Source organism: Pelodiscus sinensis, chromosome 2, assembly GCF_052426305.1.
Source record: "Pelodiscus sinensis isolate ZL-2025 chromosome 2, ASM5242630v1, whole genome shotgun sequence".
In the NCBI taxonomy this organism is placed as follows: domain Eukaryota; kingdom Metazoa; phylum Chordata; order Testudines; family Trionychidae; genus Pelodiscus; species Pelodiscus sinensis.
In genome coordinates this window covers 140,855,841-140,979,339 of record NC_143053.1, presented here as the reverse complement: position 1 = coordinate 140,979,339, position 123,499 = coordinate 140,855,841, and the positions used below count along the sequence as shown (strand labels likewise).

The 123,499-nt window shown below is 44.5% G+C and overlaps 2 protein-coding genes across 8 annotated transcripts; one reads left to right on the top strand and one right to left on the bottom strand.

Annotated features, from left to right (window-relative positions):
• Window positions 1-20,386: 20,386 nt before the first annotated feature.
• Window positions 20,387-27,810, bottom strand: LOC142827225 (uncharacterized). The gene is made up of 2 exons (XM_075921500.2): window positions 21,165-27,810; window positions 20,387-20,967 (listed from the first exon to the last, which is right to left on the bottom strand). The coding sequence occupies exons 1-2, from the start codon at window positions 21,694-21,696 to the stop codon at window positions 20,507-20,509; spliced, it is 993 nt and encodes a 330-aa protein (XP_075777615.2). The 5' UTR covers window positions 21,697-27,810; the 3' UTR covers window positions 20,387-20,506.
• Window positions 27,811-28,017: 207 nt separating this feature from the next.
• TENT4A (terminal nucleotidyltransferase 4A) lies at window positions 28,018-123,025 on the top strand. Of its 7 annotated transcripts, none has more exons than XM_006127297.5 (14): window positions 28,019-28,930; window positions 52,573-52,696; window positions 56,245-56,291; window positions 57,337-57,457; window positions 63,668-63,775; window positions 78,734-78,862; window positions 81,484-81,697; window positions 91,781-91,907; window positions 95,150-95,250; window positions 95,753-95,922; window positions 104,470-104,628; window positions 110,852-111,016; window positions 115,333-115,483; window positions 120,761-120,942. In XM_006127297.5, the coding sequence occupies exons 1-14, from the start codon at window positions 28,197-28,199 to the stop codon at window positions 120,796-120,798; spliced, it is 2,388 nt and encodes a 795-aa protein (XP_006127359.3). In that variant the 5' UTR covers window positions 28,019-28,196; the 3' UTR covers window positions 120,799-120,942. The 7 variants fall into 7 exon arrangements, with proteins under 7 accessions (XP_006127363.3, XP_006127359.3, XP_006127358.3 ...); XM_006127296.5 differs by having other exon boundaries at window positions 120,758-120,942; XM_006127300.5 differs by lacking the exon at window positions 104,470-104,628 and having other exon boundaries at window positions 120,758-120,942.
• Window positions 123,026-123,499: the final 474 nt, after the last annotated feature.

The window sequence follows — 123,499 nt, the reverse complement described above, 5'->3', positions numbered from 1 at the left end:
TTCATAAAATACTTCATTTTTTCTTTTCATGATGTTTGGGAGTTCCTCTACTATATACTGATACCTTCTGGGGTGTTTGGTCTGTAGGATGCATCCTTAAACAGCTAACTAGTTAACATAATAAAGATTTTTTTTTGTTTATATTTCTTGTTTTTAGTAACTCATATTTAATACACTTATTAAGTGTGTTTACAATGTAATAGAGATCAAATCCTTTAAAGCATAACCTATAATTTGCAATTGCTGTATAAACCTTGATATCACATGATGTGGGTCACTAATATATTATTGCTTTTCCCTGATGAGCACTCTGTTTTAGCAAGAATTAATAACAGAATTATTACCAGGCTTTATGGAGTCAATTTACTTGATAACAAATCTACTTTTGTTAACTGTTTAGAAGCACAAATATTAACAACCTTTGTTTCCTTTAAACATAACATAAACGTGTATAAAATTAAACAAATAATTTTTAAATTCAAGTTTGTGCAAAGACTTTGAGGATATTAAATTTATAACACTGCTGTATGTGAGAGTCAGATGTGGAAATCTGTTGAAATTGTTTGATTAGCTTTGATTAAATTGATGTTTAAATATTTTTGTGTAACATTCTTATAACTGTATTTAAAAGTATGAATTTTTATAAAATCCCAACAAAAATTTATATTTTATTATCTTTACCTTAATGATGAGGTTTCTCCTTTTTTCTTTTTAATAAAACATAAAAGTAAACAAAACTGTGATGAATAAAATTATTTTCATTTCCAAATGCATTCTTCGTTGAGGTGGAAATCTATGTACATATTTTTATAATGCAGACCCCTTTGAACTTTGCAAAAAATGGGAATTAATATGATTATAGTTATGCCTGTACTGTAATAAAATATGGCACCATTTTTTTTAGAAAGGTATAAAATTAACTTCTGTTGCAAAAAAAAAAAAAAAAAAACACATGACATACAACACTGCAAATATACATAAAGCATATGTCACATGGGACAAACTTACAATTAAAAGCAAATGGTGCCAAGCTGCTATTTATAACTCCACAAAAGAAGGCAAACAAAATTTTAAACTAAAAAGGATGAGTATTAGACATTTGAATAAGCAAGTTATTTTATTTAATTTTTTAATAAAAATTGATACATTCACATTAATATTTGCAAAATGTGTATTAATGGAAAATGCCTTAAGTTACTAAATTACTTTATATTAAATCTCTATAGAGATTTTTGTGTCAGTGCATCTCTGTATGCATCTGTCTCTTCAAGAATTCCTCATAAACAGTCAGAGCTAGAACCACCAAATTCAGTATGCTGCTTCCTCTTATCACTTCAACCGAGTTAAGGGTCTGACTGTGCTAGGAAAATGGAATGTGCTCAGAATGGGATTGCTTCTCATGAAACCATACAGAAGAGAGACACGATCACCAGGCAGGTGAAAGGAGCTGGCTGAGGGCACCTCCTCCCCCTTCTCACACTTACCTATCCCAAGTTTTCCACTCTCTGGGCACCCTTTCAGCCCAACTTCCCCAGCCCCTTTAGCCCATGTTCTTCTCTTTCTCCCCCCCCCCCCCCCAATTTGTACAGGAACATTGCTGACCATTCCCTTGTATGAGGAGACCAGAGAACATTATGCACTGCTCCATTCCTAATCCTTGCTGGGGAATGCAAGGGGCAGATGAACCTGGGCCTGCCCCAGCTGGGGGATATGCAATCCTCTCCAAGCTGTGCCCACTGGAGCTGCAGTAGCCTTGAAAAGGTGCATCTCACCTGGCCCCAAGCTGCTGTGCTGAGCGAGGGCTAAAGTAGTCTCTCTCCCTGGGGAAGCCTGCATACTGAAGCCCCCAGCCCTACCCCAGAGCACTGATTGAAATGGAAAAAAAACCCCAACAATTAATGGAGTTAAGATCTCAAGTAGCAGGGATCTTATTTTGTGAAGGAGGAAGCCATCTGTTGGTAAAAACTTACAATATATCTACTATATAGTTGAGAGTAAAACAAAAATCAAGGACCCAAGCAACTCTATGTAAATATTCTCGTATGGAAATAAGGAAAGCCCATCTTTCATATTTTAGTCAGTGTGCAAATATGTTGCTTGACAACCATATTATGAAGAAAGGAGTAATTTCAGCCAGGGCTGTGTAGAGACTTGTTGAGCTGCTGGGCAGGGTGGGATGAGGCATGGCTCTTTGCCCCCGAAAGTGGGAGGGATGTCTTCGGTCGAAGGGTGATCTCCAGCCAACCCTTCAGGGGTATCTGGTGCATATCACCCAGGGCAGTGATTTAAATGGCCTGGTGCTCTCACTGCTCAGGTAGTGGCAGCAGTGGCTGGAAGCTCTGGGACATTTTAAATTGCCAGGCCCCAGGGAAGTTGCTTCCTCCCTGTTGGCATCCTTGATTTCAGCTGTTGCATTCTGGACAGGTTAAAATGATTAATTTACTGGCTTTATTTAAAGTACAGTGTTTCCCTTGTTTTCTCTTTGTTTTCTGTTTTCAACTACTTTGTTATGGAGTTTTCTGTAAAAATTGTAACTTTCAACTTTAAAACAAATTGAGAGAACAGAAGTGGAGATGGGGGTAGGAAGGAAATGGTAGAAGTGGAGGAAGGTAAGGAAATCTGAGCAAAACGGGATTAATTCTATCAAGATATCTTAAAGTACAGGTGGCAGCATCAAGTTGAGCAAACTGAGAGTATATAGAGGAAAACATAACCTGTATGTAAACATTTGAGAGGTTAAGCTACATCTAGACTGCAGGCTTCTTTTAGAAGAAGCTCTTCCAAAAGAGAGCATCCACACACAAAAGCTCATCGAAAAAGTGATCTGCAAAGAGAGCGTCCACATATAAGGCCACCCGGAACCACTTCAGCCAGGGCTTTAGGTCACCAGTTTGCTTCTGAGAGCTGGTGCTGGAGCCCTGCAGAGACATGTGCTTAAAGGGACCCTCCTGGACAGCCGTTTCTCTGCTTTTGCTGCATGCTTGCCTACCTTGTCAAAGGACAGCAAAGCTCTCGCAGTGCCTGTGATTGCCCTGTTTTTTTGGATGCCACAGCTTTTCTCTTAGTGCCATGGAACCAGAGCTCCCCTGGGCATGTGATAACCTCACATGGCCATGTTGCAGTTTTTGCAGCACTTTGTGCCAGCTGCCTTCCTGGTCCTGACCGAGCTCGACCCCGAGCTCATTCTTGGGACTCTCTCCCTGGGTGTGGGAGCTACACTCTGGCAACTGCACACTACAATGGAGAGGCGTTTTTGGATGCTCAACACCAGTTTGGACTGGTGAGACTGGCTGGTCATGGAGCAGTAGGACAACCAGCAGTGGCTGCAAAACTTCCACATGTGGAAGTCCACCTTTTTGGAGCTGTGTGCCTGGCTTGCCCCCACCATCCGGAGATGCGACACCCACTTGCGGCCTGCCATCCTCCTGGAGAAGCGGGTGGCAATTGCTATCTGGATGCTTGCCACCCCAGACAGCTACCAGTCGGTGGGCGACCTGTTTGGCATGGAGAAGTCCACCGTCGGGGCCCTCCTTTTGGAGGTAAGGTACTCTGAGGCTGCAGTCTCTTCAGGGGAGGGGGAAGTCCTGGAAAAGGGGGACCCTAGGGAAAGGGGGGTTGAGGCGGTGTGGGGGGGAAGTCCTGTCCCTAAGGGTTGTGCCATCTTGCCCTTAAACAGCCTTGCTGCTGGGGGAAGGCGGGGGTGGCCTCATAGGAGTGGCTCCTGGGGAGTTTGGGAGAGGGAAGGAGAGTGGGGGAGGGCATCTCCCAAGGGCTCAGGCACTCCTCTCTCATTCTCTGTTTTATGTGTTTGTCTCCTTCTGCAGGTTGTGAGGGCCATCACCTTGATCCTGCTGTGGAGGGTCAGCCGCCTGGGAGACCAGGACCCAATGGTGGCTGGATTTGCTGCCCTGGGGTTCCTGAACTGCACTGGAGCCATAGATTGGACCCACATACTGATCTGCGTACCGGAGTATCGAGCAGCCCAGTATATTAAAGGAAGAGCTACTTCTCGATGGTGCTGCAGGCCCTGACTGACCACCGGGGACAGTTCTAAGACATTTTTGTCGGATGGTCGGGTAGGGTACATGATGCCCATGTGTTTCGGAACTCTAGACTGTATGGAAAGCCGGAGGCAGGCACATTCTTCCTCCACCATGAACTAGCAGTTGGGGATGTGCAGATTCCATTGTGCATCGTGGGGGACGTGGCATACCCCCAATGCCATGGCTTATAAAGCCTTATACTGGATACCTGGACCCCAGCAGGGATCAATTTAATTACCACCTGAATTGGGCCAGGATCCAGGTCAAGTGTGCCTTTGGCTGCCTCAAGATGCAGTTCAGGTGCCTGCTGACCCGCCTTGATGTGGGGGAGTACAATATCCCCGAGGTGGTTACAGCATGTTGTATCCCCCACAACATTGTGGAGAGGAAGGGGGAGGCTTTCCTTCTGGGGTGGGGGGCAGATGCTGGCTGCGAGGGGTGAGCCTTCAAGCAGCCATGGACAGCTGCCATCCACCAGGCCCATCAGGCCAGGGTGCACGTCCAGGGGGCCCTGAGGGTGAGGTTCTCTGAAGGACCCCAGTAACTCTCTCCAGGGCCTCTCCAACAGGGGCCCCTGACTTGCTGCCCCATCCCCTTCCCAAAACAACCCCTTTTTCTTTGAGTAGTGTCCCCAAGGGTGCTCCAGTATAGGGCTGTGTCTAGACTGGCAAGTTTTTCCGCAAAATCATCTGCTTTTGTGGAAAAACTTGCCAGCTGTCTACACTAGCCGCTTGAATTTCAGCAAAAGCACTGACGATCTCATGTAAGATTGTCAGTGCTTTTGCGGAAATACTATGCTGCTTCCGTTCTGGCAAAAGTCTTTTTCCGAAAGACTTTTGCGCAAAAGGGCCAGTGTAGACAGCAGAGATTTCTTTTCCGCAAAAAAGCCCCGATCACGAAAATGGCGATCGGGGATTTTTTGCAGAAAAGCGCGTCTAGATTGGCCATGGATGCTTTTCCGCAAAAAGTGCTTTTGCGGAAAAGCGTCCTGCCAATCTAGACGTGCTTTTCCGAAAATGCTTTTAACGGAAAACTTTTCCATTAAAAGCATTTCCAGAAATTCATGCCAGTGTAAGCGTAGCCTAGGTGTTGGGCTTGTCCTGGCGCCGCAGATCAGAGATCTTTTCAGCAATAGTTGCCGGACTGCACATGCGTATTGGCCGTCTCGCACCATTCGCGTCATTTTGTGATCGGGAGTGGTCCAGCTCCCTCCAGTTCCTCCTGACCGTCCTCGGTCGCAGACGGAGTGAGCTCCCTCTTGCGTTCAATCCTGTCAGGAATTGAGACAAACCAGATTGTAAATAGTTGAAAATTAATAGTTGTTAGTTAGTTTACCCATAGTTCGTAGTTAGGGTTTTTACTAGTTGCATACCTTTGTTTAAAAAAAAATATATGTATATTTCACTGTTTACTACTTGAGCAATGCCAGGTTTCAAAAAATGTGGCACATGCCGCGAGCTGATGCCTGCATCAGATGGACACTCTTATTGTATAAGGTGTCTGAGCGAGGGACATATACCTCAGAAATGTCCCCACTACTCCAAGCTTACGGCTTGAGCAAGGCAGGACGGAAAAAGGAGGCAGAAAATGCTTCTCTTTGACGAGGCTCTTCAGCCACTGCTGACCAACTCCTCACATCCTTCTGAATCTCTGGCAGTCGCCAAACGTCAGCCTTCTTCACCAAAGCCCACCTGCACAAAAAGGAGACCTCCAACACGGGTTAGCACGGGAGACAATCCAGGCACTTTGAGCGCAACTCCTATCCACAGGCCCGACAAACAGAAACAAGCCCAAAGCTCGTTGGCACCCAGTCCATCACCGATGACATACGTTTCTGAGCAGAAACCAGACTGGTACTGAGAGACCCGGTACCTCCCCCAGCACCAATGACACAGTCGGCGCCGACAGCTCCACCCATGGCACTACTTGCTACGGCACCAGCACCACAGCCAGCACCAGCACACCACCTAGCGATGGCACCAACATTTCACAAGAATGCGCAGCTGACACCATCACCCATGTCAATACTGAAGTTGTCACCACACTGACACTCTCCGGCACCAACAAAAGCACGCTGGAAGACTTGTGCACTGCCTACTCCATCACCAAGTCCTGAATACGTCTCTTTTTCACTTGAACCACCTTCACCATCTCCAGTTCACTCCCCTGATCCTGGACACGCACCAGCATACCAAGCTTTGAGATCGTGTCACAATACACCAGTTCGCACTTCCGTCTCTCCACGCTACTACCATCGGCACCAATATTCACCACTCTCTCCAGCGTATTCAGGGGGCAGATCATGATCACCGAGATCTCTTCACTGGTTCCAGACATCGTGACATACACAGGACCGGACACACATACTCCCCAAGGTATTATGAGCGTTGATACAGGCATAGTTATTATGACAGCCACTACTCATATTCTCCAGAGCGTAGTCTGAGGAAATCGCCTGCACATCATTGAACTCAGGGTAGGCATGACAAAACAAATTCTCCCACTGCCTTGGGAACGAGACCACCCACTCCCACTGGGAATGAGCCTACAATTGCACACCAATCAGAACCAGAGGAGGGACAATTGTTGGAGAGAGAAGAAGAATCACATGGCCATTCTCCTGCAGATATATCCTTGTCTTCACCAAATGATGCAGTCTTTCCTGGTGATTGATCACCTACAGATGATCTGCGACAGTTCCAGGAACTGTTTAAAAGTCGCCAACAGCCAAGAGATACAACTGTCAGAAGTTCCACAAAAACAGCACCGTTTGCCCAGAAATCTGCAACCATCACAGAGGGCAAAGGTGGCATTACCGCTCGATGATGCAATCTTGGAAGAAGCCAATGATATTTGGCAACAACAGCTTCAACTCCAGCAACAAATAAGAGAGCAGACAGGAAGTATTTTGTCCTCGCTAAAGGGATGGAATTTCTTTTTACCTAATTCTCTTGTTGTCGATGTGGCACAACAGAAAGCCAAAGTCCCGCAATACAAGAACAACAGTGGAGACAAGAACGGCAAACGCTTAGACCTTTTAGGAAGGAAGGTCAATACATTGGCCACTTTAACTTTAAGAATGGCCAATTACGCGGCTCTCTTGGCCAATCATAATTTTGACAATTATTCAAAACTAGTACCACCCTTAGAGCACTTATCAGACAGTAAATGCCAGGTCCTTAAGGCTGTGGTACAAGAGGGTTACGTGGCCCTCCCAATCGGCCTTACACATCACCCTTGATACCGCAGATGTGGCGGCACGAACCACAGCTACATCGGTGGTCATGCGGAAGGCATCAAGCAGTACCAAAAGACCTCCAGTCCAAGGTAGAAGATCTACCCTTTGACAGACACAGCCTTTTTGCAGACAAGACCAATCAGGTACTTCATTCTGGTAAGGACTCCAGGACAACTCTCAGGACATTAGGCATGTACACACCACCTTATCGTCGACAGCGCTACGTATCTTACAACGACACCCTTTTCATATGTGACACCTCATTATAGCCAGTATAACCAACAGCGCTGTAGGCAACGACATCAGAGACGACGTCCGCAAATCAGCAAAACCTCCAACCAGCAAAACACCAGACAGCAGGTTTGATGTGTCAGTTGAGGGCTTGCAGACCACTCCACTAACCGCTTACCAACCCGATACCACCAATATTTTTCACCATCATTTGAGGCCATTCCGACAACGATGGGCCTCCATCACCACGGACCAATGAGTCTTACAGCTGATTACATCAGGCTACACCATCCTCTTTATTTCACTCCCTCCATCTGCCCCTCCTTCCCCGTTCCTCTTCAGGGACCCCTCTCATGAGTCTCTTCTCAGGCAAGAAGTGACTTGTCTTATGGGTATTGATGCAGTGAAGAGGGTTCCAGAGGACTTCAAAGGTAAAGGATTTTACTCCCACTATTTCCTGACCCAGAAGAAATCATGGGGCTGGAGGTCAATTTTAGACCTTAGATGACTAAATCGGTACCTTCGCAAACAATGCTTCAAGATGGTGACTTTAGCAGCTATCATCCTAGCACTCGACCACGGAGATTGGTTTCCATCCCTCGACCTATAGGACGCCTACTTTCACGTGACTATCCACCCAGCACACAGACGCTTCCTACGCTTCTTAGTGGGATCCGAGCACTTCCAGTACAAAGTTCTACCATTCAGACTTTCTTTGGCTCCTCGGATTTTCTCAAAGACACTCTCAGTAGTAGCAGCGTTTTTACGCCGGTCAGTAATCATTGTATTTCCCTACCTAGACAATTGTCTGATCAGAGCCCCCTCGTTTGATGAAGCACTTTGCGCTACCAACACAATGGGGGCAGTATTCGAGGAACTCGGACTTATAATCAACATTCCAAAGTCATCCATGACACTGCAGCAATCCCTAGAATTCATAGGTACATGCCTCAATTCTACCATGGCGCGCGCATACTTACCCACAAACAGATTCCAGAGTATCCAAGACCTCGTGCAAGTTCTCTCCACCAGTCCCAGAACCTGTCTACAACTCATGGGACACATGGCATACTCAGGATGCCTTCAGCATTGGATAGCCACGGTGTATACACCAAACAGGCATAATGTTCACAGCATGGTAATGGTGCCTCGTCATGTCAAAGAATCGTTAACATGGTGGACCATCCCCAATAATATGTTGGGTGGAGTACCCTTTCACCAACCTCAACCAACTATTCAGGTCACCACACATGCATCCCTGCTTGGCTGGGGCGCCCATTTACAGAACCATCAGATTCAAGGCCTCTGGTCTACACAGGAGTCCTTACAACACATCAACTTTCTCCCTGAGGGCGGCAGGAGTAGAACCAGACAGGTTAGACTGGGCCTTCACCACGGTCTCCTCTGTGACACGACTCCTCCTTCTCCAGGTGTAGCGAGAAACTGCCGACCAGATCTCCTCAGACTTCTAGGCTTTATAGAATCCAAGGCGGGAAACTCCAATGGTCTTGAGTGCAAAGCAGGGCATGGTGCTGTGTGCAAACACATGGTGCTGGGTGCAGATGACTGGTGCAGTGTGCATGGACATGTGCCGTGTACAGAGGGTGTTTTTGGTGGCAAAAGTCCTCACAGTCTGTTGGGTTCCATTTTAAAGTCCCATCATGCACCACAATTCCATTTTGGATTGTCCTTTTAGATTCAGTCTCCATTTTGTTTCAGTGCATTTCTTAACAGAAATAAATTCCTACTAACAGGAGGCTACCATTCCCCTGATCCTGGACTACCTATTGGATCTCAGGCTTCAGGGATTCTTCTCTTCCTCCATTAAGGTCCATTTGTGGCCATCTCTGCCTTCCATCCCGGAGATAGGGGCAAGACTCTGTTTGCAAATCCCATGGTAAACAGATTCCTCAAGGGGATGGATAGACTTTACCCACACATACAACAGCCCGTCCCTCAGTGGGTCCTTAACGTGGTCCTCTCTAAGCTTATGGGGGCCCCGTTTGAACCTTTGGCAACGTGTTCTCTCCTGCATCTGTCCTACAAGGTATCCCTCTGTAGTCAGACAGACCGCCCCCCCCCCATCTCATCCATCTTATTTGCCTCTCTGAGGTTCCTGAAGCATACAGGACAGAGAAGGAGCAATAATATCAGCATAGTCTATGCTGGCTCATCTGATCCTGAGGAGCTGAAAACAGATATGTGGAGAGAGAGTGATTAAGTCAATAAGCTGGCCTCGAGGCTGCAAGAACTGCCCCGGCTGGCACCCATGTTGATTCGAACACACACACAGTCCCTGGAGAGGAATTTCCCACTGAGAAAAGAATCCCCAGTAATTCCAATTTAGTTATCTCTCTTACAAGTGTAAATTAAGTTCACAACTCCCTTGTAAGAACTAGTCTCACAAAAGGCAGACCAGCACCATTTGGCATCACAGATAAGAAAGAGAAATACGTGACCCAAAATGGATATAAAAGATGGGTCCAGCACACACTCACTTTGAGTGTCATTCTACCTTCTACCTGCTGGTCGGGTTAGGTGTTTGACCTCCCGAGGTTCTATGGGGACTCCCACCTTGTATTTTCGTCTTTCCTAGGAATTGAGGGACCGGCCCTGGCCTGACATGCTGGAGTCGAGAGGCACAGAAGGGCGTAAAAATTGTACCTGGATGTGGTCCTCTGTCTTAAGTGTACACATAGAAATAGTAAGCTGTTACTTGGTACCATTATTTCTATTTTTCTATCTTTATCTTCTTTGTAACCATTTTTAAGATCTATATTTTGCTAGTAGTTAAGAAATAGAGCAATAGCCATTGTAACCATATGATTTATAAGCTTCCTCAATAAACCTGTAACTGTTTAAGCTTTAACCTGACTCCTTCAGTTGCTGTAACAGAACCAGGCACAATTTAAAAGAACTTCAGCCGGTCTTAAGGGACAGATATAGGGAGAGCTTGGGCGTTTGGATTTGTGTCACACCCAGGTGGCAGAATCCACTGGGGCACTTCTCAGCCTTCCCCAAGGCTGCCCGCTGCGAAGGAATTATGAATTCTAGCAGCTGAAATCTGAAGTGTAATAAGCTCTTCCTGTACAATTATTGGGGGTGCCCGTCAACCTCTTCCAGGTTGCCCACTGCAAGGGACCCCGGTCTCAGCAGTTGAAGTCTCGGGTGTATAGCACATACACACTGCCCTGACCGTCGGCTGACACCCTCCTGGTAGCAATCATGTCCGCCAGGCGGGTGTCCGAACTCACAGCGTTCACCTCGGATCCCCCCATACGATTTTCTTCAAAGATAAAATCAGACTCTGTCCCCACTCCACCTTTTTGCCAAAGGTGGTGTTGTCTTTCCATGTTTCTCAAGACATATTCCTATCAGTGTTTTACCACAGGCCTCACACGTCAGGGAAAGAGCAGGCTTTGCACACCTTGGACATCAGAAGGGCTTTAGCCTTTTTTTAGATAGGACAAAACCCTTCTGTAAATAGCCACAACTTTTCGTGGCCATTGCGGAACATGCAAGAGGTCAGCCGGTCTCCAAAAAGAGGATCTCTTCTTGGATCACTGCTTGCATTAGGAAGTGCTACGTTCTGGCAGGAATTCCAGCCCCCCATCTCACAGCGCACTCTACAAGGGCCATGGCCTCCTCCACAGCCGTTGCGGTGCAGGTCCTGATCCTGGACATCTGCAGGGCTGCCACTTGGTCTTCAGTCCACACCTTCGCCAACCATTATGGGCTGTCACATCAGGCCAGAGAGGATGCCGTCCTGGGGAGAGAGGTCCTCCATTCCACGGTAGTTTGAAACTCCAAGCCTCCTCCTCAGGTCCTGCTTAGGAGTCACCTGATTGGAATGCACATGAGCAATCACTCGAAGAAGAAAGAATGGTTAGTTACCTCGTAACTGTTGTTCTTCGAGTTGTGTTGCTCATGTCCATTCCAAATCTCACCCGCCTCCCCTTCTTCGGAGTACAGCCGGTCCCCGAGTTATGAACACATTACGGTTGTAACTCGGAACCCATTGAGCTACATTGTGACCGTGCTGTTTGTAAGTGTAGATCACATTCGTAACTCAGAGCCCGCATTTACGACTGCTTTGGTCATAAATGCGGATGGTCATAAGTCGAGGTGGCTGTAAGTTGGGAACTGGCTGTATTCCGGTAAGAAGGAACTGAGTGGGCAGAGGGCCAGCAGGGATATATATCAGTAGGTATACCGGCACCACTCCAGGGGGCTCCCTGCTGGCCCAACAGGTACTGCTGAGGGGAAAATCTTTGACAACGCGTGCATGCTGTGTGTGCACACCTGATTGCAATGGATATGAGCAACACATCTCGAAGAACAACAGTTACTAGGTAAGTAACAGTTCTTTTCTTTCCCCTGACAGTTGCAGGAAGATGGGAAATGGAAGAAAGAAGGTGGCAAGTGAATCAGCCACCTGCCCCTCCTGAGTGTTTTCCTTAATCTCTTTTCTGAGGCTTTGTACTCCTCACTTTATCAAGACTCAACTCCTGCCATCCAATGGCCTAATTGGATGGCAGAACTAACAGGTTCCTTGTTAACCCTTTCATTGCCTTTGGAGATATGCATGCTATCACAGATGTTAATAACACATTTGAATTCAGACAATAATTCGAATTCAGTTGCATTCATTTAGGCTCAGCTGTGAAAATAAAACTACAGTATCTTTGGGTCGAGAAATTATATATTACTGTATTTGAGTGGAAGGAGTACACATTCAAACACACAAGGAGTTTTTTTCTTCTATTGTCTCAATAAATGTAATATTGTATTTATGCAAATAACTAATTGGTTCTCTATTAGAAATAATTAAAAAACAGAAGCAAAAAATATTAAAGTTAGACTTTTAAGAAGTTTTCTTATTAGAGATGACTCTGTTTTCTTGGGCTTTTAGAAAAAAGACAAACTGAGAAATTATATTAAAAGATTAACATAATTGTATTTGGAGTTATGCCACAATAATCGATTGTTTATTATCAATTCCCCTATCATACGTATGAATGAAAATATTTAACTTCTAATTTTTTTCCTTGTGGAGATATTTTACTGACTCCTAATGGGAGCCTCTAAGCATCATCTTGGCACTGACAAGGGAACTGGCATAGTGACAGGCCATGTTGTGAATGTGCTTGGATCTGTCCCCAGGAACTGTCTGAGATTCTGCTGTCTCTCTCCAATTTGTATCCTTAAAATATATATTCTTAAGAAAGTGTTGTACAAAGCCCCCTCAAAGGAATCATTATTGTGGCACTGCTGAACTGTAAAGTTACATCACAACTACTGTTTTAAAGATTGATTTTTGTATGTCCTCTAAAAGCAACATGCTTGTGCCTCAGGAGGTAAATTTGGTGACACAAATCTGAAGTCATTTGAGCTCAAATCTGTGGAAATATGCCATGAAAAAAGGTATTTTTCCAAAAAGAAAAACATTTTTTTTTTTTGCAGATCTGAAGATCAAAGTAAAGATGTGATGTGGCTAAAAATAGCCTCAGCTGGTCAAGTTTTATGTAAGGTAGTGCATGGCACCTGCTAAATATGTAGGGAACCCAAATGGAGAATGGTATTCATGAAATGGTATCTTTTATGGTATGCATGTGCCAATATAGAAAAAAGATAGAAAGTTTCCCTGGATATTTTATATGCTTTACAGTTCGACTTTCGTAAGTGCTCTAAAATTTAAATGGTGACTCAGATTTCTTTGAATTTTGGTGTGCTTCATGGGGCCTAGAAGAGCGCTATTAAACAGCTCCTTAGGCCAAGTCCCGTGAGCCTGAGCATGCTGGCATGAGCCAGTCATGGGTTTTTAATTGCAGTGTAGATCTCCCGTGACTGGCTGGAGTTTACTACAATGTGTGACTCATGGGTGGCAATTTTAGATTGGAAGGAATGTAATCAAAGTCTCTGGGGGAAAATTGGACATGTGAATGCTTAATGGAAGGGGATGGGTATTAGGGAGCAAAGGAGATGGGAAATAAAGGAAGAAGAATTTGGATAATCAGCAAAGGAAGGGAGGTTATGGAAGGAAGATAAATGGAATATGTGATAGGGGAGAGGGGAGAGAAGTTGGGAGTTCGCTGTGGAGGCTTGGCATCCCAAAGGTCTCCCAGTACTCAAGAGCAGTCCCTTACCGATATCCCTATTCCTTGAGGTGGGCCATCCAGAAGAGGTGGAGGATGTAGGACTTCCTAGAGTGGCCCAACTAGCTCTTACCACTGTCCAGCTCTGGCTTCCAGACTGGCCAGGGGCAGTGTGTGAGGGAGGAAGAAGAGGAGTAGGGGTGGGGCCACAGAGAGTGGGAGCTAAGACCCACATTATCCTCTCCACAGGGAAGAGGACAGCACAGCCTTTAGCAACTGCATTTCACAGCAGGGCAGCTGATTGTCTTATTAGTTCCCTCATTGGGGACGGCAATGTGGCCCCCTGCTTTTCAAACTACAGTTATGGCCCCTCAGTCCATCCATTTCTGCAGGGCCAGCTTTAGGAAGCACGGGGCCCAATTCGAACAATTTTGGTTGGGGGGAAAAAAACCTCCTGCACGCACGCACTCATGCATGCACGCACACTCCCTCCCTCCCGCAGCACAGGAAAACTGTGCACTAAACTCATACCTCCTGTAGCGCAGGCAGCCGACGCACTCCTCCTTCCCTGCAGCAGGGACAGCAGATTTGTATAATTTTTGGTGGTGCCCCGTTAGCCACACCTCTTGACTCCTGTTAACCACACCCTGATCCTCATTAGCCACACTCCCTGGCCCCCGTTAACCAGGCCTCTGGAGGTAACACGCTCGGGGCAAGATGGACACATGACCAGAAGTAAAAGGTGTCATGTCACCCTTCTCGAAGGATTTTTCCCACCATCGTCCTACCAACAGGGATTAGTTTGGCCCCCACCAACCCCCCCTCATGCAACTATCCAGCAATTGCATTAACCCAACGTGTGTGACATTAACTCGGGGGCAGAGAGACTGGGGGAAGTGTCCCCTCTAAGGCTATTTCTACACTTGTGTCTTCTTACGCAAGTATAGGCGTACTTGCACAAGAACCCAAAGAGCAGCCACACTGCCCGCCTGCTATTGTGCAAGGAAATTTACAGTATGGCGTAGTAAGAGAGGGTGTCTTGTGCAAGAGCTACGCTCTTTTCTAACAGGTGTAAGCTCTCTTGCACAAGAGGGCAGTGTGGATGCTTGGCAGGGATTTCTTGTGCAAGAAACCCCTATGGCTAAAATGGCCATTGGAGCTTTCTTGCTCAAGAGAGCATCCGCACTGCCATGGATGCTCTTGCGCAAAAGCACAGCTCACACATGGCAGCGTGGATGTGTTCTTGCGCAAGACTTCTTGCACAAGAACCCTTGGCAAGATGTTCTTTCGCAAGAAGCTGCCAGTGTAGTCATAGCCTAAGAGTTTCCTCCCATGAGCAGAATGAATTTTGTGTTGTGCACCTGTACTGAGTGGCTTGTTTGGATGTGCAATTGTGGCATCCACGTTATTAATAAATATTTTATAAACCTTTACCCTTTCTCTCTGCTGCCATGTCTCCTCCCCTTGCTCCATCAGATCCCCTGGTGCCTGCTGCCCCCCCAACTCCTCACCTTTCTCTGCTGTCCTGACTCCTGCCCTTCTCACTGCCCTCAGCCCTCCTGCAACCTGCCCCCCTCCACCAGCCCTTCTCTGCCCCCCTGTGCCCATTCTTCCAGTAGCCCCACTCTGATCATGTGAGCTACCCCTCCTCATCCCCTCTTCTAACACCTCCCTCTACACACCTGCCCTGCCTCTCTCCTCTGGTGCTGGTCCCTCCCCTGCAGGTGTCTGACCTTCTGCTTCACCCCAGAATCTCCTGGCACCTGCACCTTCCCTTAGCCCTGCACCTTCCTGGTGCCTTCCCCTTCCCTCACTGCCCCCTTTTTCCACTGATGCCCACTCCCTCACCACTCTCTGCCCCCGTTCCCCTCCTGCCCCTGTGTCCTCACACATGACTTGCTCCATCCCCACCTCTCATGCCCACCTCTTCTTTTAAGTCTTCTCCCAGCACTTCCCCCTCCTCCCTCTAACTCCCAATGCCCTTACCTTCTCCTCTCCCAGCATCACCCTGTCCTCCCTCCCACTGACACCTCCCCTCCTGCCCTTTTCCTCATTGTCTGCACTTGGCCCCCTGTCATTTGTCTGTCCCCCTCCCCACAGGCCCCCCTTCCTTTCCCTCCCTCCCTCCCCCTCCGCACAAGCCCCCCTACCTCTCTCCCCTCCCCCTCCGCACAAGCCCCCTACCTCTCTCCCCTCCCCCTCCACACAAGCCCCTTCCTCTCCCCTCCCCACAAACCCCTTCCTCTCTCCCACTTCCCTCCGCCCAAGCCCCTTCCTCTTCCTCTCCCTCCGCACAGGCCTCTTCCTCTCCCACCCCCGCCCCCTAGTTTTCCCCTTCCCCTACCTTCTGCTTTCCACTTTGCGGGGCTGGAGTCTGCGCTTGGGCCCCGGACTCTGAACCTGAAGCCAAGCCATGCCCAGCAATGCGGCGCCGAGACTTTTAAAGTCCCGGGTTGTGACATCACATCATGCCCTGGCTTATGAGAAAGCTGCGCATGGCAGCAGGAGCTGGCAAGGGGGAGATGCACTGAGAGCCGTGCACAGCATTGATGGGACCGGGCCACGGGGGACGCTCTGGGGCTGGGGTGGGAGAACGTGCGGGGGGGCCGGCAGGTGGGGGCCGGGGACCGCTCCAGGCAGAGCCGGGGGAGAGAACCAGCTCCAAATATTGCTGGAGCAAGGCCCCTGGCTCTGAATATTAAGTCGCGCCCATGACACCCGGAACACTTCTGGGTCCAGGGCGCGGGGCCCCTTTAGGCGTGGGGTCCAATTCAGAGGAATTGGTTGAATCGGCCTAAGGCTGGCCCTGCATTTCTTACACCCCATCTGCAGCTAAGCCTGGACGTGGAAGTTGCTGATTCAATAAGCTGCAGGGAGTGAGGCTGGGAGAGAAATAAGGATAACTGGGAAAGAGGATAGTAAAAGAAAAGGAGAAACATTAACTCGAGGTAGAGCTGGTATTAGGGTCTTTGCTTGCACAGCACTTTCCCCCTATAAGACCCTATTTTCAGTTGCTTATAATTTTGCCAAACTGGTGCTGTTTTGCGCTGAAATTCTCCATGCTGTGTGTCTGCCACAAATTGAATTTATTTACTTGTTTATAGCTTGATTCAGGTTAAATGTTTCCGCCATTTCCAAGGAGAAGAAATGGGGAAAATATATTGTTTTGCCAAGGTTAAAAAATTCATATAATTATTTTTTGGAGAAGCTCTGCCACTTTCCGTTCTTTGGAGTAGGGACTTAAAATTTGGCAGTAAGTTTGCACTGTTTTAGGGATCTGCCTTAGCTGCTCATGTGAACAACAGCCTAATTTGTTTAAGCTGTAAATCCCAAAGGAAAAAAATACTACAGTTTGCACATTCTCTGTAAAGATTTGTTAGCATTTGGCTGTTAAATCCCCTGAAGATTTTATTCACACATAACATGATCCAGCCCTTCATCATGCCCATCTCCTGATTGAGCTGAGAATGTGACACCTGCTCAGAGCAACTGAGGAAGCACCATCCAAGAGGTGCAGGGGCTGAGGAGATCTTTCCTTGCAATAGGTTCAGCTGGCAATCATGGCTGCTGCGGCCCAGGTGCATGAAGTTCGAGTAAGGGGACCGTATCTTCTATGCTCCTAGGCTGTGTCTATACTGGCAAGTTTGTCCGCAAAAGGAGCTACTTTTGCGGAAAAGCTTGCCAGCTGTCTACACTGGCTGCTTGAATTTCTGCAAGAACACTGATGATCTCATGTAAGAAATCCTGCAGAAATACTACGCTGCTCCCATATGAGCAAAAGTTGTTTTGCGCAAAAGTGTAGATAGCTCAGATTTGTTTTGCGCAAAAGCGCATCTAGATTGGCACAGATGCTTTTCCGCAAAAAGTGCTTTTGCGGAAAAGCGTCTGTGCCAATCTGGACACTCTTTTCCGCAAATGCTTTTAACAGAAAATTTTTCAAAAGCATTTGCGGAAAATCATGCCAGTCTAGACGTAGCCCTAGTGTTCTCCCTGCTGGTACACAGACAGCTAAGAGAAGTAGGAATTGGAACTAGCTATAATGGAACATAGTGAGGTAAGGAAATAGATTGGGTAGAGTTAGAGATTTGTAGGAGCCAGAGTGTGGGGAAGCAGGGAAGAAGAAGGAAAATCAGAGGCCGTTGGAATAGGAACCAGCAGGGGGTGTGGGTAGGAGGAGAGAGTACAGAAACAGATCAGTAGAATACACTCCCCCGGAGAACCCAGAATTCAACCCAGAAATACTCAGTCTCTACATTCCTTTTCTGTTAGCAAATAGCTGTGAAAGTTATTTGTAAAATGCCTGTCTTGCTTTAGTGACTGGTCCACCAGGTGAATAATAGGTACCTACTGTAGTTCTGAGAGATGGTAGACCTAAACCTGTCCATAGCTAAAGTTCCTCTCCCAGTGGAGCTGGTGGACAACAAATGGGGGCGGGGGAGGGAGAGAGGGAGGGGCCTAAGGACACGAGTGAAGATCACAGGGCAAAAATCAGGTAAACAGAGAAACTGAGCAGAGGCTTTAAAATCACTAGTGCTCTTCAAAGGCATCAAGAGAATTAGTGGACACTGAAAGGATGAATTCTACTCGCAGAATGATTGGGCAAAAAAATGGAAATAGACCCTACAGTTGCAACTGCTCTCTTCCTACCCATCCAACATCCTCTTCCTCCTGGAGTAAGGATAGCTCTCTTGGCCTGAGCCAGGAGGAGGATGACAAGGAGTTCCCATAACTTAATGAGCCCATGGCTGGAGTGGGTCAGGATAAGGATCTGCAAAGGGAAGTGCAGCCAGAATCAGTCAGGGTATGTCTACACTACAGCGCTAATTCGAACTAACTTAGTTCGAATTAGTTAATTCAAACTAAGCTAATTTGAATTAGCGCATCTAGACTTCAAAACTAGTTCGAATTAGCATTTTGCTAATTCGAACTAGCGCGTCCACACTGATTGGACGCTGGGGATCACTTAAGGGTGGCTGAAACCGGTTCTGGCAGGGCATCAGGTCAGTAGTTGCTTTGTGTGGCTGCTGCCTGAGGCTATCTGAGGCTTGTGCTTAAAGAGACCCCCCCTGGACAGCCAGTTCTCAGCTTTTCCGCTTGCTTGCCTACCTCGTCAAGGGACAGCAAAGTGTTTTTCTCTGCTCCCATCTGTGTCGGTGCTTCCCTTCGGGGACACCGCCGCAGGTGGCAACATGGAGCCAGAGCTCGCCCTGCAGTTTCTGGTGCAGTTTGTGGACTTGCTGCTGCAAGCCTGCCAGCAATGGCTGGAGGCTGCCTGGCACCACCTGGTGCACGTCAGCCCCCTGCCTCTCCGCCTGGCCTCCCTGGGGGCCGTGGAGGAGCCGTGGCAGCGCCCGGACGCCGGCGTGCCCCGCCGCATCTGGCGTCTGGACACCAGCACCGACTGGTGGGACCGCATCGTCCTGGAGCGCTGGGGAGACAGGCAGTGGACCCAGAACTTCAGGATGAAGAGGGACATCTTCCTGGAACTCTGCGAGTGGCTCGCCCCTGCTCTGCACAGAAGGGACACTCGCATGAGGCCCGCCATCCCCCTCCAGAAGTGTGAGGCCATCGCCCTCTGGAAACTCTCCATGCCGGAATGCTACCGATCCATCGGGAACCAGTTCGGCGTGGGGAGATCCACCGTCGGAGCGGTGCTCATGCAGGTACAGCATTCGCCGGCCACTGGGCCGGGGGGAAGGAGGGCTGCAAGGAGGGGATGGGCCGACCCAGGGAAAACGGGGGGAGGAGGTGAAAGTGCCCCACACCAGGGGGGTCGGTCTGTCCCGGCCGTACTACACGCCGCCCGGGGGGGGGGTTGCTTCCGGGAGTGGGGCGCAGGGCACTGCCAGGGCACGAACACTCCCAGCCACCCTGGCGCCCCAGTGATTCTCACTTTGCTGTGTCTCTCTGCAGGTGGTCAAGGCCATCAACCGGGTGCTGCTATGCAGGGTGGTCCACCTCGCCGACCCAGACACGGTCATCCGGGGGTTCGGTGCCCTCGGCTTCCCCAACTGCGGGGGGGCCATCGACGGGACGCACATCCCCATCCATGCCCCGGAACACCAGGCCTCCCAGTACGTGAACCGCAAGGGGTACTTCTCCGTGCTCCTGCAGGCCGTGTGTGACCACCGGGGCCAGTTCACGGACATTAATGTGGGCTGGTCCGGCAAGGCACATGATGCACAGGTGTACTGGAACTCCTCCGTGTGCCAGAGGCTGCAGGCCGGGACCTTCTTCCCCAACCACTAAATCAGGGTCGGGGACGTGGACATGACCGTGTGCCTGGTGGGGGATGTGGCCTACCCCCTACAGCCCTGGCTCATGAAGCCCTACACGGGGCACCTCAACCCATCCCGCCAGGCCTTCAATGCCAGGCTGACCAGGGCCCGCATCATCATTGAGGGGGCCTTCGGGCGACTGAAAGCCCGATTTAGATGCCTCCTCACCTGTCTCGACCTTGCAGAGCACAATATCCCTCCCATGGTGGCAGCATGTTGTGTGCTGCACAATTTGTGCAATAGGAAGGGGGAGGCTTTCCTGCCAGCCTGAATGGCTGAGGCCGAGCGCATGGCTGGACACTACGCTCAGCCCCGCACCGCTGCCATTTGGGAAGCCCAGTGGGGGGCCGTCTGGATCCGGGAAGCCCTGCGGGAGAGCTTCCATGTGGAGGAGGAGGACTGAAATCTCCCTGCATGCCCCACTGGGGCCTTCTTCCACCCTCCCCCCATTCCCCTCCCTCACCCCCTTTCCTAATGTCACACCTTTTTTGCCAACAAAATTCTCTTTTTATTTTACATAACTGGGGTGGGGGGAGGGAGGAATGAGGGTGGAAGAGGGGAGGGGGAAACCTGGGAGGAGGGAGCTGGAAGGGGAGGAAAGGGAGGAAGGGTAGGGAAAGCTCAGGCTTGGGGGTCCGGATGGCTCTCCCGTCTCGCAGCACTGCGGGTGCGGGGGCGTCGGGGGGGAACGGGTGTGGAGGGTGGGGCAGGAGGGACAGGGGGTGCGGAGGAAGTGGGAGGGGCAGGAGGAGCAGGGGCAGCAGGAGCAAGAGGAGCAGGGGTGGGAGGAGGAGCGAGAGCTGGGGCAGCTGTAGGAGCCGGAGCAGGAAGAGGCAGGAACCTGTCCACCAGGGTCTGGAGGTGGCCTCTGAGGGCACGGCCCTGCTCCTCCAGCGCCTCCAAGCTCTGCTGGCGCTGCCGAAGGTCCTCCCGGACCCAGTGGTCCTGGGTGCGGAGCTGGTGATCCAGGAACCGCAGGTACCGCCGTTGGTAGTCCTCCTCGTTCCTGGTAGGCCTGCTGGCCCGGGTGCGGGTGGCTGTTGCAGGCGGAGTGGTGCGCCCTGCAGTCCCAGGTGCTGCGGCTGTGGTGAAACAAGAGCAGCGGTCAATTCTCCCTGGGGACAAGGTGGGTGAAACCCAGCCCCCCTCTGCAAGGCCAGGGCCCCTGCATGACACCCACCTGCTGCTCCATGGTGGGCAAGGCCCAGGCGCACGGTCCCTGGGCTCCCTCTCCCCCCACAACCCTCCGTACACATAAGGGGAGCATGATGGTACACACATGTGGAGGCCTCCCCGGCCTCGGACGACACAGGCGTGCTCTGTGGGGTGCCTCGTGGGTCCTGGGCAGGCTCCTGGCTCTCGGCGTCCTCCTGCTCCTCCTCCTCCGTGTCCGGGACGGGGCCCTCTGCTCCAGGGTCGATCACCACCCGGGGGCCAGGGATGGCGTGAGCCCCCAGGATGCAGTCCAGGGCCTGAAATTGGGGGCATGCCTCTGGGTCGGCCCCTGGCTGGCAGGCCCGGGAGTAGGCCTGCCACAGGTTCTTAATTTTGTAGCGGACCTGCTCCCGGGTCTGCTGGTGGCCTCTGGCGGCCAGGCTGTCAGCCATGCGGCCGTAGACAGCCGCGTTCCTGTGGCTAGTGCGGAGATTGTGGACATTGGAGGCTTCCCGCCAAACCTCGATGAGGTCCACGATCTCCGCACTTGACCAAGCGGGCGCCCGCCTCTTGTGGCCCCGGGCAGGCTCCTGTGAGCTGCCAGTCTGGTCCCGGGAAGAGGGGGATGGCTGGGTGGCAGAGGGTGGCTGGCTCATCTTGTGCCAGGTGTAGGGTCTGCTGGCTGGGTGCTGGCAGGCTTGCAACTGGTACAAACACTGTAGCCCACCCGTGCCCCTTTAAGGGCTCCGAGGCTGGGAGGGGGCAGAAGAGTTTCCCTGGTGTTGGCCAGAGTGGCCACCAGGGGAACCTGGGAAGGGCTAGCCTCCCACTAGTTCGAATTAAGTGGCTACACAGCCCTTAATTCAAACTAGTTAATTCAAACAAGGCATTAGTCCTCGTGGAATGAGGTTTACCTAGTTCGAATTAAGCGCTCCGCTAGTTCGAATTAAGTTCAAATTAGCGGTTCGGTAGTGTAGCGCCTATCAAAGTTAATTTGAACTAACGGCTGTTAGTTTGAATTAACTTTGTAGTGTAGACATACCCTAAGAGATTCTGGAGGGCTATGTCGACACAGCAGCATTATTTCAGAATAACGAACGTTATTCGAAAATAACAGAGCGTGTCTACACTGCGAGCTATTATTTCAAAATAATGGAGAGCTGGAGGATTTCTTACTCCGACTCAAGAGTAAGACACGAGGAGTAATTCTTCTACTCTACTCTGTGCCAATTAGGCCTCAGCTGGAGTATTGCGTCCAGTTCTGGGCACCATATTTCAGGAAAGACGTGGAGAAATTGGAGAGGATCCAGAGAAGAGAAACAAAAACATTTTACCTTTATTTATTTGGCATTCAAAATGAACAGTGTAAAAACAAAAATAACTATTTTATTCTATTTTTTCTACCTTTCCTTATTCTTAACAAACTTATACTGTGTAGAGTAAACTGCCTAGTAGCTGACACTTTAAAGTTTTAACCATTTTGAGTTGTACACAGTGTTTCTGGTCAGTGCTACAGTTGCATTTCAAGTTGTAACTCTCTTCCTTCCAAAAGAACTGATTTTTGGGAAGCTATACAAATCTTTATTCCATGATACAGAATGAAGTTTGATTTTGAGTTGTTACTAGGGATGTTAAATATCGGATAATTGAATACTCGAATAACCTCATGAATTCTTCTCAGTTAGTCAACTATTCTATAGTCCCTGGGGGCGGGGCCAGTAGCCAGTGTGTTCCAGCCCTACTCCCAAGGAGCCCCCGCCACTGTATCAGAGGCAACAGTGCAGGGTGCCAAGCAGAAGCTGGTCCGTGAGAGGATCCAGTTTAAAAATCAGCTCCCTTTGCGGACCAGCTGCCTGTCATCTTGTGCTGCTGCCTCTAATAAAGAGGCAGCAGTGGGGTGGCAGCAACCCCTGTCCAGGTGAGATCTGAGCTCCTGGGCCTGGTGCAAGCCAGAATTGTGCCAGGCTGTCTGTCCACCTGGCTCCTAATACACTTTAAATGCAGAGCCGTAGTGGGGGTAGATCCCAGACCCAGCACGAGTTAGGATGGAGCCAGGCTGTTGGCCACCCTGCTAAAAAGTTAACTGGCAGGGGGAAGTGGGAAAATGCATGTTGTCTATATAGCATTAACCTATAAGTTTTTGCTTATTGGTTAATTGGTTAACTGACTATATTATTACATCCTTAGTTGCTACCATTTTGCACTGTGCTATTGATTTGTTTGAACACTAGCAGACTTACCTGGCATTGCTTGGGTCCTTCAAGGCAGGGGGCTGTTGAGAGTAAAGGATACCATTCCTACCCATCCTGGCTAATAGCCTTTGATGGACCTAATATCCATGAATGTATCTAGCTCCTTTTTGAACCCTGTTAAAGTCCTAACCTTCACCACATACTCTGGCACGGAGTTCCACAGGTTGACTGTGTGCTAAGTGAAGAAAAACTTCCTTTTGTTTGTTTTAAACCTGCTGCCTATTAATTTCATTTGGTGACCCCTAGTTCTTATATTGTGGGAATAAGTAAATAACTTTTCCTTATTCACTTTTTCCACTTTTATGATTTTATAGACCTCTATCATATCTCCCCTTAGTTTCCTCTTTTCCAAGATGAAAAGTCCAAGTCTTTTTAATCTCTCTTCATATGGGACCCGTTCTAAACCCCTAATAATTTTTGTTGCCCTTTTCTGAACCTTTTCCAATGCCAGTATATCTTTTTTGAGATGAGGTGACCACATCTCTATGCAGTATTCAAGATATGGGCATACCATAGATTTATATAGAGGCAATAAGATATTTTCTGTCTTATTCTCTAGTCCTTTTTTAATGATTCCTAACATTCTATTTGTTCTTTTTGACTGCCACTGCGCACTGAGTGGATGTTTTCAGAGAACTATCCACAATGACTCCAAGATCTTTCTCTTGAGTAGCTGTAGCCAAATTAGTCTCCATCATTTTGTATGTATAGATGAGATTATTTTTTCCAATGTGCATTACTTTACATTTATCAACATTAAATTTCATTTGCTATTTTGTTGCCCAATCACCTAGTCTGGTGAGATCTTTTTGAGGCTCTTCACAATCTGCTTTGGTTTTAACTGTCTTGAACAGTTTGTCATGAGTGCTGTAAGACACAAGAAGTAATTATTTTACTCTACTCTGTGCTGATTAGGCCTCGACTGGAGTATTGTGTCCAGTTCTGGGCACCATATTTCAGGAAAGATGTGGAGAAACTGGAGAGGATACAGAGAAGAGAAACAAAAATGATTGAAGTTCTAGAGAACATGACCTATGAGAAAAGACTGAAAGAATTGGGCTTGTTTAATTTGGAACAGAGAAGACTGAGGGGGGACACAATAGCTGGTTTCAAGTACCTAAAAACCTGACAAGTAGGAGTGAGAAAAATTGTTCTCCTTGGCCTCTGATGATAGGACAAGAAGCAATGGGCTTAAACTGCAGCAAGGGAAGTTTAGGTTGGACACTAGGAAAAAAACTTTCTAACTTTCAGGGTGGTTAAACACTGGAATAAATTGTGGGATCTCTATCTCTGGAGATATTTAAGAGTAGGTTAGATAAACACCTATCAGAGATAAGGTAGCTGGTGCTTGGTCCTACTGGGAGGTCAGGGGACTGGACCTGATGTAGAAGCTGTAGAAACCATTTTCATATTTAGCTAGAAGCCATCTTGTATATCAGAAACCATTTCAGCTTTTCTCTCAAGCACGTAGACCAGAGTGAACTTTCTGTCACCCCGTGAGAAGAGGCCTACAGGATGGGCTATTGGTATGTGTTAATTGGGCTGGTTGGGACAGGAGATGTACTCCCTCGTTCGTACCTGTCCGCCATCTTGTTGATAAGGCTTTGTTTTTCCAAATTTAATTGAGGATTTCTGTAATTGGATGCCCTGACATCAGACTGTTTGGCTAAGGGTATAAAGATACTAGGATTGATTGTATTAGCAGCTTTACTGCGCCCGGCTTTGCTGGGACCACATTTGGCTCATGCTGTTTGTTAGCTGCCTAAACAGAGAGGAGCGTTTTTTTTGCTTCAGCACTGATGACCTCTTGAAGTCCCTTCCAGTTCTAGTATTTTTAATTCTACTATTCTATAACAAAAGAAGCTCACTCAATGAAATTTATAGGCAGCAGATTTAAAACAAAATAAATTATTTCTTCATGATCAATCTGTGGAACTCTTTACCAGGGATAGTGGAAAGGTCTAAACTATAACATTGTTCCACTAAAAACATCAGGGCTGTGTCTACACTGCACCCCTTTTCCAGAAAAGGGATGCAGATTAGACCAGTCGGAATTGCAAATCCGTGGGGGATTTAAATATCTCCCGTGGCATTTGCATTTACATGGCTGCCACTTTTTTCCGGCTTGGGGATAAGCCGGAGAAAAGCGCCAGTCTAGACACGATTCGGATTTCCTATTCCTACTTGAAAGACTGCAGCAGGCAAATTCCCTTTCAATTCAAATCCCAAGACTTTCTTCCCATTGGTTCTCCTGGGGGGAGTTCAAATCAGGCGCTGGGGGAAAATGATGAATTGAACCAGGTAGGAATATCCTTGCCTAGAAAAAGAATACCTAGGCCTAGAAATGGACTGGATCTTGAAGCTATGGATATGTTATAGAGAATGTTTAATTAGATGTGATCAGGATATTTTCTTTGTTTTGTAGTTTGGTTGAATCCCTCTGTGCTAAGTCCATGTGCACCCCCACCATACAATGTAACTAAATCTGAACCCCAGGGAAGTAGTTCTCTGTGCTTTAATCTGTTTTTTCTCAGTTGCTGTATAACACCTGGCAACTAAGTATGCTTTACCAAGTATATATTTTTGTTTTGTTAATAACATTACTTTTTTAAAGACTATGATCTCATTCTTGTGTCCTGAAAGGTGATAGGTCTGTGTATGCACACCTAAAACCAGGAGGTCAGCGATCAGAGATTACAGGATTTTTTTTTCAGGTTCTCTCCTGATAAAAGAGCTTGGGTACCCCTCTGAATGAAGTTCCCAAGTGAATCTTCCTCTGTTTGTAAGGTTTTTTTTTTCCAATTGGGTGGTGACAGCATACTATCCAAGGTTAAGGAATCTGTGACCTTGAAGAGTTTAAGTAGATGCCTATAGAGGCAAGGTATTTTTAAAGTATTTTGTGGGCTCCCACCTTCTGCACCTGAAGTGCCAGAGTGGGGACAGCTTTGACAGATTGTGAACCTGGGCCAAGCATGGCAGATTTAATTAAGACATTGTCTAAAGACAGAGGGTACGTCTAGACTTCAGAGCTTTTCCAGTATAGTAGAGATATCCTGGAAAAGCTCTGTCGCATCCAAGGAACACATCCCCTTTTCTGAAAAAAAGTCAGAAAAGCGGACCCGTTTTCCCAGCATCCCTGTAAACCTCGTTTTACAGGAAGAAGGGACATTCTGAAAGAGGGGTTTTCCCCCCAACATTTGGCTTGTCTGTTAAAGAGTTGTTAAAACGTGAAAATTAAAAAAAAAGTTTAAGGACATCCATCAGCTAGCAACTCAGGAGACTGCTCCAATTGCAAATGTGAAACATTTATTTAACATTTACAATTTAATTTAATAAAATATAAGCACTATTGTGTTTGTTAGTTCTTCCCACTCCTAATGTACTGTATCTGCACCTTGATACATGTACTGTAGTATTATGTACTTTTTCCTAAATTAATAAAAATCAAGTTCTTCAAATATACACAGGGAAGTCTCTTAGATGATGCAAACTACTGTACTGAGTTGTAAATAAACATGTTTTAATACTCAGATGTGCTATATTGGTTGAAGAAATATGTGAAGATGTATCAATAGGTTATAATTTAAATCAATGTTTTTTGGTTAATTAAATCAACCTGATTTAAATCAATTCACCTTGCCCCTGGTACTAAATTGGGAAGGAGGTGCTACAACCTGTCAAATGGCACTCCTGCCCACAATATGGTCTCACTAGCCTCTTTAAGTCAATAAAAGTTCCACATTAGTAAGGAGAATGACATTACACCAGCAAATTGTTTTAAATACAAATTTGGGGTGATACCATAATTACCACTTGATTGAAAGGAAGGGCTCACTTATGCTTACTACTACTGTGCACTGCAGGAGAAAGGCATGAGGAAACTGCACCTGGCTAATGCACCAGTGTCTTCTGGGGCCTCTGGCCCTGCCTCTTTCCTACCTCAACTAGCAAAAGCTGGTGTACAATTACTATGTTGACTCCATGAGACGTGTATAGCATTTGACATCTGCGAGGACAAACTGGCCTGTTGTGACTCAGAGGCACACAAGTGAGACGCAGTAGATTTTGTGCTCTTCGGCCCTGTAGAGATGCGGGGATGGGGCGCCAGGGTAGGTTCCCTAATGCTGGGGGGGGGGGGGAGCCAGGCAACCCCTGCCCCGTAGGCTCCCACCCCTGCTTTAGCGCCAAGTGCCACTCCGTTATCTCCAGATCTCCAAGCAGGGCTCACCTGGGAGCGCTCGCCACGTGCCAGCCGTTGCCGCGAGGCGCAGGCGGGGCAGCCCTTGGGCGCACGGGGCGCGCAGAGTAACAAGGCCGAGAGGGGCGGCTCGCGCTCGGGCTGCAGGCAGGGCGCTGCGTAGGGAGGCCGCGTAAAGGCTCGTGCGGGTCGCGCTGGGCTCGGTCCCGCGGCGGGACTGGCTGGGCTCAGGGAGTGGGCGGAGCCGGCGCAGCAGCTGGGACGGGCGGCTCCCTCCCTCCCTCCCTCCAGCGGCAGGCGGCAGCGCGCAGGCGTGGTGGGGCGCAGGCCCCCGCCCCCCTTCTCGGATTTTCCGAACGGTTCCAAAATTCCACGCGCCGGGAGGATCCGAAGGAACGTTCCGAGCCCCGCCCCGCGCGACCAGGCGGCCCTGCCCCCGAGCTCCCAGTGCGCATGTGCGGTTGCCAGGGCGGCCATATCCCGTGAAGGTTTAAAATCGGCGGAGCATGCGCACTGCTGGCTCCGGCTCTGGCGAGGGGACGCCACATTCGGGCAGCGGCAGCGGCTCTTCAGGCCGGACCCGGCTGCTCCGCGCGGCCCCCTCCACCCGCGGGCTCCCTCCGCGCCGCGGCCGATGTGGCTGCCCGCCGCGCGCGTGTAGCGCCGCTCGGGACGGGGCGCGGGGCCGGCCGGGGGCGCGGGGTGGATGGATCCCCGCGTGGCCTGGATCCAGCCGGAGCAGATGGGCCCCGCCAATGCGCTGTGGATGCAGATCTGGGAGACCTCGCAGGGCGCGGGCGGGCGCGGCTTCCCGCACTACTTCTGCCTCAACTCGCCGGCGCTGGACCCCGCCGCCTGCAGCCGGCTTGGGCCGCCCAGTTCCCCGCCGCCCTCGCCTTCGACCCCGGACCTGCTGACCGGGCTGCTCCCCGCCGGCGGCTCCGCGCGGGGCGGCAGCGAGGGAGGGAGGCGGCTGCAGAAATCCCCCTCCGTGTCCTCCTGCTCCTCCGTGGAGTCCGGCACCGAGAGCCCCGGCTTCTCCTCCTCGGGCTCCTGCAGCAGCGGCTCCTCCTGCGGCCGGGCCGGGGCTCGCGGCAGCGGGGCCGCCCCCGGGGAGTTTTTTAACTTCCACGAGAGCAAAGTGAACAGCGGGAGCGCGCCGCGCCCCCCGCACCAGCCCCCGCAGCCCGCCGCCAGCAGCCCGCACCAGCCTGCGCCCGCCTCCCCGCAGCAGCAGCAGCAGCATCAGTACCACCCGGGCCGCAGGAAACGGGAGAATAAAGCGAGTACCTATGGGATGAATTACCTGCTCTCTGGCAGCTCGGGGGCCGCGCTTAACAACTGCCCCGGCCAGCAGGCGCCTTGGCATCCGCCACAGCGAGCGCTGCAGAGCCCCGGCACACCCTGGAAAACCAGGCAATACAGCTTGGGGGTACAGGGGTGAGTAGCCATTTCCGGCCGAGAGTGAGCAGCCCGCTGGGAGGGGACGTGCCTGGAGTGGTAGAGAGACGGGGCTCTGCCTGTGGTAGCCATAATAAACTGCAGGAAGTGGCCTCTTCCTTTGCTGTAGCCAGGTCAGTAGGGAGGAGGGAGGAGTGGTGGCTCCTGCTAGGAGCTCGGGTGGCAGCGAGGCACAAACTAGCGGGCTCCGAGCCGGGTGTAAAAATAGTTAAAGGGCAGCAGGATTAAATGAGCCTCTTATAAAAAGCATTTACATAAATCACTACTTTGGGCCCCGTATTGCAGGCATAGCATTCGGGTAGCTCCTTGCTGGGCAGGTCAGCAGCCCCTGAGAAGAGACCGAATGAAATCTGTCTGGCCTACTTTGGCCATAGACATGAGTATTATCGAGTGGGGACAGTCTGCATCTTGGAAGCTAGCCAGAGGATCTGTCACTCTAGAAGCTGGGCTCTGTTTTTTTCAATGCATGGAGAGGCTGAGATTTAAATGTCATGTCAAACCCAATTTCAGATTAAAGGGGTATTTTAAGGAAGTAACCAAAGTGTCTTGAATGGCTGAAATGCCATTCTAGGTTACGAAAAACAATTGCAGATTATATAAAATTGATTAATTACGTTGCTTGACTAATTGAAGTGATGAACCTTTGAACTGAGTGGTGCTCTTTTTTCCAAAATACGAACGAAAACACTTTAACTAGAGAAGTCTCTACTACACAATAATGCATATTTTTCTTGATAGGTTATTATTGATATGAATAGGATTATTATTATTATTTTATTATTATTTTTAAAGCTAGCAAGCCCTTGAGACCTTTTGGTCTCATGCATTACAAGCTGTAGAACTTCATGTGGTTACCCTAGTGCAGAGCCCAGTTACTTGTTGAATTATAGCATAAATCTTTCAGTTCATTTATTCCACTTTCCTCCCCTCCAATCAGAAAAAAGCATGTACTTCTGCAGAAAGCACTGGACACACTTTTTCCAGCTTTGGAAAAGGAGAATGAATAGATTCTCAAACTTCTTATTGGAGCATGTGAAATCCATGGTAACTGAACGTTGCTAGAAGTAACAGATACAGTGCATTTTTACGGAGAATTTAGAAAATAGGTAAATATCTCTTACCATGGTTAGTATACAATAAAAGGCAAGGAAGGGGTAATTCCTACAGATAGAAAAGATTACACAGTAAAGTTAGGATGAGCAAATTAGTCTAGCAACAAGAATAACATTTCTTGAATTCAAAAGCTTCAGAAGGGTAGCTGAGTTAGTTTGTAACTTGAAAAACTTAAAACAACAAATAGTCTTGCAGCACCTTAAAAATTAACAAAACATGTAGATGGTGGTATGAACTTTTGTGGGCATAACCCACTTTTTCAGACGAATGGAGTTATAGGGTCAGTGCATGGTGAAACACATTTCTTGTGTTATGACTCAAACAAATTTTGTATCTTGGCAGGAGGTTGGACTGCATCATGACCTGTGGTCCCTTCTAAGGCCAAGTCTACACTGGCACTTTACAATGCTGTAACTTTCTGGCTCAAGTGTGAACACAGGCCCCTCCTCCCCCCATCGCCCCTCCCCAGCACAGAAAATTACAGCTGGACCAGCCTACAGTGGCTTCCAGCTGTTAGCTACTTCTCTCTCAGAGGGGATTTACATAGAGTTCTGGGAGAGCTTTCTGCTAGAGCTGCTGTGGCCATGCTTTTAGTTAAAAGTGCTGCCACAGCTGTGCTTTAAACTGTTAGATATAGACAAAACCTAACCCTATGATTCTATGACTCAGATTAGCAGGTTCTAGTGCTATAGTGTTTGTCAAAAATTGTAGAAGGACAACATCAAGAGTACTTTGTCACTTTTTAAAAACATTTTGCTTTGTAACTTTGAGAGAGAGCAATACAAGTTAATTAAATTGAAATAGTTTAAATTTCTGGGCCAGATTCAGGTTTCTAGTGAATAGTGTTTGTCAGGGTTACTAAAACATGTTCTTCCTCTGCACCATGCCATGCTGACGTGAAAAATAAAAATCCATTGCATGCATGGAAGACCCATAAGGGTGTGTTAAAAATATTCAATTTGCTTCTGAGAGAACTTTTTTAATTCAGTTTCTTCATATTTCAAATGTTGTTCACTTCTATTTCAGTATTTCTTTTTAGTCAGTCTCACCATTTAACTGTTTTCTGTCGAAGTGCCTTATTTTCTTTCTCTTTCTTCTGGGTAGTTTACTTAAATTCCTTGTTGTGTGAAGGCTTTTTGTTTTGAAGGACTATGTTAAGTTGACATTGGTTGTTGGAAAGATTAATGAGAGAGATTGAGAGATATTATCTCTTTAGATTTACTGTGAATACTATGCTTGTAAGTAGGCATTCCAGAGATTTGAATAGTCCTATTAATGTATATGGGATAAGTCTATAAAACATGTTAATGTCTATAACATTTTTTAATTAGGAATTGTTCTTTGACAGGTTGTCAGTGCTCACTGTAAATAGTAAAACCACTATTTATCTCAAAGCAGGAGTGAAAGGGATATAAGTGAGTAGTGGAGTACTCCACTACTCACTTCCCCTCCCTCTTGATGCCTCTGTATCTGGGGGGGCAGAACAGGAGCTGGTGCTAGGAGAGCTAGCTTTTAGTTCCCACCCCACAGCACTGTCTCTGCAGTGCTGCTCCCCCAGCCTTCCCACTTCTATCAGAGGTAGGAGCAGGGGTGAGGAGGAGCTGCCACGAAGCAGCCTCTACCTGTAGTGGGCTGAGGCTACTGCCGCGAAGCAGTTCCTGTCCATGGCCGGCTTGGCACACCTGGCTCCTACTACATTTAAACTGCAGAGTCACAGTGGGAGTAACTCTTCGACTGGCACAAGCCATTCCAGAGCACCTTTCCAGATCAACTACATGATTAGGCGATGCAAATATTATCCACTACACAACTAGTCAAATTACCCACCTCTTAACATCCTTAGGACAAGACTGGTGCTAAAGTCTAGTGTATCCGGGATTCAATATTTACCAGTACAATAAAAATGCTTCCTGAGTAAATCCCTGAATCGCTTGACTAGTGCTACTATACCATTGGCGACAGCTACTGTAATACAAATACTGACATTGTGTAGTCAAAACCATTAAATTGAAGTGTGTGCTAAAGATGTGTAGATAGAATTTTCCTTTCAAACTCTTTAAAGCATTGTAGTGATAGGCTGGACCTATTTTGAAAACAATAGCATTTTACTGTCTAAATATTGAACCACCAGTCTAGCTTAATTCATGTTTCCATTCATAAATAGAGAATGGAATCGCCGCAAGTGATGCAGCCAGACTTGCTGAGAAACAACATACAGCCCTATTAAACTTTTAAAGTTTTTACATTTCAGTATATTTCATAAGTATTTAAACATGCTCTGAAACTTTGAATTTGTGTTGTAGTTGGAATAGTTTCTAGTAAATTAAAAATAGTACGTAGCAGCAGTTCTGGCAGCTTCAGAATCATTCTTTTAAAATTAACATTTGGTATGTGATTAAGAGGAGTAGGCATAATGTTCTGACAAGTCTGTAAGGGTGCGTCTAAACTACTCCCCTCTGCCGACAGAGGGATGTAGAATTAGGCACATCGCTATTGCAAATGAAGCGGGGATTTAAATATCCTGCGCTTCATTTGAGTAGAAATGGCCATCGCTTTTTGCTGATGTGGCACTGTGCCAGCAAAAAGCAGCAGTCTAAATGGGGATGGGTTGACAAGGAAAGCCTTTTCCGACCGATTCTGTAAACCTCGTTGCACGAAGCATAAGGGATCAGTCAGTAAAGGCTTTCCTTGTCAACTGATCCCTGTCTAGACTGCTGCTTTTTGCCGGCAAAGTGCTGCGTTGGCAAAAAGCGATGGCCATTTCTATTCAAATGAAGCACGGGATATTTAAATCTCCGCTTCATTTGCAAAAGCGATATGCCTAATCTACATCCCTCTGTCCACTGAAGTGTAGTTTAAACAGACCCTAGAAGATCTAGTAAGTGCTCAAGGAAAAGCCGAAAGTCTTTCTTTGTTCTCTGCTGCTTCTTATTGGAATTGGGACTCATTGTATAGGGTCCTCTTAATACAGATGGCATCACGTTGTTGTTTTAAATTGTTTATAATGGTAGTCTTCACTCATTTAAGGATTGCTAATTAACCAGTAAGATCAGAATGTAAGCGTAAGTATTCTAACTCGGGATGTTAAAATGTGTGTGTTTACACAAACATATAACTGCTGAAAGTTTCAGTGGTCACACTTACAGTCACGTTGCTGTGTGTGATGCCCAGTGACCCCTGGCTCTCGAGGGGATAGAGGGACTCTTCCTGAGCCAGTGCTCACAGGGAGCTAGCTTAGAAGCCCAGGCTCATTGGTTAACTGTGTACACTATTACATCCCTAATTGCAACAAACGTATTTGTAACATTGTAAGAACTTCTGTTGATGACATTGAAGTTCTGATGAAGTGTTCAGTTTTCTGTTATATTTTTATCATATCTACTGTTACATTTTAATAGCTTGCATTTAATAGGCTTTATTTGTACCCAATGGTCAAACTTGTGTTTAGGGAGAATTCGTATAGTATGCAGTAAATTAGCCTAACTAAAAGTTGTACAAATATTCAGTTGCATTTCTCATATTGTGATGTTCTAGTCAGAAGACTTGGATTTTTAGTGTTAATGAAAATATTATATGGCAAGGCCTAGAGGCTTTTCAGTTCACCAGAAAAAGACATGGCCTGAAAAACCCCTGTCTACTTATTTACATCTTAGTTAGACAAGCTCCAAAAAAAAAAAAAAAAAAGGTCTTCAGCATCATGCAGAAGGTGTCAAAATCCATTTTCTTATGAGACAATTCCAGAGTCATGAGGCATTCTACTGATGGCTCTGGCTTGGTACTACTTGTGCAAGTAGTCAAATTGTCCAAATACTATTGATAGGAGGAAAGGGATTCCTTATGTTGGCTAGTTTCTTTTTCTTTAAGGCATTATGAGGCTTCTAGTGCGCTGAAAGTATCCAATTAAGTTCTGAATCTCTGATTTCAGCACTTCATAAGCATATGAGAAACTTGTGCCACTGCATTGTGCAAAAGCAACAATCTACAGCTTGTTTTAAATGCATTTTATTTAACTTTTTAATACTTAGATAATGTCCCTGTTAGAGGCTGTGGTGGTGATCTAGTGTAGAAGTCATGAAAACAAGGATTACTGTGGTTCTTAGAAATACACAGTGGACTTTGAAGCTGAGAAAAGAGCTTTTGGACCACTTTCGAAATGTAATCCTCATTGTTTGACTTGTGGTTAAAAACAGGAATGAAGCTGCCATCTGTTTTTATAGCCTTTGTTTTAGTTAATGGAAAGTAGCTACTGAGCAGGCAAGGAATCACCAATGCTTTTCCTCAATCTATTAACAATTCCCTTAACCAGTTTAATCCGGAGGGAATTCTTCACTATGAACACGTTCAAAATTGATGTTGCCTCGCTTGTTTTACTCAGTCGCTGAAGAATAAATGATTCACATTCTCCTTCTAGGCAGCAGTCCTTAGTGTCTAGTTCTGGTGTTGAGGGGAAATGTAAATCACTGCCTTGGGAGGTGGTATCTGAATGTGAGAGACTGTTTCTTTCGCTTGCCTTTGTGATGTACCCAGATCTGGGCACGCCCCTGCTGGTGCTTCCGAAAGTGCCCCAGGCTCCAGTAGTTAGTCCTGGTTGGGCTGGGGGCGGGGGGAGGAAAGGGGTGTTGGACATTTTTCCTCTTACCTTGCATGGACTGCTCCTGGGCTGCAGGCAGTTCTGCCCCACCCACTTGTCCCCCACTTCTTGTCCCAATTCATCCCCATTGGCAGTAGGAGGGGGTCACTGAATGTATGGGCAACTGTCCACTGAGCCGTCCCCTACACTGAACCATCCCACCTTGAAGAGCCCCCCCCAAACCCATGTACCCAGGTTCCAACCCCTCTAGAAGCAAGAGGTTGAGATTTAGAATCCCATGCTGAGCCTCAGTAGACTTTTTCTGGACCCTCGTGCAGAGTCCTGTTCGCCTGCACCCAGAACCTTCCAATAAACCTTTGTGCATCCAGCCTTTTCCTTTCCCACCCAACTGTCCACAACCAGATTGCCCCCCATAGATCTCTCACCCTACACCTGGGTGTACCCCCTTTATTAAGCCCCCCTCCCTGCTTTCATCCTGTTGGCTTGAGCATGCCAGGATTAGGAAGTCAGGGCAGGCAGACTCTGTTCTCATGATCTTAGTGCACCTTGTGTGGAGGGGTAGGCCTTGGCCCTTGTGCTGTTTCAGGGTTGGATGCAGCCTCGTTGCCAAGCTGGTGTCCCCTGAGTGTGGGAGCTGCAGGGTGATTCCCACCTCTCTCCAGCCTGTGTTATGCTGGAGCGTCTACTCTTATTGCCCTTCTGATCTATTATCTGTAACAGTTTCAATTGTAGTTCAGTGGCTGTACTGTGACATTGCAGAGTACTACTTAGCCATTCCATTTATTAAGCCCCCAATCTGGAAAAACATTAATTTCAACAGGGATACTCAGGTGTTGAACAGCTATTTAAGTGCTCTGCCAGATCATGGCCTAACTTCACTCCTAAGGATGTGCTGCCCTACACAATCTGGGGAGTGTCTTTCTCCTCAGTTGGAGCCCATGTCAGTGAGTGATTTTTTTTTTGGGGGGGGGGGGTGTTTTTTGCTTTTCAATTGAGTGGCCCCCGACTCGCTAGCAATCCTGTCCACGCAGTTGATACATTAATTGATTTTAAATTCCATTAGAGCATATTGTAACAAACTAGTATGGAGAGTTCTCTGCTATTCATCAGAAATCAAAGTTCATCTATTTTCTTCACCAGCTCATTTCTTCCTAAGAACAGTTTTCGGATTTAAAATATCGGTATCCTTATGCCTGAGGCTGGCTGGCTGATGTATGTCTTCTCCCTTTTTCTGAGTGATTGGGTGGAGTGTGGATAAGGATGGAAGCATATTTCTAATTTCAGACCTTCAACTGATAGGGTAAGATAGGGTAAAAGTTCTTTATCCTGTTCCGTGTGTGCCTTCATATTTGACATTGTAGGAACGGTTGAAAGTAATAACTGTGAAGAAACAGTGCAATAAGTACTACTTAATAGAGACTTGCTTTACTGAACAGGTTTATTAGGATGTGTCCGAAGGCAATTCTGTCTTTTAATGCCATTAAGATAAGTTTAGGACAATAGTTGCAAAAATTAGACTTTCACAGAACACACTTGGCCAGGGCGACAAGGTTACATAATGTTTAAACAGATCTTGCATTAAGATTTTGATTTCCAATTTGTTAATACATAAAATATGTTGACAGATTAAAGATTATATTCTGTGAAGTGTCTGAAGAGACTTTAAATGGTTGTCTTCATATCTAAATATTAAAATGTGTTTTTATTTAGGTAAATGTGTAACTGCTGAAAATTTTCGGTGCCCACACTCTGAGCTGCTAGTGCATTAGCATGACCACACTCATGACACTTGCAGCACTTTTGGGAGTGGTGAATTCTAGGTACCTCACAGAGCACCTCTTCCTCTTCTGCTGTGGAGGTTTGTGGGGAGGCATGGGGCATCATGGGTCTGGTCCCAATGCCGTGTGGTGCATTGCTTCGCATCCCAGCAACCCCTGTGCTTCTATCTGTATTTGGCATCATCTTTTGACAGCTTCAGTGCTTCTGTCTTGTGTGTAAAGTGTAGAGCTGTAAAGTGGTGATGAGGAGTCTGAGAAGCATTCATGTGACATGGGATTTCTTGTGACATTCACAGAGGTGCTTACCACAGTGGAATGTCGCTTTTGGGTTCGGGAAACAAATGCTGAGTGTTGAGATCACATAGTCATGCAAGCCTGGCATGAAAAGCAGTGGCTGCAGAACTTTTGAATGGAGAATGTCACTTTCATGGGACTGTGAGCTGAGCTCGCCACTGTCCTGCAGTACAAGGACACATGAATGAAAGTTGCCTTGTCAGTGGAGAAGCCTCTGGCGATTGCACTGTGGAAATTGGCTACTCCAGACAGGTTTCACTTGGTTGCCAATCAGTTTGGAGTGGGAAAGTTGACTGTTGGACTAGGGATATGAATGATTGGTTGATTATCTGATGAGCAAATGCTTCTCGGATAGTTGACTAGTTACTCCCCCGTCCCCTTTGCTGCCTCTATCAGAAAGAGGCAGCAAGTGGGGGGAAGAAGAGGTGTGTTTCAAAGTGGCAGCACCATGTGGAGCCCAGAGCTAGACCCTGGGCTCCATGTGGCGCTGCTGCTCCGAAATGCTGTGTGCAGACTGGGGCCAGCTGGGAGTCCCACGCTGGCCCCCTCCTTTCCATAGTGCTTTTCGCCTTTGAAGTATAGTAACAGCCCCAGGGCTGTTGCTACACTTCAGAGGTGGAGGCACCCTTATTGACTAATCAAATACTTGATGCAAATTACACTGATTATTCGATTAGCCAATTAATTGAAATTTTACATCCCTATGTTGGATTTGTGCTGATGGAAGTGTGCGGGGCCATCAGTCACATCGTCCTGGAAAACACTTTGACTCTGGGCAACATGTGTGAAATTGTGGGTGTCTTTGCACAGGTGGTCTTCCTAAACTGCGGTCGGGCGATAGATGGTGTGCACGTTCCAATTCTGGCACCAGACCACCTACCCTCAGAGTACATTAACCACAAGGGGTATTTCTCCATGGTTCCTCAGGTGCTTGTGGGCATTTCACAGACATTAATGCAGGGTCAAGTGGAGACTTTCTTTCCAGATTAGAAGATCACCATGGGGAAATTGGAAATACCTGCTGTAATCCTTGAAGACTGCTTACTCCTTAATATCTTGGCTCATGAAACCATACCTGGGGAGCCTTGAAAGCCGCAAAGAGCAGTTCAATAACAGGCTGAGCAGGTGGAATGTGCTTTTGGCCATTTGAAGTTCCGTTGGCTTTGTTTGTGTGGGAAGCTGGACTTGTCCAATGATAACATCTCTATGATTCTCTGTGTGTGCTGTACCCTCCATGGTATTTGCAAAGGAAAGGGTGAAAGCCTTTCTCGGGTGGGACCCTGAGTCACAGCACCTGCAGGCTGAGTTTGAACAGCCCATGACCATGGCTATAAGAAGCAGAGCATGGGGCTGTAAGGATCAGGGATGTATTGAGGCACAATTTGATGCTGAAAGTCATTAAACCTGGTTGCTATGCATGGGGGTACAGTGGTTGTGGTGTTAGATGGTGACTCACTGATCTATACACTGGACTTAGCACTACACTGAGCGTAGCTTTGTTGGGGGACGCTTGCTTGCTCTTATATAATAAAATAAAGATTTCTTTGAAACACATGACTCTTATTTAGTAAACTCAAAGGAAAGGTAGGACACCCATGACACATGAAACAAACATTTTCACTGTGAGGCAGGGAGGGAGCGTGCAGTAGACAGGAGTTGAGGAGTGGCCTGAGAATATAACAGGTTTGTGTTTGTCCACAGTTCATATGCAGCCCTGATGTCTTATGCCGTGTGGAAGAGGGCATCCACTGCACGTTGCCGAGCAAACAGGAAAGGGACTTTCAAATTTCCAAAAGAATGCAAAGGTAGTTCTTGGTTACCTGAGCAAAATGTTAAAGTTCAAACAGATGACCAGAGAGATCAGAACAGGCATTATAGGAAGGATGCTGGAGGCCATTGTCCAGGGGGCAAGCAAGCTCTGCGCTTTTTGCAGAGGTGGTTTGCCTAATGTGCACTAACTGTGGAGCCAGTGTGGACACCATGACAATTACAGCACTGGGGGCTGATTTGCAGCACAGTACTGCAAGTAAGAATATGCCAAGGCTACTTTAAAGAGTTGATACTTAACAGCCATGGTCCTTGAAGTATTTTTTCTGCATATTCATGTTATTACCCTAGCATCAGTGTTCCCTCTAATTTTTCTCACCCACGAGCAGAAGAAAATTTCATGTGCGATGATGTGACATCACTTCCATATTGGCGCATATAACAAAATTCATGTGGTGTGGGTGGGGCCTTCCAGTTCTAAGAGTGAGGGGGGGCTCAGGTCCTAGGGTGAGGCTGGGGCAGAGGGTGGGTACAGGAGTTGAGGGAGACTCTGGGGCCAGGCTGTACTTGCATTTGGGTTGGGGGAGAGGCTCCAGGTTTGTGCCATCTCTCTCCCAGCCAAATCCAAGTGGAGGCCAGGCTAGGTTGCGGATGAAGTGGCTCTTCTCCCTGCCTTAGGCAGGTGCCTTGAGCACCTGTGTGGTGCTAATGAAGCAGTTGTGGGGCCACATAGCTTACCGGGAACCTTAAAAGTGAGAGAGAGAGAAAGTTGTTTTCATAGGACTCTCAGGTTTGGTTGATGGGATTGTAGTTTTGGATGATTGGTTTAACATCTGTGTTTAACATTCAGTGCTCCAAAGGGCATTTTTCCTAGAGCTCATCAGCACATTGAAGTATATTCCACAAGTATGAATAGTCAAAGCAACTGTTAGGGACAATAGTTTATTAGCCTGATGGCTTCACTGTTATGAGGAGTGGAATCCTATTGTGTTACACAGTGTGTCCCATGCTTTGATGTCCCATCTATGGGCATGTCCAGGGCTCGCTAAGCAGCAGCGAGTCCTGCTCGCCGACTGCGCTGCGCAGCCCCGCTGGGCTAAGCAATCTACTCGCCCATGGCGAGTAGATTTTAATTCGTTGAGCCCTGGGCATGTCTATATTTGTAGTGCTGCAGTGATGAGCTGTACCAGTACAGCTGCAATGTATGTGGTACACTGAGAGAGCTCTTGTGTCAATAAAACCATCCTCATGAGTAGCAGAAGCTATGTCAGTTGGAGAAAGTCTCCTGTCGACACAATTTTGTTCATACTACCCCTCATTAGTGTGTGTAAAAAAAAAAAAAAAAAAAAAAACACCCAGATAGTCTGGTAGCACTTTATAGACTAACAAAACATTTAGATGGTATCATGAGCTTTTGTGGGCACAGCCCACTTCTTCAGATGACTCATTTTTTCAGGAAGAACAGCTCTTGCGCAAGAGGGGGGGTTTGCGCAAAAAGGAGCCATCTAAACAGCTCCTTTTTGAGCAAAAGCCTCTTATGCAAAAACAGCTCCTAATTAATTATGCAAATGAAGCACGGCAATATGCTACTCCACACATCATTTGCCTAAGCTTTTGTGGAAGAAGGGTGCAATATAGATGCAGACTTGGTGTGCTGGTAACTAGAGCCCTGCAAATCCATGGATATCTGCAGATATGGATGCAGATATGATTCATTTTTGCAGATACAGATGTGGATGTGGCTACAAATTTTGTGTCCATGCAGGGCTCTCTTTCTAACTCACATTCTTAACCATCAGTCTTACTTATCTAGCCAAACTTGTATGTGCAGAAGTGAAGGGGCACCTCAAGTATGAATTAGGATGAAAATGGTAGCAGTAGCATTTTGAGTAGACTTGGTAGCCCATTTCAGAGGGGTAGCTGTGTTCTTCTGTTTCAGCAAAAAGAACAAGGAGTCCTGTGGCACCTTAAAGAGTAACACATTTATTTGGGTGTAAGCTTTTGTGGGCTGGAGCCCACTTAGTAGTAGAGACTGGAGATGAGGTTACAGTAATCAAGAACATGAAATGAGGGGACTTAAGGTGATTTGTAGCTGTCTGGACAGGAAAAATGATTGTTTGGAATTTTTAGGGAAGGCAAGTCATCCCTGGGTTAAGAACCATCTTCCTAGTCAGATACCATGTTCTAGTTGGTGATTGAAAAAAGGAGGGCTGAGCGTAAAGCAAGATGACGAGCTCAGATTTCGGTTATGTTGAATTATTGGTGTTCACCTCTTTTAGCTATCCTCTTTTTTTTTTTTTTCATACGCATTGCAGTGGAGCTTAACAGCTCCAACTAGGCACCTAATGTACTTGGCAAATAATATCTTAAATGGAAGCATATTATTTATTTTGAGTATATTAATCTGGTGGAAAATTATCAAAACCACCTTTTTTGCAATGGATTTTAACTATCTTTCAAGGTAGTTTTTGCAAGTGGCTTTAATTGTATCCAGAAGGCTGGATTAATTGGACATATCTAATCGTGTTGTCTTCCTCACATAAAAATGAGGGCACTTAACCCTCTTTTCTTTCTAAAACTTTCTAAACTTAAGAATAAATATTGTTCATTCAAGCTTAGCCTTGGCTTTATATAATTTAATTCAGTTCATGAAGTTCAATTTCTCTAGTGAGTGTTTGGCCCCTCAAAGGATAGTGGTGAAGTGCTTTGAGGCCAAATCACATCCAGAAGCTTATCATATGCTCCTGTGTTCTAAGGCTTAAATTAAGATTTTTTTTAACCTAGTTAAAATTAGGATAAACTCCACCTGAGTACAGGGGCATGAGAACAAAGAGATGCATCTTAATGCAAGAAACACAGGTGTAAAGTTCAGTTTTTGGGAAAGAGTGCAACGGATAGCAAACATTGTGTACTCTGTGAATACACACTAACTGTATCCTGCTTTCCTGTGGTGGTGTTGGGACAGCTATTCTGATTCTTATTCGAGTGGTGCTTGGATTAGAGAATTACTAAATCCATGGTAACTAATCTGATGTGCTTCCCCTGTGTACAGTTTATTGCTGTTAACCTTATAAACCTACTTACATGAGTTAGTTTATTTCACAGAAGGCACCCTGTGTAGTCATTGCTTCTATGAGTAATCCATCACACTGAGGTAATCATTCTAAAATAAAGAAGTATTCCTAGTTATATTTAATTCTGCATCTTTTGTCCATGAACCTCCAAATCCTTTACATAGAAGGAAAAGTAAAATAGATGGGGGAGGAAACAGGAGACTGAAACACGGTGGTATGGTGACTTCTCGAAGGTGGTAAATAGAATCCTGTTTTCCTAGTTTTCTTTCTTCCGCTGTATTTTACGGTCTCAAAACCACAACTGTGTGAAGGATACTTACCTGTAATAGCTTCTCAAAAACAATTTCCTAGTTACTCATTGTGTAAATATTTGCTGAAGAGAAAGCAACTCAATTATATTACTTCATTTTAGTGTTCCACACACATTGCTTCAGTAGAACGGACGTGTGTGTTGCAAATGAAATATCATTTTTCTGATATCACAGGTATTCCATTTTTCACTTGGGGCCTACTCTAAAGTAAGTAACTTTAAAGTAAGTATATAAAAATACAGGGCTTGAAAAAATCTGTTATAGCCAGAGACTAAGGCCTTGTCTACAATGGCAAGTTACAGCACAGTAAATCAGCCCCCAGTGCTCCAACTCCTGCGGTGTCCATGTTAGCAAGGTACTTAGACTAGGGATGTTAATTATCGGTTGGTTGATTAATTGAGTAATCTCATGAATTCTTACCGATTAGTCGACTATTATGTAAGTCCCCAGGGGCGGGGCTGGCAGCAGCGTGGATTGCCAGGTGGAAGCTAGTCCATGATGGGAGCCAGTTTTAAAAACCAGCTCTTTGTTGCCCTGTGCTGCTGCCTCTGATGAAGAGGTAGCAGTGTGGGGTGGCAACAGCCCCTGTCTGGGTGGGGGGAGACGAAGTCCTGAGCTCCTGGACCCAGCGCGAATCCTAACTGAGCCAAGGTGGCTGCCTGTTTGGTTCCTAATACACTTTAAATGCAGAGCCACAGTGGAGGTAGGTCCCAGAGCCAGTGTGAGCCAGAACTGAGCAGGGCTGCTGGCCAGCCTACTAAAAAGTTTACTGGTGCGGGAGAGGGAAATGCATATAGTCTATAGCACTAACCTATAAGCTTTTGCTTATCGGTTACTTGATGGTACTATTACATCCCTAACTTAAACCACAGCAATTGTAGAGTTCTTGCTCACTAAGTAAATTGCCTCAGCGTGACATGGAGAGCTCTCTGAGCAGTGGCTATGGTGCGGGGGTGCTAGTGTGGATACCATAGTGTATTAGTGGTATGACTGTCCTCTGGTACCTGTTGCGCAAGAACAAGCACTGTGGATCTGGTCATCCATTTAAACTCTGCTGCCCTGCCTTTGGGTGACCAACCCTCAGATCCATTCTTTACAGTCTTTGGGAATTTTAAAGAATGTAAAGAAAGTCCTCTTCCTGTTTGCTCAGTGATGCATATAGTGCTGTTAGCTCATCTTTCTAGGTGACTGTTCCTGTTCCACGTATCAGGTGATCACTTGCTTGGAGCAATGCCACAGTGCTGGACCTTATCAGCTTTTGGGGAGAGGAGGCTGTCTAGTCCCAGGTGCCCTCCAGCCATAGAATCATGATACCTATGGGCAGGTATCAAGATGCATAATCAAAAGAGGCCATGACCATGATGCATTGCAGTGTAGTGGCAAATTAAAGGATCTGTGGAACACCTACACAAGGCATGAGAGGCAAACCACTGCTCTGGTGATGCATACTGGTTCTACAAAGAGCTGGATGAGATACTTGGGGGCAATCCCCCCCCTTCACTCCAAAGACTCCTGTGGATATTTGAGAGCTTGGTACATTCCAGCGTGGATGGAGCCATGAGGAGGAAATTGTCTCTGCCCCCCCCTCCTCTTCAGTGCATTCATCCACAGAGGACTCTGCACGCATTTTGGACACATCAAGAGCTCTTTTCTACTCAAAAGGAGTCTAGTCAGTTTCAGCAGTCGGCTGTTAGGAAAATGCAAACAGGAGAGGATGCCCCTGGTAAGTAGCTTTGATTTTTTTGGTGGGGGTGGGAGGGTTGCAGGAAGCAGGCTTGGGTCTTTGTGGTGCTAATACCAACACATATGTAATTATTTGGAACAGTGTGCTGATGGATACTCACTTCACAGTAATAGGTTGAATAGATCTCTTTGAAAGTCTCAAGCAGATACTGGCCAATCCACTTCTGCAGGTTCCTTGGCAGAGCTGCTTTGTTCCTTGTCCCTTTAAGGCTAACATTCCTGTGCCACTGTGCCATAAAGGGGAACTACTGCTGCACATAGGCAGCTGCATAAGGATGGAAGCCACAGTCTTTCAGAAGACTCTCCCTTGCTTCTGTGCTCACCCTCAGCAACAAGCTATCATCCAGGGTGAACACAGCCTGTGGGAAATGTATGGACATTGATTATAGGGCCCCCCTGCAGTGTTGGCTCTCCCTAAGACACACATTCCCAGACCACAGTAAGGCTTGGCAACAAGGAATTCCCTTGTCCAACTGGGTAACTCACCATTTAGAGGAGAGGTGGCTTATATGTGCTCACCCTGGGGCAGCCAGTTAGTGATAGGTATGTGAATAGTACTTAAGTTTAAAATGGGTCATGTCAGTGCTCGGTCTAGTGTTAACAATGGTACCTCTCTAAAATGTTGTGTTTTTGCTTCACAGAGAGAACCTTGGGATCTCAGCCTTTCCTTTTTATTGCCAGCTGAATAGCTGCATGGAGTAAGGAAGCTGCCTTGGAAAAGTAAAGAAGACCTTTTGTGTAACATTGCTACAGGCCACTCCTGAAATGAGAGAATTGGAGGAGTGGAGGGATAATGAGAGGAGAGAATAGAAGGATTATGCTGAGTGTCAGAATGAAGCCACAGCGCAGCTCTTAAACATTAGGGCACGCCAAGCTGGCATATTCCAGGCTCTGCTAGCGCTGCTCATTGAGCAGCTCTGCACCCATTTTCTCATGCTCCCCACAACTAGTGTCCCAAAACTGTTTTCAATGCGCTCCTGTCTCACTTCCAACACATTTTGGCTACCATTTTGTATGGTACCTGTCACATGATGTGCTAGATTCCACACCTATCCCTTCCCTGTCCAGCCTTACAGACTGTCACTGGTGCCTACTGCACTTAACCCCTATCTATCCTCATGCAGTTTAGAACTGTTAAAGTGGAGCATCCCTTGCACGGCACAACAACCAATAGGTCTGTATAGGTTATTGGACATATGCAAATCAGTAAATGCTCTGGGCCTCTCTTCCTTTCCACCCCTCATCCATCTCCCAAAGGGTAAATGTGTCACGCTGTGTGTCTGTCCTACATCTGTTGTTGTTAATAAATTCTTGGTTTTGAAGTCTTTTATTCCATTACATGCAATCAAGCATAGCCTAGTCAATATATTATAAGGGCTAATTATGGTCCCCTAATAGCATTGCAGCCATTGTACTCCCTTGCACAGCAACAAGTATTACTGGCTTTCAGTGTGAAATTGCTGCCTCAAAGCATCCCTGATCCTTATGGCCTTGCACTGTGCCCCTATAATAGCCATGGTCTCAGGCTCATCAAATGTAGCTGCTAGGCTCTGAGCCTCAGGTGTCCTGCCCCAAGTGAAGTTTTCACTGTTCCCATCACAAATACTATGGAGGGCACCATGCATGCCTATAAGCATGGCTCAACAATTAGTGTAATCTACTCGCCCGTAAATGCACGCGCAGCGTGCTGAACCATGCGGCTGGCGTGCGGGGCTTGCTGCTTGGCAAGCCCTGTCTATAAGCATAGGACTGTTATCAGCTAGGTCCAGCTTCCCATACAAATATTGCGAGTGGGCTTTGAAAGGCCAAACGCACACTTCAGTCACTCTGCAACTACTCAGCCTGTTGAATTGCTGCCAAGGCTCCCTCTGTATGGCTTTGAGTCAAGGTATTAAGGAATCTCCCAGGATCACAATGGGTGTTTGTTTCCCTACAGTGATCTTCTAGTATGGGAAGAAAGTCCTCACTGGCAATTTTTCAAACAAGCTAGTGTTTCGAAAGTTGTGTGCATCATGCACTTTTCTGGATCATCACGCATTAATGTTTGTGAAGTGCCCACAGTAATCTACAAGCTCATGGAGACCTATGGAGAAATATCCTTTCTGATTAATATACTCCGAGGCTAAGCGATCTTGTGTCTGAATGGGAATATGTATGCCATCTATGATCCCTCTGCAGTTAGGTTGTCCCATCTGTGTAGAGCCATCCACAATGTTACATACCGAATCATAGAATACTAAAATTGGAAGGGACCTCGAGAGGTCATTGAGTCCAGTCCCCTGCCCTCATGGCAGGACCCAGTACTGTCTAGACCAGTGTTTCTTAAACTGTGTTCTGCGGACAACTCGCAGGTATGCCGCCACCTCTTTGTTTTTGTTACTACTTTGTTTTTGTCTTTTTTTTTCCTGACATTTTTTTAAGAGAATTTTCATAGGTGTTTTACATTAAAAAAAAAAAAAAAAAAAAAAAAAAAAAAAATTGTTTGGTGTTCTGTGATCTCAAAAAGTTTAGAGAAACACTGGTCTAGACCATCCCTGATGGATGTCTATCTAACCTGCTCTTAAATATCTCCAGAGATGGAGATTTCACAACCTCCCTAGGCAATTTATTCCAGTGATTAACCACCCTGACGGGAAGTTTTTCCTAATGTTCAGCCTAAACCTCCCTTGCTACAGTTTAAGCCCATTGCTTCTTGCCCTATCCTCAGAGGCCAAGGAGAACATTTTCTCCCTTCTCCTTGTAACACCCTTTCAGATACCTGAAAACTGCTTATCATGTCCCCTCCGTCTTCTCCTTCCCAAACTAAACAAGCCCAATACTTTCAGTCTTCCTTCATAAGTCATGTTCTCTAGACCTTTAATCATTCTTGTTGGTCTTCTCTGAACCTTCTCCAGTTTTTCCATGTCTGTCTTGAAATGTGGTGCCCAGAACCTCACACAGTATTCCAACTGAGGCCTAATCAGCGCAGAGTGGAAGAATGACTTTCCATGTCTTGCTCACAGCACACTTGTTAATACATTCCAGAATCACGTTTCCTTTTTTTGCAAGTGTCATGCTGTTGACTCATAGTGGACCACAAGCTAAATATGACCCCTAGATCTCTTTCTGCAGTACTCCTCCCTAGATAGTCACTTCCCATTCTCTATGTGTGAGAGTGATTGTTCCTTCCTAAGTGGAGTATTTTATATTTCTCCTTCCTAAACTTCACCCTATTTACCTCAGACCCTTTCTCCAGTTTGTCCAAATCATTTTGAATGATGACCCTATCCTCCAAAGCAGTTGGAACCCCTCCCAGCTTGGTATCATCTGCAAACTTAATAAATGTACTCTCTGTGCCAATATCTAAATAGTTGATGAAGATATTGAACAGAACCGGTCCCAAAACGGACCCCTACAGAATCCCACTTGTTATGCCTTTCAAGCAGGATTGTGAACCGTTAATTACTCTCTGAGAAGTTATCCAGCCAGTTGTGCACCTACCCTATAGTTGCCCCATCTACCTTGTATTTGCCTAATTTATTGATAAGATGATCATGCGAGACTGTATGTAATGCCTTACTAAAGTCTAGGTATACCACGTGTACCGCTTTTCCCTTATCCACAAGACTTGTTATCCGATCAAAGAAAGCTATCAGATTAGTTTGCCATGATCTATTCTTTACAAATCTATGCTGGCTGTTACCTATTATCTTCCAGGTGTTTGCAGATGAATTTCTTAATTACTTGCTCCATTATCTTTCCAGACACAGAAGTTAAACTGACTGGTCTGTAGTTTCCTGGGTTGTTCTTATTTCCCTTTTTATAGATGGGCACTATATTTGCCCTTTTCCAGTCTTTTGGAATCTCTCCCGTCTTCCATGATGTGTCAAAGATGATAGCTAAAGGCTCAGATACCTCCTCTATCCGCTCCTTGAGTATTCTAGGATGTATTTCATCAGGCCCTGGTGACTTGTAGACATCTAATTTTTCTAAGTGATTTTTAACTTGTTCTTTTTTTATTTTATCTTGTAAACCTACCCCCTTCCCACTAGCATTCACTATGTTAGGCATTCCTTCATCATCAGACTTCTTGGTGAAGACCGAAACAAAGAAGTCATTAAGCACCTTTGCCACTTCCAAATTTCCGGTTACTGTTTTTCCCTCCTCACTGAGCAATGGGTCTACCCTGTTTTTGGTCTTCCTCTTGCTTCTAATATATTTATAGAAATTCTTCTGTTACCCTTTATGTCTGCAGCTTGTTTGAGCTCGTTTTGTGATCAGATTCACGATCTTCTAGAACAGGATGCAATTAATGACCTCGTACACTTCCATCAACATGAGTCCAACATGAATGCCACACATCTCGTGTCATAGCTACCATGCATGGCAAGATCAGTGTTGGACTTATCACTTTGTAGTTTAAGGAATAACTTGACTGTCATTCATATGTTAGTGGGACCTATAGTAGTTTCTTCAACAATTCAGGATCCATTCCTGCAGACCAAGGAGGCAGAGTGTGCAGCAGAAAAGCTGTTGAAAGATGGTTCCAGATGCAGATGGAATCACAAGTGTTGCTGGGATGTGAAGTGATGCACCACTGTGCATTGGTATAGGACCCTGGGTTCCCTATGATCTCTCTTTCCGCCTTCCCACAAGCCCTCAGCAGCAGAAGAGGAGCTCTGTGGGATAGTTGCCCAGAGTGCGTGCTCCAAACGGTGCAGCAAGCATCACGTTACCACATTGACAGCTGGCAGTGTAAACATACAACATGGTTTCCCTCAGTGCTGTGAGCAGCAGCGCTGTAACTGCCAGCATTTTACAGCTGCAGGGTGAAATGTACTGGGGTTTCTCCTTTGAATTGCAGGAGGTTTTATAGATGAATTGTTGTGCATAGTAGTTAGCTATGCACTTTTAGCTGTAACAGTGTTCATCACCTTCCTATTAATACTCTTTTAAAAACTATAACCAGCTCTTTTCTCTATTTGGGGAGATGGCCTTTGTTCCATAACGAAGGCCACAATTGAGTTTTTTTTTTTCCAGTTTTGCTCAGTCATTTTGGCCTACAAGTCGGTAAAATAAATCTGGAGTGGAAGCAGAATCTTTCAGTGAACTTGAAATAAGTAATAAAACGGGCTTCTGAGATGACATCTTTAGAACAGTTGTTAAACAATTTAACAATTCTTATGAAGTCTTTTAAGGTTGTAACATTTTTTTGAACGACAGAGTGCACCCATATCACTACCTACTACTTCATTTTTGTCATTAAGAAGCAAGTTCTGAAATGCCTACTTTGCTATCCCAACTTTTTATTCTTTTCCTGTTATAGATCATGTTGTCTTTCTGGTATTTCTCTTCTGGTTCTTTCCTTTCTCTTATATTGGTATCTACATCTTAATATCTACCTCCTTTATTTTTTTTTCTATGTCTGTACTAGGGATGTGAAGGACTAGTTGACTGTCTGATAAGCAAATGCTAATTGGATAGTCAACAGGCTAGTCGACTAGTCGTTCCCCTCCCCCACCCCCACTCCCTCTATTAGAAAGAGGCGGCAAGGAGTGGGGAGAGGATGAGGTACTTCAAAGCGGCAGTGCCGCTCGAAGCCTGGGGCCAGACTGCACGTACACAGCGTTTCAAAGCAGTGGCACTGTGTGGAGCCCAGGATCAACTGGGGACTCTCCCGCTGACCCTGGGCTCTGTGCTGTGCTGCTGCTTTGAAATGCTGTGGGGAGCCTAGCTGCACACGGCGTTTCAAAGGGGCAGTGCCACAGAGAGTCCGGGATCGTCAAAATGCATTGACTGTTTGACTAAACATCCCTTGTCTATATTCTTGAAGACATTGGGTTGCACAAGTGCAGTTAAGCCTGATTTGGGCCTTAACTGATCTGAGCGAGCAGAATAACAGCTAAACTCAGAGACCAGACCAAGTTAGTAGAGTTGTCAGTTACAAAAGACTGTCCTCCTTTCTGCTTGTTAAAGTGAGCATCTTTCAGTAAGGAAATTCAGGAGATAAACATGGAATCTATAGGCCATTTTTAGCTCCTCTTCGGAGGAGTTGCATACTCTTAACATTATTTACAGGGGTGCTGAAGTGTCTTCTGTGTTTGAGCTGGGCTCTGCCACAATCAGCAGCCCATAGTGGCCGGATGTGGCTCACCAGGGTTACCTGCTGCTGGCTCACTGGGCTTTTTCTTTACCTGAGAGTCTGAAGTTATGGCCGCTCACCACTCTCAATGGCTGTCGTTTACTGATCTGCATCAATGGGACCTGGGGGGGGGGGGGGCAAGGCTACCATTTCCCATAGATCTCATTCTCTAGGAATGGCAAACTGCAGCCACTAAGAACTGCGAGCAGTCATACCTGCAGACCCTCAGGTAAACAAAGCATCTGGTGGCCTGCCAGCAGCTAACCGGTAATGGTGTCTCGGCCTGTGTGCTAGTTATTGCCCATTCCATGACTAAACAGTACTGCAGCCCATTTCTGTAGAGGAAGGGAAAGTTCTGCTTTGTGCAGTGGTACATAATTCCCCGGGGAGCATAACTTCGCACCTGTCTCCAACACTGTACAGGCCTTTGTTTGCACGAAAGCCTGATAATATTCTACATGAACTACTTTTGAAGATAGAGTACAAGAATTATTTTGTCTGAAGCAAGGCAGTCATTTTTGTCTGCCTCAGAATAGCTCTTGTTGTCTGTGGATCACCATTTGTGGCCAATGGGAGTGGCAGAAAGGCTCCCTACTGCTTCCCGCTGCTCGCATTGGTCCAAACAGCAATCCATGGCTAACAAGCTACCGTGGCCCAATATCTGCGGACACAAATGTAAGCATAGTGGCAGCAACTCACCAGGGACTAACCATGGTGGGCCACTACTTCTTTACTGCCACATGGCCCGCTATGGTTAGTCCCTGGTGAGCTGCAGCCACTATATTTACCTTCGTGTCCCAATGGGAGTGGCGGGAAGCAGTACGGAGCCTTCCTGCCACTCCCATTGGCCACAAATGGTGATCCACAACCAACAAGAGCTGTGATAGCTCAATACTTGAGGGAGGTGCAGGTAAACATAGAGGTGGGGGCCTGCCAGGAACTAACCCTTGCGGACCGGTTCTGTCCCACAGGCTGGTATTTGCCCACCCCTGCTCTACGTGCTCCTAAAGGTTATTTTGTAAGAGAAAGGGGAGTTACCTACGTGACTCCAGCTGTAGGGATGAGATTTAGGAGTGAACCCTGCTAGATGCCTTCAGAGAAGCAGAATTTACAAGGCAAGTGAGGAGAAATTCACATTTCTTGTGCACAAATTAGAATCTCTGTAAGACTAAAACTAGCCTAAATTCTGGATCAGTGGAGCTCATGGTTTGAGAACTCCATTGTGCAGTACTCAAGGTTTTATGTGTCTTGCCATTTCCCCTTTATTATTTTGATTTTTTTTAAATAACTAGCCAAAGTAAATGAGGCTTAAATTAATAAACTAGCATTGATAGAAATGGGAATGTTTATCGACAAAATATTTGTTGTGATTTTGCTTCAGTTAAACTGCACACATTTCTATTCTGAATGTATGGAGGCTATATAAACTATAAAGTAAGGTTGTCAATTAAACACAGTCAACTCATGTAATGAACTCCAAAAATGTATTGAGATTAATCGCAGTTTTTTCACACTGTTAAACAAAAGAATGCTAATTGAAATTTATTTAATATTTTTGAAGTTCTGCAAAATTTCCATATGTATTGTATATTCTGTTATAATTGAAATAAAAGCACATTTTATTACAAATATTTTTACTGCAAAAATAATAAAAATAGTACTTTTCAATTCACCTTAATTAGGCTCTGATTTTTTTATTTTATTATTATTTGATTACCTGACTGCATTGAAAAACAAAACAATGTAAAACTTCAGAGCCTACAAGCCCACTCAGTCCTTCTACTTGTTCAGCCAAGCATTAAGACAAGCAAGTTTATTTACATTTACTGGCGATAAGATGTAGCATTTTTTACAATAGAAGGAGAAAGTGAGAACAGGTCTTTGCATGTTACTTTTGTAGCTGGCATTGAAAAGTATTTGCACCAGACATGCTAAACTCTGTCATGCTTCAGCCACCATTCCAGAAAATATGCGTCCATATTGATGACTGGTTCTGCTCAGAATCTCATGTTGGTACCTCCTTTTGTCAAATCTGATGTAAAAATGAACATGTGCCTGATCATCATCCAAGAACACTTTTACGTCAAATTTGACAAAAGGAGGTATCAGTGTGAGATTTTGACCAGAACTAGTCATCAACATAAATACGTGTTCTCTGGCATGCTGGTTGAAGCATGAAGGGACAGGTGCATTTTTAGCACATTTGGCACATAAATATTTTGTGACACTGGCTACAAAAGTACCATACAAATATATATTCTGACTTTCAGGTGACTTTGTGTGCAAGAAGTGCACAACATTCTACTGCAAATAGTAACTGAACTTGTTTGACTGAGTGATGGGCTGAACAAGAAGTAGGACTGAACGGACTTACAGGTGCTAAAGTTTATATTTTTGTTTTTGAGTGCAATTTTTTTATACATAATATATTTGTGAGTTCAACTTCCATGATACAAATACTGTAGTGCAATTTCTATTAGGTAAATTGAAAAATATTATTTATTTTGTTTTTACAGTGCTAGTATTTGTTATAAAAATAGAGTACTGTACACCTTGAAATCAATATATTTGAAAATGTAGAAAATTTCCCAAAATATTTAAAGAAATTGTATTGTTATTGTTTAATCACTTGACTGTCCTGAGAGTAGTATCATAAAAATAAATTCTTAAAAAAGCTGTTTGGTTGTAAGGTAATTGACTTTACAACTATATATGCATACGTCTGTGGTGGTAGGGTATAGACCCATTAGTTTACTGGTATTAATGGCGAAGTTCCATCACCACTGTCATTGCTGATACTACTATTTTATTCTCTATTCCCACCCTTAGGCTCCATGAAGAAATAATTGACTTTTATGACTTCATGTCCCCTCGTCCTGAGGAAGCAACTATGAGAAGAGAAGTGGTGAAAAGAATAGAGACAGTCATCAAAGAGCTTTGGCCTACAGCTGATGTGAGTATATTTCAAGTGTCCAATTAAATTTACTGGTACGTTGTAAAACAGAGTTAATTAAAGTTCCCTATTGTCATCCTAATGGAACTTTTTGAGTGTGTTCTCTCTGCATTTAACTTTTACAAATGAACTTGTCATAACTCATATAATATAATAACTATCAATGACTCGTATAAGCAACTACTTTTAATTTAAATAATCAAAGGGGTATAAATGGTACCAGAATTTCAAATCATGACTTCAGGTTGCTGAAGCCTACTATTTATGTTGTTCTCTAAATTTTCCATGGTGGCCAAACTGAACCAAAGCAAAATTACGTCCAAATTAAAAATTCTGGTATATTTTATTTCTTGAGAAATTGCTTATCATTAAATTGGTTATCTACACTAGTGTTTCCCAATTTTATTTGGCTACGGAACCCTTAAAAAAAAAAAAAAACCCATACACCGGGGGAAACTGGTTGACGACAAAAAAAAGAAAGAAAGGAGAAACTGTCAAGCCAAAAAAAAAAAAAAAAAGGCAGCCCATCCCTAAGACTATGGTGGCCCCTTGAACCATTCTTCCTTTAAAAAAAAAAAAAATTACACGGTTACACGGAAAAGAGGTTTTTTTCTTGGAAGAACCTCTTTCAAAAAAGCGATCTGAAGAAAATATGCAATTTCACACCGAATTTGCATATTCTTTTGAAAGTGAAAACAAATCTAGATGTGCTCTAAAAGAAACATTTAAAATCAAGCACCGCTAGGTAGACAGGTAATTTTATTACATTATGCCTTGAAAATCCATATAGATCGTCCTACATTATAAGAGCAATAGGATATCAATAGCCTGTGGGGAAAAATGTAAAACAAATGTATGACTAAAATTTATTTCAGGTTTATTGAGGGGAAAAGTGGGTCACAGGAACCAAATCACCACGTATAATCTCTTTCAAGTGGTCTAAAGAAATAAATTAGTAACTGCAAGGTTAGATGCTCACTTGCTTGAGGCCATATTTGGAACAAAATTTTAGGTCCTTATCCGTTTTAGATTTTTAATAGCTTAAATAGTAATACCTTTGGAAGACCATTCTTATTTTTCGTGGTTCTTTTTCCTGTTACTTTTGCCCACTATCTCTGCCTCTTACAGTAAACAGCCTTTAATTAGATTAATTTGCAGCTGCGATGGGGTCTCATATAATGACCAAATATGAGACATTTTTTTATAAAGTACATTAATAACTTCCTGTATTCCCCAGCTAAGTGGCATATATTTGAGAAATGTGTCTCAGAAATCATATTACACATCTACTATTTGTTTAAGTTAATTTTCCTCCATACATTTACAGAGATAATTAACTTCTGATGACTGTTTTGAATTGCATATTATTTTGCCTACTTTTCTGGTGGTGAGAGACACATTACCTCACACACCTTGTGTCTCTAATATCCTGGGACTAACAGTTACAGTTATGCAGCATATAAAAATTGAGTTTGATTGGACAGTCTTGCATGTAATTTGTTCCTGTTAAACTGTGAGCATCATGTGTTGCGTTTCCTACATAATACTTGTGTGGGCATAAATTTTGGACATAGTAGGTAATTGGATTGTTTAAAAATGTATTGGGTAGCAAACAAAGAAGGGACTTCACAGTGTATCAAATTTTAAAGGGACACCTACTGAAATACTTAAACATGAAATACATTATACATTGTTACAATAAACTCCTGACTTCACTGTGTGAAAGACTGGTTTTTCTTTGTGACCTCAGTTTGGCAGCAGTATTTTTTATTCAGTTTCACTGTTACCTTGGGATCAGTTTCCTCGATCAGCAGCCCTTTCACACAGCAAAAGGGAAAGTTGAATTTAAACACAAGAACTTGTTTTTAATGTTTCTTTAAATTGGTTATGTTTTCAGTGTCTGCAACGTCCAGAATTATCTTTGTGCAGAAAGAATATGATCCTTAAAGTAGTTTCAAGAGTTCCTGGTGAAAGTTTGGCCTTGGATTCTATGTTCTTCATTTGTTTCACTTGAAGCATATTCAAATAAGCCCCCTTACTAAGAATAGTGAATAATGTATCCATTTGGTTAGTTCAACCACAGGATTTGCAGTATTAGATCAGTGGTCCACCTAATCTAGTATTTGTCTTATGAGAGTAGACTATAATAGACATTTCAGGGCAAGAGATGTTTAATGGAAGGAGGATGTAACAGGAAAACTGCTTTTGAAAGCACATGCTATGGTGTCTCATGAAAACTTCCATCCTTTATAAGCCACTTTGTAATCTGCAAGTAATATCACTTGTACTAGGATTTCAGTTCTTGCTTGTTGTACCTATTTTGAGGCTCATAGGAAACTTGATAACTGATTTAAAAAAAAAGTAAATTACCTTCTAAAGGGCATTCCTATGCTTTAGTTCACTGCTTTGTTTTCCTTTGTTTCCAAAAGTGACTTTTGGCTGGCAAAGTTTAAAGCTTCCATGTTTTTTTGGTATTAGTCTTAATTCTTAAACAACTCTTGCCTTGCTCAAGGTTCTAGTGGGGTGGCTTCCATACTTCACAATCAATATGGAGGTATAATGGGGATGTTTGAAGTCTGCAGATCACAGGCTATATAATTAGTGTATTTACTTTGCTTAAGGTTTTTCAAATTATTTATTCTAAGAGTGGCTTCTCCTGTTTTCCGTCTTTAAAATTAATTGCTACTAATTAATTCTAGGAATGCTGATATTAAAAAGTAAAGCTATTATCCATGAGAACTATTTTCCTCTGACTCTCCAGTTATGGTTTTCTGTGAGGAAGGGTTTGTTCTTTATTAATGTAAACCTCTCTAGGTGGGGCTGAGAGTTAATGCAATAGATAACGTATGCCAGGCCTACGCTAAAAACTTCTATTGGCATGGTGTTCTTTAAGAGTAGGATGTGACCTCCGACTGATGTACCTACTACTGTTTTAGAGCAATAATGACAAAGCCACACTTTTAAAAGTATCACTTACTTTGTACCAGTACAGTAAAACTACTCATTGCAGGCAAAGTTCATCTTTGCCCGGATAGCTGTAAACACATTAAGAGGACTTTGCTGGTGTGGTATATTAATATATCTGTACCAATAGAGCATTTCTAGAGTAAGCATGGCGCAGATCCACAAGTCTTTGCTCCACTGTTTATGGTGCTAGGCATTTTTCCTGAAGGGCAGTGACCACCCTTGCTGGTTAAGTCTCCTTACCTTTGTTTCCTTACCTTTAAATCTAAAGATGATACCAATATTAGACTTATTGTATTCAACTCAAAACTTCTCTCAGTACTTGAGGGGTTAGGGGGTGGATGTCAGAATGATGCTTAACTTCACCTCTTCCTTTGACATATTAATATGATATAACTGATAGAACTTAAACTGGGGTGGAATAACGTTTGTTTACATTAGCCAAGTGGAGTCTCAAGGAATAGTTTTTAAGTAAACTCATGTTTTTCCGGACCTATTAATAGTAAGGCTTGTTTGTTGGCTGCATTTTGCTTCAATATTAAATAATTGCAGGTTGTATTTTAGTATTTAACTTTTCCTTTCAGGTTCAGATATTTGGCAGCTTTAGTACAGGGCTTTATCTTCCAACTAGGTAAGTAGCAAGTTACTTTGGTACATTTAACCTTTTTGGTCTGTCTTATAAAACTGGTGATAAACCTAGAGAAGGAAATTGGTCATTTTTTTTTCAAGTATTTGCAAATCAGTAATGTTTGTATATAATGTCCCCCCTAACCAGGGAAAGGGCCACTGAACATAATATGAACTTGGGAAACTACATACATATTTTACTATTCTTTGTCCCAATGTCCATACCCTCCACTGATAGCTGACTTGATTGAAATAGCTTCTCCTAGACACGCTCTGGGATACCACTTGTTATCTTTTGAGTTGATTCATCAAATTGAGCATTATTGTTAAATACTTCATATTTACTGGGATAGCAAATAGTTATTTTAATTGTTTGAGGTAATAATTGAACATTAATCATTAAACAAATAACTGAAAATTAATTTCACTACCTCTGAATAATATATATAAAAATCTCTTTTGAACTGAAGTTTTTACAAATTATGCCATTTATCTTTTGCAATTCAGTCAGCTCAGTGTTTAAAGTTGTCTAATTAGTTTTACTCTTGAGTCAGTAGCACAGTGTCCTTGTATTTTTATTTACAGTATTGCAGGTTTATGCCTATTTCCAAAGCTGCTGCTTTTAGTGTTTGTTTTAAAACTTTATATTCATTTCATATTATTTTTGTATAAAATGACTTTTGTTCTTGAAAACATTTTGAATTCCATTATTCTGTAAACTGCTTGCTATCAACAGCGTAATTAAACCTGAGTCTAAAGTAGTGATGAAGCATATCATTTTTATAGAACTGTATTGTTTCTTGATTTAAAGTAGGCTTCAATAGGAGAAATTGACTTAATTTTTGTAGACATACTTGATAATTGTTTTATCAACTTAAGTTACAGTATACTAGAAAGTATGGCAAAACTGCCATACTTAAAGATTTGAGCTTTTTGGGAGCTCTTTCAAAATATTATACAGAAGATTAGTGTTGCCATTTATCTACAGGGGAATATTACTCCCTCACTTTCAGTGGACTTTATTATTGTATGTTGTTTCCTGTCTATAGTGATATTGATTTAGTTGTTTTTGGGAAATGGGAACGCCCACCTCTACAACTGCTGGAACAAGCACTAAGGAAACACAATGTGGCTGAGCCATATTCCATTAAAGTACTTGACAAAGCTACGGTAAGTAAAGAGAAACACAATTCCTATTGGGGAAAAATAAACTGATTTGATAATAGGGTGACATAAATACAGTGTACAGAAAAAACTTGTTAAAGATGATGCATAGATATTTTCATGCTTTGTGCATGATGACTTTTGTGTCCTTTTATCCCATGTTTTCCTGGTTTTTAGATAACACTTTTTGGTAGAGTGTGTTAATGGCATGCATAATCATTGTTCCAGAGAGATCTGGCTTCTTAGGCATTTTATTTACAGTGCTGAAGGTTGTTAAAGGGCTTCCTCAATAACTGCTTGGTAGCTTGATTTGCTGTCATGTTGCTCTCTATTAAGCTTCCTGTCTCTGCAAGTGGAACCTTGTGTACTGTTTGCAGAATGCTTTTGTACTTAAGTAACCACTAGGTCTCTGGTCATAACTACTTGGCTATCTGAATTCTAGAACACTTTGCAGATTAGAGAGCCGTGATCCCATAAACTGTACAGCCTTGACTTTGTGAGCAGAGGGGAAACTTAACCAAGAAAAGTATGCTAATGGGTTTAGGCACTGATTAAACATTTTTAGTCTTATTACAATAGTTGTACAGGTTGAATCTCTCTAGTCCAGCACTTGGACCGGAGAATTTGCCAGACTATGGGAGGTCAGTATTGTCTAGCAGCATTCCCAACACTTCTCCTGCATACTGGGCTGTTAGAAGACGTTTGGGGTAAATTAGAGCTAAATAACAACACAACACTGAAAGCTAAGACTGTAAACAAATTTTATGGGATCGTGGGAAACTGGGCCACATAAGTGGACATCTGGCTAACTAAAGTCATGCCAGACCACAGATGTTGCCAAATCAAAGAGTTTCAACCTCTAGAAAGTACCCTGGGTATGCATAACCATAGGATCATTTTTTCCAGTATAGTTTGCTTTTAGCATAGCTGTCTTGCAAACCAAAAACACACGGAAGGTGAGGTAATATCTCTTACCAGACCAAATTTTTGACTTTTTAAACTATTGTAAACAGTAGTTCTTCACGGAGGGCAACTTTACAAAGTTTTGAAAATTTTCACAAGTGTGATCGTTAAACTAAAGATTCAATGATCTTTGTCACTGTTGTTCTCCCATTGGATGTGATTTCTTGAAATGATTTGAGAAACTTAACTTGTTGCCTTTCAAATGCTCCCTGTTTTGTGGATAGTGGTGCGATCTACGGGACTTGTTTATCTAGTGACTTTCAGGAGATCTAAAGTTATTGAAAAACACCTAAATGTGTATACTCGTTTAGATTTTGTATACCAGATTTGAGGCCACTCAATTTTAGAAGTGGTGGTTGTTGTGTCTTCACTATGCAAGGCTGCAGAGAGGCCTTTAAGCAAAGATACTTAGCAATCTTGTAATTCTAAGTGGAAACACTAAAATCAACACTTTATTTTTTGAGAGGCTTTCTATTACCTATGTAGTAGACAGGTTGTGAATTTAATCCTAGAGGGGGCCATTTAGGGATCTGGGGCAAATCTGTTAGGGATGGTACTTGGTCCGGCTGTGAAGGCAGGGGACTGGACTCGATGACCTTTCAAAGTCCCTTCCGGTTCTATGAAATAGGTATAGCTCCATATATATAGGTATTCCATAATGATGCAGTGCATGATAATTTCTAGCAGTCATTCATTTACAAGGCATGCTCCTCACAGTCTCTTATAAATCGGATGTCATGTTATTCATGCAAAGAGACTTTTGATTCTTCTAGACTGCAGAGTGTTGGTGTCCCAGAAAAACACTGCCGCGTCCAAGGAACACATCTGTTTTTCCAAACAAAATGTCGAAAAAGCAGACACATTTTGTTGGCATCCCCGTAAACCTCGTTTTAAGAGGGAGAAGGGATGTTTCGAAAAGTTTTTTTCCGAAATTTGGCCCCATGTAGATGGGCCAAATTTCAGAAAAGCCTCTTGCGGAAGTAAATCAGAAAAAGATAGGCAATGTGTGTACCGCAGATTGTGGAGGGGTTTCGATTTATCTTTGTAGTCTAGACATAGCCTGTGTGATAAAAATGTTGTAATTGTACAATTGGACTGATTTCAGGGAGGTGCTGTACAAATGTATGAATTAATTCTCTGTGGGATAAACTGTGAAATTCTAAATCCCCTCTGAAAAAAAATGAGTTGACAATGTCAAAAGCAAATGCGGAGAAACATGGTGGCTTTTTTTCAAGTTTTGCTCATGTCCATTAAACGTAGGTGTGTGCACTTGCCATATGCAGCTAGATTTTCCCTCTGCAGTATTTGTGGGGGACAAGTTTCATCATCCCCCTGGAATGGTACGCATATGTTGTATTATATAGGAACCTGCAAGACCCCCTCACTCTCTCTTCCTTCTTGTCACCATTGACAGTACTTGAAACTGCAGTGCTACAGCTCTTGCTGTTGAGTCTTCCTAACTTATGAGTGAATTTGTTCTGTAAATAGTTCCCTCTAGTGATCTGTGTTTGAAGATTAGTTTAATATAAGTCCCATAGGGACTTTGCCTCTGGATGGGGCATGTCTCAGTCCTCAGGCCTATCTTCGCTGCCCCCATCAGGACCATTTACAGTGCTTAGGAGAAGAACATGTTAGTGATAAGTGCCACATTTGCAAGTCCTTTTGACCACGCACTAAAAAGGAAAGGGGCATTCATTTGAAGGCTCTCCAGACATAATAGGCCTTGACTCTGGCACATGACCAGATCTCAGACTTGGCACCGAGCACTAGTGCTTTGGTGTGCAGAGTAGCGTCAGTGCCACTGGGTATCTGGCATTGTTTCTTATCTGAGGCTTTGGATAAGAAGCTCAAAAAGCAGGCTAGAGGTACATCTCCCAATGCAGCAAAAGGACAGGTCTCCATTTGGAAGACATTTCTGTTCTCTTCAAGAAGTGGGGCTCTCCACTGGTGGGCCTCTTGGTCATCAAGCAGACTAGGAAGTGATGCAGTTTCTGTTCCAGGTGAGGCTTGAGCACAAGATCCCTGTCAGATGCTTTCCTCGTACTCTGGACGTGGGGGCTGTTCTATGCCTTTTCCCTCAATTCCTCTCATGGCCAAAGTCCTAATGAAGATGAAGCAGGACAAGGCCTGGGTCATTTTTATTGTGCCCCGCAAGCATTGGTTTGGCACTCTGATGAGCCTTGCAGTGCTCCTGTTGTGGCCTCTGCCAGTGTGCCCAGACCTACTACCCCAGGATCACAGTGCTCTGCTCCATTCCAGCCTCACATCTCTCCATCTCATAGTGAGGGAGCTTTGTGGCTGAATCCAGAAGAGTGATCCTGCTCTGAAAGAGTGCAACGAGTCCTGGAAAGCTACAAGCCAACAAAAATACAGATGTATATGACAGAGTGACTAGGTGTGCAGAAATATCGGCTTTTCATCCACTGATATCCACAGCCAGTTCGTGTTTTCCAACAATGTGACAATCAGGCTCTTGACTAGTCTCAATAGGCTTTTCCTACATGTTGAACTTCCTGCCCCTCAACCTGGTCCTCTCCAGGCTTATGAGACCTTCCTTCAAGCCCAGGCCTCATGCTCCCTTCACCTGTCTTGGAAGGCAGCCTTCCTGGTGGCAATCAGATCAGCTACGAGAATCACCAAGTTGCATACCTTGCCTTCGGAGTCTCCATGTAAGGATAAGGTCCCTCTTTGGTCCCATATGGCCTTTCTGCCTAAGGTAGTCTTCCCATTTCACATGGGTCAAGATGTTTTCTTCTTAGTCTTCTCCCATAAACTGAATAAGACCAGTGAAGAAAGGTGCCTCTTTGCCCGGATGTCAGGAGGTTTTCACGTTTTACCTGGAAAGGGCAAAGCCCTTTCATAGATTGTCCTAGCTCTTCATTGCATACGCTGAGAGGATGAAGGAGCTCCCAGTGTCTACACAGAGGATCTCAAATTGGATAACTTTGTGCATCTGGACATGCTACAATTAGTAGGTGTCCAGCTGTCTCCGCTGGTCAGGGCACACTTGACCAGGGCACAGGCTTCTCTGGCAGCCTTCCTTGCTCATATCCCAATACAGGATAGCTACCAGGCAGTGATCTGGGTCTCAGTTCACATTTTCACAACTCACTACACCATTACACAGCAGGCCCAGGATGATGCTGGGTTTGTCAGCTATGTTGCAATCAACGTGTCCTTAAACACCTATCCATCTCCCGAGATAATGCTTGCCATCACTTATGTTGAATGGATATGAGCAACCACTGTTTCTGTAATTGGTGTTCTTCGAGATGTATTGCTCATGTCCATTCAACGCTCCACCCTCCCTCACCACTGTCTTGAGTTTCTGGTAAGAAGGAACAGAGGGTGGAGGAGGTCCATTAGTGTGCTATATTGTGCTGCATATGCATGCCACTCAAGGGGGCACTAGAGCCAGAAATCTATGAATACTGCTGAGGGAAAATCTTCTGGCACCGGTGCATGTGGTGAGCACACATGCCTAGACTGTATGGACATGAGTAACCTATCTTGAAGAACACCAGTTATGGAATCATCTAACTGACTTTTTCTTATACTTTGAGGGCAGAGCTAGGGTAGCACATTATCTATCCAAGCACTTCAAAATGCTTGAAAACTACCTATCTCTCTGCTGGTTAGAGGTGCTAAAGTTCTTCCATTGCTTGACATTTATTAGTCCAGAAGTTTCACTTCCTTTCACTACTAGTGTGGATTGAGGTTATAATTAAAAACTGGGATATAAGAAACCCCTAATTGAAAATGAAGACATGCAAAAAAAAGTAGTCTTTGTCTACACTACACAGCTTTTAGTGACATAGTTGTGTTGCTAGAAGTCGGGCTGTGTAAACGCTGCTTGTCTACACTTTTGCCGACAAAATACTTTCACCCCCTATAATTGGACTATGCCTCATCTAGAGGAGAGCACTCCTGCCAACAATGAGCAGTTTAAAAGCCACGTGCCAAGGAAAATCTTTTGTCTTTCGGAGGGGGAGTGGTTTAAGCATCTGTAAATATTGAAAAATGTATTGCTCATTGGCAGTATAGACAAAGCCTTAGTATAGGAATGTTTTGTGTTGGATGGGATTTAAATTGTCTTCTAATTGAGTCACTTCAAGAAGTAATTGTTTACTTAAAGATAATAGTTCTCTATGGGAGTGTCTGAATTACAGTCAAAGGAGATGCAAATATACTTCGGCCTTGCCTACACTGGCATATTTTGTCACCTTTGGTGACAAAATGGTGAGATCACTTACGCTACAATGTGACTTTTGTCAATGAAAAACTCCCAGTTTTGGCGGCAAAAAGTTTCCAACCCTGTGAGAGACTTGTCTTTCCCCCTCTCTTTATTGTCAACGAAGAGCCAGTGTGGACTCTGCTGTTTGTTTTGTCCAGAGAACTGGCTTCTGCCAGTATCCCACAATGCCTGCCCCAATGTCGGTGCTGAGTGCTTTGTGATCTCTGCTGCACTGCAGGCATGTACCCCTCCCCTTTCAAAGCTCTGGGACGTATCTGACAGCTAAGTAAGCAACTCTGGGACACAAACCAAGAGCAAATCATTGGAATGTTTCTTTCTGTAGTGTCCTGCTAGGAATAGAGGCAGGCAGGCAGGCTGCTGATGCAGAGGGAGGGCTGGAAAGAATGAAATTCTGCTTTGACATTCCTCAGTATGGATAGTTCGCAGAGCAACTCTGCGTTCCCACAACACTGCACTGTGGGATGCATACCCATGTTGCTTTGCTTTGTGTGGATAGAGTGCTAGCAGTGTGGCCATGAAATGTGGTCAATGGGAGGCAGAAAAACTGGTTTGAGTGGTTTTCACTTTTGGTGACTTTTGCATGTTGACAGCACTTTTGTTGCCAAACCTTCCCAGTGTAGACATAGCCTAGTCTCGGTAGTTTGAATCACAGTAGCAGCGAAGCTGCCACACATTAAGCTAGCCACTTCACTAGATACCCATGGAACCAGATGGAGTTGTACAGCCTGTGCTGGCAAGGCTTTGCTGCTTGAGTTACCTAAATCAAATTTGTTGGTTATTTTTACATTTGCTGCATTCATGCTGGTGATTGCAATGCAGTTATACTCTAAATCAGTTTCTTGAAGATCTCCACTTAATGGGCACTATGTTATTGAACATCTAGGCCAGTTGTCTGAATGTGCCTTAAATTAAGGAAAAGTCTGCTCAATAAAATATAGAAAAGCTTTAGCCTACTATTTGGGATGTATAAATTGACTCTCTCCTACAACTATTTGCAGGTACCAATAATAAAACTTACTGACCACGAGACAGAAGTAAAAGTTGACATAAGTTTTAATGTGGAAACTGGTGTGAAGGCAGCTCGACTTATCAAGGAGTACATGAAGGTACAAATTAACTAACTGATGCTACTAATCAATAAACATCACTATTACTATTTTGTCCTTTATTCCAAAGCATGCACATTTATGTTAAGAACTCTAAAATATTTAGGCACAGAATTGTTATGGGCCTTTACCTGGAATTTAAATTTGATTAACATTAACAAGTCTTGTATTTTGTAGATTGGGGATCAGCTATGAAAACATTCCCCTTCGGAGGGCAATGTGTTTTCTGAAGACAAATTGGGTGGAAACTGCTTTAGTTTCATGGCAAAGTTATTTTATTTTAACTACTTGGTAAATGTAGTTAAGAGTATAAGAATATCCATACTGGACCATCAGGCCCAGTATCCAGTCTTATAACAATGGTGAGCACCAGATGCTTCAGAGGAAGTGAAAAGAACAGGGCGATTGCGTGGTCCATCCCCTCTTGTCCAGAACTAGCTTCTGGCAGTTGGAGTTTTAGGGACACCTGGAACATGGGTTTTCTTCTCTGACCAACATAATTATTATAGCTATTGATGGAATTCTCCTCTAGTAACTTATCTAATTATTTTTTTAACCCAGTTCTACTTTTGGGCTTCACAATATTACCCGGTAACAAGTTCCACAGCTTAATTGTGCATTGTGTGAAGAAGTATTTTGTTAGGTTAATTTAAAGCTGCTACCTAGCAATGCCATTGGGTGATACTTGATTCTTGTGTAATTTACCCCTTCACATAACAATTCCTTGTTCAATTTCTCCTCACCATTCATGATTTTATACCCTGTTATATCCCCCACCCACAGTCATCTCTTCTTTAAGATAAACAGTCCCTATATTTTTAAATCTCTCCTCTTATATACACTTTCATCCACCAATCCTTTTTGTTGCTCTTCTTTTTTCCCACTTATAATCTGTTTTTTTTTTAAATGGGTGTGATCATTTACAATGCTAAATATTAATATTTGATATTAAAAATGCACACTATTAAAAATGTGAGCATAGCATGGATCTCCTAAAGATTCTTAACATCAGCTTTTTTGACTGTTGCTGCACATTGAGCAAACATTTCCAGAAAATTATCCATATTGGCTCTCAAGACCTTTTTGATTGAATGTAACAGCTAATTAGAACTTCTCATTTTTATGTGTAGCAGAGATTGTTTTCCAATATGCAATACGTTGGTCTTGTGTTGAATTTCATTTGCCTCTATCCTTTGTTTTCTATCTTTTAACTATTACTGATCCATAAAGGGACCTTTCTTTATTTACAGAGGCTATCACTACTGAACAGAAACACTCATCCTTCATATAATATAGAGGCACAAGACTTTGATTTGAGGCTACCAGGCTAGCTCCTCGATAGTAGAATCTTGTTCCACAACTATAACTTTAAAATGAGATGTCCTCATTGGCTTGTAGAAACAGTCTTACTCTACTAAACTGAAACTTTCTGATAAGACTTCTATAAAAACACTAAAAAAGCAGCCAACTTGCATATTCTACTTATCGAAATGTTTTGTATCCCCCTATGATTACGTGCAACACCCAAGGCTACGATAAAAAGAAAACTAAATGTCTTTCCCATTCAGCTTTACTATACTTAGAGAACACATCGGCTGTGTCTACACTGGCATGAATTTCCGGAAATGCTTAAAACAATAGTTTTCGTTATAAGTATTTCCGGAAAAAGAGCGTCTACACTGGCAGGCTGCTTTTCCGGAAAAGCCCTTTTCCGGAAAAGCGTCTGTGGCCAATGTAGACGTGCTTTTCCGAAAAAGAGCCCCGATCGTCATTTCCGCGATCGGGGCTTTTTTCCGGAAAAGACTACTGGGCTGTCTACACTGGCCCTTTTCTGGAACAGTGTTCCGGAATAAGGACTTATGCCCGAGCGGGAGCAGAATAGTTTTTCTGGAATAGCGGCTGATTTTGTACAGTTCAACGTCGTTGCTTTTCCGGAAATTCAAGGGCCAGTGTAGACAGCTCGCAGCTTATTCCGGAAAATCAGCCGCTTTTCCGGAATAAGTGGCCCAGTGTAGACACAGCCTTCATGTTTAGTCAGTTATTTGCTCGTGTGTAGTCAGTGACTTCATTACAGAAGAATCCTTAACCTTTTCAAATCAAAAGATTAAAAAAAAAATTCTGCATCACAATTTAACACTTTATATTGTCTATTGGAAATAATATGTTTTAAACTGATGCAGATTGCACCTTTAAAATCTGTACACATCTGGACCATGCACATTGCTGCACCAGAGAGCCCTGGCTGGCCAGGTTCAGGGGCTGAGCTAGTAGAGGGGAGGTCAGCCCCAGCGGTAGCAAGTCTGGCCTGGCAGGGAGAACAGCCCTCCCTGGGGCTGGCAGCGGAGAGCACAGCCCTGCCCTGGAGCATAGCCCTGGCAGCAGGGGGGCTGGCACTGTGGGGAGTGCAGTTCTATCCTGTCATAGGCAGTGGAGCTAGTGAAAGCTTAAAGCACAGTCCTAGCCGGGCCAGCATAGCATGAAGAGTAGCCCTGCCCGAGCCAGAGGCAGTGGGGCCGGCGCCCAGGAGAGCAGCCCAGGCCAGTGATAAGAGCACAGCCCCAACCAGGGTCAGCACGCTGGTGAGTATAGTCCTGGCCCTGGGTGGGAAACACAGCTCCAGCAGGGCTGGGGGCAGCAGACCTGTGGCAGGGCGGGTGGACCTTCCCTGGTCTGGAAAACTCTGTTCAGGACTGCTCAGGTCCCGAGGGTGCTGGTCCAGGGAGATCTTTGAAGGGACTGTGCCAACTGGAGAGTACATAGTAGGAGGTAATAGGTTAGCTAGAGAGAAAAATATGTAAATTAAAGAGATTTGCCTGATCATGTTTGCATCTGCAGCCAATTTTTGACTTTTATCAAAGGCAGCAGTGGAGATGCGTGAAAGCAGGGGAGGCTACTGTAAAGCAGCGTCTTTCTGCTCAGAGTCTGTCAGCAATGCCAGTTACTGGCAGTCAGTGCCTCCCTGACCCTTTCCCACTTGGCACTGGCAGAATCAGACCATCTGGCTAAAGCCCACTGTGCACACAAGAAGCATGCTTGTTGTCATAAAGCTTCCTGATGGGGGCTACCTCTGGGTACATCGTTGCCTCCCTGAGCATTGCCAGGTTGGGTGAGAAATTGTGCAATGATCCAGGTGAAAAAAGCCTCAAGCTGAGCACAAGTCTAAGCACAAATCCAAGCACCAGATTCCACCAGTGCCAGCCTCAGTGACTGATCCACTATCAGGACTTCTGGTTCCATGTACACCAGGCTCTCTCCCTCTCCTTAGACGCATGGCTGAACTCCTGCTTCCATATGCTGTGTCACCTGCATGTCCTGGTCCTTCAAGTGCCTTTCATCTTCTGTCTCCTATGGCTGAGCTGCTCCTGCTCCAGCTACACTATGCCTTTTCTCCACTCTTGCCCTGGGATGCACCTTTGCTTGTCTTGGTACAGTGAAAGATACACAGTCCAAGGTACTGCTGGCTCCAAAAGCCCCATCCTACTAGACCCACTAGCGGGTGGCCTACACTCTATTCTGGATCTCCAAATTTATCTGCAGATTCCATTTCTAGATGCTCAGCCTTCCGTTTGATGTTCCCTTCTTCCTCCATGAGCCTGGTTTGTGGCTCTTGATATAGAGGATTTCTGCTTCCACATCAACATCCACCCTCCGATTCACAATGGACCATTCCCACTAACAGTTTCATGTCCTCCCCTTTGGGGCAACATATATGTGCTGACTGGATCACTCAATGTTCCCTTGTTCGGAAGTTTCGCGCATCCACCACCGGGTTCAGCAATGGTTCAGGCGGCTTGCTAGAGGGAAAGGCAGGGGCAGTGGGGCCCTACTCTGAAGAGTAAGAAGCTAAAGAAGTTGGACCTGCTGGGGCGGAAGGCATATGTTACGGTGGGCCTACAACTGAGGATCACAAACCAGCAAGCGATGCTCAGCCAGTATGTGTACAATTCTTGGGTGGCGGTGGACAAATTCAAGGACCAGCTGCCCCAAGCTTCCCAGCAGGAGGGAAGGAAGGAAGAATAGTTGCGTGAACAGCGCTGCAGGCCACCCTGGATGCCGCGGACTCGGCAGCTCGGGCTATGGCCATGGGCATTGTTATGCGTAGGTGCTCATGGCTCCAGATCTCCAGCATACTAATTAGAGGATTATTCTAAGAGGGGTGGGCGAGATTCTGTGGCCTGCACTGTGCAGGGGGTCAGACTAGATGATCATAATGGTCCCTTCTGACCTTAAAGTCTATGAGTCTATGAGCATACTGCAGGAGGTCCAGGTGACGCTGCAGGACTTCCCCTTCGAGGGCTCTGGGTTGTTCTCGGAGCAAACATACGACAAGCTACACACCCTTATAGACTCCAAGGCCACCTTAAAATCCCTGGGCATCCACAGCCCAGCCCCGCAGCGGTGTCCACTCAACCAGAGGCCACAGAGAGGCTATCAGCAAGGGCCGTGGTTTGATAGGAGGAGGTCTAGAGCTCCCATAGCTAGGGGAAATAGGAGGAGATCACGGGGTCCCCCTGACCAGAACCCCAGACCCTCCATTAAGTCCCAGAGGCCTAGGCCCAGCATTTGAAGGTGCGCCCGAGGATGGAGTTCCAGTCGCTCCCATAGATCGACTCTTTTGCTAGAGGCTATCCCCCTTTTATTGGGCCTGGTGCTCTATCACCACGGACTGTTGGGTACTAGACACGGTACAGAGGGGATACTCTGTCCCATTCCTTTCTTCCCCGTCCTCCCATCTCCCTTCCCTGTCCTTTTTCAGGGACTCCTCTCACAAGACCTTGCTCAGGCAGGAGGGCTCCATGCTACTTTCTCTAGGGGCAGTAGAGGAGGTCCCCCTGTCTCTCCGGGGAATTAGCTTTTATTCCCGTTACTTCCTGATCCCAAAATCCAAGGGGGGGGGGAAGGTCTCCACCTTATCCTGGACCTAAGGGGGCTCAACACCTTCTTAAGAAAGTCAAAATTCAGGATGGTGACGCTAGCCTCCATCATCCCCCTCCCTCGATCTAGGAGACTGGTACGCCGCCCTCGATTTGAAGGGCGCATACTTCCACAACTCAATTGTTCCCCACCACAGGAAATACCTTTGGTTTACGGTGGGCGAGGACCATTACCAATTTGTGGTGCTGCCGTTTGGCTTCTCCACAGCACCCAGGATGTTTACCAAGTGCATGGTAGTAGTGGCAGCATTCCTTCAAAGGAAGGGGCTGCATGTTTACCCTTACTTAGATGACTTGCTGACCAGGGGCCAGTAGAGGGATCAACTTTTGTCCAACCTCAACCTAGCCAGGGAAACGTTCTTAGGGTTGGGGCTCATACTGAACGAAGAGAAGTCCACCCTTACTCCCACCTAAGTGATAGAGTTTGTGGGGGCACGTTTGGATGTGACGTGTGTGGTAGGGCATCCCTCTCAGGTCCACAGTTCCTGTTCCTGGGCGGCGACATTCGCGGCCTCGAGGCTGCCCCCATGACCACGGTGCGGAACTGCATGAGGCTTTTGGGTCACATGGCGGTATGCACGTATTTGGTGCGCTACTCCAGGTTCCACCTCAGGCCTCTCCAGAACTGGCTGGCGACCATATCGACCTTTTGGTGACGGTCCCTCCAGCTATCCTATCGACCCTGAACTGGTGGCTGAGGGACTCTGAAGTATGCAAAAGGGTCCCGTTCCACCACCCTTCCCCCATGGTCCAGCTGGTGACCGATGCGTCCAACGCAGGATGGGGTACCTACCTGGCGGGTCTTCATATGCAAGGTATGTGGTCGGGGGCAGAGAGGAACCTGCACATCAATGTCGGGGAGCTGAGGGCGGTTCTGCTGGCTTGTTGGACATTTATGCCCCAGCGACGGGGGAAATGTGTGTCTTTTCTCACGGACAACACGACGGCGATGTACTACATGTCAAGGTGAAGTTCATTCCTCTCCCCTATGCCAGGAGGCGCTAGTCCTCTGGGATCTATGCATTGCGCAGGGGGTTCATTTGCAGGCGACTTACCTGCCGGGGTCATGCAACACCCTGGCAGACCGGCTCAGTCGGACCTTTTTAGCCCACGAGTGGTCGCTTAGGGGGAGGTGGTAGACTCTGTCTTCTGCAGGTGGGGCACTCCCCTAGTAGATCTTTTCGTGATCCTTGCCAACAGAAAGTGCCCTAGGTTCTTTTCGTACAGGGGTCAAGGCAGGGGGTCTATGGGAGATGCCCTCGTGGGAACATGGCCAGCGGGCCTGCTATATCCCTTCTCTCCTTTCCCCCTGATCCATGATGTGCTCATGAGGGTCAGGAAGGGCAGGGCCATGCTCATTCTCATAGCCCCGGATTGGCCCTGGCAACATTGATACACAACTCTGGTGTCACTGTTGATCATGGATCCCGTCCCCCTGCCGATGGTCCCGGACCTCCTAACACAGGAGCTCGACCAGGGTCAGCTGTGCCACCCGAACCTCCAATCCCTCCACCTCAAGGCTTGGATGATCAGTGGCTGCGGGGCGTATGGGGGGGGAGGGAGGGGACTCCTTTGCTCAGACCCGTTGAGGAAGGTACTCATGGAAAGTAGGAAATCCTCCACTAGATCCTCCTACTTAACCAAATGAAAGAGGTTTTCTATTTGGATCAGTCAGAAAGGGGTGGCCCCAGAAAGAGCCCCTGTTCCCCTTCTTTTGGACTACTTTCTCGACCTCCGGGGCCAAGGGCTGTCCACATAGATTAGGGTACACCTGGCATCCATTACAGCCTTCCACCAGGGGGAGGGCGTGAGGTCGCTCTTTGTGCAGTATATGGTAAAACGCTTCCTGAATGGATTCAACAGGTTATACCCCCACGTGCGTCGGCCAGTGCTGCAGTGGAATTTGAACCTGGTGGTGCAGAGGCTCATGTGCCCACCGTTCAAGCTGTTGGCTACGTGTCCCTCTCCCACCTCTCGTGGAAGGTAGTGTTTCTGGTAGCCATTGCCTCAGCCAGAAGGGTTTCTGAGCTGCAGGCCCTCTCCTCAGAATCTCTGTACACAGTGATTTCGAGGGACAAGGTGACGATGCGCCCCCATCTGGCTTTCCACCCTAAGGTAGTTTCCCTGTTCTACATGTCCCAGGAGATTTTCCTGCCAGTGTTCGATCCAAAGCCGCATGCAGATGAGAAAGAGAGGGCACTCCACTCACTGGATGTTAGGAGGGCTCTTGCCTTTTATTTAGACAGGACGCGGTTGTTTTGCAAATCTACTCAGTTGCTTGTCTCCATAGCAGACAGGATGAAGGGTTTCCCGGTATCAGCTAAGTGTCTTTCGTCATGGATTACATCGTGTATCAAGACCTGTTACGATTATCGTGGCCCACTCGACTAGGGCCCAGGCCTCCTCCACGGCCTTCCTAGCTCAGGTGCCAGTCGTGGACATATGCAGGGTGGCCACCTGGTCCTTGGTCCACACCAAGCATTATGCCATCATGCAACAAGCTAGTCAGGACGCTGTGGTATGTCAGGCAGTGCTGCTGTCTGTTTCGCTCTAGGTTCCGACCCTGCCTTCTTAGGGATTTGCTTGGAATCACCTAGATGGAGCGGACATAAGTAAGCACTCGAAAAAGAAAAGACAGTTACTTACCTCGTAACTGTAGTTCTTTGACATGTGTTGCTTATATCCATTCTGATCCCGTCCGGCTGCACCTTTGTCAGAATCTCTGGCAAGAAGGAACAGAGGGGGTGGAGGGCCAGCAGGGGGTTATATGCTAGGATATACCAGCGCCACTCCAGGGGGCTCCCCTGCTGGCCCAACGGGTACTACTAAGGGCAAAAAGCTTCTGGAACTTGTGCATGGGGTGCGTGCACACACCTAGACCGAATGGACATAAGCAAAACATCTCGAAGAACAACAGTTACGAGGTAAGTAACTGTCTTTTCTTGGGCTTCAGAAGCGTTTCACTTTTAAAGAAGCAATCCTGATTTTGGATAAGCACACTCATAGCATTTTCTACTGTGGGGAAAGTGACGAACAACAGAAATGAGATCTTTGCCAATAGCTGCGGTCAAGGTTCCATACAGACATAGAGCTCTGCTAGAAGATTATTTTAATAGAAACAAATCTCCAACTCCAGTCACCCTGGTTAGAGGAGTGTCTTCCCCATAGCCTTCTACATCTAAGGGCTATGGGTTGAAAAAGCAGTCGGCAGACCCCTCTCACAAATCTTCTAAGAGAGTAGGAAGCCACCATAATGAGCCCTGAGATGGCTCCGTTCCGAAGATTGCTTACAACTATCTCAATCCAATGCCCATAGCTTACAGAAACCGACAGGAACTGGTACCACTGATGTATGGATCTCATGGGTATGGAGCAGGGCACAGAGTTTGGCACTGAAGGACACTAGCAAGTATTCCTCTAAAAGACGTTCCGGGTATGTGAGCCCTCATCATTACCACCAACAGTGGCTCAACCAGCACAAGAGTGACTGGCACAAACAAGATTCCTGTCCTGCTGGCACTGATTCCAGGAGAATTGTTACAGGCAGAACTCTTATCATTCAAGAGATTGTGGAAATACAGCTGCTCCTGGAGTCCCCTACTTTTGATGCTGAGAATTCTGCATCGAGCCACTACCAAGCATGGGAAATATCCCAGTTGGCATGCCCATGTGCTTTTTAGTGAGGATTCAGACATAGTGTGTTGCCCTATTCTTCCCAAACTTGCTATCAACACAGCCCAAGGATATATCCACAGATGGCTCAACCAGCACCATCCTAGTATGTCCACCTTGGGGCACTCTGGCACCAACCCCCTGCAATGTCCATATTGGGACCCTTGGAAGATATACTGCCAATATGCCTTGAGCTCTGTGCCTTGCCAAAGAACTATCGAGGCACACTATCCACTGCTTTGGAACCGCCTTGAGACTGAGGATCAGGAAGATGGTACCAAGGAAGTGACTCCAAGGACCATATTGTCATTCTCCAGATGAAGAGATCATGTCTTCTTCACTATCTTTGGGGTATGACTTTATTCTCTTTCAGCAACTTGAAAAGAGGGTGTCAGATGGTGTCCAGAGTCCAGTGGAGAAAGTCAGGTACCCACCATCAACTTCTTGATATCCTCTATTGTTCAAACTCATATGTCAGCCTCTTTTAAAGATCACTCCTGATTTAATGAAGCCATTTTAGACCCAGCAAAGGCCATGTGGCAAATCTTGGCTTCAGTGGTCCTGACTTGCAAGAGAGGGCTGACAAAAAATACTGTGTCTCTGCTTAAAATAAAAAAAGACACCTCCCTTCACATCTTGAAGGATTCTGAGACTATCCTCCAGTCATGGGGAATGTATACACTGGGACAAGAAGATTTAGTCCCCCTTGACAGAATAGATCAGATGAATCTAAATGCCACTTTTGATGGGAAGGTCAAGATGTGATGAGAACATTTCTCCCCAACTGACATAGCTGATCATTGTATCATGTTCATTTGGCCACTGTTTTTTTTGGCAGCACTCTGCAGTGCCTGGGAATGCATATCAGTCCTTTGTTGGGTGAATTGTTTGAACCGGGCACTTGATTCAGTCTACCTCTTTACCCCCTCCACAGCACCCCCCCCCCCCCCCTCTTTTCTCTCTCTCTCTCTTTTCAAGGTCCTTTCTCTTGAAACTTCATCCCAATGCAAGGTGAATTGCATCCTCCCCCTAGGAGCCATAGAATAAGTACCGTAATATCTGTTAGGTATGGGATACTACCCAAAAGGAAGGGAGGTTGTAGACCCATATTAGACTAGACCTCAGAGCTCTCACAAGTATAGAATCTTAGAACACTAGAACTGGAAGGGACCTTGAGAGGTCATCGAGTCCAGTCCCCTGCCCTCATGGCAGGACCCAGTACCATCAAGACCATCCCTGATAGGTGTCTATTCAATCTACTCTTAAATATCTCCAGAAATGGAGATTCTACAACCTCCCTGGGCAACTTATTCCAGTGTTTAACCACCCTGACAGTTAGGAAGCACAGAGATATAAGCATGCATATAGTGGAGCACCCATCTTGAAGAACTATCATTGCTGCAGAAGGCATTTAACTTTTTAAAACAACTTTCTGTAACAAATTCCAGCTGAAAATTTTCATGCTTGTTCTCAATTCAAGGAGAATTGTTTCAAAAGATCTGTTTAAAAATGACATTTGGATGGTTGAGTAGTATGTGTGGAAAGGAGTCTCATTTGAGGTTTGGCATATGTAGTACGTGTGTGTGTGCGCTTAGCCAAGCTAGGTTGGAGGAAACACTGTATAATAAACTGTTCATTTTCAATATTTGTAAGAGTGAAACATGTACATACATCTCACTTCTGTACCTAAGTGTAAGCTGGTAAGGTGAAGGGCAAATGTGTCAGTAAATTAAATTAAACCTTTGTGGCAACTTCTGCTGATGTCTTGCAATGTGTAATTTTCCTGAAAATACCATCCTAGCCACCCTGGATGTAGAAGCTCTTTACACCAATATTCACATGATGACGGATTACTAGCTTTCAGGAACACCATCCCCAGTGATGCCACAGCCCACCTGGTGGCTCATCTATGTGACTCTGTCCTCACCTGCAACTATTTCTAATTTGGGGACAAGTCATGCCTTCAAGTCAGTGGCTCTGCTATGGGCACCCTTGTGGCCCCACAATATGCCAAAATTTTTATAGCTGACCTTGATCAATGTTTCTTCAGCTCTCATCCCCTAGTATCCTTTTTCTAGCAACACTACATTAACAGCATCATTGTCATGGACCCACAGGAAGGAGACCCTTGAAGAATTCCACAGGGATTTCAACAACTTCCACCCCACCATCAACCTTAGCCTGGATCAGTCCACACAAGAGAATCACTTGCTTGACACTACAGTATAATTCAATGATGGCCACATTGCTACCACCCTATACTGAAAACCTGCTGAATATTACTGTTACTGAGATACCTGTAGTTTCTATCCAGGACACGTCACATGATCTGTTTTTTACAGCCATGTCCTCAGATACAACCGGATTTGCTCTTGTCCCACAGATGGAGACAAACACCTACAAGATCTTTATCGGACATTCTTAAAACTTAAATATCCACCCGGGGAGGTGAAGAAACAGATTGTCAGAGCCAGACGAGTACTAGGAATCTGCTTTTTCAAGACATGCCCCAAAAGGAAAATAACACCTACATCACCTACAGGCCCCAGCTGAAACCCCTCCAGCACATCATTGACACTCTGCAACCTCTCCTGGAAAGCAATCTCTCACTCGCTATCAGAGCCAGCCAGCAACAGGGGTGGGGATGGGGCAGGAACTGCTGCTGTAGGGAGCTGGCTTAAAAGTTGGTTTCTTCCAGCACCATCTCCATGGGGGGGGGGGGGGGGGACAGGGAAGGTAGAGGAGTAGCGGAGACTGGGTATGAGCCTGGGAAATCAGCTGATTACTGGCTTGCACCTAGTCCCAGATATGGCACCTCTGTTTTATAAATGTATTAAGAGCCTGCCCTCTTAATACATTTAAAAATCAGAAGCGCAGCGGGGGACCCGGCACGAGCCAGGACAGCCTGATTCCTGGCTTGTGTTGGGTCTCCCCCGCTGTGTTTTAACTTTTAAAATGTATTAAGAGCCTCTTGGCTCTTAATACGTTTAGATGGCTGGTGTGCACTGTGGGATCCGGTGCAAGCTGACCTGGCAGTGTCTTAATACATTTAAAGGTTAAAGCGCAGCAGAGGCAACCCAGCATGAGCTGGGAATCAGCTGTCCTGGCTCACTCTGGGTCCTCCCGCTGCGCACTAGCCTTTTAAATGTTTTAAGAGCCAGCAGCAGGCTCTTAATACATTTTAAAAGTCAGAGCTGTAGTGGGATTAGCTCCTGGGATTAGTTTCCCAATGGAAAATCCATTGATTATTCAATTAGTTGTTTAAACTAAATTTAACAGCCTGTGTGTGTGACCAATAGAAACAAAAAAAATCTAGCTTTGTGTCCTCTACTAATCAGCTTGGCAGCATTAGACTCTTTCCTGAGTGGCCCTATAAGCACACAGGTTACAGCGAATATTGCCCCCCTATCTCCGTGATTAGCTGAGGAACAGTTAGGCTTCCCTTTGACAGCTTGGTGCTGGGCTGTAACATGTTCAGGGCTTGACTCCTACTGGCCAGTAACCTGAGCCAGAAGGTCTGGGGTTTTCCAGAGATGTCATCTCAGCCAGAGGCAGTGAGAGAAGGAAATAGCCTGCTGGCCATGCTGCTGGTGAGCTGAGTGTTCTGACCAGGGACCAGTTCTCTACACAGCTCTTGGTGCACGTTTTAACTACAGTAAAACCTGTACTATCTGGCACTTAACTAGCTGGGAAAATTTCCAAGCCAGGAAAAAACTTGTTAAAAGCAGCCCCCCCCCCTCCCCCCAAAAAAGGGAAACTGGCGCTTTAAACCAGGCTGCTCCTCAGACACTTTCCCCGCTCCTGCCAGATGTGCATACAGCACGTACCTGGGGGAGAGGCAAATGGCTATATCCTGGCCCACCCTCCAGCTCCCAGCACCCCCATGACTCGTGACCGCCACTCCTCTTCCCCCCCCCCCCCCCCCCCCCCCGTATCTGGCTTCCTCTCCGACAGGTCAGCCGCCCGCGACGCCTGGCACCCTCAGGGCTTGTAGCCGCTCTGGTAGCCTCCCCGGACCCCCCCTCCCACCCGCAGGTCAGCCCCCTAACAACTCCCTGCCATCTCTGCCCCTTGGCTTCCGCCCCTGCTCACCAGGCTGCATCCTGACACCTTTCCCCTCTGGCCCGTGGTCCCCCCTAGCAGGCCACATCCCAGCTCTTGCGCCACCTCCTCCCCCCCAGATACTTGGAATTTTTAGGAAACCGGCGTGACCTCATCCCCGGGTGAGCTGGATAACATAGGTTTTACTATAACGCAGGTTTTACTGTGCATTCCTCTTCCGAAAGAGGAATGTAAATGAGGCCAATCAAAAATTCAAATGAAGCACAGATTTACAAATCTCATGCTTCATTTGCATAATCATTTGAGTGCTTTTCGAAAAAGGGTATTTTTGGGGGGAAAAAACTGCAATCTAGACGGGGTTCTTTTAAGGGGGGGAAACCCTTTTTTGAAAGAACCCCATTCAAACTGTGGGTTTTTTGGTTTGTTTGTTTTTCCCCTGAAAAACCGTTTTTTGAAAGTGCTCACGTGATTATGCAAATGAAACGTGAGATTTGTAAATCCATGCTTCATTTGATTTTTCGATCGGCCTCATTTTACATTCCTCTTTCAGAAGAGGAATGTAGTTTAGACATAGCTTTGCTGTGGTACATGATCCGCCTGTGGCGACATGGAAGAAGAGCAGAGTTAGGGATGGGGGCTGAAGGGACAAAGCAGTGAGAGAAGAGCAGGTAAAAGGCTGATGAGTAGGCAACACAAGCGACAGGTAACTGGCCACTGCTTAGTGCCTGCCTGCACTCACCGCAGTATGCAGCCAGTGCCTGCTGCAAATGGGATGAGCCAGCCAAAAACGGCCATGCGTGTTTTGTCTCAATAATCATTGGCCCAGTATTCCAAACTACTGTAGGCTTTTAGGTTCATATTAAAAAAACTGATTGCAAATTTCCACTGTAAAAGTGAAAGTTGCGTGAAATTTTTTATTTTAATGTTTTTCAGTGGAAAACTTGTTTGTTTGTTTTGTCAAAATAAACTTTTGTGAGTTCTGTTTCTGATGATTTTTGGTTTTCAATAACACTGTCACATTTTTAGGATAGTTTCAAGGAAACCATTTTTTATTTCTGTTGAATTTTTCCCATGAAGGGGAAAATATTTCCTAATCAGTTCTAGTTAAAAATACCTAAACCATAATGAGAGCTACAAGTGTAGGCTTTTTAATACATTCAAAACTCCAACAGCAGAACTGTCTACTCAAATCTGGAAATAGTTTCCAAGCTTACTCGTAGCCTAGAAACAGTCAGCCCAAAAAGAATTTTCTCAAATTCTGAGGAACTTAAAAGGTATACTAAGATAGAAAGTAGAACTCATGATTGGGTGGTGGTGGTGGTGGTGGTGAGGTTAAATAAAAGAGATCTGTGCAGCTCATTTTAATTCTGGGTTATGCAAGTTAACGTTCTAATTGAGGCAAAGCTTCATAGAATGCATTGCTTAAGAAACTGTTAGCTAAACTAACCATGCTGCACAGCAGACTATCATCATTCCATGTATAACATGTAAAAAGTCCAGCTTTGAAGAAGTGTGTAGCTTCTGTATATTAAATATGCAAGGACTGAGTGGTATGTTTGTGCTGAAAAGCAACAATTTCATGCTAGGTATTTTGCCTATGTCTGTTAAGCAGTTTAATGGTGTGCCCACTGTGGTGTACTGTCAGTACCTTACCATGCTGCTTTAAAGTCTGTACCTTTAAGTATGGCGCTCATTTTTATAGTCTCAACACATATCCTGAATAGCTTTTTATAGTCCTTGATATTAACTGTGTTCTTGGAGAGATTAAATAAATGTGAGGCTGGTATACTTTAGTGTTTTGTTTCTTTACAACTTTGTTTTTATGCATAATAACTAACCAGCTTTATGGAAATGTTTATCTTTTAAATCTGGTTTGGATTATTAATTATGCCTATACAGAAAAGTTTTGGCTGCCATCTAACTATTGCTAAAATCAATGGCTGTTGTAACCACTGATTATATTGCTCCTGCAGTGTGATTTGATGATAACGTTTTGGCTGATAGAATTTAAGGAAGAAGTTTTCTGTGTTTATCCTTCATTTTCCTTTTGTTAGGAAGCTACAGCATGCCAAATGAAATATTGTATTTACACAGAAAAAACATGAATAGAATAAAATAATGTGTTAGCTGTTTACCTGAAGGACCAGTTAATATTAAGAATTTCAAATAGCGTAATTAAAATGTTCAAAAGTCATACTTTTGAGGAGAGAATTTCACCTGTTCAATGCATCTTAAAATCTTTTAGAATTTGTAATAAATCATAGCAGACCTTTTTTTTTCTTCTTTACAGAAATATTCATTGCTGCCTTACTTGATTTTAGTATTGAAACAGTTCCTTCTTGAGAGGGATTTAAATGAAGTTTTTACTGGTGGAATTAGCTCTTACAGCCTTATTTTAATGGCAATTAGTTTCCTGCAGGTAAGTTCTCTATTTTGTTTTAATCTCACTGTTTTTATTTTAGTTACAGTTTGTTTCCAGTGTTTCATGACAGAAGTCAGAGCCTAACTATGATTTCTCCATGACTACTGTCCCTTGATCTTTATTATTCCTTCATCCCTGTTACCAGTTTGAATGAATGAGAGGGTGTCCTGAGGCTCCTGAATTCCTTTGGAATCTTGTTTCCCTTGTCAGCAGGCCCTCCTGCTGTGCTAATGGAAGTAGGCATAGGAACAGGACAACTGGGCCTGGATGGTCTCACCCAAAAGCCTGTTGATAAAGGCTATACAAAGATGAACATGTATGATGCACAAACAGAATTTTAATACCTTGTTAAAAGGCAAATTATGCCCATAACTTGTGCCCATTATGTTATCTGTGATGCTGGTTGCCCAACACTTTTGCTTATAGCTTTCTTTGGGCATGAAACTTTTTCATGCTGGGTGTTTCTTTCAGACAGATTTGCAACTTTCAGCTAAAATGGTTAAGCAGATTCCTGGAAGAAAACTAAGTAGTAGTACAACCATACTTCATCCCCTTTGTATGACTGTATTATAATTACATTCTGCTTTTTCCATATGACCTGTTTGTTATAGTGTAAATGGTTGCAGAATTTCTGGATTATCATTATAAAGACTAACAACAATGAATTGGCAGTCAGTTTACTCAGGTTAAAAACAGGGCGTTAGTCTCTGATCTAGGCATACCCATAGAGAATTTCCTATGCTGGTATGTGTCTTTGGTGGTCAGTTATTGGCTAGTTATTGGCTGTGTGAGGTGTCTTCCAAACTGTGTACATCTGGTAAAATACGGGGATGATGGCAAGAGGCCACCAATACATAGAATCCAAAAGCATTTGTAGAAGAAACATGGAGTTCTGTTTTCTGTATACCTTCTAAAAACTACCAGTACTGCAGAATTTCTATGAAAACTTAAACCAATATTTGTTCATTAACTAGGCATCAGATCTAAGTGGCAATTCTTCTCTATTGCTTTTGGACTAGAAAACTGGGCTATGTAGATGTGGTTAAGTACATGTAGTATTTAGAATTCAAGTGCTGCCCTCTCTTGGTTATATTAGTGAAGTGAAGTGAAGTTTAAGGGAAGATTAGGGCAGTGGTCTCCAACCTTTTTACACCCAAGATCACTTTTTAAATGACAGATCAAGCCAATATCTACCACCCCGCCCCTTCCTTGAAGCCCCGCCCTCTCTATTCTCCTCCTCTCCATCACTTGCTATCCCCAATCCTTATACCACTGCTTAAAAAAAAAATTCTGTAGGAAGAGGTTTTTCCAACATTTGGCCTGTCTAGACTGGACCAAAAGTCAGAAAAAAACCCCTTCTTTTGGAAGCCACCTTATTCCTTGTGGAAAGAGGAATATAGGGGTGACCAAAAGAGCCTGTTTGCTCTTCCACTAAAAAAGCAAAAGAACAAACGCAACCCTGGATGCAGAAGAGTTTTTCTGGGATATCTCCAGAATCCTGAAAAACTCCTGCAGTCTAGCTGGACCCTTGCTGTGTTGAGACAGGATGGGTAGTCTCTGGGGTGGGAATGAAGGATTTGGGTGTGGGAAGGGGTGAGAGGTGCAAGCTCTGGGAGGAAATCTGGATGCAGGAGGAGGTGGAGAAGAGGACACTGGCTCAGGGAGAGGGCTCCAGGCTGGACAGTGTTGGGATACTAACACTAACAGCAAGCTTCCAGGGCTGAGCGCAGGGCAGCTGGGTGGGAGCGAAGAGAAGCGGCTTCCTGGCCAGCTGGCCATAGAGCTCAGCCAGGGTGCACCAAGCTCCAAGTGGGCTGGTGCAGAGGAGAAGCTGGCTGGCCAGCTGGCTGTGGCCTTCAGCCCGGAGGAGGCTGAACCACACTCCAGCTGATCGGGTGGCTTCCCCTCTGCGCCTGCCCACGTGGAGCTTGGTGCACCCTGGCTGACCACCAAGCTGGCTGGGAAGCCGCTTCTCTTCGCTCCCGCCAGGCTGCCCTGCGCTCAGCCCGGGAAGCTTGCTCCAGTACAGCTGGAGCTAGACGCAGCCTCCCTGGGCTGAGCGCAGGGCAGCCGGGCTGGAGGGAAGAGAAGTGGCTGCCCGGCCAGCTGGCCATGGCACTCAGCCAGGATGTACCAAACTCCACGTGGGCAGGCGCAGAGGAGAAGCTGCCGATCAGCTGGAGCGCGGAGCAGCCTCTTTCACCTGAAAGCCACAGTCAGCTGGCTGGGGCGTTTCAGCCCTCCCGACCTCCCAGCTCCCACAATTCCTCGCAGCTACTCACGTGTGTTGTTGCTCGGTGAGTAGCTGCTTCTCAAATGAGGAAATCTAATGTAAATGTACTGCACAGGCGCGCAATTCAGAGAGGGCTCAAGAGCTATTCTTAGAGCCCCTGAGATCTACCGGTAGCTCGCGATCTACTGGTTGGTGACCACGGGATTAGGGAAATTTATTTGGGGAAGGTAATAAGATTGCAGTTTTTAGTTTCATTCTGAGCTTTTTAATGAAGTGTATGTAATGGACCAGTTTCATGGCTAATAGTACATGGCTTGTCAGTTTGCTGGTACTTCCCTATCATCCACCCTCAATTTTTTTCTAAGTATCATATTCTTCTTTACAGTTGCATCCAAGAATTGATGCCAGAAGAGCTGATGAAAACCTTGGAATGCTTCTAGTAGAATTTTTTGAACTGTATGGAAGAAATTTTAATTACTTGAAAACTGGTATTAGAATAAAAAATGGAGGTGCCTATATTGCCAAAGAAGAAATCATGAAAGCCATGACGCATGGTTATAGACCATCCATGTTGTGCATCGAAGATCCTCTCCTCCCTGGTAAGGTTACTTAACTTTTTAAATTTTTCTTTTTACCAGAAATGTAGGCTGTAACAAAAAGATCAAGGTTCTTTATGGGAAGGAAGAAGCATCATGCTGCTTTAATAAGTCCTATATCTTGTATTCAGTTAACTTAACAATGTGCAAAACTAAAAAAAGCACACACGAATTTTAGGAATATGTAACATTCAGAATTATGTTAATATATGCGAATACATGGTCTTACAATTTAGAGTATTAGACTGTTCATGAATATTACCTCAATTCCAGCTTCATCTGGTTTGTTCATCTATTTACCTGTTTCTGAGTAACTGGCAAATCAGAAAATGATCTTGAATATTACAGGTCGGTCTCCTGAAAAAAGCACAAGGGAGTCTTATTCAGAATATTCTACATGCCATCTCATTACACTAGAGAATAAGATGACTTGTTCCATAAGTCCTATCTAGGTAGGAAAACAATATTAGGGGGGGACTGCAATCTGAATGACACCTGCTGGATATAACTTCACTTTAAGATCTTGTGTTTTATTTAACTAGGATTTGGCATGAATCGTGCTCTAAATGTTTGGAGAGAAGGTGATTATCACTAATCCTTCTGATGCTTTGTACCTCTTCAACTCAGTTGCTCCTGAGGCAGCATCAGTAAATTCTCCTTTTTTTTTTTAGTTCGTGAGTTGCAATTTTCAGTTACAAACTTTTAAGTTGCAGCACCAGTTTACAGGCTTTTTGGCCTTTTCATAAGGATTTAATTTCAGGGTTTATTGTTCCTTTCTTGGTTCACAAATAATTGAGGTTCTCCTTTGAGAGATGTCCCTGTGGGTGCTCCTCTCAGGTCAAGGTGCGTCCCAGAGCCTTTGATCTGAGATTTTCTCAGCAGTGCCCTTCCCCCTTCTTGGACCGTGTGCATGCTTTCCTGCCTGACGAGCTGTCAAAGTATAGAACTTGCCGGGTTTGTGCTCCTCAGTTCCTTCTCTACCATCCCCAGTCAAGCTGCCCACCTCAGCAACATAGTTTCTTAGTTATACATAGTTATATGGCCACTTAGTTTCCGTTAACATACAAATAGTTAGTATCTTTCTTCTTCTTGTTTATTAAAAAAAAAAAAAAAACAGCAACCCTTTCAACATGCTGAGCTCTCCCGGTTTCAAGAGGTGCTCCTCTTGTAAAGAAGCCATCCCTGTGTCTGATGGCCACTCCCATCAGCTGTTTGGGGAGTCTCATGTCCCCCAAAAATGCACTCACTGGCAAAAATTAAAAGTGCAGACTCGGAAGGACAGGGAGCTGCATCTGAAGCTGTCCTTGCCCCAGGACTCACTCAGACCTGCATCGGACTCTGGACAAAACGCTGCAGAGTCTCAACAAAAAACCTCCAAGTCCAGGAAAAGACCTGTTTCCTGCGCTTCCCCAGGAAGAGGGAAGAAGCACGGACCTTGAGTCTCCTCAGTGTTAGCCACTCAGAGCCTGAGCACTTTTGTCTCTGCAGGCACCTCTCCACTGACTGAGAGTCCTCAGCCATTTTACAAGGTGCTCCGGCAAAGGGCTTTCAGCTGCCCGCCTCTCTGAATGCACCCATGATCTCCTCAGTGACCCCAACCAACCTCAGGCTCGCAGTAGCCTATTCAAACAGCAGAAGCAGCACTTCCCTTTGATCCTGCTGCTCTGCTTGAGCCTTTGAAGTTGTGGTAGCTGCCTGCTTGCTCAACAGGGCAGCAACAAACTGCTCTGACTCACAGGGCACGGACACTCTCCTCAGCTTCCATGGTGCCCTCGCCTGCTCACCTCAGCATGGCACTGCAGTGCAACTGTTCTCACGGGGATCTCCTCTTCTGGAGGGGAATTTTTCCACCAGAGCCACAAGCACAATACTGCCAGTCTCCTGCAACCCCCTCCCCACCTTTCCAGTGGGAAGGAAGATGACTTGGAGAACAAAGACCTTTCTCCACCCTATTACCCCCCTGAGTTTAGGGACCCACACAGGCAAAATACAGCTGCCACACAATACCCCTGGATGGCACCACTAATACCATTCCCTGGCTACCTATCATACTGGGGTAACTGGGAACGCTATAGACCATGACATACTAATCGTTCTGCTACACGGAGGCAAGTCCACAACCCTCCCCCGCCAGCCCTTCAAGTAGAGGTGGACTCTAATGCTGAATCTCTACTGGACACGTACAAACAGAAATCGCAGGGGATGATTCTCCTATGGCTACTAGGGCACCCCGTTCACCCCAACAAGCCAGACTGCTCAACATATCCACATCTACGGATGACCTCTCTCACTTTCTGGACCTCTTTAGGAGAGTAGTGGATGACCTCAGTATTGCTTTGGAGGAAGTCTCAGATGACCAACATGAGCTCATAGATATATTGCAAGCCACTGCTACCTTCAAAATAGCACTCCCCATTAATGCAGCCAGCCTGCAGCCTCAACAAACTATATGGCAGACTCCTGCCTCCGTCGCACCCACAAGCAAGCACGTGGACTGGAAGTACTTTGTTCCCTCTAAGGACACTGAATTCCTCTACACATACCCTACTCCCAACTCGCTAATAGTGGAAGCAGCTAATCAGAACAACAAGCAACACCAACAGTTCAAGACCAATTCACCCATCAAAAATAATAGAAAGATGGAGGCATTTGAGCAGAAAGTATATTCCTCCTCCACCTTGCAATTCAGGGTGGCCAATTACGTGGCGCTATTAGCAAAATACGACCACAGAAACTATTCCAAAATACAAACTTTTATTGATGACATGCCTGAAGACAGGAAACAACAATTGCAGGCAGTGGTCTCTGAAGGCCAATTAATATCCCGCACAGCACTCCAAGCTGCACTCGATGTTGTGGACACAGCCACCAGATCCATAGCCACAGCAGTTGTCATGAGTTGTGCATCCTGGCTCTCATCTTCCTCCTTCCCAAGGGAAATCCACACTGCAATAGAGGATCTTCCATTTGATGGGCAAAAGCTCTTCGCTGCTAACACCAGTGAGGTCCTCCACTCCATGAAGGACTCTCGAGCAATCCTGAGATCCTTGGGCATACAAACACCTATATCAAAGAAAACACGATACAGATATCAGACGTACCAACGACAGCAATACCCGTTACTCACCAAGCACAGCATCAACAATGTGATACTCACTCATTACCAGCAATGCCAGAGACCCAAAGGCCAAAGATGTCGCCCTCCCCCTTCTGGGGTGACCCAACCCACAGCCTCCAGTAAGCAAATTTGAAGCATCAGGTGAGAGCATTGAAAACCAATCTACTCTTTCCAGTGCTTATAGTGACCAACCCATCCTTCACCTTCCATCTACAATCCTTCTTCCATAACTGGGAAGCTATCACTTCCAACTGTTGGGTCCTGGAAATCATTTAATCAGGATATACCATCCCATTCACATCCCTTCCCCCCATCCCCCCATCTCTCTACAGGGACCCTTCTCATGTGCTATTACTTCATTCAGAGGTGTAACACCTTATCCCCCTTGGAGCCATACAGCCAGTGCCTACTCAGCACAGGGGGAAAGGGTTTTATTCACATTATTCTTGACAGAAAAGAAAAATGGGTGATGGTGACCCATTCTAGACATTCAGGGTTTGAACAAATATGTACAAAAACAAAAATTCAGGATGGTCACTCCACAATAATCCCAGCACTGGCGCAGGGAGATTGTCAGCTCTCAACCTCCAAGACGCGTATTTTCATGTTGTTATCCACCTGGCACACAGACGCTTCCTTAGATTTACACTTGAGAATGACCACTTTGAATACACTGTCCTTCCCTTTGGTCTTTCCACAGCACCATGAGTGTTTTCAAAGCTACTGGCCGGTGGTAACAGCATATTTAAGGAAGCAGGGCCTGATAATCTTCCCATATCTAGACTATTGTTTCCGGAAGTCTCCAACCATTCTCATGCTCTTCATGCAACATCAGTGACAATGCAGTGCTTCCAAAAGTTAGGCCTACAAATAAACGGAGACAAGTCAACATTAACACCGGCCCAAAAAAATCTGCTTCATAGGTGCCTTTCTCGACACCACTACTGGTCGAGCCTCACTGCCGCAGGAAAGATTCAGAGCAATCTGCAGTCTCATACACACCATTCGCATCAGCTCACATGTCACAGCTCGCGCCTGCCTCCAGCTACTGGGACACATGGCAGCCTCCACCTTTGTCGTATCCCAATACCTATCTGCACATGAGATGCTTTCAAACCTGGCTAGCTTCAGTATACAAACCAAAATGGCACAAGCTCCTCAAGTACCTCACAATGCCTTCTACAGTCAAAGACTCACTGCTGTGGTGAACCATTCCATTACACATATGCAAAGGGGTTCCATTTCAGCAAGAACTCCTACAATCACCATCACAACAGATGCATCCCTCACAGGATGGGGAGCACACATAGGAGAAACCACAACACTGGAACTACGTTCCACTTCCAAGACAATTCTCCATATCAACCTCATCGAGCTCAGAGCAATATGCTACGCCTGCCTCCACTTTCTCCCTGTCATCAAAGGCTGCAATATAAGGCTCATGACAGACAATGTAGCACACATGTTCTATGTGAACAGGCTGGGTGGAGCTCGTTTCCAGTCCCTTTGCACAGAGGCCATCAAGCTCTGGAATTGGGTACCTAAAGCACAACATCACCATATCCACCACATACTTACCTGGCATCCAAAATACCACTGCGGACATCTCAGTTGTTGCTTCCCTATAGAACGCGAGTGGGAGTTGGACAATTATGTTGTACATTCCATTTTCCAATGCTGAGGGTTTCCCCAACTTGACCTATTCGCAACAGCCCAGAACAAAAAATGCCCAGAGTTCTGTTCCAGAGGCGGCCTAGGATCCCACTCCAGGGGGATGCCTTTTTGTTCCTATGGACCAACATGTTTTTTTACGCCTTTCCACCTATACCCATACTCAACAGGGTAATACAGAAGATCAGAACAGACAATTTACATGTCATCTTAATAACACCGGCGTGGCTCAGGCAACCATGGTATCCCTTCCTGACGGAAATGTTGACCAATCCCATTCCCCCCTCCCCCCCATTTCAGTCCAATTTCCTATCTCAACGCAACGGCCAGATTCTTCACCCCAACATAGACAGACCGTCTCTACCCTGGACCCTGGCTACTCAATGGCTCTTTCATGAAGAGCTAGTGCACTCAGAACCAGTACGCACAGTTCTCCTACAAAGCCAGACACTAACCACATGCACTACCTTCCTCCAAAAATGGAAGAGGTATGCTGCTTGGAGCATGCAAAAACATACCTCCCCAACCTCTGCGCTTCTCCATTCAGTCCTTGATTATTTACTGGAACTTAAATCCACAGGCCTCTCTACTAATTCCATCTCTCTGCCATCACCACATTCCATCCAACAACACATTCCTGGGATCTACATCTTGTCCTTTAATGCACTCTTGCACAGACCCTTTGAGCCTTTGGCCACATGCTTTCTCTTACACCTCTCCATGAAAACGCCTTTCCTGGTCGCAATCACCTCTGCCAGAAGAGTGGAAGAACTTGGAGCTCTCATGGCAGACCCGCCATAAACCACCTTATTTTGAGATAGTCATGCTTTGCGCATACCCTAAATTTCTACCCAAAGCACGTTCTTCCTTTCATCTAAACCAGGGGTCTCCAAACTGCGGCCCGCGGGCCGGATGCGGCCCGCGAGGCCCTCTCATCCGGCCCGTGGAGACTGTGACGGGGAAGAAACTCCCCGCACTAACAGCCCCTCCCCTGGAGAAGCGCCGAGCGGCGCAGCGCTGCGGAGCTGGGGCGGGGAAGAAACTCCCCACACTGACAGCCCCTCCCCCGGAGAAGCGCCGAGCGGCGCAGCGCAGCGGAGCCCAGGGGAAAGCCCACAGGGAGGGGAGCGAGGGCGCACAGCCGCAGGCGCGGCAGGCGAGGAAGGCGGCAGGACCCAGGAGGAGAAGGGGCAGGGACGCCAGGGTGAGCGGCACGCCCCGTGCGTGCCGGCTCAAAAGGGGGAGGGGCCAGAAGGACAGGGGCGGCCGGCACTCACTTTCTTTTGGGCAGGCAGCCAGGAGAGGGAAGCCGGAGGAGCCAGCGGGACGGAGGAGGGACTCTGGACCCGCGCAGCCCTTGCCCTGGGCAGCGAGACTCCCCGGCCGGGGGTGCGGGGGATCGGAGCCGCCAACGGACGGCCACACGCCCTGCGGACCGACGGCCGAGCCTGGGCTCTACGCGTCCCTCACAGCAAGAGGGGTTGGGACTTGGCATGGACAATTGCTCCCTATTGGCCAGTGCGTTCTTATCCTATTGGCTAGCTCTCTCATGAGGTCACTAGTGGGCTGGGCTCTATTTTGGCATCCAGGAAACAATTTCACCATTCACACTAATACAGGTGTTCATGTGTAGTGTATCAATGTGTTATTAAATAATAACTGAATAAAATAATATTAAATAAATAATTAAAAACAACATCCATGTTTTGATTGTTTTTTATTTGGACCTCAAGTGTGTAGTCGGCCCCCGAACTGCTGTTTGATAGTTAATGCGGCCCTCAGGCAGAAAAGTTTGGAGACCCCTGATCTAAACGAACCCATTCACTTTACCAACATTCTTCCTGAAACAACACGCCAATGGGTTGAGTTTGCCATGCACACATTAGATGTACACAGGGCACTATTATTCTATCTAAATAGAACTAAACCATTCAGAAGGATTCCTAAGCTCTTTGTCTCCACTGTGCCACGATTTTGGGGAAATGCCATCTTGAAGCAGAAATGAATGGATAGCTGACTGTATATGCTTGTACAGGCAGTCCCTGAGTTACACGGATCCGACTTATGTCGGATCCGCAGTTACGAACAGGAGACCAGCAGAGACCAGCAGACCAGGGAGACGGGAAGCAAAGCCTCTGAGGACCCTGGCAGCGGGACAGCCGCAGTGCGTCTGGGCTGTCCCGCTGCCGGCGTGTTCCGCAGCTTTGCTCCCTGTCTCCCTGGTCTGCTGGAGACCAACAGTCCAGGGAGACGGTGAGCAAAGCGGAGCAAAGCCACGGAGCACGCGGGCAGCAGGACAGCCGCGGCATGTCTGGGCTGTCCCGCTGCCCCCGTGCTCCGCGGCTTTGCTCCGGACGCCTGTGGTACAGCAGCTGGGGCGCTGCCGGTTGGTCCCGTAGCGTCGCTCTGGGCACTACTGGACCAACCTGGCAGCACCCCAGCTGCTCTGCACCAGGCATCCTGATTCAGCCACTGCTGGTCAGTTTCAGCAGCGGCTGAATCAGGACGCCTGGGGCAGAGCAGCTTGGGTGCTGCTGGGTTGGTCCAGTAGCGCCGAGGAGTGGCGCTACTGGAGCAACCCAGCAGCACCCAAGCTGCTCTGCCCCAGGCATCCCCAAGTCAGCCGCTGCTGAAACTGACCAGCGCTGACTACAGGAAGCCCGAGGCAGAGTTGCTCTGCCCCGGGCTTCCTGGAATCAGCCGCTGATCAGTTTCAGCAGCAGCTGACTTGGGGACGCCTGGGTTTCTTAAGTTGAATCTGTATGTAAGAACTGGCGTCCAGATTCAGTCTGTTGAAACTGATCAGCGGCTGATTCCAGGAAGCCTGGGGCAGAGCAACTCTGCCTCGGGCTTCCTGTAGTCAGCTGCTGGTCAGTTTCAGCAGCGGCTGAATCTGGACGCCAGTTCTGACTTACATACAGATTCAACTTAAGAACAAACCTACAGTCCCTATCTTGTACGTAACCCGGGGACTGCCTGTACTACCATTTCAAACAAATTCAGCCTCCTGACTCCATCAGAGCGCATACTACATGTTCAGTCTCCATGTCTACAGCCTTCTTACGCAGAGTTCCCCTTGTCAACATGTGCAAGGCAGCTGCATGGGCATCAAATCTCACATTTGCACAACACTATGCCCTCTTAAAGAACACTGCGTCTGACACTAGATTGGGCATAGCTTTTTTGTCTGCAACCTTCCAGCCTGATTCAAAGCCCCTACTGTCCTAAGGGACACTGCTTAGTCACCTGAGTGGAGCACCCCCAGGGACATCTCTCAAAGGAGAAGAGGAGGTTACTCACCTGTGCAGTAACTGATGTTATTCGAGATGAGTGTCCCTGTGGGTGCTCCACTACCCACCCTCCTCCCCTCTACTTCGGATATGAACTTGTCCATTGTAGAGAATGAACTGAAGAGCCCGGACCATGCACATGCTATTATACTCTGACAGCTTGTCAGGCAGGCAAAGTGGGCGCCCAGCCCGGGGGAGGAAGGGAGGCACTGCTGAGAAAATCTCCAATCAAAGGCGCTAGGACTAACCTTGACCTGAGTGGAGCACCCACAGGGACACTCATCTCGAGGAATGTCAGTTACTGCACAGGTGAGTAACCTCCTCTTTTGTTGGTTTTCAGTTTTCTTGATTATGCTACAATAGCTGGCAGATTATGGCTGTTCCCTATCTAATGTATAGACATCTGCTCCCCTAATTGTTTTGCTTTTTAATCTTTGTAGCATATTAAGTCTTCCAGTTAGTGCAGATCAAGTAAGAACAGGTGAGGCAGTGAACCCCAAAGTAACTGAAACTGCTGATTGAAAAGGAGATGAAATCAGTCTACAGCAGGGGTCTCCAAACTTTTCAGCCCGAGGGCCGCATTAACTATCAAACAGCAGTTCGGGGGCCGACTACACACTTGAGGTCCAAATAAAAAACAATCAAAACATGGATGTTGTTTTTAATTATTTATTTAATATTATTTTATTCAGTTATTATTTAATAACACATTGATACACTACACATGAACACCTGTATTAGTGTGAATGGTGAAATTGTTTCCTGGATGCCAAAATAGCAGACATTTCTGGCTTTAGATTTGTTGTCCCTAACATCAACAGTGACCTGAGATTATCATCGGACAAGTTTGTTCTCAAATTGTTCTTCACATATTTCAGACGTGGGGAACTCAGCTGTTGCTTCAGCCATGAAGACCTTGCACTGCTGAAAGTGCGTCAAGTTGTTGGCCTGTACTTGTTCCAAAAACAAATTAGCAGCATGCCAGGCACATGCTATGGGGCACTGCATTAATGCACTGGGGAAAACTCACCCTTCAGGCCAGCGAGAAGAAATCCAGAGAGTGAGAAAAATACTTAAAAGGAGCAAGGGACAAATGAAGCATTAAAAATTAACATTTTTCCTCACCTAGAAGCTGATTTTAGGCACTAGATCTGGTGTTTTAGGAGAGATCTGAAAGAATTTAATATCGATTTAAATCAGGGGTCACCTTTTTAAAGTTCCCGCGGGGGTTCACGTTCCCCCGCACGTCCCCGGGCGGGCGTTACCACCACCGCCCATCCTGCCCCCTGATTGGCCGGCTGCCCTGTCAGTCTGGGCGGGGGAACGCCGCCCGTGCTAACCCCCGCCTCTGCGCCGTTTGCCGCCGCGCGGCCGCTTGTCATTGGAGCGGCCCGCTTCTCCTGCCCCGGCGCGGCGCTCACGCCGCACACCCCTGACAGGGCCCCCCCACCGCGGCAAGAAGGGCCCGTTCGGTGGCGCCCCAGGGACGGTCTCCACGGGCCGGATGAGAGGGCCTCGCGGGCCGCATCCGGCCCGCGGGCCGTAGTTTGGAGACCCCTGGTCTACAGGGTTCTACTGTACTTTATTATTCACAGTAATAGATCGTCTAAAATATTTCAGATACTTTCCTATACAAATAACACAGAGTAGATTTAAGGTGCTGTTAACAGGGTTTACTTGAAAATTTGTTACGGGTTTTACTCTAAGCATTTTTATTGGGATTGAGTTTTTTACATCATAAAAATTGGCATTCTTAAAATGACTATAGTTACTCAACTGGCTACTCTAATTCAATTTGGCAGTTTTATTGGCACGCTTTTTGTATGCTAGAATAAATTTTCAACATGAGATCTACAGTTAATCAACTCTCACCATCCATATTTCCTGGCCTCTGCAGAGTTGAGGGTATTTGTGGGTGAAGCTTCTTTGGTATTGAGTTTTCAGACTCAGGAATTTTCTGGATCCTATTTAAAAACATGTCAACTGATGATTGTCACATTATTGCAGGAAACGACGTTGGTAGAAGTTCTTATGGTGCCATGCAAGTGAAACAAGTTTTTGATTATGCCTACATTGTTCTTAGTCGTGCACTATTGCCACTGGCAAGATCATATCCAAATAGAGATTCTGAGAGGTAACAGTCTGTTTTTTAAAATATGCATGTGTAGATGTAATCAAATAGAAATATATGAAAATGCTAAAATTTGCACAGATGTCTTCATACTAAACTTTGTATTGTAAGAATGCATATTTTGTAGCATATGACTTGAAGCGGCTATTTAAGGAAATATGGTAGGCTGGCTAAGAAATCTGGTCAGAGTTAGGGACTTTTATTCTTGTATCTCACTTTCCTCCACATGGGTGAAAGCCAATAGGTATGCTGGTCTCTGTGCTGGGTATATCCTCTTCTTCCTTTCCTTGAGCAAAATACTTTAAATATTAATTCAGCAGTGTGCACTGTTTTCTTAAGTTCAGTGGCATATTTGGGCATGTGCAGTAGGAGTGCTAGCTCAGAGACCATCTGAACAGAACTAGGCCAGTGTTCCCCGGTTTTAATATTGCTTTCATAAATCACTAAGATGACATTATTCATGCTTGATATACAATTTTCAAATGGCTATAAATGTATATGTACTATTTTTTATTGTCCTTTAAATGTTATTAATCTTTAAGATTTGATATTTATAATTCATGTAAAGTATGTAGCACTTTACTTCAAAGTGCTGATGAGTCGTCTAAGCTTTGTACGTTTGCAGCTCCAAATGGACATTGCATCCATGAATGTGTTGAAGTAAATCTCTCAGGACAAATTGCAGGCAGCACTGCTGAAGGCTCTTGCTTAAGGCTTATCTACATGGGGAAACTTATTGGCATAATTATGAGTATAATTATACCACTAGTTATGGAATAAGGGTCTATATGGGGAGTTACCCCTGAATAATAAGAGGAATTGTTATGCTGGAAAATTTCAGTGAAAGTTGCAGTATGCTTTGAAAGACTAGATGTGGATATATGCCTCCATTATTCTACTTTCAGCAGAAAATATGAGCTGCTCTGCTGTCTTCCACAAAATTGTTCACATTTCTGGGTCTCCTGCAAGTGGTTTAATACTTACCTAAAGGGAAAAAAGCTACCGTAAAAAGGCATGAAGATTGAGGGCAGGTGTGAAGTAGGGAGGATAAGACTATTCTTTAGTACAGTGGTTCAATCTTTTTCATTTGCTGACCCTTAAAGCTTTTCAAATGGAGGTACAGACCCCTTTTGAAATTCTGTAGTTTGGGTTTGTGGACCACACATTGAAGTCTTAGGGTACATCTAGACTACACACTTCTTTTGAAGAAGCTTTTTTGAAACAATCTTTCAAAAAAGTTTATTTCGAAAGAGATCATATAGACAACCACCACTTTTTTTTGAAAAAGCGATCAATTTTTTCGAAAGAGAGCACCCAGGCAATCTGGATGCCCTCTTTTGAAAAAGCCCTGTTTGCGTTCAAGAACGCCTTTTTTTTTTTTTTTTTTTTTTAAGAGCTCTTTCGAAAAAAGGCGTTCTTCCTTGTAAAATGACGTTTACTGCTTTCGAAAAAACCGCCTGTTCTTTTGATTTAATTTCGAAAGAATGTGGCGGCATTCTAGATGTAAGGGAAGTTTTTTTTGAAAAAAGGCCTCTTAAAAAAAAACAAAAACCTGTAGCCTAGACATAGCCTTAATGTTATAGGATTGGCACCCACCTCTCTTGAGCACCTCTCTAGTGGGTGTGTCGTCATTCTTTTAGTTCTGACTATCTTTTTTGGCAGTTCTCAGACTCTCTTCCCTGCCCCCAACTACTCAGCCCTCCATCACAGTCTGTCGCACTGCCTATGAACCAGAACAGACTTCTTTTGAGGTTTATAGTCCACCAGGACCTATCGCAATACCTCTCTGGCGATATCTCTCTAGCCATTCATTGCTCAATCTTCATAAGTAGTCCTAGTATGGGACGATATCCCTGGAGCTTCCTCCCTTGGGCTGAGTCCCTACTCAGTCATAGCAGCAAATTAGTAGCTCTTTTACTGCTGCTCCGTCCTAGAGGCCAGGCAGGCGACCTCTTATGCCTCTGCTTTCTGCCCCCACTTAGCTGTCCATGGCCTTGCTTCTGTTCCAGCTAGGCATAGAGCCTGCACCCAAACCCCTTGTCCCTAGCTCTGAGCCCTCTCGCCCATACTCTGAGTCCTTTGGCCTCCTTGATGTCACACACAACTTTCATATTGGTGCAAGTAACAAAATTCATTCCTCACATGGGTGGGAAGAATTTGAAGGAACACTGTCCCAAAGCTTCCTCCCTGTCTTGTGGCTTTCTCCATGCTCAGTTCCTACTCAGTCCTAAGTAGCCAAGCAGGAGCCTCTTGCTCCCTGCTTTCACTTAGCTGTCCATGGTCCTGCTGCTCTTTAAGCTAGGTATGAAGTTTTTTTCTTCTTCAGCTTCAAGCAGCAACTATCTGCTGCACTGTTCTGCTGCTTCTTTTATATGGTCCTCCTTGCCGCAATTGGCCATTCTAGCAGCCCCTCTTGTTACTTCCTCAAACCTCTTTAGGTCACTTGGGTCATCAGAGAAATTTGAAGTTGTTATCTCTGAAGTCTGAATGTCAAAAATTTAATGAATGTAAATAATTTAGTTGCCAGAAATTTAATTCTGCTTGATGTTCACTGGCCAAGCAATCACACACCATTTACATCAGTTTTTCCTCTCTTCCTGGTGTCTCCAAGGAGCTGTGTGCTGGATGTTAATACTGTACATTATTTGTAGGGATTGTATATCTTTTAATTCCCCCTTTTTTTTGAAAAGGCAATGATTTTTGGCAAAAGAGTGAAAGTCTTTCAGTTTCAAAATCCGTATGAGACTAAGATCTGTATTAACTTTGAGGTTTGTACCCCATAAATTCCTTATGGTCTGATTTAGACTCCATGAAAGATATAAGGAAGCCATGATTACATAGTTTCTGTAGGGAATGCTTGTAACCAGTGAAATGTCCTTGTTATCAAGTACAAATATTTTTAATATTAAAGGTGTTACTACAGACAAGTTTGGTTGAAATTTGTGTTTCTGACACTGAGCCCATTCCAACCATGGTATCGCTAACACTAGTAAAGGTAGGAAATGCAATAAATTCCGCTTGGTAAAAACTCTGCATTTCCAGTGACCAAATCTGAATAGTAAGCTAACTTAAGTCATGGAAGCTAAAGTAATACCTTGGTTACTGCCTTATCATCTCTTTAAATCTTAAATCAATCTAGTTCACTTGAGTAGTAGTTAATGTAAAATAGAGTTTTTTGAATATCTAACCTCTTTTTTTCCCCACTAAATGTTTATATTGGTTTACAAATATTACTTTGTTTCTAGCACGTTAGGTAGAATTATCAAAGTGACGCAAGAAGTGATTGACTACAGAGCATGGATTAAAAAGACATGGGGAGGCAAAAGTAGTCTGTCACCTGATATTGGTAAGTACAGCAATTTATCTCATTAGTTTCAAATTACTGAAATACTATCTGAGAAACATAGAAAAGAACTTTATTTGATCAATAGAGATGTAAAAGCAAGTTCTTTGTCCTGGGCTAGTCACTAAATTCAGGAGCATGAGAAATTACTGCAGAATTTTATTTCAAGATGGAGGACTTGTGTATGTGGCTTTGCAGTTTGGACTATGGGGGTGTGAATAACTGCGCACCATAGTGCTGCACTGAAACTCCCATGTATGGATGTTTCAGGCATGAACTAAAAGGTTTTAGTTCATTCCCATAATGTAACTTCCATGTGAAGACAGCATAGCACTTTGTTGCACGCAGTTACTCATTCCCATAAAATCCAAACAGCAGGACGATATAGACCTAGCCTGCGACTCTTGCTATTGGATGCTTTTAATACCAGTTTATGAAACTCTGGGAATACTAAATTAAAAGGTGATGGGGTATCATGCTTCTAAATTATATTTTTTATCAACAGACAGTAGAACAAAAGTGAGAGAGCACATAACTCCCTGCAGTACAGAACAACAGAAGAGAGGCTCTGAATCACCTTTCAAGCAACACTTGACTTTGTCATTAACTAGTACCCAACATTTGTCCTCTGGCTCATCTGCCTCTTCTGTTTCATCACTCTCTGGCAGTGATATTGTAAGTTGTTTGTTTTCCCCCTTCTTCAGTCGTTTACATTACCAGAAAGTGTTACTCTTCAAAGTGGTCTATTAGCTAAAATGCTAGCACATAGTGCACTGCTTCACTTTTTTAAAGTAAAGTTTCAATATATCATTCTAACCCGCTGTAATAAGTTGATAGTCTTTTGTAGTCTTGTCCTGATCAAACTTACTAAAACACAAACTAGTAGTCATTTACAAGCTGTTTTCCCATTTTGTAACTGTAATAATTTAACAGTGTATCTGATGCTCTAGGCACTCTGTACAGTTTGCTTTAAAACATTAGCAAATGTGAAACCCCAAATCTGCAAAAAAGCGTGGGGGAAAGTACCACTTTCTAATGTTGCCATCAAGCAAAATCTCTCTCAAAAATCCTGCATAAGGAGATGAGCATGCCCTGAAAATGAATAAATGTGCTATTTTTGGACCAAGTGCTGGGATGTAAATTCCAAAGCCAAGAGGTCCTCATAAATAAAGCTATGCTATCAGCGCCTTCTCATATTGAGATTTTGTGCCACTGCTGAAATTAACTGTAGTAGTATGACATGAACAGAGGTGGTTTGTCATTAGGTAGCGCTTCATCCTTTTTTGACTTCATAGGTCAATAATAGTGCCAATAAATGCCACACCAAAACCCAAAGGAGGACAGTGAAGCTTATAAAGCATCATTGTAATATGCTCACAATGAGATATTTAGCTCAAGCCTACTGCAGCATTCTGGGTTAAGTACAGATTTTGACTGTGTTGTTTACATTGAATATATTACAGTAATCAGGTCTTGAAGTTATAGAGAGATGATTTATCCTCCTGGTCAGAAGCAAATGAAGAGCAGCTGTTCTAACTATCTATAAAAGTGCTAAAACAAATTTGGAATTTTAGTGAGATTCCCAGGTTGCAAAAGAAATTAGCACCTAGTTGACAAACCCCGCTCCTCTGGTTCATATGACTTCACTACATCTTCTTGTCACCATTGCCTAACAGAAATTCTAGAAGGCATTCTGAGATGGTAAGAACCACAAAGGGCAGCTTCATCCTTCTGCCTTGAGGTACATCACCTTGTCATCAATGGTATGAAAAGCATCTGATCTGCGTATCAGTGGAAACACTTGATCTTCATCGGTTATTAGAAGACAGAGCATTTTCTGTATCCTATCCAGATTAAGAAAAGTCAAAGAAAATAAGGCATCTAAGATAGCTATTTTGTTACAATGTTCAATCTTAAATGTAAATGAAAGTTGAAACACGTAGCAACAGTTAGTCAGATTATAATCAAACGATGGATGGCTCAAATAAGATTTCAGAAAGTTAATATGTGGCTTTTCATTTGTTTTAATCACAAGGGTAAATAGCCCATCCCCAATTTGTGTTGACTTTAGGTTCAAAATTCAACCTTAAATTTATATACAGTTTGTATCTCCGTGCGCTGGCTGCTTGGAATATTTGAGGTGGGGGAACTGCTATACTAGATTTCTCTAATTCTCCTGCCTTATGACTGCAACTTCTTCCCCAGTCTCCTATTTTTCATTTTGCTTCTGCACAGTTTCCTCCCATATTCCACTGTTCCCATATTCCACTGTTCCCTTACCTACTGAGTATTCTCTATTACTTTAAATGTGAGACTTTTATCAGAGTACACATTTTTATATAAAAACAAAAATTCACAAAACTCAAGAAGATCATATGATGTGTAAACACACAAAATAGCATGATTCATAAATGAACAGGTAATTCCACAACAGCATAGGATGTATTTAAGAAGTTGGCAGCCTGCCATTGGATGCACTGACCGATTCCACTAGAAATGGGCTAAGCAGCCAGGAAGGATGTGGATGCAGGTCATAGCACTAAAATTCCTCAGCCCTGTGGAGCACTCTTGGCTAGAACTAAAACAGATGAAATATTGTTTCATCTTCTCATGGATATTCTTGTTAAAACTAAACAGTCGTCCCCCCTCCGAGCCCTCCCCCCTGATAAAATAGGCATTTTCCTCAAAGTAGGAGGTAATGTAATCTGCCAATGAGCAGGGACAGCTGCAGAGAACCAAGCTGTTCACTTGAGCTATATCTGTTTTAAGATTTAAAAGAAGCTGTAGTAAAAAGCAAAGAACCTTATCCTATTCTCCACAAAATCAGAAGTATATTAAAGATCTTTTAAACAACTGATTACTAGAAATTTTCAAATCAATATTGGATATTTTCCTCAAAGATGTGTTCTGTTTTGGACATGAATTAATGCAGGGAGAATCTGTAACCTTTTATATACAGGCAGTCCCCGGGTTACGTACAAGATAGGGACTATAGGTTTGTTCTTAAGTTGAATTTGTATGTAAGTCGGAACTGGCTCCAGATTCAGCCGCTGCTGAAACTGACCAGCGGCTGACTACAGGAAGCCCTAGGCAGAATTGCTCTGCCCCCAGCTTCCTGGAATCAGCCGCTGATCAGTTTCAACAGCGTCTGAATCTGGACTCCTGGAACAGAACAGCTGGGGCACTGCCGGGTAGGTCCCCACAGGACCAACCCGGCAGCACCCCAACTGCTCTACCCCAGGCGTCCCGCAACAAAAGCCTGGTCTGCTGGGGGGGGAGGGGGGGCGCACTAGCTGCGCCCCCTCCCCCCCAGCAGACCAGGGAGACCCGAGCAAAGCCACGGAGGCGCAGAGGTCCCGCCGCCTCTGCGGCTTTGCTCCTGTCTCCCTGCTGTGCTGGGGGAGTCCCTGGGCGGCGGGGTCCCCTGCCTCTGCGGCTTTGCTCCTGTCTCCCTGCTGTGCACAGCAGGGAGACAGGAGCAAAGCCGCATGGACAGCGGGGTCCCGCCGCCTATGTGGCTTTGCTCTGGGGCAAAGGAGCAAAGCCGCACGGGCAGCGGGGTCCGCCGCCTGTGCGGCTTTGCTCGGGTCTCCCTGCTGTGCTGGGGAGTCCCCCCCAGCACACCAGGGAGACCCGGAGCAGCTTTTCTCGCCCCAGAGTACGTGGTGGCGGGACCACTGCGTTCTGGGCGGTCCTGCCACCTGCGAGCTCCGGGGCGAGAAAAGCGACGTTCGTAAGTGCGGATCAAGTGCGGATCCTCGGATCCGCGTGAGTTGGGGACTGCCTGTAGTGTGAACTCCTGTATGATGTTATCTGCAAGTCTGTGATCAGATTCAAACAGTTCTGTCACCAGAGCTCCACCCACCTTCAGTTTACTTTCCTGGTTGCAGATTAACTTGTTAATCAAGATGACCTGTGAGGGCTGAGCCTGAGAAGAGTGCTCCAAGGGATGGAGAACAAAAGTTTTTCATGAGCCACCAAATCACTCATTGTCAAAGGAATTCTCCCCCCCCCCCCCATAGTGATTACACCATAAAATTTTTAGAGTGCTTTGAGGGTAGACTGTCTAATATGCCTACTGTTTTGACACAGATTTGTCCTAGCTCAAAACAAAATGACCACTTCAGGCTATGAAATGAAATCCAAGTGCCTGACTCAAACCCATCCTAATCATTACAGATCAAGAATGTGGCTGGCCATAGGAGTTAAGGTAGTAACCACCTTGGGTACTCAATAGTAGTCATATTTTGTAGGAGGGTTGGGGGACCCACACTTGCCATCTGTGGATGTTAATCAACAAGCAGAATTAGCCAGAGCTGTTGCAACACGATTGCAGTGAAGAAATCACTAGTTTTTACCTCAAAATACATCAAGACTTTTTATAATATGAATACCAAAACAAACTTCATTTCCCCTGGGTCAAGGACTTGTGAGAGAGTCTCAGTCCAGCTCAAGGTGAGCAAGCATTTGCATTAAATGTGCACCTAAATGTTTAATACATTAAAACAGTATTAACCTTGCATTCAGAGGGAAGAAAATAGAGGTGAATTCTCTGTAAGCTGAAATCTTTAAACCATTATTTGAGAACTTCAGTAACTCAGCCAGAGGTTATGGGTCTGTTTTAGGAGTGTGTGCATGTCTGTGGCCTGCAACGTGCAGGAGAGTGATATTAGATGATCCTGATGGTTCCTTCTGACTTTAGATTCTATGAGATGTTAACACTAAACAGAAAAAGAAGACAGGGATACATGCAATTCCTGTTTTAAGCTTAACAAATTGGAGTTCAGTTGTATAACCGTGATATTGGAGTATGCCATCTTTATGCGTTTTCTGTTGACTTGTTCTGGGCCCTGTCTTCACAGTAAAACATAACTTGTTTCAATTAAAGCATAATATTTACTGTATATTGTGTAATGCAAAAAAATGCAGAAATTCTAAAATTGAGGAGCACTGTTTTCCATGCCTGCAAATCTTTCCTTTGCCTAATATTAAGATAGCTTTACATAAGATGATTTTGTTCACATTCAACATAACAGTCCACATTCAGAACTGGAGGAGAAAGGAGTAGTCAGATTAAAGGGGTATTATGCATATGCTTAAAATCTTAGCAGTACCCAACTTAGCATACTCAGTAAACATTATATTTAGACTTGATAATATTCCCCCTCTCCCCCTCTCCCCCAAAATAGCAAAGGCAAATTACTGATCAAAGTCTTCAATGACTGACCAGTATCAGTCCCCTACTTTTGGCTGTAGTCCTGCTACTTTTCAAAGTACTTTTTTTATTACAATAGTTCTTCCTACCAAAATTACAAGATTTTGTGCCCTCCAGGAAAAGAGAATGACCGGTTGCTTCTTAAATATGAATGCTTTTGTAAAATTTGTGGGATTTTTTTTAAAGCATTTATAATGAAAACCATGTAACATTAATGATAGCACATGCTCAAAGTCCCTACCTCACAACCTGCTTTGGAATTTAAAAAAAGCTTTCTTGGGTATTTCTACTTCGTATTTCACTCTAGTAGTGATTAGACAGTGTTATGGCTCCATCTACCAAGTAAGAAAGAGGCATGAAATATATGAATGAAGATGGTCATAGAAGTCATACCTCAAAGCACATCTGAAGTAGGAATGCAGTGCAGTGTCTAGTACGCTGAACTAGGAGTGATGCCGCCAAGATTCTATTCCTGCCTGTCAGTAAACTCAGAATTACATGTTGCTACTTTGTAATACTTACTTTCCTCTATCCAGCATTCTGAGATTTTTGGGATGAAAACTGCTATGTAATAATCAAGTCTTAACAATTAAATACCCAGTATGCCTCTTTGTTTTCATTTTTTTCCTTTCTGGGCTGAAAGTATGGAGTGCAGCTTTATGCATCAGTGAGCTTCCATTTTGTCTTTTATTACTTATGACTCATGTAAATGGGGTGGGAGTGGGGAGAAGCTAGTTCACAAGGTAATGTGGATAATGGGAAAACAAAGGAGAACAACAAGGAAAAAAATCTATTGTGGCAGAGACTTCCTGCCTATTTATGCATTAAAACGGGCCTACAGCGAATCAATAAGAAAATCCCATTCTCCCCAATATCTCCTCTTTTTTACATCCTGACTACTCCCTGCAGTGCATACATGACCTGTGTCCTTTTTCCTGAAAACAGGCAGTCCCATCCTGTGTACAGGACTCTAGGGCTTGACCATACTCCTTGTACCCTCTGACTATAAAACAGAAAAGGAAGGGAGAGTGGAAAGTGGGGGGGGGAAACCCTGTCAATTGTAGTGCTGGTGCTAATGAGGCTAATTAAGTGGGCTGGGAAGCGTCACTACTATTGACAGGGCGTTTTTTTTGGGGGGGAGGGCATATTTCTTTCCACTCTCCCTTTTTTCTCTGTTATATATTCTGATGATTCCCCTATCCCCTTTTTTCCCCACTCAATCTTATCTGAGGAAGTGGGTTATGCACTTTCGTGGGCAAGATATTCAAGTCTCTGAAGTGCCACAGGACTACTCGTTTTTAATGTGAAGGAAGTCTTGCTTTGAAAGAGTTCAGCCTTCCATCAAATCCAATTACTTAGTATGACTGGACAAAGGGTTAGGACATACTATCCCACTTTTAAAGACTAAATGTGCTTTGGAGCTCTGTAGTTGCTGCTCCTGCTGCAAGAGTAAGAAAATCAGAAATCTGATTTCCATGAGCCAAGAGCAAACTAAGACTTGTGTCTCTCCAGAAAAGTGCTTAGTCATAAGAGATTGAACTAGTTAATGAAAAATTAATTTCAAGCTGAAGGTACTCTACTATTTCAGTAGATGATCTGGTAGAAGCTTTATCCATCTATTCTGGTTAGGCTTAGATCCTGGCAATTTCTATTCAGGAAAAAAACCCTCCTCAATATAAAACATTACTATTTAGTTTTTCTGGACCACCATTGTTCATAAATGTGGTGATTTTTACTAAACTGAATGAGTTGCATAGACTTATATACACCTGTTTTTAGATAGCATTCATTACAGTATATGATGTGAAAGAAAGAACTTTCAAGTAGCAACTTGAAAGACTCCTCTCCATGCTTCAGGAACATAGGTGGTGGTAAAATCTAAAGAGCTCAGATAGTGTTTCTCCAGGTAAGTTTGAGAGTCTGAGTCTTCCAGGCACTGGAATACTTTGACAAAACCCAGGCACTCATGTGTGGTATGTCACAATATTATCCACATATCTCCATATATCTTTACCTGCTGCTCATAGACTATTTACACTTGTCTAGTGTCGAGTCAAGATGTCTTATGAGGGCTTCAGATTTAGCTTGTGTTCAGGTGGAGTTTTAGTCCCTTTAGTTTTACACCATTCAGAGCTTCAGTCCCTCAATTGATGGTGATATCCCATGCAATAGGATCCTCCTTTTTCAGACCAATTCCCAGAATTCTGACCCCAAATGTCAGCTTTTCAAGTTGAGGAAAGACAATTGAAGTAGCATCACCCAGTGAATGCAGTTAGCGCCTCAGGATGGTGCACACCTATTTTTATATCGTAGTCCTCTCCGCTAACTGGCACTACCTCGTATTGGTCTTGAATTCATTTGACTCCATTTTTTTCCATTCTCTGTCAGAAGGGGATCAATGTACTGCTTCATTCTTATGTGGACATCATTGTCATCCAAGCCTCTTAACTGGAGAAGCTAAAGGAGAGTATTCTTCGCTATCTGAATTATGGAACTCTTACCTTTTGGAGAAGATGCACCTCTGACCTTGCATAACTTTCCAGTTGCGAATTCTTTTTAAACAGACTACTGGGGAATTTTTGCCTCCAGCAAATTATCACATGCCAGTCTTTCCTTTAGTAAGCATAACTATCCACCAAGAGTCTCTGGTTAATCCTCTCCTCATTCAAAGAAAAATATGCGGATATTATACTTCTAGAGCATCTGGTTATAAGACTGATTCTTCAGTCCTCAGAACCTTTCAGTTCTTACAGCATCCATGTGAGGTTACAGCTGGTTAGTGACCTGTTTTAAGAGGGAGTCTAGTGACCTGTTTTAAGAGGGAGTCAGCTGCTCTGTTTACTTAGTCTGGTGATAAATTTCATATCTGAATATTTTTTAAATGGAACAAGTTTTTCTTTTCCTGGATGTCAAGTAAGCCCTGAATTAAACCATCTTGCATTAACAGTTTAAGAAAAGCTACTTGTTCATTCTTTTTTAACATTTGTAAAGGCATTAGTAGATTAAAGATAGTTTTGTGTCCAAATGACTAAAATCTTCTGTAAGATGCATAACAGTTTCTTGGACTCATTGTAGAAGGCTCAATTGCTGACATTTGAGATAGCTAACTGGCTGTTTCCTCACGTCTTCATCTGATATTGGTAACTGAACTGTCTTTCTCTGCTTGTTTTATTGGCAATTTAGGGCTCCAAGCACCATAGTATTAAGACCACCACCTCTGGCTTACTGCTTGTCTTTATTTGAATTAGGATGAGTAAAAAGAGCATATGGAAAGCAAATTACTCACTTGTAATTGTCATAGTATTCCTTTCTATCAACCTTAAGCGTTCTCTCTCCCTTTGATGCAGTGGCATTGCCTTCTAAAAGAAAACAGTAGATCAGATCAAGAGTCCTTTAACTAGAAAGGAAGTGGGTGATTGGTGCTTGTACATTAGTCATGACTGGCAGATCGTCTGTCTCCTTGTTTCTTGGTAGGTGGAGCCCTAACTTTGCTGTTGCTGGGTAGGATGGGAGAAGACTATAACAATTACCAGTGGGTAACTTCTCCATACAGATAAGTACGAATACCTTGAATTACCAGCAAACTGTTCACAGTTCTGATCCTATACCAACAATTAAAATTTCAGTCCATGTGTATCTACAATGCTATTCTCTTTATTTTCTTATATCTTACCTTTGTCCCCATGACTTTTACCATGGGGAGAGTGGAGAATTTAATTTCACATATACTTTTAGTTTGAGCTGAGTGGAAATTGTTCTGTGGCCACCATTCATATTGTTAAACTGTCTTTCTCAATGCAGATTTTTAGAGTTAACTCTTAAAACTGCTTATATAAAGTAAATATGGTGCCAGCGTGTATTTAATTTTACACTGAAATGGCTTTTAACCCAGATTTTACAGTATTTACACTACCAGTTACTGAATCATTGCATTTACAGATGCATAGTCTGTGTATACTGTACTTTCGTAAAGTTGCTTTTCTTTTCCCCTTTTTCTTTGCCAAAAGGATTCTGATACGCCACCTTGCACAACTCCTAATGTTTACCAGTTCAGTCTGCAAGCACCGACTCAGCTTATGGCCAGTTTACCACCAGCATTGCCTATGCCAAGTGGTAAACCTCAGTCTGCACCTACGAGAACCTTGATAATGGCCGCCAGTAATCAGGTATGAGCCAGCTAATTGGAGTAACTTTTTAATGAGGTAGTATTCAAACCATAATTATAGGCCATTTGCATTGTGCTGTACTAGTCTGATTTTAAAGAACTCTGAACACTATCGGATGATTTCATAAAAAGACACTTTGGACTTGCTGAAGCTATTAACAAAAAAGTAAATATCAAACAGCAAAATGGAAAGAAATTAATCTTTTAAGATGCATTCCAGTACGCATCTGATATGTTCTTGGTCTCTCATAAGAATAAGACTAAAATGGCAAATGGCAAACCTTTTCATTGCTTTATGTAAGATCAGGGATTACCTGTGGGCTCTCCAAATTTTCAAGGTTTATTAACCTCCTGTTTTAAAAAAATTGCCTTTTCTTCCTCCATACCACCTTTGTAAACTAGTATTTGGATTATCTTACAAGTAGAGTCTTGGAGACATGTTCTATCCAGGACGTGTATGGTGTTCCTGAGAATGTTGGTTCACTAAAAGTCTATCTAAACTTTGTTTTATATACTAAGTTTTGGAAGATGACTACAAAGTTGTGTGCTTGTCAACTGTTTTTCCTTCAGGGTGGTGTTTGTAAAACATACTGGATAGAACCCTTATCTGTTTCTTGCTTGTATTAAATCTGTGCAAAAATGTTCTAAGTGGTGTACTTGTAGTAATATGATGCCAATATGTGAAAACATACTGTATCTCCTCTGCAGCCCAGCATCTCTAGTAAAGAGTTAGAGCTAGTGAGCTGAAGTGAAGATGGTTCTTCCAATCTTTGCAGTTATGGCCTGGCTGACATTTTACAGCTATTGGTTGTGTGAAAATTTGGTTGACTAGTTAAGTGGTGAACTGCAAGGGTAGTATGTTTGGCTGCTTAGTTACCTTTTCAAGGAGGAAGGATGTTTGTGTATTTTTTTCTCTCGTTTTTTGTTAGATTCTGAAGAACGGTCCCATTTACATGGCCACAATAGATACAGTGTTTCTTGACTCTGTGGGGATGAGAGGTCTGCTATGTGGGGAATTATTGTGGTGTGAGGATGATTTTATCAGGATTGAGGACATGTATGGGGTTCACTTTGGTAGTTCAGGTTTCCATTTCCTGGCCCTGATGTGTAATGTATCTTGTTTTGGTATGCCTGGGGTTAGAAGATGGCCTGTGAGTTATGTTTTCACTCAGTTATGGTGCACTCAGTTATGCCACAACTGTGATATGTATGGCCACTGAAGGGCCATACATAACATAGTGACAGGGCTTACATCAGCATTGTAGTTTGGAAATTTGGAGTAGAACAAGTCTTTAGTAACTACATTAAAACCATTTCCTTCAAATGAGTATACCTGCTTTGAAGTAATGTCTATTAGAAAGTACTCCCAAGACAGATATATATATTTCTGTGAAATTGATCAGTACCCCTCATAGTGGAAACATGAAAGTTGTGAATGGTTGCACATTTCCCAAAGGAAATGTAATCATCCAGTTTCTTTCAAACACATTCCAGTTTGAAGAATAGCAAAACTTCTTGAGCCTGTTTTTGTCCATTTCTTAAAGATTCTGCTAGCAGTCCCTAGACTTCGATTCTTGGGCATCCCAAAATCAGGATATGCTTAATTAAACAACCTTTGCTTTTTGGTCTCCTATAGTAACAGTTTGCTCATGTTCTTCAAGTAGTCTCTCTACTGGTGCTTAACTTCAATGGGCAAGCACTTCTCTAGTCCTTGATTAGACAGCATTTGACTCATGCATGCTCTCTCTAAAACCTTGTGCTGCACACTGTGAGTACAGAGAGCTATTGCTCTGTTCCTTCTCTACCATCTTGACCTGAGGCAGGCTTCTGTCAGTTTTTGACTGTGAAGTGCTCACTATGACCAGCTAGATTAGGAAACCCTCCAGTACATCTGGTTCTTGGCTGATGCAGTGCCCTTTCAACCTCAGCAAAGATCTCTCCTAACATGGGGGTGACTTCAGAAGGCCCAGAAAAGAGGAGTCTGCCTTCCACTACTAGGAACAACCTCCAAAAGAAATCCTGGTCTTCAAGTTAAAGTTGGAGGCTTTGATCTGACAATTTAGTACTATGGAAGTGAGATTCTTCTTCCAGCAAAGATCCCAGAATATTTGAGACAAGAACGGCTCTAGCAGACCTCCAATACCTCCTGTTAAGGACAGGAAAGTCTAGTAGATATGCTTCTCTAGAAAGACACCATCTAAATCAGACTCAGCATTGCCTTTGTGTAATGCCAACAGACCCTGGTCTTCTGCAGGCAGACTCGAACTTAGGGCCTCAGAGTGTAGTACACGAGCCTCTATCATATGAGCTAAAAGGCAGCTGGCTGTTAACTAAGACTGTAGAATACTCATTATTCTCTCTGGGTGTGATCCAAAACCACTTACAGGAGGTGTGTGGGTTACACTTGCACTTGTCTTCATCAGTACCAGCAAAATCGAAGTGCCAGATACCTTCGTACTTGGCACATACACATTCTAGATCAATGGTACCATCCATTTCAACTACTCAATTTCAATCTGCTCAGTACTATGGGAATTCTGCTGCTCTGGAGACACTTCAGTTTTAGATGAATAGGGCCCTACCAAATTCACGGTCCACTTTTGTCAATTTCACAGTCAAGATTTCAGCTATTTTAAATCTGAAATTTCACAGCGCTGAAGTTGTAGGGGTCTTGACCCAAAAAGGAGTTGTAGGGCGCTTACAGGATTGTTGTAGGGAGCTAGGTTGCAGTACTGCGGTACTTCCTCACTGCTGCTGAAAGCAGAGCTGCTGTCAGCAGCAAAGTAAGGATGGCATGATATAGTATTGCTACCCTTACTTCTGTGCTGCTGATGGTGGGGTTTCACTTCCAGAGCTGGGTGCCCAGCTAATGGCTGCTGATCTCTGGACACCATGCTCTGAAGATAGCAGAGAAGCAAAGGTTACACTACTGTGACCACCCCTCTGAAATAACCTTGCAACTCCCCCTATTTGGCCAGGACCCCCAGTTTGAGAAACAATTGTCTCCCCTATGAAATCTGTATAGTAGAGAATAAAATGTGGAAGACCAGATTTCAGTGTTTTTCATGGCTGTGAATTTGGTAGGGCTTTATAGATGAGAAATAGTCCCCACTGCTTATGGATACTGAATAGTTCCTGGTGCCAAGCCCGTGTCTCCAGATTATTATTGCATCCCTATACTATAGGGTTTTCTTCCCTTTTCTCCTCCTTTCCTCCCTCATTGAATTTCTTCTTTATTCTCTTCATTGTGCTCCAGTCAGTCATCTTATCAGTGTGGAGTACCCCCCACATAATTACAGAAACTCATATTCTGACAAGGCTTCTCATACTCACTAGAGATGGTAGGATCAGTCCTGGGTGTTGCCCTGTGTCCTTTGTGTGCTTCCCTCCCCAATGGCCATTCTGGAATTCTTGGATGATGTATCAGCAGCAGATTGCCAGACCTCCAGATCCACTGCACTAGGAGACTATGCTTTCACTGACTCCTCCATCAGTCTCCCACCATGAGGCCTTTGAAGAATATGAGGGTAGGGTGAACAAAGCGTTACACCTTTGTGACTGACCGTGCAATGCTGTACTTCCACTACTTTCAGGACTGGTTCAGAAAGATCTATTTCTCAACCACAGATAGCTTGGACAAACAGGTCACAGTTCTCTTTCTGATGAAGAGCCCCCTACGCTAGTAGAAAAATCAGCTCTGTGCAGGTGTTAATTTCATCTGCCTACCTCCAAAAATATAAGATTGAGCCCATTACTCTTAGGGTACAGAGTACACTTTAGTCCCCTCACAACTCAGGGCAAATGGTCACCTTACAAAGCCAATTTCCATATCAATCTGTTGGAACTTGGGGCAGTCAGGAACATGTGCCTTCAGTGCCTATCTGTTAGCAGGGGCAAATAATCAAAATCATGACCGACAACATGGCTTGCATTTTTTTATATCCCTGAACAGGGAGAAGCAAAATACTCCTTCGGATGCTTCAAAGTTATGAAATTATGAAAATGGTGTGTAGCCCATCAGGTTCAACTCTGTCGTTTATCTTCCTGGAGTCCAGACCATCTCATCTGAGATGCTCAGCAGGTGCTTTTCCCAGGACAACAAATGGGATTTGGATGGTCACATTTTTCACAGGATATTCCAAAGATGAGAGGTCCACCTCTGGAAGTTATTTGCCACATTCCGCAACAAGAAGTGTCCATTATTCTACTCAGGAGAAAGCATAGGGCATCACTTTCAGGGTGATGCTTTCTTTTTCTGTGGAAGAAGGACCTGTTCTATGTATTCTTTCCAACATCAGTAACTGGAAGAGTGATGAACAAAATCTGACAGAGCAAAGTCAGGGTTATGCAGATAGTACAAACCTGACTGGGGCAAGCTTGTGTCCTTACCTGTTTTACCAAGTGTTCAACCAGCAATCAAGCTTCCAATCATCCCTCATCTCCTTTCCCAGGATGCAGATGTGTGCCTCACCCCAAGCTAGGAGTCCTTCGGCTCTAAGCATAGCTCCTTGATGGGATTAGATTGTACCTGCTTGAGAAATGTCCAACAGGTATTACTGAACAGTAGAAGGGAGTCAACTTTAAGTGCTTACTAGTAGTTGAACCTTTTTCTCATTTCTGAAGATGTCATTGTCATCCCCTGTACCTGAACAGTTGTCTGGCAACAATATGAGCATTTCATTCCTTGTTAGTGGGCTTTTTTTTTATATTTGCTTATCTTGTGTGATCTAGATTTATTAAGAGTTTGGAGAACCTTTTCCCTCAGGTTCAGGATCTGACTCCAACTTGGGTTTTCAACCTGGCACTTAAATACCTCCATGGGGCTTCTATTTGAACCTACGGCAACATGTTCCCTGCTTCATTTATCTGTGAAGATGGTCTTTCTAGGAGCCATTTCATCATCCTGCAAAGTTGGAAACACTGGAACCTTGATGGCAGACTTCCCACTTACAGTATTTTCAAGAACAAGGTCTTATGTCTGCACTCAAAATTCTTAGCAAAGGTCCTTTTAGATTAGCATTCTAACCAGTCTGTTTAATCTACTAGTCTTTTCCCCTGAACTACGTAAATCTCTACATAAAATCTCCATTTGTGAGACAGACATTGGCCTTTTATCTGGATAGAACTAAATGATTTCAGAAATAATCTTGACTGTCTATTGCAGAAAGACCCCGGGGGTCTCATGGTTTGTTCAGAAATTTTTGAGGGGATCTCTCTGGGTGTATTATTTTCTTGCTATTGTGTAGCTGGTGCTTTTACCTCCTCCAAAGTATAGTAGCACACTTCCATATCTTTACTCAAATGTTTGAGTATCTGAGATACAGAGTTGCTACATGGCCCGCAATACATACTTTTTCTAAAGCACTATGCCTTGGTCCATGCTGTTAGATCTAATGCAGCACTTGGTTCTGCTTACAGTCTTTCTTTAATGTTGGACTAGATTCCAAAGCTTCCTCCTCCCTGTGGGAGTACTGCTTGGAAGCCTCTTGGAGTGGAACACCCATAAAGATACTACTTGAAGAAGAGGAGGTTACTCCTTTTGAATACTAACTGTGGTTCTTCAAACAAGCTGTGTGTACCTATGGGGGCTCCGCTACCTGTCCTTCACTTCTACTTGGAATTGTTCTTTGTTGAATATTCCAATAAAGGATCTGAGGGTGATTTGCCCATGCAACCATGTGTACCCTTAGTGAGTAGCACAAGACTGTATAGAGCACATGCACAAGTCGAACAGACACTGCTAATGGAAAACCTCCAATCAAAGACTTGAGATTCATGTGTATCTTTTAAAGATAGACAATTACTGCGCAAGGTAACCTTCACTTTCTGAATGTAATGCAAGGTATGCTTCTATTTCAACGTCAAGACTGCCTGAGTGTGTTGTTTCTGTATTTAGCTAAAGGAACAACTGTCTTCAGGTTTGTTTCTGTCAGTTTGACTGATATAAAGCTCACTAATGATGTGTTCAGAAATAACAATGTTACACTTCTATAAATTGAAAAATAGAAACATACAACCCCTTTGACAGTGGAAACCTTAAGGGAAATTGTGAACAAATGTGAAGAAATGTGTGTTTACATGTAATATGTAGTTAGCAGTCATCGTAGTAGTAGTGGGTAATTGTATATAGTATGGAATACTTAAAAAGAATCTGTGCATTGAATTCCTGTATAGTGTATCCTAGCCACTTCACTGAAATATTTTTTCACCCCTTTTTCACTTAGACAAGGTTTACTGTCCCTCTGCCTACCATTGCTGGTCTTCCACTTCCCTGCAGACAGGTTGACACGGAAGGGACACCATCTCTGAAAGCTGTTCACCACATGCCCTCTCCTGCTGTTCCCTGTGCATCCCCCAATCCTCTGCCAAGCCCCCACTTGTATCATAAGGTATGCTTTTGTTTTACTTTTAATTTTACTTTTAATTTGATTCCACTGATTTTTCCCCCCCTTAAACTACCCTCCTCTCTGTCTGGTGTTGGTCTTAGCTTTTGTTAACAACTTCCCTGACGGTAAAGTCTTAATATCTTAGCAAGATAGTCTATATTACATTCTTGCCTTTTAATTAAATAATACATAATTGATAACTCATACTGCAAAGTAAGACCTGTGATCATTTCAGGTTATCAAGTAAATTATTTATTAAAAAGGGGTTATTTTAGGTAGCCCATTTTGGTTAATACATGAACTGCAATCCAACGAGACTTTTTCCTAATAATCTGGTAGCTTAGTATCTTAACCTTGGCAGCAAAGGATATGAATCTGAATCCATTTTCCAGAGGAGCAGTTAATGGTATAAATGTAGCTATGGTACAAGAGTTCAGCCTCGGTTTTGAATGATTTGGGGTACGATGGCAAAGATAAAAAATTTACCGTTGTTATTGTTACCAGAATTCCTGGAAGACATTTAAGTATTTGTGAGTCTGTCCCCTCAAAATAGGGATATGAAGGTTTTTAACTGGTTTACCAGTTAACTGGTAGAGGCTGAAGCAGTTACCCTCCTGCCTGCAGTGGGCCTGGGCACCATATAGGTAAGGGCAATCCCTGCCTGTGGGCGGGAGGGTGGGGGGCAGTTCCAGCTGGGTTGGAGTGATACCTCCCTACCCCCATTAACCAATTAAATAATTAAATGGGATTTTACATCCATACCTCAAAATGATCTACAATTGACTCGTGGAGTCCTAATTATATAGAAACAGTTCAGACAGCAAAGTCCTAAGGCTATTTTTGTACTATATTTTTGTTTCATGGAGAAGTTTGGGAGCAATTGCCATCTGGATTCTGTTGAGCTCTGAAGGATTTCCTGCAGTAATTTGCATTTACATTTTTTCATCTTTAACCAAATAATAGTAAAGACTCAGCTATTTAAACTGACAAACTTGGGAATGTCTGTATAGAGGAAGCAAAATGCAGGACAATGTAGCACTTTAAAGACTAACAAGATGGTTTATTAGATGATGAGCTTTCGTGGGCCAGACCCACTTCCTCAGATCAAGGAGCATTAACTCTGTCTGTTCCTGCTTTTCAAATGCTTAATAAATCCAACTTCTGATGCTTTCACAAAATGTCATCGTTTGGGAAATAGCTCAATATCCAGTGCTACAGAATTAAAATATGTATTAGTGGGGCAGAAATATCCTTCTTGATCAGTGTGAAGTACCAAGCTATGATACCTCGGTGTCAAAAGAGTAAAATTAAACAATCGCTCTTTCCACAGTAGAGCAACATAATTGCATCCCGAAAGACTGCCCTCAAAGAATCATGACCTTGTCTCTACAGAACTTTGCTGTCAGTGGTTAGCATAACTGAAGACCAGCCTTTTCTTCTGGGATGGATTTGCTACTCTGGATAGAAGTAATAACTCAAAATTGAAGCAATTACTTACATTCAAAGCATTTTCTTCTTGGCATGCTTGAACATGTGCTCCTTGGTTTCCGCCTTTGAAGAGTACATATTTTGTTCATATTCTAGGAGTCTTTTTGCTAAGGATGCTTCCTGTGGAAAATTACTTGTGGGAGGAAACCCTCCCCCCCAACAATGTTCTCCCACCCAGTATAGCTTGGCTTCCATCTGTAGAGGGAGAGGGTCTTTACAGAAGCCTCAGAGTAGATAAGCTCCAGTAGCAGCAAATGGCTATTGTTCATGGACCTAAAAGGAACTTTGCACTTGGAATGGAAGGCAGTCACTATTGGGGCCGTCTTGGCACCAAAGTGTTTGTCTCATGTACTACCCCTTAGAAAAACCTTGGTGCACTTCCTCTTGCAATCAGAGACATAACTGCTCCAGCTTTGCTGTCTGACTGGGGTTATGCCAGGATTTTAGTACTGTGGTTTTCTCTCCTGACATAAGCCTACCTCACTGACCAGAAGACCATCACACCTCTATTGCAAGTAATCCTTCTTTGAGTGCTGTCCCTGTGGATGCTCCATTTCAGGTGCTGGTGTGTCCTCATGCCGATAATCAGAGATTTTTCCTAGCAGTGCCCTGCCACATGTGCGTGGTGCTGCTCTGTTCTACCATTGATGTCTGTTGATTGCACACATGTTCCCAGTTCCTTCTTTACCATCCTCAACAGCAGATGGAGCTCTTCGCAGTTGCCCTTCAACCTAAAGGGACAAAACTTCTGCCTCTTCAAAGAAAGTCCTTCCTTGTTGGCAGATGAAACCACAGCAAAGGCCAGGATGTCTCTGGCCTGATAGCTGCTAAGCTATGCTAGACTTAGCCAGGCCAACAAACCCGGTACTGCCGGCACTGCCCCAGCATGAACACTGTCAGCACACAAATGTGCCCATTTAAAATCAAGGCACCAACACCAAACACACCGCCATGCGAACAGACATTAAAAATGGCAGCAAAGCCGCCCCGTACCAATATGCTACCACCACTAGCACCGACCCTGGCACAAGCCTCGATGCCAGCATCCCAACTTCTGGCACCGCAAAAGTGTGTCCAAACAGATCTCAGCACTGGGGCATTTTCTTCAATAAATTGATATTGAAGTGCATTCAGTGCCACATTCACCAATTTTTGGGACCACCTGCTCTATTCATTCTCCAAAGCACCATCCATTTCCTACAGTGACCCTGACATGGGACCACAAGACAACAGATTTTTTTCCCAGTACTCCCCGCTCACCCAGAGGAGACCTCTTTGGGAAATGCGTCCTACAGAGTAAACCCACCTTCACCCCATTGGTTTGGACAACACTGGGCCAATGTACCACCATCATATCCTAGTCAGTGGCCACCAAGGGATCCGTGGTTCTCTTGTAAACACCGGTACACCATACAATCAACACCAGCTAGATAAGCCATTAGGTCTTCCCCACAAGACTCTTTCCATTCCCTAAGAGGAAGAACTACCTGAGTAGGAGGAATTTGAATCTATGGAAGAAGACCAGAGGTCTCCACCCCACAACCCTTCCTTGTCTCTGGATGAAGCGATCATCCAGCCACCCCTCCTCCAATGGACAACTTGAAGCAATTTCAAGATCTTTTTAAGAGAGTGGGTGCTGCCCAGGAAATTGATCTCTAAAAAGTCCAGGAGACGCAACCAGACTACTTAGAATTCTTAAACCCTCTACCACTACCAGAATTGCTCTTTCTATGGACAAAGCCACATTAGATCCGGCTGACTCAGTTTGGCAGACACTGACATCTTACTACTCCCACTAACAAAAAAGTAGTTAGAAAATATTTTGTACAGACCAAGGATGTGGACTTTTTATTTTTCCATCTCTTGTTTGGGATGCTGTTACTACAGGGCCAAATATCTACAATTTCACTCCACACCTCGTGACAAGAGCCTTTAGTGTTGGGACATTTTTGGAAGGAATGTTTATTCTTTGGCAACTCTACAACTTTGTTTAGACAACTACTCTGCACTTTTTGCTGATTTATGTTTACACCAACTACTCCAAGCTACAAGATCTTTTGGAGTACCTCCTTGAACAAAAATGTCCACAATTCCAGGCTACAGTGCAGGAGGACCACACAATTGCCCTACAGCCCCCCAGGCTACCTCAGATGTGGCTGTCACAGCAGCCCGCAGCACAGCAACTGCCACAGTCATGCAGAGAGCCTTATGGTTACAGATCTTCGATATCCCTAATGTACTTCAAATGAATGTGGAGGACCTTCCTTTTGACAGGTACCACCTCTTTGCCAGTAGGATAGATGAAGTCTTACGTATTGTGAAAGACTCCTGCACTGCTCTTAGAACCTTCAGCATTGTACACTCCTCCAAACAAACAATAGAGATACAATCCTTACCCTAGACCAAGACTTTCAGATGGAACCAAAGACCTTTCAACTACAGCCATAAACAAAGATGCAGTCCACAACAACAGACCTCAACAAATTAGTTGTCCACTTCCAAACAGCAATTTTGAAGGCCTGAGCAATATCTCCTCAGCACAAGTCACGCCGTACAACTTTCAATTTACTCATCGTATTGCGACCCTTTTACCATCACTGGAATGACATAACATTAGACTGCTGGGTCCTAGAGACTGTCAAAGTGGGCTACTTCATCCCCTTTACTTCCATTCCTCCTTCCCAGCCCCTTTCCCTGTCCTCCCTCAGGGACCCATCCCACGGGAACCTCTTAGCTTGTAAGTTCAACACCTACCACAGGTAGGAACTGTAGAACTGGTTCTGCCTCCTTACCAAGGAAGTGGTTTTTATTCCCAATATTCCCTTTCTCAGGAGGAAACAGGAGGGTGGCAGCCTATACTCGATCTTAGGAAACTGAACAAGTACATACACAATCAAAGGTTCAAAATGGTGACAGTCACAACGATCATACCAGCATTAGTCAATGGAGACTGGTTCTCATTCCAAGGCTGTTGCCCTGCTGGTGAGTGTGGTGGGGGCAGGATGGGAGGGGGCAGGTGTTGCACTGAGGGGTATGGGGTGATGAAGGGGTTCAAGCTGCAGGGGCAGGATGAGAGGGGACAGAGGTTGCACTGAGGAGCATGGGGCGATGCAGGGGATCAGGCTGGGGGGATCATGAGTCTAAGGGGAACAAGGCTGGAGCAGAGGGAACGTGTGAGAAGGGGAAACAGTATCACTTTGCAGAAGCTGCATTTTCCTTTGCCTCCCTCCAACTAGTTATTTAGTTTTATTCTCACCCTCTTGCCTTTTCTGTGTTACTCTCCCTATCACCCCCAAGCCTCCCTCTTCTACTCCCACCTCACACCCTCTCCTGCTGCCAAACTCCCTTCCAGATCCTGCCCTCCTCATCCCATCCTGTATCCCTATTCCACTTGCTGGCAGCCCTGTCCCACACATTGAACCGTTCATTTTTATTCTCACCCCAGAGTCTAAGGGGGTCCACAAAATCCACTAATTCCAAAACCCCAGAAAAGTAAATCTGGCTATGGGAAGCCCTGAACCTTAGTCATCTCTGTCCCTTCCTCTCACCATTTGGGGATGGGAGCGCTGAGGAATGAGGTATCCCAGTTGGGGACCACATCAGTGAAGGTTGGGGGTTTGGGGAGGATTTTTTTTTGTTTCACTTATGTGGTCCCCAACTGATTTTTCTGTGGGTCAGTGACTCTGCAAACCAAAAAAGTTCCCCACCCCTGCCATAAATAAAGAAAACATTGGAGCCTTTTGTGTTGGACATAATATTTTACTTGATTTAAAATGAAGTTTGATAAATGAATGAGAAAGTTAAAGTGCTTAATCTGTTTAAATTAAACTGTTCTCTCCAGCTTCAGTACAAGCAAAATGGCTCAGGCATAATTATGTAATTAACAGTAAGTTTCCATTAGCAACTGGTAGTCCGTGGAAAGGTTTGCATTGCCACAGGTGGTCTATGGGGCATGCAGTGGAAAGAGCCTCTCCCCCTTCCCAGGAGAGTAGCACAGCCCAGGGCAGGAGGCTTAAATCTTGGCACACCACTTTGAAAAGGAGCTGACTTCCAGTCTATCCAGATGTGTCTTCTCCTCCATTCTTGCCTGTTACACCATGCACAATAAACAACCACCACGAACTGTCAAGGCTCATTCCACCAGAGTTATAACTGCAACCACAGCCTTCAACAACAATGTTCCACTTGTTGATATCTGCCAGGCAGCCATTTGGTCCTCTGAGAACACTTTTGCCAGTCACTATGCTATAACTACTGGGCACATCCCTATCGCCACAGTCAGCCTTGCAGTACTTGACTATGTCCAGGAGATGGCTCTAAAGCGCACCTCCTCAAACAGGACACTTCTTTTCAGACACCTGAAGTGGAGGACCCACAGGGATAATACTTAAAGTAGTAGTAGTTACTCACCCTTAGCTTACTCTTAATTTCTACCATATTTCTTTTACTTCCCTATACATTATAGACATGATTCATTATTAATTTTTCTTTTCTTCTAATTCTGAGTTTCTTCCTCTAGACAGTGGCTTTCCACATACAGCAGTCTTTACATTTTAGTGTCATGGAGAACAGAAGGTATAGGGAAAAAATGTAGAAACATACCAGAGTTTCAAGTGCATCCAGTGTCTTTAATCTCATCTAATATCGTGTAATCTTAATCCAGTTGATTTGATGCATTTATAAATTTATGCCCTCGATTTGTAGTTTCTCTTGGGTAGAAACATGATTGCAGCTTTCTTGCTTATAAGTGTCATAGTTGTTGTTGCTTATTATATTTGTAATGAACATTTATTCAGTTACCCTCCCTAAATGGTTAGTGGGTTATGGCTAGTTTACTCCTTACCATGAATAAGAACTTCTGCAGAGAACAGTAGATTTCTCATGGGAAAGCAAAAAATAATTTTTCTGTCATTTTGATTATTCCAGCATGAATCTACTTTGCTAGACAGACATGAATGGATACAGAATATGAAATACTAAGTTTTGTTTAACATGGGATTTATTGTCTTCTGGTTTGGGAAAAGAAGGGCATGGAGCCTGCAGTTAAAATGTCACGTTATCACAATGTAAAAACTTGTGCTGTAGTTTTTGCTGGGAGCTGATTTACTGCATAGTAGTTTGCCAGTGTAGACTTGGCCTTACAAACTCGTTTAGGCTAGAAAACGTACTGTGTGCGTATGTTGGGGCAAAGGACCTCAACTTAAATCCTAATGAACATTACCTTGAGTGCGCTGCTAACAAGAACTCAACTGAACTGCATGACTTTCTGCAAACTACTTGAAATTTAGTGCCCCAGAAGTCTGGTATTTATGTCTGGTTTAAAAAATGAAAAACCTCCTTAATCTGGGTGGCCCTTATCTGGTTTGAACCCAGCAGAGGCTGGAGAAAGTGGGTGTGCACGCTGCTGCTCCCCCTCCCAGCTGGGAGAATGGCAATTCAACTAAGCACTTCCCTGGAGGCTTTCCCCCACCACTCCCACTTAAATCCTCAGTTTTCATGACACACTAATTTATTATTTGTATTACCATAGCGCCTTGGTTGGTGGTCTGAATGATTACTTCTGGATAAAGGCAAGAATATACATACAGCACCATAGTCCTACACTTGTTCTGAATAGCATGGAGGGGCAGTGCTTGGTAGCAGCAGGGATGTGCGGTGCACGTGTGCTCCTTGGAGCATCCCCCTTGCACACCTTCCCCCTCTACCAGATCACATCCCAATGCCCCTCTCATGGTCCACAAAATTCTTTAATCCAGCATAGTCCATTTCCTAGCGTTGCCAGATTAAAGTGGTTCAAGTGTATTCAGTGTTTGAGCCAGAATCCTTAGATTATTTCATGTATATATGAAGAATATATAAAATTAAAAAAAAATCTAGTCCCTGGATTGCCAGGATTTATTTTGTAAACAATAGTGGGTGCATTATCAAGTTCAGGCTTTATTTGGCTGGCTAAAACAAACATGGTGACATCAAGCACCAATCTCAAATCCAGAAACCAAGCTTTCTAGCTTCCTGTTAGATGGACTCACTTTTTTATATCCTTAATTTTCATGACACACAGATTTATTATTTGTATTACCATAGCACCTTGGCGGGTGGTCTGAATGACAACTTTTAGATAAGGCAAGAATATACATACAGCACCATAGTCCTATACTTGTTCTGAATGAGTAAATTTAAGTAAGGTAAAAACGTTATTTTTGTTTTGAGTCCTATTGCACACCCAGGGTGTGTCTAGACTACAGGGTTTTGTCAACAAAAGTGGACTTTTGTCGACAAAACTATACCTGTGTCCACACTGCCTTTGAGTTATGTTGACATAACGTCAACAAAACTCAGCAGTTTTGTCGACATATGTAATCCTCATTCTACGAGGAATAACACCTTTTGTTGACAGAGTTCTGTCGATAGAAGGCATTATTGCATCTACACTGTCCTTTGCGTCCACACTGTTATGTTGACAAAGCGGCTTGCTTTATCGACAGAACTGGATGTAGTCTAGACGCTCTATGTCGACATAAGTTTTGTGGACAGATTCTGTCAACAAAACTTATGTTGACGTAAGCCTGTAGTCTAGACATACCCCCATTGAAGGAGTCTTCCCATTTACTATTAAAGATGGAGTGAGGTCTGTAGTTCTTGCTAGAGTTCCTTTCTTGTGACCTTGCTACTCATTTTAAACTGTAGCTTGTTAATTCCCTCAGGTTTCCAAAGTTCACTTTTATCAGTTTTCTCTACTTGATGTAGTCATGTTGTCCTTTTCTCCATTCCAATATGTTGTTTGTACAAATAGCCCCAGTTTCTAAGGTTTATACAATTGCTGTTACTTCAGATTAATGTGGAAATATGTAATCTGTTGTTTGAAAAAAATTAATGGATAAAGTCCTATAGATCCTGTACACACGTATATGCAGGTGGTTGACTACCAGTATAAAATTTTCTGCAATTATTGTGACACTCAAGACTTAAAATAGATTTTGTTAAACTGAAATGGTGTTGATAAAAGGTAAGTAAATGGTCATTCAGATTGATAGTGTCCTCCTTTGGAAGACATTTAAATACTGCTATAAAACTCCTCATAAAAAGGAGCTAGGCGTCCTGCTTTGTACTAGGGATGTCAGTGGTTAATCAGTAAGCATCACCCTTACTGAGTGATGGTTACTGGTTAACTGGCACCCTGGAGTGGAGCAACACCTCTCCCACCTGCAAGTGGGCCCAGCATTGCCGGAGCATTCCCCACCTGCTCCCATTAAGCATTTAACCAATTAACTGATTAAACAGGATTTTATAACCTTACTTCATGACATGCTTGTTTCCAAGACCTTGTGATAAACTGACTGGAGCTGAAGTTACTTACTATCAAAAGTAGTACATTTATTTTTTGTTTCAAGGCCTCCTTATTCAAACAATATCTCACTTAACATGGACCTGATAGGGAGGACACCTGTTCACTGTCAGCTTAATATAGGTGAACAGAATATACTCATTCCACTCAATATGGAATTTCAATATGGTAGCAGGTTTACATTGGCTGCCTCAAAAACTTTTGCCCTTAGTTACCATGCTGTGGCATCCGAGGCCAGGTCTACACTGGCAGAGAAAATTCAAGATACACATTTCGTGTAGCTGGAGTCAATGTACCTTGCATCAGTTTTTCTGGGGTGGCCCCACAGCGGGAGGTTGTTGGGAGAAATGTTCCCCGTCGACTTCTCTCACTCCCGCGACAGCAAGGAGTACCACAGCTGATGGGGACACCCTCAGCATTTGATTTAGCAGGTCTTTACTAGACTCACTAAATTGAACCCTAGAAGATCGATCACTGGAGCGTTGATTCTCCGGAGACTGGAGACAAGGCCAGAGGATATAGTTAACACCTATCACCACACAAAGACTTTGTGCTTGGATCTGAGATAAAACTAAATATGAAACAAATTAATCACAACTCTAGTCAATATATTGATATGAACTGTATAATTGAAAACGAAAGGGTGATTGTGACACTTGAATTTGACCTAGTATCTTTAAATTTTGAGGAGTATCAAAACACATTCCCTTCTGTGGTGGTGGTAGTCCAAGTTAAATACATAGTTTATTAAATTGGGTGTTTCTTGATATTTAGTAAAGTGTTGAAAGATATGTTACTTGTTTTAATGCATGTTCTAATGAGTATTTTGGGGAAAGTACAGCTGGTTAGCAAATTGATGCATTTTTTTTCAACTGAGTATAGTACTAATCTGAACACTTATGTATTTTTAGCAGCACGGTGGAATGAAGTTCTCTATGAAAGGAGCTCATAATCCTAACCAAGGGAACGGCTACAGTCCTGTGAGCAGTGGAGGCATGAGGCAGCCAGTTGGCAACAGAGGGCATCACCAATATAATCGTAACATCTGGCGAAGGAAAAAACACAGAGACAGTTTTCCTATTAGTCTCAGCAGATAATGGCTAATGCCAGGAAGATCTTCCCTCATTTTACAGACTGAAGCTGAGTGAACAATACTACATGGGGGAATGGAGACCAGCATTCAGCACATCAGCTTGTGGGTGTTGCCAAGTATCTGCAGCTGACTTTTTGCATGTTTCTTCATGTGGTGGTCAAGTCCATCTTAAAGTAGTTGTGCTTATTTGTGAAGCCTTATTAAATGTGGAAGGTTTTTTTTTTTAATGTTTTTGGGATTTTTTTTGTGTGTGTGTACGTGCCTTCCCATGATTACTCACAGTGCCGAAGCAGCTCTGGCTTAGAACTGCAAGGATGTTATAAATACTGTAACATTTTTTTCTGTAGTTACATCTGTTCCTTTGTGGGGATTTAGTTTTGTTGTTTTGTTTGCAGAGCAAAGGAACTTCATTCAGTTTTTTACTTTTTGTTCATGATATAATTGTTTTGCTGTTCCTCCAGTTTTTATTTCATATTTCAAAACCTTTTTGCTCTGTAAATATTGAAAAAGTATAATTTGTGCAATAACTCAGAATTTTTAATTTAATTTCATTTTGTCATAAGTTATAACTAAAGGGAGGAGGGATTTTTTTTTAAAACTTACAGATCCTTTCCCAGGTTGTATTATCTAAGTTGGGTTCATAGTTTTGGCAGGTTGTCTGAGCAGTATTAGAACATGACATCATTTTTGGTACTATTTGAGGCTTCTTGATTCACAATGAAAGTGCGGATTTGGCATATGGTTTTATGAAGGTATTAAGCTCCAAAGTGTTTTGACCAGGCATTTTAGCTCATTGTCTGGCCTCTATTAGTTGTCTTGCTCTGACCAGTGGGTTTTAATTTGTTCCTTGTAATAGACAACAAATCCAGCATTTAAAGTGCCAGAAATATAGCTTCTTAATGTTAAAAGGGGGTTAAGTACTGACATGAAATTTAAAAATTGTGAACTACATGTTTCTGTCAGATTTAGTACTGTAACCCATTAATGATTGAGGCTGAACATCATTATTAAACAAAGTTACCCAGCTTGAAGAATGTGGAGAAAGGAAATAATGTTGATTCCATTAAGGAATCTGTATAGCAGTATGCATTAGTTCTGTTAAGAGCAAATATATAAAGTACTTCAACTGCTCTAAGCATTACAAGAAGCATCTTTTAATGAGTTGGAGGAGAGCACAGCCCGGTGTTGGATACAATCAGTGGCTGGCACTTAATTTACAGATGCATACAGGTATACTATGCAAATGTGTATTGCCATGACAACCACTGTCTTTGTTAACTTTTTTGAACAAGAAAATGTACATCCTGCCTGACCCTGAGTTTTTAGAGCACTACAGTTGTCATAGGTGTCGGTTGCATTTCACATGCCTTCTGACCCCTCATTTTTTAAATGAGGGTTCTTAACTCTGATGAACACTACAGGTTGGCTACTTGAAGCCCAATTAATGGGAAAAGCTGAAAAAATTGTATTACCATGATATTTAGGTGTACGGAAGTGGAATATTTTAAAACTGATATCTGAATGTTACAATAAAAATGAGGCATCTAGCATGATGAAGCTTTCTAAAGTGCAGTATGCCTTTGAAACTTGTCTAGCCCATATTGTTACCACATCTGTTGATTGCAAACAGATCTCCTTGAGAGAGAGAGGGGGCAACATTCCAAAGTAGAGTAGCACATTTGTCTGCAGTACTTAATGATCCAGATTTACCACAAGTTATTTTTAAAAAATTGTGAGCATATTCATTAAACAATATTTAAGGGCTGATACATAGGCCTGTACTTACTAGTCTTTAGACACTAGCGATATTGAGCATAATATGGAAACTTCAGAGGCTTTAGTTGGTGTCTTAACAAGTTTCCATTTTAAAGCAAAATTCATTTGAAACGAAACAGGTATCATGTTCCATATCAGTCGTGGTGTACCAAATAAATTGGCCTGGCTACTGCTGTGGTTATGTGCTACAGGTTTAAAAAAAATCATGTTTAGATTTTTTTTGTGTGTGGACAACAATGTGGAAGCTAAAACTGACATATTTTTATGTAAAATTTTCTATTCTTTGATTTTTAATAAACTTTGGAGACCAGTTCTCTGTTGGTGTGTTTCTTTATGAGGGATCTTGAGGTGCACATATATATACATAAAGAGATTCACAGGAAATCTAATGGAAGGTGTAATTCACTCTTAAACCCACATTTAACCTTCATTTCAGTACCTTCTGTAGTCTCTTAAATGGAACAGTCTTGCATCTTACCAAAACAGTAGGAAAGGAAGATATGGCACAAAGGTGCTGGAAATGTACTAGAAAAGGTGCGTTACAGCATTCAACGCCGGGGGCGGGAGGAGGTGGCGTTTGCTTGTTTGAGTCAGTTGCTGAAAATAAAATGGCAAACTAAACAAACAAAAGTAGGGCTGTCCTGGTAGACTAAAATAAATGGCAGAGAGAGATAGCATGCTTAAGGCAAGGATGAAACTCCTAAGGAAGGAGTTATGACAGGTATATTGGTTTCTTGTCCAAAGTGTTACTTAAGACTCCACTGATCTAGTGGAGATGGTGATG

Excerpts from the sequence above, each read along its gene's own strand:
- TENT4A (XM_006127296.5), top strand. The coding sequence starts at position 28,197 with ATGGATCCCCGCGTGGCCTGGATCCAGCCGGAGCAGATGGGCCCCGCC. Across the intron at positions 91,908-95,149 it reads CCAAATAGAGATTCTGAGAG|CACGTTAGGTAGAATTATCA; the intron begins GTAACAGTCTGT and ends CTTTGTTTCTAG. Across the intron at positions 95,923-104,469 it reads CACTCTCTGGCAGTGATATT|GATTCTGATACGCCACCTTG; the intron begins GTAAGTTGTTTG and ends CTTTGCCAAAAG.
- LOC142827225 (XM_075921500.2), bottom strand. The coding sequence starts at position 21,696 with ATGAGCCAGCCACCCTCTGCCACCCAGCCATCCCCCTCTTCCCGGGAC. Across the intron at positions 20,968-21,164 it reads GGCCGGGGAGGCCTCCACAT|CCGCAGCACCTGGGACTGCA; the intron begins GTGTGTACCATC and ends GTTTCACCACAG.